Raw genomic sequence first — 144,179 nt, 5'->3', positions numbered from 1 at the left:
CAATGTCATGTTTTTGTGTTTTTGTCTGTTTTTTCTAATACTAAAAGTACATGTAGTAGATAAACTATATGTATGCAATGATTCACAAATGTAAGGAGTACATGTCTGTCTGGCAGTTGTCATTGACCACATTTGCATTGTTCATTGGTCAATGGTAAGTCCTCTTTTAACATGCTACATTGTGTAATCAATGGGTTATTATATTTGGTGTATGGTATGATTATTAAATGTATATATTGAAATATTAAGTAAAAAGATGTGATATGATTGTAAATGAGACACTCCACAAGAGACCAAATGACACAGAAATAAACAACTAAATGTCACCATACGACCTTCGACAATGAGTAAAACCTATACTAAAATTGAGAATGGAAATGGGGAATGTGTCAAAGAGACAACAACCCGACCATAGAACAGACAACAGCAGAAGGTCACCAACAGGTCTTCAACTGCATAGTTGGGTATAAAAGGCCTCCAAATGACAAATGTACAATTTAAAACAATTCAAATGAGAGAAACTAACGGCATATTTATGTACAAAATAATGAATGAAAAACAAATATGCCTGTCTTGCAGGGTCTATCTGAACTTAACCTTATGTTCATGGTTTTGTCTGTTACTGGCATACTATATATATGTTTAAAATATTTGGTTGATGGGGTGATTGTAACAGGCGGATTTAGGGGGAGGGCCCATTGGTTGATTATATAGAGAATCACGGAAGCATGACTGGAGCAGGCCTCTCTTAGGCAGTCAGCCCTCTCCCCTTTCATGAAAAATTCTGGCTCCGCCACTGTGTAAGGCTGGCTTGGATTGGTTCATCTGATCATTTCCATGATCATTGATAATATTAATTTTTTTCTGATACTTGTAGTGAAACTTTATCTTTAGGAATATCAACATAAAACCAATCATGAATGATGATTAGTAAAGCAGGTGAGACATTTCAGCTTGTGCACTCTTGTTAACACAAAAACTATATGGACTACCGCTAGAAAATGAATGGACAATGCATGCTTTGGTATGGACAAAATTCCTCCCTTTTACCATACGAGGCTGCGTATTTATCTCGGGTGGGGTGGGGGAGGGGGCACTTCCTATATTCAAGGTGATGGGACGTGCCGCTGGAATAGGTCACCTTTTCAAGCTTGAAAATATGTGAAAAGGTCGGGAAAACTATCAAAAATATATGAAAAGGTCAATAAAGTTTCCATAACTTCTTCGTCTGTCATCTTTCTTGGTGTTCCCGGGTGTGATTTTATCAACCAAATTTTCTCTTTTAACACTTTAGTATTCTAGTCTTACATTACACTACATGAAACCCAAGCATTATAGGGAAAAGGTTACATTTTTACCTACGCAATATATGAAAAGGTATACATTTTTAAAATATAAATTTTTGAAAAAGGTTGGCCCTAGCGGCACCCCTATCAATTAAGTATTGAAGTGCCCCCTCCTACCCCCCCCCCGGAGGTATTTATTCATCCAGCTGTATGAACACCCTGTCATAGCAAGGGATTATCTGTCAGATTAGGGAAGTCATATTTCTATACCCTACGATATGAAAATAAGGAGATGTGGTATGATTGCCAATGAGACAACTATCCACCAAAGTTCAAATTTAAAAGTCAATAGTAAAAAAAATTGCATCTCCATATCATCATAGGCCGATAATTACGTTTCTTTGCAGCTAGCAGGTGGGTCAAACCAGTGTTCACACATCATTAAAAAAGTTGTCATGCATATTTCTTGCCGCAATGACACACTCCACTTTAATATTTTTAAATCAAGAACTTTCCTTATTAGCTTCCCTTTTGAAAAAAACGCATGTCAAAAAGTAAGACAGAAGTTAAAGTTTGCCAATATCACCGACTATTATAGCGTCCCTGTGTACTGGGCGGAGTTTTAAAATTACAATCCCAACTTTTCCTGAACCTAGTAAGTAGTATAGATTTTGTGTATATATAATGCCTTTAACTGGTAGTGTTTGGAACTGCCCGGTAGACTGCGGATGTGTGTCCTAGGCAAAATCCCGACTTGGTCAAGCCAAATATTTTGCGCCGCAAAGCATGTGGTATTGAGGGATAATAGCATATACCGATATATAAGGCCGGAATACTAGTAAGGTCCCGGTTGCTATTGACCAATTTTCATCTACATGATCAAAGGTTGAAAACTGCAAATTATTGAAATGTCCGGGTTTTTTTCTGCGTAAAACAAAAAATGTGTTGCTCGAGTTCCGTTAGTCTATTATAATAACTCATTCTTAATCAATTATTTTAGTTTTTACGCTGATATTTCCTCTTTCTTTTTTTAATGCGAACTCTGTTGGCATATTGATAGATATAACAGAAAATAGAAAATTAACAAATAGCAAAATAAGTAAAAGGAAAATATTATAAATAGAAAACATTGGCCCCGAGGTCTCATGTTATATTACTAGAGTTCCAAATTTCATATTTTAACGCATGTTACTAACGACGAGCGCCTTGGAAACGGTCGCTTTGAGGGGTTTTCTCAAAAATAGTTTTGACGACATTGGAACGCGGGCGTGTATGAAAGCACCCTTTCCCGATGTCAACAAACCATGAAAACGTTCTACAAAAGCCACAAAACAGGAAATACGTACGGTCAGGACTACAGAGTGGTTTGTTCATTTTTTTCACATAAAAAGGAAAGAATTATACATGATATATTAAAGCATAACATTAAAAAAAAAAAGAAAATATAAATATTGACTCGCTCCAAAAACACATTCTCACCCTACACGTTCGCACCCTATTTTCATTTAAATACTGGTTGAATATATCAAAAGATGTCTTTTAGATGTATTAGTATATATATGAACATATTTTGCCATTGACGCAATGTTTAACCGTAAACAAAGGATAGCGATGTAAACAACTGCATGTCACCTTTCGGCTTTCAAAAACAAGTAAAACCCATATAGTATGCTATAGTATAAAGGCATCGGGGTTCATCTGCACGCTATAAATAATAAATAAATGAAAAATAATAAGCTTTATTTAGAGTCGGCAAAGTATACAAACAGAGTCAACATAAGCTCTAATGAGCTTTTAACCGTTTTATCCGTTTGGCGTTTTATTACATTTTGTTACTGTCATAAATCTCTTTTTTTTCTTGAAATATCTTCATTTCCAAGTATTGGTAGGATCTTATTCTGGAGTATGTGAAATATTTTCCCACTGCAAAATTTTGATAATATATATAGTTACGTATTTTTTATTTGCCAAAATTTTTTGAACATAACAATTCCGGAGTATGGGAAATATTTTCCCACTGCAAAATTTTGATAATATATAAACATAACTCGGTATATAGTTTTTCATTTTATACCATAAGTTCTGCATTTGTGTCAACCAAACAAAATCCTTCTTACAAAGTTCTCCCCAAAGAATATGTTTATTTTTTTATTGGATATAATATACTGTCTGTACAGAATTATACATATTAAACTTAATGCAATGTTCAAAATGTTTGTTAGTTTTGCTCAATTATTGTATATAAATCTGTAAAATAATACTAACACTATTTCAACTTGTAAGTCGTTATGAAAAATAGATATAACGATGACAAAAGAAAAATATTGAACAATTAAATACAATTTTATTTCTACGATAATCAGTTATTTCAATCTCAATAAATCTATCAGAGATTTTTGATTTTCATACTTTAATAGCTCCCTTACTTAGGAATTTGAGATAGTTATTCTTTAGCTTCTTCGTACGTGATAAAATTGCCCTGGTAAATCTGTAATGATAAATTAATGAAAGTAGTCATGCATAGGTTTGATTTAATAGCCATTTTAAATGAATATGTACGTCCCTTTTGTTTATAAACTTAACCATTTAGGAAATCGGTCATTATAAAATGATAAGTGCCTGTTTTTTATATTAAATTTGGCATATATTCTATTTTGGAATACATCTCTACATACATAGAAACACTTGACAAATTCACTACTATTTGATGATGTAAATGTGCAGCATCTAGGCGAATTTGTATGCGATTTGATGAAAACTTGAGTTGTGAAGACGTCTAGAACTTCCACTTGAATCATTATCAGGCAAACCATCAATGGTCTACTATGTACATGTAATAGAGATGAACCTCATTTTTTCATATTGAATAAATTGTCCATATTTGGGATATACTTATGCTAAGCTTTAACAATTTTCCATTCTGTTTTGAATTCTGACATCAAAAAGGCGATTATTATAACGTTTTATGATATACATCTTAAACCATCTTTGACCTACCTATCTTGGATTTTTTTGAAAACATTGACAAGAATCATCCCTATATTGTAATCAGTCTATCTACAAACAATGAGAGCTCTGTCTTAAAAAAATCTTTAAACCAGAGGTTGTAGCGTATAAATGAAAAATCGTAAAAATGACCGACATTATAATTATCATCTATGAATTTTGAGAAGAAATATTGAACGTGCATAATTCTCTTAATGGTCGCTAACTATTTCAGAACGGGATCTTCCCGCTATTCCTACATCCCTTTGATCAGACAACCCGTTAGACCGACACCTCAATAGTCCGACACCCCAATAGTCCGAAACATGTGCAGTTCGTAATTGAAAATCTAGTTTATAGAATCGGTAGAAGTAATATTGAACTTGCATCTACTCTTCCTTCTAAGTATAAAAAAGGAAAAGAGAAACCGTCTGGTTTGTAAAAAATATCATGATCTTAGAAGGCAATCTACAATCTAGCAACATTTGGTGAACTACTACAAAGTGTGACCTAGATATTTCATAAAACAACAATCCGCTAAAAAATTAATTTGATTACTGTTTGCTGTTTGCTTTACGTCCAGTGGCAAATATTTCATGCATGTTCAGGACGAGAAATAAATTACTGAACAATTTATACAATAAGTAGATCATGAAATAGGATATCGCCCCGATTTAAGGGTGGAAAAATTTTACTGCCACTGTGAAATGAGGATGATTTTGTATTGAACAGAATTCTGATCGGACGTGGTTCCTTATATCCATCTCAGTCAAAAGGCCACTCCACTTTGGCAAGGGTTTTACGGTTGGTTGATAAAAAGACCAAACGTAAGCATATTTTCTAAACCATAATCCCAGTCACCCTTTGGGTAAAGATAATTTGAAGTACAACAGTCTCTCGTCGTAAAGTAAAATGTCCAAACCGCAATATACTCCCCAAAGTCGTCAAAACTGAAAAGAATCCATTTGCAATGAAAATATCATATTATTTCCAAGGATGTTGATTTTCATTTACCTAAACTGAATTTAAACCTAATTAATATTTCCAAGGGGCTTAACTCTTTTAAAAATAATTGATCGGCACTTATTTGATCGAGACATTGATGATACAAAACTATATCCGATGCAACGCGTCGCGCTGGGGACAAATACAGATATAAAAGAAATAAATAGTGGTTGGTCCGTAAGGATCTGAATTGTTTTCATAGCAAAGAACCATACTGATTTTATACAAAATTTAAATAACCTTATGATCTCATCATTTGTCATGTTGAGGAAAACTATGAAGTTATTTATATGATAATCCTATTGTATCGTTTTCCCCCTATTTTTATATTAACCAGAACGTATTTTGTAAACTCATAAAATCAATAGATTCGAACGAGTCACACTGAAGAGTATTACTTTGAAAGGAGATATCATTTAACAAGATTACTCACTATTTGGAAAAGAGCGAAATCACGACAGTATACTTCAAAACAAGTGTTCTGCCTGAATTTTATCCTTTTTTTAATTTTCAAATATCAGTATATGGACAAACTAGACTGCATGTCGTTCTTCATCAAGTAATGGAATTACTGTTTAGATTTTTAGAAAAAAATCACGTTATTACTTTTTAATGCTTGAGTATACCAGAAAAACGTGCCCGTCTTGTTAACTAAAGTCATATTCACATATATAATCGTGTAAACATCAAAGCTTCTTACTGCATCTGCTTTAACCTGTATCTGAGAGACGGTGTATCCAGAGATGTCTAAGTAATTGGACAAAGTATTTTGTGCTTATGGTTACGCTGGTGACGAAATTCTGCTACATTAGCACTAATACCTATCTTGATAACTTGCATCAGATGTTCACACGAAGGATTAGGTCTTCTTCTTTTCTTTTTAGTGTATTGAACGAACATTTTATTTGGGTTTCTAGTTTAGAAATCAATATTTTAAAAAATATTTCCACTTCGGACTGATGGGGTGTCGAATTAGTGGGGTGTTGGACCGATAAGGAATTTGACTATTTGGTTGTCGGACCAATGGGTTATCGGACTATTTGGGTTTCGGACCAGGGAGTGTCGGACTAACGGGGTGTCGGAATATCGGGCTGCTCCTATCAAAACTAAGCAAGCTATGTCTCAAATCTAATTTAAGCTAGTCTAAAGGTGACAACATATTCTAGATAACAATCTTAAAATAGCTACCGTTTTAACATCTTGAACTGTCGAAAGAGAGAAAAAAAAGTTCTACATCATCCCATTTTTGAGCGCGTCCTATCTTTAAAATATGAGAATAACTTCTTATCAAACTCAATGTAAAAAAAAATTGCACAAAACATAAAAAATGCTGCCATTACGCCTTCTGGAATTAATAAAACTGACATGCATCCCTACTTCACTGGTAACTACATATCAGTAAAATATGAGAGGTGTCATTTGTAAGATAGAGTTCTTAACAAAATTTGACGGATGGACATACAGACAGACGGACAGGTAAACAAAGGGTAATAGTATTTTAAAGTCCACTATGCGAACAGTTCATTTAAAGAAATAACGTGTATATTGAATATACGCGTTATGGTATAGTGCAAATGACATGAACGCAACCCGGAAGGGATTCGGGGGGGGGGGGGTGCATTTCTATCCTTGATGGCGGATTGTTTCTACCTCTGGCTTAAAGATAGTCCGAAATGTATACCATAAAGCGATGGTGCACGTCAGAACAGTATGGAGTATTGTTGAAGCTTAGCATACTTGTACACCAAATATGGCTTAAATATACAATGCACTCAATATTTATGGAAATTAAAATGAGGTACAGGAAACCATTTGTTGTTTGCATGAGAATAATTCAGGTGTAAGTTCTGGATAAGCACGTCTACACAATTCGAGATTGTTTTTTAAATCACAATAATTACATTACATGTATGTTTCATTATAATACGTTATTTTGATTGGCTAACAGAATCTCGCGTCATTCTGAAATTAACCTTCATTTCAAAATGAAATGTAACATTCATGATGACACGAGCTTCCACAATAAAGTGCACCGGTAAATTAAGAAAAACTTGATAGAAATCGTGTTCTTATGATCCTAGCAAGAAAATGTAATTATTAGTATTGAATGCTTCTTTCAGTAATTTTATAGGGTTGTAAAAGCGTTGTCCGTGCGCACATTTTTAGAATGAAGCGCTTTGCGCTTCATACAAAATGTACTTCGGTCAACGCTTTTACACCACAATAAATTTGCAAAAGGAAGCATTCAATTCTTATTACAAATTCGCCCAGATGTTGAACATCTACATAATAAAATAGTAATGAATGGATAACAAGTGTTCCTATATAAACACGAATTGAAACATTAAATATTTGCAAAATTTAGTTAAATGCACTTATCATTTCATTATGACCGATTTCCTCAATGGTTAAGTTTAAAAATAACAGGAAACGTACATATTCATTAAAAATGGGGATATAACCTATGCATGACTACTTTCATTGAATAAACATTACAGATATACAAGTCTATGTAGAGATATACATGTAGGGAGAAGTAACGGAAATTTTATCACATACGAAGAAGCTAAATAAAAGAATGCCTGTCTCTTATTTCTAGTATTGAAGGAAATTTCGAAACAAGAAAATATTAAATGTATGAAAATAAAAAATCTCTGATAGATTTATTGAGATTGTAAAAAAACAATGAATGATGTTCGTAGAAATAAAATTTTATTCAATGTATCAATGTTTTGTCTTTTGTCTACATTATGTTCTACATTATATGTATTTTTCATAACGACTTGCGAGCTGAAATGCATGTTCCGGTGTAATTATTTTTCTTTAATGTATATATATATAATAATGGGACAAAAAAAATACCAACATTTTGAACAAAGCATTACACTTTTATATATATAATTCTGCACTGACGTTATTATATATTCAATGAAAAAAATAAAACATATTCTTTCAGCGTAGACTTTAAACTTATATATATAAACTAGTTTGGGAGAAACTACTAAGAGAGATTTTGATTGGTTGACACAAGTGTAGAACGTACGGAATAAAAGGAAAAACTATGCCGTTGAAAGTGAAAACTAACGGCATAATTTGCAAAAATTACGCATTGATTTTTCACATCGTATGAATTACGAATATTAACGCGTTTGGAGTGATAAACAATGCGTTAAAAGTGAAACTAACGCGTTAAGGTGGCTCGGCCCTTTAACAGTGCGCATATTTTAACGCATGATACTAACGACGAGCGCCTTGGAAACGGTCGCTTTGAGGGGTTTTCTCAAAAATAGTTTTGACGACATTGGAACGCGGGCGTGTATGAAAGCACCCTTTCCCGATGTCAACAAACCATGCAAAACGTTCTACAAAAGCCACAAAACAGGAAGTACGTACGGTCAGGACTACAGAGTGGTTTGTTCATTTTTCACATAAAAAGGAAAGAATTATACATGATATATTAAAGCATAACATTAAAAAAAAGAAAATATAAATATTGACTTGTACGACGTACGCCGGTACGGTATCTGGTGCGTTCGCTCCAAAAACACATTCTCACCCTACACGTTCGCCCCTTGGATGCGTTCGCACCCTATTTTCATTTAAATACTGGTTGAATATATCAAAAGATGTCTTTTAGATGTATTAGTATATATATATGAAAATATTTTGCCAATGACGCAATGTTTAACCGTAAACAAAGGATAGCGATGTAAACAACTGCATGTCACCTTTCGGCTTTCAAAAACAAGTAAAACCCATATAGTATGCTCAGAGACATATAATACATTATATTATAATGTATTATATGTCTCTGGTATGCTATAGTATAAAGGCATCGGGGTTCATCTGCACGCTATAAATAATAAATAAATAAAAAATAATAAATAAGCTTTATTTAGAGTCGGCAAAGTATACAAACAGAGTCAACATAAGCTCTAATGAGCTTTTAACCGTTTTATCCGTTTGGCGTTTTATAACATTTTGTTACTGTCATATATAAATCTCTTTTTTACTTGAAATATCTTCATTTCCAAGTATTGGTAGGATCTTATTCCGGAGTATGTGAAATATTTTCCCACTGCAAAATTTTGATAATATATATACTAGTAGTTACGTATTTTTATTTGCCAAAAATTTTTGAACATAACAATCCTTCTATAGAGGGATAAAATTATAGATTATAGCAAATATAACTAGAGAATGCCATTCTGCCCTATTTTGCTTTAAATCCAGTCTAAACAAAAAATACCCCTCTTTTATCCCTTTATAGAAGGATTATTCCTCTATACAGGTATAAACACCATATAGAGGGTTTGTTCCCAACCTGTTTTACTGGTCATTACAGACGCTAACGATAAATATTTAACTTCATTTGACCCTAACGTGGCTACGAAATTAGATTTTACGAATGACGATATAAAATCAAGACTCATTTGACGCTAACGGTAGCGCAGATCATGACATGAGATGCTGAAAATGACCATCCCCTCCTCTTTGACTGTTTGACAGGGATATTTTTTCAAAACAGGCTATACATGTTCACAACTTGCCAGTTAACAGGTTAAGGGTCAAGTAAACACATAAATAAGATACCAACCATAACGATTATACATAGAACAGAAATTTAGCCCATGCAAGGTTTCAGCCGCAGTGATTTTCTACAGTAGCGAGTATTTTGAGATAACCCCCCACTTTGTATTTTTCGTGATACTGATAACATTTGGCTGTCTAATATATTAAAATCTATGTTTTCTTATGTAATGACTCTACCTTCATCGTTGTCTATTCGCCACTATGTCTGTTATTCATGCACATGGTCGTATTTATCAGTGCAGTATGCTGCTCAGCAATGGCGACCCTGAAATTTCTGTTGTCCGATTATGGCGCCAGATTAGAGGGAAGCAACTCGCGCCAGAAAAATTACCGTATTTCACCAAAATAATCAAAATTTCGCTTTTTTATAACAAACAGTAAAATATTCATCACATTTATATACAGCTTTCGTCCATTGATATAATTACAAACATTATTTATTTAAAGACATCAATAAAAAAATCACAATAAAGTAATTAATGGAGTGCATTGAAATCAGACCTCATGGGGTAGAGGGGCTAAACAAAAGCTCGTAACTTTTTTAAAAGCCTGGTGACCCCCATTTTATTTTACCTTAAAATGTTCGAAAAGTTCATAGCTTTGACATATCCGTTTTTAAAAAAAATCTACCGGGGAAATTTTACGAAAAATCGATTTAACCAATATTTTTAGCCTTAAACTGAAATTAAAAAATGCCAAATTTAGACATAAATCTGAAAATAAAATGATTTTTAAGTCTAAAACAACCAAGGGGAACGTTTACATTTCACATTTAATTGTTTTTTCACATAGTAATCATACTGACATGGTTCTAAAAGTCTTTGAATTTGATGTAGTCGTTATTGTTGAAAGGGTGTAAAAGTTTGGAAATAGGGTCAAAATCACACATTTCGCTTACATTTGAGGGGAAAACGAGCCTGGTGACCCCCTTTTTTCTTTGCATTTTTGGATTCAGCATAAAAAAATCTACAAAATAAGTGAAAATAAAAAAATTCTACCGGGGGTCCTTATTGGGGTGAGCCACCTTAAACGCGAAACCAATGCGTTAAAAATGAAAACCAACGCGTTGAAAGTTTTATAACATATGTCGTATGATATAACGCTAATGGCCACTCATAATATTCTTTAATAATTTTCTGGTTACCCGAAATAGCAAAGATCTTTTGATGAATCTAATGGCATACATATTTAGAATATGATAAGAATGATCTATAGACAGAAAAACATTTCGAGTTTTTGTTTTTAATAAAAATTTCAGATGGCCACCATAATTAAACAAAGTTTAAAATACAATTATGAATACATACACATGTTTTATGAAATATACTTTGTATTTAAACACATGTTCATAGTTTAATTTTCATCAATAACCATAGATAGCTGTGCCTTCCAGTTGCAAATTATTTATATTCTATATCGTTAATCTCAACCATAATGCGTATGCCACATGCCCAGATTTAAATTAAAAAAAGAAATTAAAGATATGGGTTGATTTAGTGCCTTTGATACGCAATACATCGCCAATGCAGATTGCAACACACATACAATTAATAGAGCACATATCCACTTGTTCTTCTTTATAACGTTCATAGACCAACGCATCTTTTTGCTGATTGCTTTCTTAATCCAAGTAAACCAACGCATCATTATGATAATCGGCATTTCACTACAATGAAATAAATATATAATACATTACCACTTAATAGATTTCAAATGTTCGGAGCCCCGTTAGGGACAGGCAAAGAAAAAAAATATATATTGTGCGCACACAATAATATATTGTGCGCACAGTTTAAATATATTGTGCGCACAATTTAAATATATTGTGCGCACTACATAGTATATTGTGCGCACAACATAATATACTGTGCGCACAAAATAATATACTATTCGCACAAAATAAGTTAAACAATTCTCTGTTTTATTCTCACTTGACATTGACCTTATTTCATGGATCATTGAACAAGGTTAAGTTTTCGTGGTTAAGTCGACATCTCAGATACTATGGGCAATAGGTCTTCTATATTTGGTTGTATGGAATGATTTTATGGTGGCAGGTGTCATCTGACCTTGATCTCATTTTCATCGTTCAGTGGTCCGGCAAAGTTAACTTTTTGTCTTTTGGTCTATTTCTCGGATATTATAAGCATTTAGTTAAATATATTTGGTGTATGGAATGTTTTTAAGGTGTACTTGTCTGTCTGGCAGTAATCATCTGACCTTGATCTTATTTTCTTAGTTCATTGGTCCATGTCATTTGGTTTGATTCTTGTTTGGTCTGTTTTCAGATACTATAATGAATAATTGAACTATATTTGGTTTTTGGAATGATTGTAAGGTTTAAATATTTGTCTTGTCGGTATCATCTGACCTTGACAGGTAAAGGTATAGTAGAATTGTATTTTATGTATAAAATAATTATAAAGCGCGTATGTCGTATATATACCTACCGTTATCTTGATGATATTTTTTCGTTAAATAATCCAGAGTTCTCTAAATATACTACCGAAATTTACCCAAAGGAACTAATTTTAAATAAGTCTAGCATAAACAGCAGTAGTTGTCCTTTTCTAGACTTAGACATTTTAATTTTTAAAAGGAAACTCCATACTAAAATTTACGACCAAAGAGACGATTTTTCATTCCCCATTGTTAATTTTTCTTTTTTAGACGGCGATGTTCCTTTGGCCCAATCATACGGTGTTTATATATCCCAACTCGTTCGTTATGCCCATGTGTGTAGTGATATCATAGATTTTTTACGAACGTAATCAATGCGTCACTGGTAAATTATTAGGTCAGGGATTTCGTTACCATAAATTATTTAAAACATTTACTTAATTCTTTCATAGATACAAAGATTTGATTAGAAAATGTGGCTGTTCCTGTAGAAAACTTATTAAAAACGGTATTTCACATCTTAAATTTTACGGTAATTTTGTACTAAAAGCGCGGAAATTACTAAGTGATTCGTGTAAACTCATCGACCCTTCAAACAAACTAATTAGTAAAGGTTATCTTATTAATGTTGTAATAAGATCTTTGAATTTTGTTTACATTGGCACTAACATCGATTTTGTCATCAACAAATTATAACATAACTAAATTTGTATTCTTTCGAATGGTTTTTGGGATGTATAAATACACATCCACGTTTATTTTCTATTTAGAGATTGCTTTATATATCTATATATAACATGATACATATTTATTATAAGCTTAAGGTTATATCCTAACGATCCTACTGCCTGTTGCTACTTTTATGCTGGCATTAAACAAGTCATGTCATCTTTGACTGTCCATGGCTTTTAAACACTAAATCCCTGGGATGTGTTTTAATTGATTTTAGTCTCTGATGTATGATTTTTTTTTTTATTGTTAATTGTTTTTGGCTTTTAACTAGCTCTCAGTAACTGCGAGTACTCTCAAATCGTACTTTCGTGTTCAGTTGTCCCGTTGACACAATTTTTAATGCATTTCTGTAATTCAATGTTTACTTATTATGTGTTCTATCTCGTCTCACTATGTTTAATATGTACAACCTTTGATAAGTATTTAGTATGACGATAAATTTTCACTTCCGTACTCGTACTCTGAACAACAAATTTATCAATTTTGTAAAAAAAAATTCAGTACTCCTAACAGCAAAATTATTATATTTAAATTTACCTCTGTACGTTGTTTTATTTAACGCCATTTTGTCCCAGGTTAGAGTTGGCTTATTGACACTTTTATTCATCTTTTTTTTATTAATACCTGCAACGTCTATGTTATATGGGCACCTACGTTTTAATATTGTATTTCTATTGTGTCATAGATCAAACTTATTCGTTCAGTGTATGCTTACAAGTTTTTGTTTTAATGTCTTTTTGGTCGAGTTAAGCCATTTCAATTGATATTTTATAGTGTGTCTTTTTATGTTGTAATGTTACACTACTGTTTCAGGTTTGGGTGAATGTTGGCGCCTGTTAAAACGTTTAAACCCGCTGCATTTGTATGCACCTGTCCTAAGTCAGGAGCCTGTTGTTCAATGGTTGTCGTTTGTTGGTGTGGTCCATAGGTGTTTTTCGTTTCTCGTTTTTTATATAGAGTAGACCGTTGGTTTTCCTGTTTGAATTGTTTTACACTAGTCATTTTGGGGCCCTTTATAGCTTGCTGTTCGGTGTGAGCCACGGATCTGTGTTGAAGGCCGTACTTTGACCTATAATTGTTAACTTTTTATACATTGTTACTTTGATGGAGAGTTGTCTAATTGCCAGTCATACCACATCTTTTTTATATTATATATGAGAAGTCAATCGGATGTGTATTGATTGATAATATCCTAGACCAGGGAAAATTATTTCCATTTTTTTGCACTTGAATTTAAACTAGCTTCCAGTACTCGATCAGCGATACTTTTGTTTTTTATTATAAGTTTTGTGCCTTTTCTGCATTTGATGAATAAATCCATTTTCAACTATTTTTACAAGTTATTCTTTTTTTTTGTGCTGTTTCAACTTTGTCACAGTTTTGTGGATGATTGTTCGTTCATAAACATGTTTTATGTTTGCCTGTTTCAAGTCAGGAGTCCGTAATTCAAGGCTTGAATCGATACCCGTCTGTCAAATTTGTTTTCATTGATTGTTTCTTTGTATGGGCTATGGTGGATATGTAGTTGTCCCAATGACAATCAGACCGATCGCGATCAATCGCACCATAAGTATTTGAATAACAATTGCACCAAAACGGACCATATTTGGAAAAAAATGAATCATAATTGTTTCGCTTGTTTTCAAAATATTCCACTGAGGTACAAATTTTCATTGACTATTCCTAAATTGCTGTGTAACATTTCAGTTTCATAATGTATACGGACAACATTCTGTAAATTTTTATCATGAAATCGATCAAAATAGATACTTGTGACCTATTGTCATCTCTCTTCTATTAATCAGAATGAAACTAAAACTTGACCTGAAACATTTTTACACAACTCTTAAAAAGTTTACATCATAATAAGCATACTGTTTGAAGTCAGGAGCCTGTTGTTCAGTGATTGTCGTTTGTTGGTGTGGTTCTTATGTGTTTCTCGTTTTGTTTATAGATTAGACCGTTGGTTTTCCCGTTTCAATTATTTTACAATAGTCATTTTGGGGTCCTTTATAGTTTGGTGTTTGGTGTGAGCCAACGCTCCGTGATTAAGACCGTACTTTAACCTATAATTGTTAACTTTTAATACATTGAGACTTGGATGGAGAGTTGTCTCATTGGCACTCATATTACATCTTCTGATTTATATATGTACTCAGTTTTATCTTTATTTGATCACAACTTCATGGTGAACTTCTTAGACTGATCACACCGTCACATTTCAATAATGAACAGTAAATTTTGGGTCAAAACCGTACTTAAACATGATCAAACATAGTAATCTTTTAATAAAGAACTTATACGTGTACTGCGTTTTAAGACGATTTGACTTACTTTACACTTTCACAATGATTTCTTCAGAGAAACCACAGAATTTATTTAATTTGATGACACTACAACTTCATCATAAACTACTACGACCGAAACATTTATCCTAAAAAGAGACGGACGGATGGACGGACGCAAATACTTTTAAATATAATGACCATCTTATATCGTCGACGGGGCATAACAAATCAAAGTCGTGAATTGAGCAGCATGTCAGTCTTGTGTCAATCAACATAAACAAAATCTTGAGATTTGCAGACATAAAGTTTAATGCATAAGCACAAATATTAGTTTTAAAATTGTTACAAAAGTAAAACCATATTATCAAAGTCTACATAAGTTCGATATTGACCTCACTCTAATGCCAAGTTTTTTCAAACCGTTCCAATAAACACCGATACAAAGTAGCAGCTTTAAACGCATCTGTTGGTAAACCAAGTTTCAGACGAAATAAACGTAACTTCTTCAGTATTCGTTTAAGGTGTCGATAAGAAACAATGCAGTAATGATTTTTTGCTTAAAGTGCGAGTATGTCTATGTAATCTAACCCCATTTCAAAATAAACCCTTATATATTTCTCCATCCTGTCACTTTGAAAATGAGACATTGAAGCGCCGTACCGTGTGTAAGCTCAATGAATTTGAGTGCAAAATATATTATTTTGTGAGCACAATATATTTAAGTTGTGCGCACAATATGTTGAAGTTGTGCGCACAATATACTTAAATTGTGCCCACAATAAATTATTTTGTGCGCACACTACAATATTTTTTTCTTTGCATGTCCATAGCGGGCTCCGTACAAATGTATATGTAAGGCTAATCCGTCGTGCGAAGGTGATGTAAATACCACATTGTTGTCATATGACATTATAAAATTATATAAATGTTAATTGCATTTATTCTATCATTTAGTTATGACAGACTCTATAATGTAAGAGGACTCAGTCTGGTATTTTTTCTTAAACATTAAAGCAAATATATTGACATACATATTTCTACTTCACTTGAAATATCTCTTATTTTATATGCTTGATATTTGTTATCAAGAAAAAGGATAGATAGAAAGTGTGACGCAGCATCTTAAAGGGAGGTGTCTGTTAAATTTCGTAATAGCGATTTAGAGGTTGACATGCTGTATAGTAAAGTGTATATGGTTAAAAATCGTATGTTTACCTCTAGATGTGACTGGTTTTTAGTATATTTGGGTTTGAGCTTCATTTACATATGAATAGCTTTTTGTTTCCTCCATTGTCATTTGGTCCCGATCTGATAAAAAATCTAGCTGCCAAAGGCAATCTATGATTCTTACTGACCTTTTAACAACCATCTTCCTCTTAATTCACAAGTTAAACGGTTTGTTAATAAATTTTGATGATAGGGGGAAACCTGTTTCCATTCGACCCCCCTTTCGTTTTAAATAGTTGGCTTACATTCCGGTAATGGAAGCTCATAGTTCTTTTAAAACTAACGAAAAATGTTCTCTGTTATAACAATTCAAATTATACCAAACTTTGCAGGAATTAGGTATGTTTGGTTTCATACAAATTATATAAATTTGGTATCGGTCAACAAGAAAGCTTGGAGGTAGTCTTTTATTCTGATAAGAAAATTATAAGAAATCTTCTCCTCCTCTGTAATTATACCTAAAATTAATTTGAAACTATATAAAATTATTGGTTTGAATACCAACTACAAATTATTTTTAGATATTGATTAGGTGTCAAACTTTTAGGGAAGTAGTGGATGTAGTTCTCATTGAAATCATGTTTTCAACTACTTGTATTTCTTTAAAACTATGCACCACAGTGCAGATCAAATTTCACATGAATAATATGTTTACAAATTAACCTCATTTGGTTCTAACTGGATAAAGAAATGACTGTTTTGGACATCCGTGGTTTTGATTGAACAGACTTATCTTGCTCTCTTAAATGTCTTAGATATAAGAAGATGTGGTATGAGTGCCAATGAGACAGCTCTCCATCCAAGTCAAAATTATAAAAGTAAACCTACTTCAGTCAATTCAATTAGTTTATAATGAAGATTTGAACTGATTTTGTCATTATAGACTCTCAAATTCAAGTTTAAATATGAAAAATCTATCAAATATGCCATAAAACTTCACTTTTCAGATGGTTTTTGTCTAAAATAGAAGTGTCCGCATTCGTGTTCAGTCTAAGCATTTATATATGTTATGTATTATCATTAAGTACAACATTTATTTAAATATTAAGAGTGAACACAAGTGCAGCCACTTCCATTTTAGACACTAATCGTCTTAAAATTAGCACAAATGCTAAAATTGTGAAGATTTCAGTTTTTTGGCATGAAATACTGATGCTTGTACCTGATGCATGTCAATTGTATTGTCAAAAACAGCCCATATTTATGTAACAAAAGTATTCTGCTTTTTCAATAAATAGCTAAAAGTTGACTTTTCAACAACTTTGTAAAAACGCTATATTTTGGGGCCAAAAAAGGGTCTTACCGGGCCTACTCTTTTGTCAGAAGTTCCCATAAATATTTAAGTTGTTTATTTGCCAGGCGTGTTATTAAGGCTCATTATTAAAGAAACATTGTTTAAATCTGATTTTATTTTCAATTAATCAATCAAACATTTGCAGAGGACTATAGACTATAGATATATATTCATGTCTTCTTCTAACAATGACAGGTTGAATAAGAGAAAAATATCGATGAGAATTTTAAGAAATTCACTCTTATCAATATTTACTTACCGTGATTGTGTTTTAATTATATCTTAGGTATTTTATTTCTTTTTTGCACTAGAAGTAGTGTATTTCCTGTCGTGTTTCCTGTTTTGAATTCTACGTTCGCTATTAATAGATCATTTTACAAATCAGGTTTTTCATAGGTGTTATGCATGGCGCTGAGAGACCATGTATTTATAATAGATCATTTTAATCGAACAGTGACTATAGAAATTACGTCTTATAATCATAGAAAGAAGTGATAAAGGGTAGTTACCTATATACATCTGTATTAATGCAACAGTACAAATGTTTATATTGAAATAAACATATGACGCATCTACAAAAATATTTCAGTACTCAGACTCATTGGAAGTTGGCAGAGTCGATTCATTTAAACAACATTCTTGTTGGCCAAATAAAACAAAAAAAGCACAAATTTAAGAAATATATCTATCCCTGGAGACGAAATCAATTTATAATGTGTGTATCAATAGAAAAAAACTATTTTATATCATTCTTAAATTGAAAGCGCATGGTTTTAAAAGCGATTACTTTAAAATTTAGGCTCAAATTTGGAGCGAAATAAATTTCCTTAAAGATTAGTTTAATAAGTTACAACAAGTTAAAGTAGATTGTTCGTCGGCATGGATTTGCTTAACAATAATTTTTTCGGACATCTGTAATAAATTCAAGACGACGAATAGCATCTTTATAACTCAAACAATTTGCTTGCCAATGATTTTCCTTCTTGCTCAACGTTTTTGGGAGTTTATCCACAAATCACAAATATTGAAAATGGTAATGTCATCTTACGAACAGGAACTATCATTCGTGGCTGAAAGCTACCATTCAAGACAAAATGGCAGTCATCAAAGTACCGATACGGGTAAGCAACTTGAATAATAAAAACATAATATTCCAGGCTTATAATAGTGTGAGTGAGGTGTTTCGTCTAAATTATACTAAATCAGAACATTTGAAAGAACGAGTTAAGAAAAATGATGTAGAGCATTAAAAACCAAATAAAAAAATCCAAAATTGTACCAGATGTGGCTTAAATTAAGGCAACCGTAGATTACCAATGTGCAACTCTGGTAAATTGGTAAAGTAGAGACAAATGAAGGGAACACACAAAGCTTAGGGAATCATATGAACTCGAAAAAGAGCTAGACCGGGTGTGTCGACATGGTTATAATATTAACGGTACCAACTTTACCTCACCAGATGCGGGTGAACGTTTTCCCCCGTGGGTATCACCAGCCCAGTAGGCAGCACTGTTTAGTTGACAAGAAATATGATTGTTTATTTTGTAAATTTGCCGTATACAAAATGGTGCATTATTTGAAACACTAAGGTTCTTTTACATCTAGGTATAGATTGCCATAGCCGAATTTGGCACAACTTTTCGAAATTTTCGGTATTTAAAGCTCTTCAACTTCGTATTTGATTTGGCCAACCAACAGTTTTAATTTGAGTGCCACTGATGAGTCTTATGTCGTCCGACGTACATAATTATAAACCTGGTATCTTTGAGGACTTTTTTTTATAACCTTTTTTCCCTTTCATGATAGGGGGATTTGTTATATTCGGGACGTAAGTACAAATCCTCAAGACAACGCGTTTGACAACTTATGTTTATCTTCTATATCAAGTTAACTTTGTACATAAATGTGTTTTGGACATAATTTTTGTATCGCTTGACCAAGGATTTTGGTGTGTGCCATATAAGTAGATCACCTCATCAGGACACTGTGATGCATACCAATTGGTATACCTTTTGACGTAAGCGTAACTGTTTATTCATTTGTTGACATTTCTAGACCAGAAGTTTTTAAATATTTAGCATATGAATACATAAACTGAAGACAAGAAGTTCCATATTATTTAACATTACATTAAGCTTGACCTGAAGGTAAATTTTTGGTATTTAAATAATGTTTTTTAGTTTATTTAACAAATACATACTTCACTTCAAAATGATATGTCGTGTATCGTTTGATTTGGCTTGACCTGTGATCTTAACTGACATTTGCTTTGATATTTTGAATGTGGGTTCGTTACCTTAAGACGACTCTTTTCTGACGACACCATGTGTGCCATTGACATGACAATGGGACTCTATGTCAACTTTTTTTTAATTTTATGACATATATTTGGAACTTATTATATGACAACGAGACGATGTGTAAAGTACCATTTGGCGTTACCTTTGGTCTCAATGTAATCGTTTTGATATTGATATACGCTTTTGATATTTGGTATATGGGTAAGTAACCTCATAACGATGTGTCATTCTCTTAAACCGTTGACCTCAAAGTCAACCTTTTGATATTTTAATGACACGAACTTGGCATAGTCATAAATTTAATTCCATTATTAAGGCTTTTTTTTTATATTGGCATGTCGGTACATTACCTCAAGACAGTGTGTCACTTAACATTTGTTGCGACAACCTTTGACACCAAGGTCGACTTAAATAATTATGACATGGTCGTATCTTGGTCGTCACTCTTTGTTATATCTTATAAATCTTTATTTTTTGGTATATTTGTGATATTTGGTATGCAGGAAAAGTACCATGAAACATTGTGTCGAATAACATTATGACCTTGCTGTTTCTATTTTAATCATTTTGTAGTACAGACATTGTAGGTTTTTCACACAAAATCAGAAAAAAAATCAAAACTATTACAGATAGTATAAGTTGACATTTCATAATACAGTACTGCTAAGCATATTTGACTAAATATGCAAAAAAACTAATTTTAAATGTTTAGTATCCCTAACTCATCTACAAATTTATGGATTAAATTCGTTCTTAATGTTTTTTGTAATATTGGAAGACCTGCAATACTCAATAAACAACACAGAAAATATCTTACATCATTGAAGGTAAGTGTGTCTAGTTACTTGGGTTATTAAAATAATTCATCTATAAAATAACTGAGTACAGATATATATTTGTTCGTGGAATCGAAAAAAAAATGTTAAAGTTTTAATTTACATAACAAACTTGTCTAAAAATTACTGACACCGCTATTTAAATTTATCAAATACATGTTTATTTATTAAGAATTTACCTAGGAAATACAAAAATAATTTTCGTAAAATCCACTTTTGCTTTGGTATATCTATTTATATACATTACATAAAAATCTCTCGAAAAAAATCGTGGTCACACACAAACTCTTTAAGAATATTTCCGGTAGTAGTTTATACCATCAAAGACAATCATTGAAATGTTACATATATGGCAAAAAGTTATTTTACAAAACCCAATGTGAGAATTCCCGCACAAACCCCGGCTAGTAATTTCCAATCATTTCCTTGCTTGCGAGGCATGTAGTTTTGCTGATCCTTCTCTGGCCTCTCTTCAGTGTAGACTTCGTCTTTGTTAAATGTAATCATTTTTTTTTCAATTAGATTTCTTAACTGCCCATCCATTTCATCCCTTTGCATCTGTTATCAAATACAACATATCTATCTTTACATTTTCCAAGTAAATTCATTGCTTGATCGGGTAAGCTTTTAAGGTATTGATCAACATCTGGGTCTTGGTCGTGATCATCTTTAAACCTGTCTTTCCAAACATTAAAATTTGTAAAGACGACAATTGCATACTTGAACATTTTTTCTCCGAACAAATACTGATATCGAAGAAATATTTTGTGGAATTCGACGGCACGACTCATTTCTGTAACCAGAAGGAACACATGGGGACCTCCATTTGACATCTGCAGACCTCTCTTTATTTCAACTAATTTCCTATTTTCATGTTCCTCTCCACAAACTCCAGGAGTGTCTATTATGCATAATTGTTTGCCAAACCTTTCGCCTGTTTGAATTTGGCATTGAATAGTAACCGTTACCAACACTGAATGCTGTTTTATTACCGAGAATATTATTTCCTGTAAGACTTTTACCAGCACCGGACAAGCCTAAAAGCATTGTCTTAATCTCATGGTTTGTCGGATTATTCTACAATAAAAATATTTGTTTTTCACATTTGGAATGCATCTTTATTTTTTAATCAGATTTCTTAACTGCCCATCTATTTCATCCCCTTTGCATTTGTTATCAAATACAACATATCTGTCTTTACATTTTCCAAGTACATTCGTTACATCCTCGGTATAACAGTTTTTGTGTTATATCATATGAGAAAGCTAAATCAAAATAAACAATTATTTTATTTTAAATCAATATTGATGTGACTGCATGGTAAGTCAAATTATCATCATTTACGAAAGACAAAAAAAAGCTGACCTGAAAAGGTAACATATATCTGCCACTATAATCATGTTCTGTGTTACAAACCTAGATAAAGCTGACTAGGAAAGGCATTGCTCGACTAACTGAAGCTATATTTTATATACTACTAGCCTAGTTAGCCATGTGTTCAAGGGTGCTGAAAATAATTCAGGCGGGGTTGCAACGAAGTCACAGAAGCAGGGGTTTTAAATTCGCTGAGGAAAGAACAAATATTTGACTACGCAAATTTGAAGATCTAGCATTGTTAGTTTAAATAGGATTTCGTGTTAACTTATGGTGTAAGCCTTGTATAACAGAAAGAGAACGTCTAACCTAAAGTTGTCACATATTAAGATGTATATCAATATATACATATAAAGGTCCCTTAATTAGTCGAACAAAACAATTAATAATTAGTTCTTCCCGACCAAATACAAAGCAAGTACGAGTTCAATATTCGTCTAAATATGGTAACATGGCTTCCTCTGGATATTTATCTAGTGAAGTCGCACGTTAAAAATATAGCTGAGCTTCTTGGATTTGTTCCAAGCATAATATATACATATCTTATTAACATCATGCACATGTTTATAATATAAGATATCGGATAGGATCATTGACCAATAGGAAACAAAGCGCCTTGCTTCAAATCGTATACACATTATAAAACGAATTATTAGGTAAAATTATTGTTAAGAAAATACATGAGAGCCTGAAAGTTACACGAAATACGTTTTGATAACCATGAGGCCGGCTAACAACTGTTCAAACCTATAAAGCCTCTGAAGTTTTGAAAACGTGGGTTTGTTTTACGTATATCGAACTGTGATAAAAACAGTTTTTGTGAGTGAAATAGGTTGTTGATTTTCCTGAAACTTGTTATGATTGTTGGGTGGTTTCTGTCTGCAACTGTTCAGAAAAATATTACACTCTTCGTTATTTATGTAGATCAAATTGTTTGATCAATAAAAGACATTTCAAGGAAAAAAGGTGGGTTGAACATGGTTTTATGGCTAGCCAAGCCTCCCGCTTATATGGCAATGTTAAAAATACCGCTAAAATGACAACACTACGTGACAGGAATACAGTAAAAACAAACGCAAGAACACTCAGCACAGAGAAACACATAAATAGTATAATATGTGGTATTATTCGTATTTCTAACCATGTCGGCTTTTCTTCTAAATCAAAGCTGTGTATAAACATAAAAAATCCTGTCCATATAGTTGCTTTAAACTAAAAATCATATAAATGAAGTAGCTGATTTTTTATCATAACTTACATACATATAGAAAATAACAATAAAATAACTGTAATATAAGACAAAATCATGAAAGATCAAAAAGTAAAGACACATGAAAACAAACAACATAAAACAAAAACCCTGTAGACAAACCACGAGTGACTTAACTATACTGACAAATAACACATATGGAAATGTTTATCGAAAATACAGAATTCAAACCACGAACGAAATAAACAGACAACAATTCAGCACAAAATGACCCACCGGACTCACACGTATATAAAGTAACAACAAAATGCCCGAAAGCGGGATATATACGTAATCTTACTGCTAAACAATCAACAAATATATTAAAAACCGAACAAATGACAATAACATGTTCCCCAATTTTTAAATAAAATAAAGAAAAGAAATTGTCAGAAAGAGGTATTCAATCATTTATTTATCAAAAAGACAAATAATTTTAGTACTCCACTGTTTGGGTTATGGGAATTTTTAGGCGCCAACTATCATGTTGAACCACAGCACAATCGTTATGTGCCTGTCCGAAATAAAGACTTTGTAATCCATTGGTTGTCGTTAGTTGCTGTTTGCTATAAAAAGCTCTTTTGATTTGTTTCACATTTAAACTCGCAACGAAGATTTACAGCTTATTATTAAGTATATAGTTTGCTAACTATAAAAGACAGTACGATAAACTATGTTACTGATGATTTTATCCTTTTGGTTTTTAATTAAAGTTGTTTCATTAACAGTTGGGGTTTTCTACCCCAAGGTAAAGATTACCCTTGCCGGAATGATCGGTTTTTGATGCTCTTCTACATTGTGCTTGTTTTGGCCACCCAACTGGTTTGATAAGAGCGTCACTGACGATTCTTATGCAAACAAAACGCGAGTCTGGTGTACCAAGTTATAAGCCTAGTATCTTTGATGAAAATTTACATTCATACCACATATCCTTATTTTAGATCAGAAAAAGTTAGGCAACGCATTGATTCACAGTATTCACTATACGGATTGATTCACAGTATTCACTATACGGATTGATTCACAGTATTCATCATAGGGACTATTGATTGATTGATGTTTACTTAACGTTCAGTGGCAATTATGTTTTTCATATCCAGGACCATAGTAAGAACAATATTTTTAATGCAAAATTTATACTCGTTACGTATGAGTAAACGGAAGATGTTTTGTCTTATTGTAGGAAGAAAGATAACCCCTAGTCTTTATTTGCTAATACTGACTTACGCTCCATAGTAGTAGTCTCTAATATTTCGGTTTCAAATGTTTCTACTTTGCACGACATAGTTATTAATTTCTATTATCGAAACATTGATGGAGGATTGGATGTTTAACCACCAGCGGTAAATACTACATGTATCTCCAGATCAAACAAATGATATCTTTATATGAATATGAATTCTGCTTTGTACATTGCCGAAACGCTGAGTAAGGATTTTAACGGGCTAGGTCAAAAAGCACATATTTTTTCCCTGACGCAGTATCTCCGATTGGACACGTAATCTATTTTATTCTTACATACATTGTTCATAATCTCCAGAATGTCAAATGATTTAGTTGAATGGTACATACAGTTATTGATTATCAGAATTTGCATTTAGGGGTCTTGTTTTTTTTTAGGCTTGTTGTTCATATTGATCTTGATTGTCATTATGTCATGCTTTTTTACGTGTTTGTAGGTATTTAGCTCACCAGGCCAAAAGGGTCAAGTGAGCTATTCTAATCACCTGACGTTCGTCGTCCGTTTACTTTTTCAAAAAAAATTTTCCTCAAAAGTTACTGAAGCAATTGGAACCAAATTGGGTCACAACCATCCTTTATGTATCTAGTTTTGAAATTGAGTCCAACGACCTTGCTTGCCAACCAACATGGCCGGCATGGAAAAAATGAAAGATGGAGATAAATTTCAAGTTTTGTCTATTACCTTGAAAATAGTTTTACATTAAGAAAATCAGACAAGGTCACACATTTTCGGAATGTTGAGATCTACCTTCTGTCCGATTTCATAAAACTGTCAGATGATTTCTTATTGGAGTAAAGGCCCTTAAATGACAATTTTTTTAAAAGTTTTATTTTCATTTTAGCCTTTTATCTTAAAAACCAGAGAGAATCGTATGAACTGGGAAAGGAGCGAGTCCGGGTGCGTAGGCATGGTGATAATATTAACGGTATCAATTTTACCTCACTAGATGCGGTAAACGTCTCCTGCTATGCATGCAACACCAGCCGTGCGAATTCACACTCAATCAAAATTTCACAATCTTGTATTTGACACAATCTGTAAAATTACAGATAAGTTCAGTCGTTCTTCCTCATAACTCTGTTTGAGCACCTTTTTGTGAGGAGCACACTCCTGTTAAACAAGTTCGTATAGTGTGAACGTACGCGAACGTAAGGTAACAGCTGAAATATGTAAATGCCATACGATGGAGCAGAGGTTATTTTACTGCTGAGAAATGGGAAGTTGACAATTAAACATTTTAAAACATCACGTTTGTCATAGATTCTATCTTATAAGCCTGGTATTTTTAAGAGATTTTACAACCCCTAGGTCGATGACACTGCAAGTGGAAGTTTTGTCCCCGAGAGTAACACAAGCCCAGTAGTCAGCACGTTTTAGTTGACATGAGATATAATTGTTATTTTTCTGTAAATTCAGTGTATATAAAGTGTTGCATTATTTGAAACACTAAGGGTTTTTTACCTCTAGGTATAGATTGCCATAGCCGTTTCGGAATTTTCGGTATTGAAAGTTTTTCAACCTTGTATTTGATTTGGCCTACCACAGTTTTAATTTGAGTGTCACTGATGAGTTTTATGTCGTCTGACGTGACGTACAAAATTATAAATATTTTTGGATGAGTTTTTTATAACCTTTGTTTCCCTTTTATGCCTTTTATGGGGATTTGTTACAACACCTCAAGACAATGCGAGACATTTGAAGTGAATAATTATGTTTACCTTCGATATCAAGGTCAACTTTGTACATGAACGTGTCCGGGACATTATGTTTGTATCATCTGACAAAGGATTTTGTGTGTCATGTAAGTAGATCACCTCATCAGGACACTGTGTTGCGTACCAGTTTGTTTACCTTTGACGTAAGCGTTAAAAGTATAATAACAAAATTACCGAACTCCAAGGCAAATTAAAAACGGAAAGTCCCTGATCAAATGGCAAAATAAAAAGCATAAACACATCACACGAATGGAAAACAACTAACTTGGCACAGGCATTTGGTTATGTAGAAAATGGAAGATTATACCTGGTTTAATAGCTAGCTAAACCTCTCACTTGTATGACAATTGCATAAAATTCCATTATATTGACAACAGTGTGTGAACAAAACAAAGACATATTAGGTTAAAATGTAAACAATTAGGGTACAGCAGTCAACATTGTATTATAATCTTAATAATTGTTTGTTCATTTGATGAAATGTCTAGACCATAAGTTAATTTTATATTTGGCATATGCATACATAAACTGAAGACAATGACTTCATTGTCGTTAAACATGACATTGACATGAAGGCAAACTTTTGGTATTTATATCATGTTTTTTTTTCACTTTTAACATATGGGTACTTCACTTAAAAATGATATACTGTGTACCATTTGATTTGATTTTATCTTCCTTGTAAGCAGCAACCCTTTATCAAGGATAATGATGCAAATTACAAGCCCTTGAATATTGTTTCAACCGGGAGATATATACTCCGTATGCAGGCGCTGCTGTAATGTTGCTACATAGAAATGGAAAGTTCACAATTGGGAAGCTGAAATCATTTCTTTTGTCGTAAGGTTTGTTTGCAACCGACCTTCATTGGCAATTTCTACATGTCAAAATATGAGGCAGACTTAACTGTATCTGTTGTATCCTTTATCTCAAGTTTGATGGGATAGATGCGTTCAACATAGTCATCAAATTTTGAATAATGTAGTGAATGTGAAGTTAAAGGATACTTATAACTTCTTATCTTTCTTTCTAAGAAGTTCCTGTATGAAGTTAGCCTTATATGAATAAAGGAACAAGGTGGGAAGAAGAGAAGCACAGTTGGTTCCGATGGGAATTCCGATTGTTTGTTGAAAAACACGTCCTCAAAACGTAACAAATTTGTTGTCAGTCAAGAAATCAAGCATCTTGATAATGCTAGTTTCAGAGAACTTTTTGTTTGAATCAGAGTGATTTTGTAGAAAGTACGATTTATCCCTCCCTACGACAAGATACTTGTATTTACGTTGGCCATTCTTTTTTATGAAACAAAACAGGACAAACTCTTTCAATTTGTTTTTTAGTTTTGAATGGGGAATACTTGTGTAAAGTGTAGAAAAGTCAAATGTTTCAATACTGTTGCAAGATGAAAGAGTCTTAGGTTGTGTGTACTCTAAAAGATCTTCGGATATTTAAGTATCCACATCTGATTCACGTCACCTCTAGAATATGTAGTTTCACAATAACTTTGAAGCCCGGCTTTGATTGCTGATGAAATTGATGCCAATAATTTAGAAAGAGATTACTTAGAGCACTTGGAAAACCCAGCAATATGACGTTGTTTGTACGGGCACTAATGTAGTTTAGGTATCCAATACAGTGATTGAAAATCCAGTTCTTTATTCCAAAAGAACATAGAACAAACCTATGATTATCCAGGATTTCTTTCTTGGTTAGTGTTGTGGGGTATATGTTGAGTTCCAAATAAGTTGACAATACCTAATTCATTTATCAAGCAGTTGAAGTAATGTGATTTACAAATAAACATGATGTTGTTTTGGGCTTTATCTTCGGGTAGGACAACATATTTGTCATGGACGTAAAACTGGTGTTTTGCAACATTTTGGTCTTTAAAGATTGATGCAGCATGTGCATTCATAGACTTATTATTTTTTTTAATTCTGATTTGTATCAACAACCTCACAGCCTTCATCCATTCGGAAAGAGTATCTACGTATTCTTTCTCGCGTTTAACCCATTGCCAGGCATGATTCTCGTTCGATTGAATTCATCAGTATTTTGAAGTTGTGTTTTCAATTGATGGATTTAGGCTCACGATAATTCGGACACTTTGGATAACAAATTTCGCGGTGAAATGTTATTGACAATGTTAGGGTCACCAGTAAAAACGTGGCCAGCCGGATTATATATGAATGGGAATTAGCACAGGTGCAATCAGGAAGTCTAGACTAGAAGTCGGCAATATTGAGATCCTGCAACATGTCTTTGAATTTGAAAATTTGAGTTACAATTGGTTTGGTATAGGTATAAGAAATGATAGGTACAGACTGATCTTTAAAATAGGTAGGGTTTTTCGAGTGCACTGATTGATGATGAAGGATATTGCCCAAGTTGATGGCATCGAGACCTTTGTTGGCAAATAAAAGTTTTAGAAATGATCTTTTCCAATGCGAACTTGTTTGAAAAGTCTGTGACTTGCAAAATCCAAGATCATAGCTGTAAGTTTGTATTGGTTTGAATGGGGGCTTGTGACCGTGGTTTCCAAACATATGTTGTACAGAGAATAAAGTTTTGAAATGGGTAATGAATAAAGATTCGTGCGAATGGGATATATATACCTAACGGCTTTTGCATAAATGGCAGCAGTTCATTAAAAGAAACATCATGGAGAGTAGGTGATGTATAATGACGATAACCAACGTCGAGAAGTAGAGTTGAAAATGTGCATCATATTCACCGATCTCTAACTCATTTGTAAATTTATGAATTAAATTCGTGCTAAATGTTTTTTCAATATTTGAAGACCTGCATTACATATTAAACACATTATATATCTGACATCATAGAAGGTGAGTGTGTTCTAGTTACTTAGTTAATCAAAAATTATTTATTTCTAATATAACTGAGTAATGTTTACAGTACAGATACATTTACACTTGGATCGAAAATATTGCAAAAGTTTTTATATATATTATAACGGTTGTGCAAAAACTACCAACACCGCTATTTTCATTTTTCAAAACAATTAACCTGTGAAGTACAAAAATAACTTTTGTAAAGTCCATTTTTGCTATAATATATCTATTCATATACATTACATCAAAATCTCGTGATAACCACTGATAAAATTTAGGTCTTACACACACTTTGTGTAAGAGTATTAGTTTATATGTACGAAGACAATTATTGAAATGTCACCTATATGGCAAAAAGTCATTCGAAAATTTTAGAATATACGATGACTCCTACGAGAGCGCAAATTCCACATGATCCAGTAAAAAAAACCGGGCTATATATTCCAATCATTTTCTTGCCTAAGAGGCATGTCGTTTTGTTGATCCCTCCTCTCATTACATATTAAACAACACAGTATATGTCATACATCATTGAAGGTGAGTTTATTCTAGTTACTTAGTTAATAAGAAATATTCATCTTAAAGATAACCGAGTAATGTTAGCTGTATAGATACATTTGTACTTGGAATCGAAAAAATTGTAAAAGTTTAAATATATATATTAAACTTGCCTAAAAGTTACCGACACCGTTGTTTTCATTTTTCAAAATAATTTACCTGGGAAGTACAAAAATAACTTTTGTAAAGTCCATTTGTGGTCTGGTATATCTATTTAATTACATTACACCAAATCTCGTTAAAATCACTGATAAAATTGGGGTCATACACAAACTTTTTAAGAACATTAGTTTATATGTTCGAACACAATCATTGAAGTGTCACATAAATGGCAATTAAAGTCATTTGCCAAATTTAGAATATGCGAAGATTCCTACTAGAGCGCAAATTCCAACATAAAACCCGGTCTTCATTTTCCAATCATTTCCTCCTTGTCTGCAAGGCATATCGTTTTGCTGATCCCTCCTCTCAGACCTCTCTTCAATGTAGACTTCATCATTATTTAATACTATCATTTCTGTTATTTTATTCATCAGATTTTCCAACTGTTTTTCCATTTTTTCTCCCTTGCATTTGTTGTCAAATAAAACATATCTGTTTCCACATTTCTTAAGCAAGTTCATTGCATCCTTGGATAAACTCCTAATGTATTGATGTTCATCTGCGTCTTGGTCGTTATCATCTTTGAACCTATCTTTCCAAACATCTAAATTTGTAAAGAGGATGATAGCGTACTTGAACATTTTTTTTCCGAACAAACACTCATATCGAAGAAATATCTTGTGGATATCTACGGCACGACCCATTTCTGTGACCAGAAGAAACACATGGGGACCTTCATTATTTGACATCTGTAGGCCTTTCTTTATTTCATCTAATAGTTTCTTATTTTCGTTTTTCTCTCCCCAAACTCCGGGGGTGTCAATAACGTGTAGTCGTTTGCCAAACCTTTCGCCTGTATGAGATTTGCAAATAATGGTAATAGGCTTACCTCCGTTACCAACCTCGAATGCTTTGTTAATACCTAGTAAATTATTTCCTGTACGACTTTTACCTGCACCAGACGGGCCTAAAAGCATTGTCGTAATTTCTTGGTTTGTAGGAATGGTCTACAATAAAAGTTTTGTGTAATATCATCTGAGAAATTTTATTTTAAAAGTAAAATAATTTATTTTATTGATAAATTGATAATTATATAATGTAACTGCATGGTAAGTAAAATTATTATCCTTTACGACAGACAAAAGTTGATCTGTAATGTATACCATTTATTTGTGTTACAACCCTATATAAAGCCGACAAGGAAAGGCTAATTCAACTTACGAAAACTATATTTTATATAGCCTAGTTGGCCTAGTGATCACAGACGCTGGACATAGTCCAGGCGTTTTTACCACGATGTCACAGAAGCAAGGGTTCAAATTTCGCTGAGGCAAGAACAAAAATTAGACAATACAAATTTCATATCTTGCATCGTTGGTCTAAATCGTTGGTATTTTTTGTTATTTTACTTTTTCAGGTTGAAGTATGGTGTTAGCCCTGTATAATCATAGATTATCCGAAAGAGAACGTCTAACCTAGATTTGTCATATATTAAGACGTATACAATTGTGTATGTATATAAAGCTCAATAACTGAGTCGAACAAAACAATCTGTAATTAGTTCTTCCCGACCAAGTACGAGTTAGAGCAATAATTCTTCTAAATAGGGCATCATGTCTTCCTCCGGATATTTATCTAGTGAAGTAGCACGTTAAAAATCTGGCTAAGCTAGTCGGACCAGTACAAAGCAGGATAAATACATATCTTATAAACACATTAATATCATGAACATGTTTATAATATTTGCAGCTAGACATAAGTGCCATAAATTAATCAAATCAAACATTTGCTTATAATTTATGAACACATCGCCTTTGCTTCTTCATTAATTGACAGATTAAATAGCTGAAATACGTCGATGAAATGTTACGAAATTCTTTCGTATCAATATTTACTTACCATTATTGTGTTGTCACTGTACCTTTAGTTTTTTTTTCTTTTTTATAACTTTAATCTATGTATTTACTGTACTGCTTCCTGTTTTCAATTCTACTTTCGTTATAGATGGATATATTTGCACTCGAGATATAATTTGATATCATTGACCAATAGGACACAAAGCGCCTTTCTTCAAATTGTATACACAGTTTTCAATCAACGAATTATCCTGTAAAATATTTGTAAGCAAATAAATTGCAAATAGTAAGAGGCATAAATTACACGAAAATGAGCTTTGATAGCCCTGAGGACAGCTAACATTTTTCTAACCCTTGAATTTGCCATTGAGGTTTTCGAACGTAGGTTTATACGCGTATCTCACTGTAATAAACATAGTTTTTGTGGGTGAATATGTTGTTGATATTCCTGAAACTTGTAAATGTTTGTTGAGTGGTTTCTGTCTTCGGTCAACAATTAAAGTTGTCTCATTAACACTATGGTTTTCTACCCCCATAAAAAGATTGCCTTAGTCGTATTTAGCTTTTCGGAATGTTTGGTTTTTGATGCTCTTCAACTTCGTATTGTTTTGGTCACCCAACTGTTATGATTCGAGCTACTGATGAGTCTTGCATAGACATATCGCGCGTCTGGCGTACCATATTATAAGCCTACAATCTCTGATCTTCATATCTCATCTCCTTATTCTTATATCAGAAAAAAGTTAAGCAACACATTAATTCAGAAAAAGTTAAGCAACGCATTGCTTCAGAAAAAGTTAAGCAACGCATTAATTCAGAAAAAGTTAAAGAACACATTAATTCAGAGTATTCACATTAATTCAGAATATTCACAGTATGGACTATTGATTGATAGTTAACTTAACGTTCAATGACTTATTGCAAATTCGTGACCAAAGTAAAGCACTAATTTTAATATTAAATGTGTGCTTGTTACATATGAGTAAACGGAAGATTTCTTGTTTTTTTTTGTTTTTTTTTGTAGGACGAAAGATAACCCCTAGTCTTTATTTGCAATAATGCCTTACGATACTCCATGGCTAAAATGAATGGAGGGTTGGATGTTTAACATCCAGCGGCAAATATAACCTACATCTAAAGTATAAAAAAACATGATATCGTGATATGCATATACATTTTGCTATGTACTTACCGAAACGCTGAGCCGGGATTTAAACGGGCTAGCTCAAAAGGCAACAGTTTGTAGGAAGCACATTATTCTATCAGGACACATCATCTCAGAATGATCACGTAATTTATTTGACTCTCACATGCCACGTTTATAATAACGGAGTAGCAAAATGCAAAGACTACTTTTCAAGGCTGCTTTGATTCAACCGGAAATCGAACGCTATTATATTTAGTTAGTTTATTTAAAACATGCATTTCAGTTAGAAGCATGTCACTATACTTCGGGGAAGACCATTTGATATTCTGGTGAGGCAGATAATCATTTATTTTCAGCTGTTCCTACGTATGCTTAATTTTTCGGCGCCGGACGTTTGCGCTTTTTTAATGGACATTTGCGCTTCAATTTATAGGACATTTGCGCTACAATTTATAGGACATATGCGCTTTTTAAAAAAGGACATTTGCGCTTTTACAATATCTGCTTCTTATGAGTTCCCTCCTATTTTATCCGGGCTTAGGACCGATAGGTTTGGCCTGGCAGAGTTAAAGTCATAATTTTCGTTATTGTTAAAAGATTAATAGTCATTTAATAGCACATTTGTGTTTAAAAGTGATTCTATATCACACGGATATAGTTATATATAACTAAAAGTAAACATTCTAAAGACTTCAACATGTTCAAGACGCGTTTAGTCATCACAGGTCTATTTTTGCTTGATATCTAGAGCCCAGGGAATAAACACATTCGGCTCTAGTAATCTGTCCTGGCTGGTATTTCGCCTACATTGCAAATACATATTCTAGTATCTCTTTCTCAACTCTTGACTGAGGTCCCTGTTCATCAATATAACGAATTTTAATGTAATCTGTTGTTCAATGATAAAAAGCCATCGTGACATGTACATTTTTTTTCTCTACTAGTCTATAACCTTAAACTCTATGTTCAAGACATTATTTAAACTGTGCCAAATGTCCTATCGTGTTACAGGTAAAAAAGCGCAAACATCCTGTGCCCTAATTTTTCGGGTGCCGTCCCCTTAATTGTATATTCTGTGTGAAAATCATATTGTCAAAACATCTATTAGAAATAGTATTGGAAATTAGGGAAATTTGATCTATCTATATATATTACTTACAAACTATGCTGTACTTAAATGGTTGTTGTCCTAGTTTTCTAAGTCTCAGGAATGACTGTTTTTATTTTGTTGAATTGTATATATAATTATTGTTGATTATATTTTGTATTCAGCAGACTTTTTTCAGTTTTGTGGTTCATGACCTTGACTGTCATATCGTCATGATTTTTTTGTTCATGCAATTGTTGTATCCTTTTATTGTGAAATGTAGCTTATGATGGGTCATCTAAACTTTACTTATATGTATAACATTTTTTGTGATTTGCTTCTCCAAGTATTAAAATATTGACGTACGTACAAGTACATGTACACAAAGAACTCATGATACCAAAGGGGATTGCTGTTTCTGTGGGATGCATCCATATGTATAAACAAACAGAGGGAAATTATTTTCTTTTTCCTTTAATTATGGGTAAATAAGGTATTAATGTATAAAGAAATCCCGAAAAATGTCCATAAAGGATGACCGTAAGTGCTTTTAGTAATGATTTCAAAACCTAAGAATTTTGATTTTTTTCTGTAGTAACAGAATGAGGATTCGCCTTATAGCATTTAGTTTTTTTTTAAATTAAAAAACATTGACCAATTGCATTTATTTTCATTATAGAACATTCACAGCTTCACTGTATAATTAGTATCATCTATAGTTATACAAAGGTAACATCGAAAAAAAAAAACAACAATTAAATCGGATTGAATATAATTTATTGCTTTAACTTATGATTTCATGGCTAATCTATCGTGTTAAAAGTATATAATTTGTGTACAGTCACGTTATTGCATACAATTTGTATGGGGTTATGGTCTTATATAAAGTGTTTAAAATTGTTTCATTCAATTGTTTAATAAAATTGTTTAAGCTTCAAATGCTTCCTGTATTAACAATGAAGACATTCAACATGCTATAGGATAGATGTATAACTTTGATACCATGCAAATGATAGAATTACGGAAGTTCTTTAGTAATTCTTAAAGCATTAAGTGTGAATTACAAAGTACATTTGATTGTTTTGTCATCTAATGATTGTATGCAGAGCGTTTGAAACGGTAAGAGTACATTTTGATTAGCAATTGTTCTACTCAACAATGTTGCTTGAATTTTTACTAGATAACATTTTTGTTCGCTTTGGAGATTCCGTATATCGTCAGGTTATCGGAATTCCAATGGGGACTAACTGTGCACCACTTATTGCGGACCTTTTTTTGTATTGCTATGAGTTACAATTTATGACAAAAATCAGTAAAGACCCATCGAAACAACATCTGATACACAAATTTAATAATACTTTTAGATATTTGGATGATATTTTGGCTCTCAATAATGACGACTTCAGTATGTATACTAAAGAAATTTATCCTGTTGAACTTACTTTAAATAAAGCTAATACTAACAATGACCACTGCCCTTTCCTCGATCTTGATATCTATATCATTAACGGAAAGCTTAATACTAAAATATATGATAAAAGAGATGATTTTTCATTTCCTATCGTTAATTATCCATTTTTAGATGGTGACGTTCCCTTGTCACCATCTTACGGTGTTTATATATCTCAACTTGTACGATTCGCTCGTGTATGTAACAATGTTTTAGATTTTAACGAGAGAAATGTATGTATTACTGAAAAATTATTACACCAGGGTTTTCGATATCACAAACTAGTCAAAACATTTACTAAATTTTATCATCGGTATAAGGACATCATTCGTAAATATAGCTCAACATGCAGACTTCTTATACGTTCAGGTATTTCACATCCAATTTTTTATGGAAATATTCTTTATAAAGCACAAAAATGTCAGTATTCACCTCTGAAACTAACAAAACCTTTAAATAGACTTATTAAGAAGGGATATAGTTACGATACTGTTGTCAGGTCATTAAAGATTGCATATTTTGGCGTTGATATTGATTCACTTATAGGGTCTTTGCATCTGCACTAAACACATTTATTTAAAAACCAGTTGTTGGCATGACACGGGTTATGTTCTTCTCATATATGTTATGATGGTATGATACTAAACCCCTAACGGGAAGGATTGTGCCTGATATTCATATGATGAAGACATAATCTTTCAATCAGTTTAATTGAAGTCTGGAGCTGGCATGTCAGTTAACTGCTAGTAGTCTGTTGTTATTTATGTATTATTGTCATTTTGTTTATTTTCTTTGGTTACATCTTCTGACATCAGACTCGGACTTCTCTTGAACTGAATTTTAATGTGCGTATTGTTATGCGTTTACTTTTCTACATTGGCTAGAGGTATAGGGGGAGGGTTGAGATCTCATAAACATGTTTAACCCCGCCGCATTTTTGCGCCTGTCCCAAGTCAGGAGCCTCTAGCCTTTGTTAGTCTTGTATTATTTTTAATTTTAGTTTCTTGTGTACAATTTGGAGTTTAGTATGGCGTTCATTATCACTGAACTAGTATATATATTTGTTTAGGGGCCAGCTGAAGGACGCCTCCGGGTGCGGGAATTTCTCGCTGCATTGAAGACCTGTTGGTGGCCTTCTGCTGTTGTCTGTTCTGTGGTCGGGTTGTTGTCTCTTTGACACATTCCCCATTTCCATTCTCAATTTTATTGCTACGCAATAGATTTTGTTATATTACATTTATTTATAGAGACATACTTTTCATGGCTTAAGATGACTGTTAGTGTTTCATTGCTATGTTCTTGTAGTCTTTGCTAATTTAGTTTCGGTGAATCTGCATGAACTTCTACAAATATGTTTAAACACTAGAAATAAATTTCAGGATGTATGTATAAAGTATGTTGTGACGCTCCTCAAAGGGCCATCCATAGATATGTAGATATAGTTATTTAGAAACGTTTCCGTCTATAGTTTACCTTCTTCGTACCTGTTACATAATTGCTCAGTTATAATGATATTTCTCAAAATCAAATACATATTACGAACTACTGTCTCATAGACTATTATCTTTGGTTATATTCATACTTGGTTAATCATCGCTGAAGCCGTTACAAGACACTCATTGTCGGTTGGTAGTGTCTTTACAAAATAACCGGAGACGTATTTCCTAAATGTGTACGAATATCACGCCACTGTATGTGATACCGTGCCTAGTATTACAAATAACGTGCTTTGGCTACATGCTTAATGATGATAGCCTCGTGCACAGCATCATTCGCCAAGCTGCTAGGGCTTCTCATTTCCTTATGTTTTTAATTGAATCTTTAATTTTTTATTTGTAATTTTTGGGGTTTTTTTCAGCTGAAAGAAAAATAGAGATATTCAGTTGGTATACAAGGAAAGATCTACAACTGTTATCAGCGGTATACTAATCTAAGGTATAGCCATGCGTAGCCACATATTAATGTATGTTTTAAAATGATATAAGATCAAGATAAAGCCTATGGTAATATTTCCAATTCACAATATTCGGATTTTTTCTTCACATTAGAAATAGCTGAAGGTATACAACATTTATCATAAGCACTCGCATCGTTTGGTTTCAAGCGTATCTGATAAAGATTATTATTTTTCTGGTATTCACGGCATATTATTTTTTGAACAGCTAGGTCAGTACCGCTGCTCTGGTGAATATGTTTATGGTTTATTTTCAGTTCATACAGTATTGTTATTGTATTAAACCTGAGGTTGAAACTCCCTCTGGGCAAAGTTGACGTTAGATGGTTTTTATTCTTGTTTAGACTATTAATAGAATATAGATTAACACCAATAGATAATTGAATTCTATAGACGGAAATAAAATATCCTTACCTTTGTCAATGTATATCATCCCGACCGAACTCGAGTTCATAAAATCAACGTATATATATTAAGGTACATAACCGAAATCAATCGTTTGCAACAAATTGTTTATTGTTACTTATCAATTGCATGTAGGTAAACAAAATGTCTCAAATAGTCTCCACAGTACTTTAAACCTGTCAATTCACTGACAGCACAACAAAAGAAGATCATATTGGACTAAACTCCATGCATACCAGGTATAGCTGCTCCTAAAAGATATTAAAAGTGAACAGTAATAGCATAATTATTTTTATTTTAGGAACGATTAATTCCTTCATATATATCTTTGTATGTAAATCTTATAATCCAGCAGAACTGATGAAATTTTCATAAATGCACATACAACGATAACTATGTTTTTGTGCTATCAAGAAAAGTGTGGTTTTATGAAAATAAAGAAATTTCAACGCTACATGACAAATACATTCTAACATGTTTTGAAGATCAACGTTCTATTAAAGATTCAAATAATTCTCATTCAATTTAAGGGGTTTTAACCTGTTGTAAATGCAGAAAAATTGATTTAAATTGTTAAAATGTATAACAACTTTTAATGTTTATTAAAACAAATTTAACTTCAAAGGAATTTGATTCAAAAAGAAAACTTTTTACACATTGTGCTACATAAAATTGAATTAATCGGTCGTAAATACTTAAAATTCTGCAAAGTATATTATTATAAACTAATTGTTTAGTAACTATTTATTCACAGCTATTCAATATGGTACAATATGTTTTTTAAATAACTTTGGTAACATTCCAAATATATAATTACGGAAGTTAGACGTTTTAAAACATTAAAATTTAAATGCAAAGTGCATCGGTAAAATGTGAATATTGGATAGCAACTATATACATTCAACGCTTAGCGAATAGATCATTTTAAATGGTAAAGTATACACTTTTTAGTTTTTGCTTATTTCAGACAATACTTGTTTAAAAAAAAAAATGTAATCTTTTTGTACACACTTGCTTCTTGCGACATATCATGTTTTATTCTTCGTCTCGACCAAACGAAAAGGTTGGGGGTATAGAACTAAAGTCACGTAGAACTTCCTCATCTGGCAATAAAACTAATTCTTAAGAGGGGCGTCCTTTTGGCAATGCTGCATGTACAAATAGACATACTAAGAGACGTTCAATCCGATGTTCTTTTTTTCTGGATTTTTAATAGAATCTGTGTTTTTGTCCCCATCACCTAAAAATACTGATGTCTGTTTGATATTGTTAGCGATCTCACGTGTACAATTCTCATAATTTTTTTTTATAAAATTTCTGTAAAGGTTTTCCATTTGCACTATCTTGGCCGTCGAAAATCAGGGTTAATCTCTACTATGTTTCGTAGTTATGCCCCTTTGAAGTGTAAATGATATTGCTAATCAACATTGTAGGTTCTTGGGCTAAATTTCTCATTGAAGACTATTGAGATTTGGTCAATGGTTTACATCTGCAGTATCTCAGACAAGTTGGAAAGTCAGCATGGTTTAAATATTTTTTTAGAGTTATGTCCCTTGAAAATGAAAAGTCGAAAAATCAACATTGCAAGCCCTCTTCTCGTTAGAGTTGAAGGAAATTCATGTCAAATGTTAACTTCAGCAATATATCAGAAAGTTTTTAAATCAGCGCAGATCAAATATTTTTAAGATAGTTATGCCCCTTTGAAATATAGGTCATATCGGCATGTGAAATTGGATAATCTGTGCCAATCTTGTTCATCCGGTTATTTGTATTGTTTGTGTATCACTTTTTTGACAAAATATGTCGTTTAAGATTTGAAACAATAATATTAGAAATGTGGTTTAGTTGCATATTTTAATTAGATATATCGAAAAAAATAAATATCCACAGATTTTGTTAATTTAAATATTCTCATTACTTTACAGAATAAAACAATCTAAGCTGAAGGTTTGAATATGACATCTACCGATAATAAATGTGGGTACTGTGAAGAAGGAAAGAGCTCTCTCGCTGTCACGTGGTGTCCAGAATGCGCACATGCACTTTGCGACTTTTGCGAGAAGAAACACTATGAGTTAGAAACAAGCAAAATCCACACAGTCATTTCAATAGAAAACTTTATGAAGTTACCACAATATATACAGCAATTAGAATTGAAATGTACCAATCATAATGAAAGACATACATGTGTTTGTGTCAACCACGAACTCCTCCTGTGTAATGCATGCATACAAGACACACACAAATCATGTAACGATGTTAAGCCAATTCCGGAAGTAATTAAGAATTCAAAACATTCCGTAGCAAAAGAGGCCGTTAAACAATGTTTAAATGACGTAATAACAAATTTGCATAATATAAAACGTGATCGGGATGATAACATCAAAATGTTCAATCAACAGAAAAAAGAGATTCTAAAAGAGTATACGACATTCCGTGAAGAAGTCATTAAAAAATTAAATGATACGGAAAACAAACTAATCGGAGATATAGATTATCACGTTGAAGAACAAACAAAAGAAATCAAAACGTTTTTGATAAAAATTGACGAACAAATCGCAGACATGAAACAAATGCTTCGCGATATTGATTTGATGACATCGTTTGGATCAGATTTTCAAACATTTTTTGGAATTAAAGAGGTTGAAAAATATGTTCACAAAGAAGAATTCCAGTTACAATCTTTATTTGATAATAATCAACTTGATGAGATCTGTATTAAATTTAATGTCAATAAACAGTTGCAATCTGACTTGACAGACATTACACAAGCCTGTGAAATTTTCTTGCAGACAAATCCCACAAAAGTAAGAATTTTCAGAAAAGACAAAAGACAGATGCAAGCACCTATAAGTAGCAAAGAGTCACATCTGGGGTTGGCTCAAAAATTTGAAATTGAAGAGGGATCCCAAAATCGTAGTATTAGAGGTTGCACGTTTTTGCCGATTGGAAAATTTGTTTTCACTGACCGTAACAGCCAGTCGTTAATCATACATGCTATCGATGGTTCTTTCCAGTATATCATTGAAGGTCAAGGACGCGTATTTGATGTTGCTGCAATTGATAACGAATGTGTTGCTGTGACTTCAGGCTCTGAAGCTGTTATTAATTTGTATAACATTGAAAGTCAGAAAGTAGTGAAAACAACGAAAACAAATGGTCCGTGTTATGGGATCACACACAAAAGTGGTGCACTCTTCTGTTGTGTTGAGGGAAAAGGTATAGAGACGATGGCGTTGTCCGATGATATTATTTCAGAATTTTACAAAGAAGCCTTGCCATGGGGAATGTACATAACGACAGTGGCTGACAAAATTTGCTTTGTCAATCAAGAAAACGATATAATAAAACTACTTGATTCTTTTTCAAAAGTCTGCTGGACGTTTCATTACAAACACTTTTTGAGCGATCCACGAGGTGTGACGTCAGATGACCATGGACTTATTTACCTCATTGGTCACACAACAAAGAATGTCGTGTCCATATCAATGGATAATATGGAATGCAAACAAGTTCTATCAATGGAGGATGGTCTACTTAATCCAACAGTCATCGACTTTAATGGGACGAGAAATAGTCTCATGGTTGTCAGTTGGGATGGAAGTGTCTTTGTTTATAATTGCAACTAAAAAGTCACGATTTTTTTCGGCTGATTTCGACCCTTCATATCAATACTTCTTCGATTACCCATTCCATAGATTTGTAGATTGTATGCCAAAATCATTCCCAATAGCACAAGTCCAGCAGCCATAATCAAACAAAACAAAGAGTTAAACCAGTCGTAAAAGCACAACTCAGAATACAGTGAGACCATGATATGCATATAAAGCATATTTGCGGAGTTCAGGAACATATATTGTTAATGAAACTGAGCAGTTTTGCCATCTTGAAAACGAAGTTTCTCAAAGGAACGCCTATTTAAATGTGTGGTTAACACAAATTCCAAGCAACATGTAGAATAAAATATCGTACAGCATAGTTATTAATTACTTAAAAAAAATGAAAATCATCTAAGAGACGCTTTTCTGAAACTAACATTTCCAATTGTACCAATCAATGAACATAATTCCTTTGTTTTTATACCTTTTTCATACTTTCAAATTTATTTTTTCTATTCTCTTTAATAATTTTTAATGACTTACCAGTCGGACCTGCAAAAAGTCTTGTTTTATTGGTCACTGGACGTAAAAAATTAAGAATCAATAAACAAATACAGATTTAGCAAAGAATTCCGCTCAAGCCGTTGCTAGGGGCCGTCTTAAACTTGCAGTGAGGTGAGAGTTTATCTATATTTGTTGCTCCATGTTGAAGGCCTCACTGTGACTTTGAGATGAAGAACAGCAATAAAAGCGTTGTTCCTTTGCTTATTGTGTGTCTTTTTGCTGTGCACGTACTGATTTTGTGTCATGGATGGATACTCCATATTCTTTGTTTTTCTATTAGTATTACTCTTTAGTCTAAAGGTTTAATCGTCTAAAGTCATCAGTTGTTTTTTTTTTTGAAAAAAAAAGATACGATTTCACATTCATGTTTTAGTTAACCAAATACTCTTCCACATTACTTGTGTCGCATGTCTAGAAACCTCCAATGAGTAATTTATTATAGCTGACAGCCTCGATCATTTACTGTATGTAACTAAGTGCGTCTGGACTTCACCTCTTGAAAGTTTTCAATGATTTGAATGATAACTACACACTTAACCTAATATGTAAACATAACCCTAAAGATGATTTAATAAATAAATGCACTAAAATAGAAAATATTTCTAAGAAAATTGAACAATGTTCCGTCGAGTCAGTTATTTACGACCAATGTTATTGCAAGCTTTTATGTCTGCAAGATTGATCGATATGGCAGTAAGCTGTTTATCGCCAAACTACCGTTTCTTTTCAGACATCAATGACGTCACATTTAATTCTGTCTGTAAGTTACATAACACATAAGCTGACGGGTATTAGACAACGACATTTTTAACTTGACATCATTCCTTCTACTTGTTTAATTTATTGAATGCATAGTCTTTACCTGTCGGTTAACGTGGGTTGCTATCTTAAATAATTGCATGAATGTTATTTGGGTTTGTCTCAACCAGCAGACGGGAATAATAGGAGACTCTCGGCATCTTTAAAAGTCTTATCGACACCTCGGAATCGACATACAATGCCGTATATTTGTTATTTCGTGTACAGATATATCGATGTTTTGATAGGATTAAGGTAATCTAACACATATTCAGTGTATGTTCACTGGTGTTAATATGTCTTTTGATTGAGTTCAGCCATTTCAATTGATATTTTATAGTGTGTCTTTCTATGTTGTGGTGTTACACTATTGTTTCAGATAAGGGTGAAGGTTTGGTACCATTAAAACGTTTAAACCCGCTGCAATTGTTTGCACCTGTCTTAAGTCAGGAATCTGATGTTCAGTAGTTGTCGTTTGTTGATGTGGTTCATAAGTATTTCTCGTTTTTCGTTTTTGTTTTTTAGATTAGACCGTTGGTTTTCCCGTTTGAATGGTTTTACACTAGTAATTTTTTTGGAGCTCTTTATAGCTTGCTGTTCGGTGTGAGCCAAGGCTCCGTGTTGAAGACCGTACTTTGACCTATAATGGTTTACTTTTATAAATTTTGACTTGGATGGAGAGTTGTCTCATTGGCACTCATGCCACATCTTCTTATATCTATTAACCCACGAAATTCTTTCGTTTTCAAATACCTAAATGTTGTAAAACTTTAACATCGAATATCAATTATATGATAAGTATAATGTCAAACAGATAAATAAATTATTGCCTCTAAACAAAATGTAAGCTGCATGTAACCTGAATTGTATGTTTGATAGACATATTTTCAGTTTAGCCACGATATTAAATGTTATGCAATCACATAAAATGTTAAAAATCAACTAGTCTTAAGCCGCTGCCAATAAAATTTACTTTTGGAACGATATATAGAATTGTAGTCGGCTAACAATTGGCATGCAGTTAAGAAAATATGAATCATAAAATTGATGTATACTTCTTTGGGTTTCAAATTTTTGGGTTTGATCGTTCCGGAAGGTAAGTTCAGAAAAGTGCGTCGGACGAACCAAATTTATTGCGTTATTTTCATTTCCTCAAGCACTGGATCGTACCGCTTCTAAAGGACTGATAGTCTGCGAGGGTTTCATCTGCCCGTTTTATCAATGGTTATATCATATTTGTCTTGTGGTTCCATTGAGAAGTTGTATGTATTTTCTGTCAATAATGTCCATGCTTATGTCTTAATGTTATGAATGTTTTCTTTGATTGGTGATAGTAAACTTCTCGATATAAACAATTTTGAACATTTCCTCAGGGTCAATTTCTCGCGAGAACTACAATTCTCATCCAAACATTGACTTATCTGAAACAAATAATTACCAAAGTTTTAGCTTTCTAAAAAACTTTGGAGTGCTTTGCTGTATCATATTTTTAAGTAAGATGTGGTTGTTTAAGTATGGGAAAAGGAGTTATTTACCTCCTTTGTGCATATACTCATTAGTGTGGTATTTTAAGCCCGTCTTTCTAATTTTTGACGCAATATTTATTTGCATTTGGATATCCTCATACATGTTTTCCGTCATTTTACTAAAATGTTATTAGAGGCCTCCTAAAAGTTCCAGATCATTCTCAAAACAATTCAATGCACAATTCGGGGTACTTGTAGTTTTGGTATATCATTTGGTTTTATAACATGGAATACATGTATTCGTACAAAATTCTGGAAGATCATTGGCAGTAATATGTATTTTTAGTATTTGTGTACATGTATATATAGTCAGATGAGCACTCAGATACTTGTTCGTTTTAGTCCCCCCTTTTATTCATTAGCACGAAGTTGACGCGACATTATATAGCAAGGTAATCCATTAAAGGCAAAATTATTCATTGGTCGGGTGTTGGGTCGGATCTTGAATACTCATACTGTAATTTTGACCGTATTTAATATCTTCTCCTGTTCGGAACATGCTCCCAATTTTATATCTCTTTCTAGCCAATAGAATCTTTTCCACATCATTAGGCAACCAATGAGAACCGATATTTGTTACGTAATAATTTCAATATGGCTTGAATATCGTATGTCGCACCGTGATGCGAAGCAATAATCCTGCTATGCTTCTCGCTCAAATGGATAGATTGAAGCTTTACAAGGCATCATTCGGAATTGATTTATCCATCTCAAACTTTTTTTAAAGTCGGTTGACTTAAAAGTTTGGGTTACCCTAAAAACAGATATGTTTCAACCTATAAACATATTGATAAATTAATTGGCCGAAAAGAGATTTTGAAAATGACTTTTTTTTTAAATCTTTTACAAATGAGAATAAAGATGAATATTATTCAAATCTAGAAGTGTGCTGTAAACAGATCCATTACTTTTATCATCTAATTGTCAATAAAGCTGGTTGTGTTTTATTCCCCATAAAATAATGATAGTTGATTCTAGCTATCAAAACTTGCCATCTGCCATATTGCATTTAAGTTTTGGAAGTTTCATAGAAATCTACATCAGTGGTCTAGCAGTTCCTGAAATATGGGTAAAAAAGTTAACTCAAGGCAGCTGTAAAGAGTTATGAAGTAGAATCTCTCCCAAATAAATCAAATTTTGATCGCTGTGGAAACCAATGATGAAAATCAGTTCAGAACTAAGCTAATAAAACAGTATAACAAGCGACAACAGTACATATATCAACAACTATTTTATATATATTCCAATAATGTTCATAATTTCAAAAACATGAAAAGAACACTTTATAGATTAGTTGCGTCCGAAGTGCTATTCTGGATGTACTTCATCAGGAACGCTCAAAGTCAAAATTTGAAAGCCAAGGATGTATAAAACCCGAAACACTTTAAAAGTTAGCTCAAATTAAGTACTCAATATTCTGATATGTAAATTATGCCTTTTCACACACTAATATTGTCCGCTGTATAATCAAGTAGTTTTTAAACAGAAGCAAGAACATTGGAGAAAAATATTTCACTTAATAAAAAATCGATTTGTGTTTAAAATTTAAATTCAGAAAGGAAAAATAAATGAAACATTTTATTAGCTTTTAATTGTGTATTGATTTCAGCTATCAAATAATACATGTATTTTATGGATTGAATGAAAACAATGTGATGTTTACTATATCATTAAGAACCATTTAATTGACAGCGACGATGCAGCCCGTATGCAAAAGTATTGGTTTCATTAATTCAAATTAAATGTATTGACATGCACTCAGTTTGAAGTTTATTTTTAGACTATTGCCTTTTTCAATCGTAACCTCTCGGATTTTACCTAAATGATCATTACACATATGACGAACAATCTAATCTGATTTAAATTAAATTTTTGAGAGATTACAGATTAAGACACTATAACTGGAATGAATGTGAATGTGACAAGATATTAACAGGTATGAAATTGTTTAACATGTTTAAGGGTGCCAGTCATTTGATTTTTGTATAGTATAAAGATATTTTTGTGAGGAAATTTTCTTAATATGTGAAACAAATATGATTTGTTGTTATTTAGCGACGAGCTTAACGTGTGTGTATATATACAATATCATTTAAGCAAGCAACAAACAATCCATCAAACAAACACATTCATTTACATGCTTATATTCAGGCAAGTTTCCGAAAGTAAATTTGTGCACTTTCGGTCAAAAGAAAAAAGTGATTTTTGTGTTTTCACATTAACATTTCACGCTGTTGTAGGACAACTGTCTGAATTTCTCATGCTGTCGTGTTTTTGAATTAAGGTTCAAAAAGGGCGAAATTGTCATATAAATGTTTTTAATTTAGGACTTTTTCATTATCATAGCGACTAATTGCAGCAAAAATTTCAAAATGACATTTATTGCATAAGGCATCATTTATCAAGAATGAAAAATAAACATCAAAGATTCAGACATCTAGGGAAAGCTACTTTCTCACTGTTATTTTCTCTGGAAAATATAGAAGGAAATGACGTCATGTCTGCATCTTAAAGTAATAAATTAGTGTTTTATTTGATTTATATCACAGATGCCGTCAGGTAAGGAGTCTAAGTATAGAAACCATTCTATTTCATAAACAGAAATAACCATATCATTGATTTTAGTTTCAACTGTCTGATCCAAAATAAAATTGTCAAGTGTTGCAATAAACTGGTAAAGTACTAGAAATAGCAGATTTATACGATTTCGTTTCTTTTTTGTTTACATTAATTGACATTCAATGCATCGAAATAACAAAACACAGAAGCACTTATATGTCTTTATACTTTTAACGGTTTTTATTGTGAAAGTCAATTAATTTTGAAACCAGACAGGCTAAATTCTATTTTTTACGCAATTCTTGTCATATTTAAGGGAGAACAATAACTCCGGATCCACCTATATAAATATGCAATATAATAAATATGCAATATAATAAATAACTTGTTTATAACAGCACTTGAATTGGTAAGCGGTAGCATTCTTTTAAACGAGGTAACATGGAACTGTGGAATATTTCGTCATAAACGAATTGAAACCACCAAACTATCTTTATCTACGAGAACTGTTAATGCTTTCTCATGAAAATTATATGTGTATTTTGTTCGTCCATGGCTGTATAAATTTTTTAGAAAAGTATTTCATGGAACTCAAAACATAAAAGTTTTTAAAAATTTGTCCACTATGTCAAATCAATTAAGCTTCATATCTTCACGTATTCCGCGCTATATTGTATGTCTGTCTAGCATCTAATCAAATATGTCTGCTCTTAAAATCAAAATTTAAGGTGAAGTATATACGGGATCAGATTTGGTGCTAGTTTTGTTACACTGTTATAAAGTTCAAGAGGTATAATGACGCAATGATATGGATTTTCTTGATACAGACATATTGGTTTTGCATTTTAGGTAATGATGCGTTTCAAACTACATAGCATGTGAGTTGTCCTTTTTTGAACAACATAACTAATGAGGTAATTTAATCATACTTGTTGATGCAAGTCATTTGTAGAATTGATCCCTGAATTGTAAGTAAAACAAAACACTCTTTATTCAAGAGCCGGTTGAAGCGGTTAAACTACAAGTGGACAGTTTGTAACTCAAATTCGAAGAATTCCAATGATATGCATACAATGACTTGCATAAATTCAAAAGTAACATACAAATACATGTATGCTAATAGTCTGGACAATCTGCGAGGACGGACAATAATATCAAGTAAGTAAATAGTATTTCATCGTTTTCTTTCGGGATTATTCGTTTCACGGTTTTAAGTCTTCTATTTTGATTTTTATTTTCTCAAACGTTTCATATTTTTAGTCTTTTCAAAGGGAAATCGGTTTCATACATTTTATAGATCTTCATAACCTTTGATGGCAATGAATGCGATTAAGGTATGTTTAGTGGTGGTGTTTGGAGTAATATTATCCATGTTACATCTGGTGCTTTTCAACCTTTTCTTTGTATTGTTTTCAAAGTTTTCTCCTCTTTCATCTGTTTAGAGTGTCTCCATATGTGATTGATTGATTGTGTTTAACGCCACTTTTGAACCTATTGGCAATATCGTGGCGGTCAGCTCCTTTGGGTGAAGGAAGCCGAAATGTCTGAAGAGAACCTTCGGCAGGCAAAATGACTATTTTAATCAATTAAGATTTGAGTTGCAGGCAACTCAGTTGTGCGGGGTACGAATTCACAACTTCAGTGTTGACAGGCTAGAGATGATAGTAGATGAACTACTTTGATCACTCGACCACCAATAGATGAAATTTTCTTATCAATCTTTGACACACTTAAGCGTGGAATAGACGCGGATAGTGTGTTGAAAGAAGATACGTTGTGTGTCACATAAAAAAATCATACTGCGATTTTTCTATTTGAGCTGTCAAAATGCATTGACTGTTTAATTTTGAGTGAAGTATAGTCACTGACCGTATAATGCATTTCTATCCTTTGTCAGAAAAAACTTATTTCACATTCAGTCAAGTTTCAGGTTTAGAACATTTTACATGACCGATGGTCTAGAATTTGGTGATGTATTAGGATTAGATAATAAGAGTCAATTACCAATCCGCTATTGTGTGATGTCTAATCACGTGATATAACTGTTATAAGAGTAACACGACGGGTGTCACATGTAGAGAAGGATCTACTTACCCTCCCGGAGCACCTGGGATCACCCCCGGTTTTTGGTGGGGTTCGTGTTGCTCAGTCTCCGGTTGTCTATGTTTTTTTTGGGTAATGTAGTTTGTTTGCTGGTTTCTTTCTTTTTTTAGCCATAGCGTTGTCAGTTTTTTTTCGACTTATGAGTTTGATTGTCCCTTTGTCATCTTTCGCCTCTCTTTGCCACGCCTTCCATTTTGAAATTCGTAAGAAATTGTACACACTTCTGCAATGTTGGCAATCTCTATATTTCTACTACAAAATTTAAACAAAAATTATTTGGAAATGCTTCCATTTGGACCTTATTGTCGGAAGAACCAAAACACACTAGGAAAAAAAAGGGGGAGGGGGTTCAAATAGAAGTCTGGCCAATTAATTGTTCTTATGATACCAATAGTGTAAAATATTACGTTCATTGCTTATTGTAATGCATAATGTTATATTAAAGTTTCAAAAATATATAAAAAAAAAATGACAAATAATAATTACACAAAATTGGTATATAATTGTATTAGATTGCAGTTTAATACACCGATAGTGCTCAACATAATGACCAGATAAGGATTCTGCTCAAAACTGATAATTGCTCGATAGAGATCAGCATTTTTCTCCGTTTAAAAGCCTTATCCTTTTATTGTTATTATGTCATGTCAATACACTATTATTTTCTATATACTTACAGAAGGTTATTTGTTGTATTGATTGATTTGATTAAATTTATTATCTCAAAGAAACATTGATTCATTCTACAGGTTAGGGATGGTATATACCCCATCAACAGGTAAAAATCACCAAATGAAATAAAAGATGATAACTAGTATTACAATGGCTTGATATTTTAGAAATATTTCACTGAATACATGGTTATTATATTTATATGCATCTATGACTTTTTAATAGGCGATAGAATTTTATAATAAGTAGGATTTTAGTTATCTCCCTTTGTCTGAATGCTAACAGAAGGTTTCCTTGTAATTTCCTTGAACGTATTGCTAATTGTTCACCAAAAAAATTACTGAATATGCTCGTTATTATAAAACATTATCAACTTTTTTTATTGTAAAGTACATCCTCGCACTGCATAAAAAACAGAACGCCAAACATGCAGATATATGTCTTCTGATAATTTCGTCACTGGGTTACTGTCACATTGACGTAAACCCTATACTTTAAACGTGGATATTTTCGTGGGGTTTTTTTTTCTCGATACACAAACTTTTCGCGCGGGGGTTAAATTTATGCATTACATGTAACAATAAATTGCCACTTTACATCAATATTGTTATTCTACAAATTATTCATACAGGGGATATTCTCGCGAATATAATCGTGGAATTAGCAAAATTAACCCCCGCGCGAAAAATTTCTACGTTTACAGTATATATTTTTACTGTTTTAAAAACTTGCAAATAGATTTAATTATGCTATTTTAGTTGCTATGTAACTGTCTAGATGACGTATACCTCTCATATTCTTTTAGATATACATGTGTTTTCTAACAAGGTAAAGGTGTTTTTACATGTACGATAAAGTTGAAAGTGCACAAGAGAAGATCAAAGCAAAATGTTAAGACAAAAAATGGACTTTTTATTTAAAGTCCTGTTTGATTACATGTAATCGGTTGTCCGCCTATATACATGTAGTTCCGATAGTTTTAATTTTTGTGCATGTAAACAATTATTCTGTCTTTTCTAACCAATTCTATGGCTCAACATTATTAGTTACGTTATTTCTCTAAGATGAAGTATATCATCATGACTTCATATTTTAGGTGGCATTCCTGGACTACAATTATGTGTCACAGTTGTATGAAGGGCGATTCTGTCTATTTAAACTTTAGACCTTTCTTTAAAAAAGAGAAAGGAACTCTAGAAAATCCTATAATAAAAGTGTGACTTGAGGTCTTCAGTATAAAAACACTAACTGTATATAGAATGTCACTTAAGGCATTTTTAACTACTGGTCTTCAGCAATGTTCTATGTATCCCAAATCGACTTAGCACTGACAGAGAAAATAAATCTCTTTCATATTACTGAAAAGATAAATATGATTTTTTTTTCAACATTAATGGATTTTTAATATTGGAATCCTCCATTGCATGAAGGACAAACTATCCGATCAACTCATTATTTTTGTTTCGTTTGACGATGCAAAAATTTGCAATGCAAGAATTATTACTCTAACTTCTGAAATGAAGATGGAGACTGAAGGGGAGAACCAGAATGAAGGTGGAAAACGCCAAGGAAAAAGAGGGATCATATACTCCATGCAACTCCAATGATATAAATTATACTTAAAATTTTAAAGGAGAAGAGCACATTTAACGCTCGGAAAAGTCATAAGCAAAAGAGTATAAAGTAACTGACCAAACAGAACTTTTGTGACTCTCTTATATTACTCGTTGATTTATTGATTGAGTGCTGGTGTAAAACGCAAGGTTCAGCACTCTTTGCCATATCATGTCTATCAGTTTATAATGTTGGAGGAAGTCGGAGTAACCAGAGAGAACATCGACCTTTGACAGGAAAACTGTCAACCCTTACTGGTCAAAGCGAGGCATACCGAAATCACATTACAATGATTAACTGATGTATTTGCATTCAGGTGTCACAGGTCAAATTTATTCGTTCATTGTGTGTTAATGTACGTTTTTTGATTGAGTTAAGCCTTCCAATTGATATTTTATAGTGTGTTTTTCTATGTTGTGATGTTATACTATTGTTTCAGAAAAGGGAGAAGGTTTGGTACCATTAAAACGTTTAATCCCGCTGCAAATGTTTGCACCTGTCCTAAGTCAGGAATTTGATTACAGTAGTTGTCGTCTGTTTATGTAGTCCATACGTGTTTCTCGTTTCTCGTTTTTATATAGATTAGACCGTTGGTTTTTCCATTTGAATGGTTTTACAATAGTAATTTTTTGGGGCTCTTTATAGCTTGCTGTTTGGTGTGAGCCAATGCTCCGTGTTGAAGGCCGTACCTTGACCTATAATGGTTTACTTTTATAATTTGTAAAATGGATGGAGAGTTGTCTCATTGGCACTCATACCACATCTTCCTATATCTATATACTTTTTTGTAAGATAATTACTACATTATATGTGTCAAAATGTATAAGATGAATGTACACTGTTACTACGAAGAACACGTATATCGTTACTCTGAAACACTTTATACATTATACATGTACGATGTGAAGTTGAAGAAGCACATATAAAAATGTGCTTTGTTTCTATATCTGTCATAATAATTAACCGCTACATGTATCACGGTGTATTACAAGAATGCGGGAGGATGCGCACGATTTACTATAGATGCAAAACATTTCATAAATCATACATTCTAACATGTAGGAAGGTCTACATTTCTGTCAGTACAAATTAATACTAATTAATGAGAAGAAAATTGTATGAAGACTTTCTTGTCCTTTCTGTTACTATACTGCTAATGTTCCCTTCCATTGCTTTTGACCGCAAGATCTATTTAATCCTTAAAGTTTGACCTTTTAAAAACTATTACAGGGAGATTCTAATGACAGTAAGAATATTTCCACAGGAATAAGCATTCTCGGACAATTTTTTGGCAACATGCGGTAATTGCCCTCTTGAAACAATATAATGGGTTTCCACACATTTATTTGCAATTACCAACGACAAAAAACACATCAACAAAGAAGTATTTTATACATAATGTCATGTACATATATGTGTTGTAAACAAATTTCAATTATCTCCTTTTATTCATATCATAAAAAATATTTTCATCTTAGAAACTTATCACTCCTGGTTTCAGGCGGGGCTCGTATTGCTCAGTCTTTAGTTTTCTATGTAGAGTTTTGTAGACTGGTCTTTTTTTTGGCAATGGTTTGTCGGTTTCTCCTCGACTTATGTATTTCGATTGTTCATTTTGGTATCTTCCGCCTTGTTTTTTTAACAATCAGTAAAACAATCTAAAAAAAAGTAATTGGCTCTTGCTTAATTATAAAAAAAAAAACAAAATGCATTTCATGAAGTGAAGACGTTTCAATAATTGATACATAATGATCATATACTGTTTAATCAATTACACTATAGGATGTACTACTAGACACTCAAAGTTCAGTTTATTAACTTGCTTTCATTAATCAGTGATGTCTGTCTATTGTTATGTAATTGCACAACTCTATAAAATGAAGCAAGTGGTCTTACTTCCTTATCTGATGGTCTATTTTAACATCTTTCATCACATGTTTGTATTGTTTTTCTTTAATCATTATTCTTGTAACACATATTAAAGTTTTATTCCTTTACAATTTTACAAGGCTAAGGATCACTGTTTACAAAAATAAGCCATCCATCCAGGGTAATACAATCACTCAGCTATTCAGAAATTTCAAATTTTCACTCCTTTAGTGTTGCCAAGTAGTACTGATGATGGAAGTTGGTGTCAAATGAACGCGCTGTTTGACTCCAAATGCAATACCTGAAATGATGAAGTTCGATAAGCGCGTTGGTTCAACCCAGTTGTTCACAGCCACCAAAAATTAAAAAAAAAAAAAAAATAAAAAAATTACGGGAAACCTTTGGAACGTGTCGGACTTCATCATGTCATGCATTGCATTAGGAGTCATACAGCATGTACGGTATCTGTAATCAAACCATCGACAAAGTGTTACAATCAGATACAAAATGTATTTATACAAACAGTTCCCTCGTGAAAAAAAGAATAAACGTCATAAGTTTAATTCTCATTGGCATAGATGATGATATATAAACATAAGGAGATATATCATTCTTAAGGTCACTGTGTAAATATTCTGTTAAATATTATCTGACTAATTCGTATGTTTTCTTTAATTTGATCATGGTATTGTCTCACCTCCTTGACTTGTGATTGTTTTTTACCTCCTTGATATCTTTCACTTTTTATATATTTGAAATAATCAGCATCTAAATGTGTAACGTGTTGAAAGTATATGATACTGTCTTATTGATGCCTCTATTTTTTTTAAGTCTCTTACAATTGCAAAAATATGGTAGACAATTATTTGTTTTTTTCTCTTTTCCATATACGTTCATCTATTTAGTGACACTGCAAACTATTGCGATACTCTTTTCCACAAATACCTCTAAATTTGGATCTCATGTATATACAGTAAAAAATAATGGAGAAACAAAAAGTTTCTGTGGTGAAGCAATCTGTCTCATTTTCCTTAATTGGCAATTTTTATTTTCGTCGTAAGAAGAGTGATAAGAATTAAAATGAATGACATTTACCCCCAACAGAGAATTTCTTGATAGCAAAGTTAATTTTATATCGATAGAGACTTCCTTTTCTCATAAAGAGGTAATTTACTTTGCTATTTTTGTCTCCTTTCTTATTCTCTAGAATATTCAACAATAACATAATCATATGTCCTGTCGATCATTTCGTACTTCTTGCTTGTTATATAACACTCAATGATTCTGCTTCCTGTGCTGTCAGCAATTAATTTTAAAATCTTAAAACGTCATCTGTTATCCGGAAACTACACCTTTTCATGCGGAGATTTTCAATACTAAAACAACAACGATCTAAATGTAGAAACTGATAGAAGATTGCAGTCTTAATTATCTGATGCTAAGAATTCCTCAATAAAATATAATTTAAGTTAAGAAAGATATCGATTTTCCGACCTCTAGTTGCTCAGACGGATAATTACGATAACAGTTGTCAATCTAGTATGAGGAAAATCTGAAGAAATGGAAATCTAAATCTAAGCTGCTTTGCTCGCGGGTATATATGTATTTTATCTTTCGTATCGAATAGATAATATGCAGAATTAAATAATAACATTCAGTGTGCATCAGTAAGAAGTTGAAATACTGCTGTTGTTATCTCTTCTGGCGGCGTCAACGTAGCTTCACGTGGATACATGAAAACAAGCATAGGTAAGTTTATTTTAATACTAGTGTAATAATTAGCATGTGTAGAAAAGATGAGTTTGATTTTTTCCCTGATGAATGAATGTATCAAATTAATTGATGCTATTAGTATTAATAGAAATATATGTATATGTATATAGATATCTCTTATAATTGAAAATCCGATGGACAAGTCGTATAATTAGCAGTTGTCATTATGTGATATAGACAGATGGATTAATATATATAAATGTGTAATGGGATGTCCTTAATTGGCATGGATTTTTTGGTACAAGATTAAATGAGCAATAATCAATCAATAACCATATACGGAACATTACATTTGATTGGAATTATAAAGAAAATAATGTTTCAGTTATCAAAACTTTTATCTTTTTCTGGCTCAACCATAAAAATAAGATAACAGTGCTTTCGAGAAAAAATTGGGAAAATATTCGAAGTGTGAGGGATAAAATACAAGTCCAGATAAAATAAAAAATAACTCAATAAAATATAGTTTATCATTTTAATTTGTGAATATGTATGTAGTTATAGCTTGCCATTTCTTGATTTTAAAGAATGCTACACGTTCATGCCACCACATTTCCTTTTAAAAAAAAAGGACATTTGTTCAACAGGTGTAAACCTGTTTGACAAGACGATGTTTATATTTAAAGCAAAATATGCCCGACTTGTATGGACTTCTATGCACCATATCTTTGCTTAACACTTTTAATTTACAGATACATGTAAAACTCTAATACAAAATAGTGTTTACCATGTACATCTGATTTTCGACTGTCCTGGTTAAGGCTATAAGGTATCCATGGTACCATTTGTGATCAAACGTATCTTTAAAGTGTAGACCCCGAAACTTATATCTGATTAATGCTTTTACTTTATACTTGCCAATATACTATAAAATGTACGCAATAGAACATATGGTTCGGGGGAAAAACACAAAATGTGTAGAGTCACTGTAATAAGAGACTTTTTTGTCCCCTTTCCTCTCTATTCCCTCACTTTTAAGCTCTTCAACATTATTATAAGTTTCGGACTTTCATATATTTTGGCCTCGAGTATTACTAAAGAGACAGCGCATCTGGCGCAAAACAATTGATACCGTTTATGATATTTTAAAACTATTTTATGCAAAACAGGAAAAAAATAATTCAATCAATAAAAAAATAAATTACAGAGATAAAAGAAAGAAAATATTTGCAAGGCATTAACCTTCAAGAGTACTGACATAGCGTAACTTACACAAGATTTTCAAAAGATTAAATTCCTTCATAGAAAGATATTTATAATGAGATTTACAGTATTAAGCTTAAGGTTGTGGGCAAGTTTTTATAATGAGAATCTCAACTTTGTACTCTGTTATATAGTTAATAATTATCCGAAAATGTGAACTTTTGCAAATAGCTAAATAATCTCTTTTTCTTATCTGGGTCTAATTCTTTTATCAATTTGTTTATTCGTTTTTTCATCTTGACATTTATTTATTTTCATAGAATTCGTTGCTGATTCCTGAACTACATGTCATTCTATTCATATTTAAAAGTGAATAACATATGTTGAATTTTCATGTTTTTTTTTTTTATTAATAGAAAAAGACAAAGTTGTTTGAAATACAGATTAACTTATAATTAAAGCATAATATTAATGTAAAAACTCTAAGGATGATGTTGTTTTTAATTTTCAAATATTTTGAAAAATAAAACATAAGTTTAGAGACATTATTTGTCAAAATGCGCATTTGGTGCAGTAAAATTGGTCCCGCTAATGCTAATACAGAAAGTTAGATCAATGCCAAGGAAACGTTGAATCTGATTCACCGTTTTTCAAGAGTGTCATTCTCTCTGTATATTAAACAACTCTATGAAGGATTTTAAAGGAAAATGTCCTTATTTTATCGTCTACCATTGTCTACAAATGAAAACCCTATTTCACGTCAACCATAACGTTTTATTTGATATTAAAATTGAGAATGGAAATGGGGAATGTGTCAAAGAGACAACAACCCGACCATAGAACAGACAACAGCAGAAGGTCACTAACAGGTCTTCAATGCAGCGAGAAATTCCCGCACCCGGAGGCGTCCTTCAGCTGGCCCCTAAACAAATATATGTGATAATGAACGCCATACTAAACTCCAAATTGTACACAAGAAACTAAAATTAAAAATAATACAAGACTAACAAAGGCTCCTTTTATTTGTTAATCTCCTGTATATGTTAGCATGAAATATTTGCCGCTGGATATGCGGTGAACAACAGTCAATCAATCATTTAAGCGTACGTAATGGTGTTTATTCTTTCTTCTTCAGTTCAACCTAATGCTGGTGATTTATAGATATTTCATCTAAATTGATATCTTCTGTTGAACATAATAGTTATTGTTACTTATTATGTAATTTTTCATTGATTTTTAAAATATTTTTTGTTACACCAAATGCAAAGCTTATGATATAACAGTTAAATACTTCAACGCTGAATACATTTGGTATAAATCTGACTACCACATTGTAATTAAACATGAACAATTGACAATAATCGCTACACTCAACATGTTCTTACAATAAAGCTTTTTGTACTGATATTTTGTACTGTTATTAGATTAAAAGGTCATAAACACTAAAGACTTGGCAAAGAATAAGACAAAAACTTCGGTAGTGTTTACGTTCACAGAAACTCAGGTAGCTATCCTAGTAAATGATGTACAGTTCCGCCTCTGTAATTATTTTAGATCTTCTCGTCTGTCTTAATCAGGTGTTGCTGCCTAATGATACTGCATAACTATATAATGAGTCATTTATTTCACCTGTAACTGCAGATGTCTGACAATACGTCGGTTATCATTCTAGGGCGGGAAACGTAAAGGAAACGTAAAGCAATTCTCGATAGTATGTTTTACTATTATAAAGAATGATTAATGCCAAATCAGAAATGTTTATTACTTGTGTCCTATGTCATGACTTTGTAAAAAGTGAAATATGATAAGTCTGTCCACACTTTGTTGATAACCTGCATCTAATAGCTAGCTTTTATTGGCATATTCCTCATTTTCTATGACTCTAAATGACGTCTTTACACTAAATACATTGGAAGTTGGGTTGTACTGATTGATCTTTTAGTCTCAAATACACGATTTTTTTGAGAGTTATTATTGGCTTTGAAGTAGCTTTCAGTAACTGTGAGTACTCTACGATCTGAACTTTGTGTTTTTGGGAATTTTTCATGTGCTTTGAATCGATCTGATCAGTTATGCCTTTTTCAACTGATTTTTATAGTTTGTTCTTATCACACTGTCCCAGGTAAGGGAGGGTTGACCCGCCCTCAAACATGTTTAACCCCGCCACATTTTGTATGTGACTGTCCCAAGCCAGGAGTCGGTAATTCAGTAGTGGTCGTATGTTGCTGTATATCATGTTTGTTTTTCGTTTATTGTTTTGTACATTAAGTAGGCCGTAATTTTTCCTATTTGAATTGTTTTACAATTGTCATTTCGGGACCTTTTATAGCTTGCTATACGGTATAGCTTTTGCCCACTCTTGAAGGCCGTACGGATACCTATAGCTGTTAAACTTCTACGTCATATGGTCTTTGGTGGAGGGTTGTCTGGCAATCATATGCATACCGTTTTTTTTTTAGATAGCAGGTTTTTGCAATCTAACCATGCACACGACGTGATTGTAAATATACAGTAAAAAGCGATAATTAAAATATTTGTGAAGATGGTGATACATATTAATGATATCATTTATAGTTGCAAACTGATCCTCCCAATTATGTGGAGAAATATATACTATATTTCATAAAACAGGTCGGAAATGTAACCAGTGTTTTTTTTTTGTGGGCTATGTTATTTTGAAAATGGATATCTTTCTCAATCTATACTACTAAAATAACGAGGTCCAATTTGTTAGCTGCCCGGCATGAAGTAAAAACGACGAATCAAATAATTCAACTTTATATATAACTAATATAGGACAATGGTGTGGTTAAAAAATTACACCATTCCAGGCCCTTTTGTTTTCCACATAATTAATATTACCAATAATAAACAAGTTACGGGTCGAATCCGATACTGATACAATACTATATGCCACATGACGTTTCCGGTTACGTGTTTGTTACCTTCTGTAAATCCCTCCTCTATCAAGAAAACCTGGAATTCTTCCAGTAGTTGTTTTATATCTATGTTACACTATATTACACTATTTAACAAGTCTGTTTTCTTCTACCTCAATACCACTATTAAATTTGGTAAATTAGTAAAAAATAAATTTAGTTTATATTAAGTTTATTGTAGTAAGAAAACCAGGACAGGTTCAAACAGAAAGATTCTGAAAGCAGAGAAAACTGTGCACCTTACAATCAGCATGACTTTATCAGATAGCAATACGAATTCTAAAAATCCAGGCTAGAAATAAGGCATATGTACTTTAATTCAGTCACGGACCCGCGTTGTCGCGGATTTGTTCTAGTATTTAATCAAAACCGCTAAGAGAGAAATTACATGATTTATTGGAAAGGTGAAGATTTATGCTCTCCAGCAATACAAAATGGCCATAATCGAGGCCATGAATATGAAATTGGTAATGTATATTATTAATATACATAAGAAATTGATGATGTATTAGAAATTAAAAGGGTGTTTAAATGAGGAACAAAATTTGACCGCAATAGGACACGAATTGCATTGTATAGTTATGTTTTTCATATACCAACTCCCATACGTCTTAGTATGTCGGTGTTTGAAAAATTTTATGCCCCGAGAACAGACCTTAAAAAAAAAACTTACTACAGTATGTAAACGGAATAAATTGCGTCTCTTATCAATCCTCGATCACTGACGTGACCTCGGATAGATAAGATAAGCAAATGAATGCTTTCTATACTTATATTGTATCACCTTCCCACTCCTATACATTTGGTGTTTTATGTCATAAAATGAGCTTAACAGCATTCCATTTCTACTATTCATTAAATCTATTTTTACGTCATTGAATTAAGAACATGATGCGAGAACTAATCGGAAGATAATACAAAATTAGACTCGCAACTGTTCATAAATCCATCAGTGAACTGATTGTTTATCGAACATTGATGTTTTATTAGCTCGGTGATACGTTATTTGATCACTTTACCCAGACATCACTTGGAAACATAATGCGAAATCTTCTTACTCGTCTGAGACTTCTAAGAAATATCATTTCGGTACCCGCTTATATGTAGTTTTATATGCATATTGAGATTGATATTATTTAAGAGCAAAAAATGCAGAATTTGAAATTTAAACCACACAAAATACATGATTCAATGAGCACTGAATCTAACATACAGACAAATGTGAATATGATATCAGTTGCGATGTCCAAAAAGTTTACAAAAATGAAACATGCCCCTCCCTGAAGTAAATGTTGATAGTATATAGAGAGATTGGCTATCAATGTCTGGTTTGTTTGTTTTATACACTTTATGATGGAAGACAACAATTATAAAATGATTATTTATAATTTCTATGTAAATTGAAAACATTGGTCCTCTCATCTTTTCTCGGCCCCTGACCATTTATTATATTCATTATACGAAAAGATTAAATATAAACTGTTTTTTTGGAAAGCAGTATATACGTTATTCTAACGAAAAATTAGAAAACTGTTTATTGTAAGGGATTGACCATTTTACTTTCTGGTGGACAGGAGGATTTTGAAAATGAATGTCCTAGCCTGTTAAGAGCAGAAAATGAATGATTTTTGCCAAGACAGGATGAAAATGAATATTATGCAACACAACATGCAGGAAATCATTCTTTACAAAAGTAAAAATATCAAATGGTTGTCCCCTATCACAGATGTGACAAAAACAAGTAATAAATAGTTATGTAAATAACGCTGGAGTGATATAACAGAAATACATGTATTGCAAACAAATGGAAGATAATCTCTTGAAATCCCTTTTTAATTAAAGACAGGTTTTTTTTTGTTTGTCAATCATGATCATTTCGTTAAGTTATATAACATAAATATCATATAAAAAATCTCCATAGCTGATTTCTGCGGTTGCTGTTTTGTAAAATAGTCAATAACATAATTATATTTCATATTTGGTCAGTGTCGACATAGAGAGACGAAAGATACCATAAGGATATTCAGACTCATTAGTCGAAAAAAAACCGACAATGCCATGTCAAAAAAAAAAGAAATGAAAAACGATAAAAAGACAAACAATAGTACACAAAACACAACATAGAAAACTAAAGACTTCGTCATACTTCACAATTATTCTTAAATAATCTCACATGGTTTTTAATTTGTGTCCAAGTGGCAAAAATACGATTACACTTCAATGTTATAATAAGTCATGTCCAGTCGGCTGACAACCACGAGCGCAGCATGCACAGACAAGGATACCATATGAATGTAACCAATGTAATACTTTAATGTATCTATTAAAGTACTCATACTCTATTAGTTAATTTAGTTATTTCCAAGCCGTCGTTTCGCATTTTTTGTTAATCAGTGTAAAATGTCTGAAAAGATATTAGATTTTGCTGTAAATTGTTTTCTTATCTAAAGTCTGAGTTTCTTTCTATACGCCACAATTCATTTCCTTTGTGGTGTGTATTGACTTAATATAGAATAAATTGAAAATACAAACAATTTTGAAATGATTTATGTTCAACCTCTTTAATCGAAATCATTAATCTGTAATTTTATCAATTTCAGTTGTTGTACGGACACCCACTTTCTCTCTCTCTCTCTCTGAGTTTAACTAATACCCTGTGATAAAGGTGAAGGAATGATAATCATATCACTCTTAGTTAATTCAATTGAGTGTACAGAAATATTTTAGAACCACTCAGTCATAAATATTGATATTCTTGGGTTTTAAAGCATTTAGAGTTTGCATTAGATTGGCAAACGTTCTGTTATACAGCCATATCAATCCTTTTATCAGTCTTCCTTCTATCTGTATCAATATAACATTGCACATCATATATTTGTTACGAAAACATTTTGTTTTGCATATGCAATAACCGCAGATTTGCCCTAGTCGTATTTCCGCCCGGTGCAAATAACCGGTTAGTGTGCCCTGTGATGACGTCATAAGCGTTTATAACAACAATGACAGACGAGGAACGTCGATTTAAATGACAGTGGAATTTGTTAAAGATATAAAGTACACTAATACTAAAGAAAATCTGACATTAACACTATAATTTTCAAGGACTCCAGTTTTGAACGGTTGGAGAGCTTCGTAATAATGATGTTATTTCAGAGGAGGACAAAAAATGTATGACCTTGCCAGACGGAATAATAAAATTCTGTCTACTTTTTTAAGCGTTTATTCTATATAATATGTGATAAATATATTATGACATGTCCTTTTTACATATGGGCCAAGGTATCATCCCTCGACCCATATGAGCCCTCGGCTCAATAGCGCTATGGGCTATGGGAGTCTCGGGATGATACCAGGACCGATATGGGAAAGGGCATGTTATCATCTATAAATATCACGGCTTTGTGGCTTCAAATATGTTTTCACCGCCTTACTTATCAGTGGCGTCGTTATGTTTGAACCAAAGTTGTAAGTTTGATCCAAAGTTATCATTTCCTTTTCCGGTTTGCTGGTGAAACAAACTAAAAACGAACTCGTTTCTATCAAAAAAACACACAAATACAATCGATTATCAGATTTTCATCATATTGATATAGTAAAATATCAGCTACATGTATTCAACAGTATAAATTTAAAGAAAACCTTATAATTGAACATATTGGAAAATTATTTATTGCACAAACAGTTATTAAGGAATTTCTCAAAAGTAGCAATGTAAAATATACGCGATATTCAAAATATTTCACAATGAGACTTTTGACCAAGATTCAGCGGTGTGTTATGTGATAGTGCGAGCCATTGTGTCCTTTCAACACATAATTTTTGTTAAAAAAAGTTTTAAGAAACTAATTTGAAAATGAGTGTACTCACTAGTTTTAACTATACAAATAAATTTTGCGTATATTGTTTGATAATATCACTTCAGTCTATGGGTTTATCATCTATGGATATAAGTTTAAAATAAAATAGATATCATAATAACTTTGTTATGCACTCGCTTTCTAACATTAGTATAAAATTTCTGAGTCTACATAAATATACAAGATGATCGATAATAGATGGCTGCTGTCATTTCTACAATTGCAATTATCTTAAGAGATCACATGAATTCAGAATGAATGCAATTTACACCTACCAGAAGAAAGTAGTCTGTAAGATACATTCATACCTCATCTCCTTGTTTTTGTATTACATACACTAACCAAAGTATGTATTTCAGGCCGGTTTACAAGCATTCTACTGTTACTTAAAGATCTATTGTCGTCGTCTGCATGGATAATTGTTTCTGGAATAGGGCAGATAGATTATTTAGATAAATCATTATATAACAGTCTGGGTCATAAACATAAGAAAATGGTCATAGAGGTAATCTGGGAACTTACTAGGCTAATCGATGAGGAAAAATATTAGCTCGGCATATTTCACAAGTTGCTAAAACCATTTTAAGCTAAATATGAAATGGTAAATTCAAGAATCATAAATATAAAAAAGGGAGGTAAATATATTGTGCTAATGCTATCTTTTTAATCGATCTTACATGACATGATTTGTTAAAATTTGATAAGTTGTGGTATTTTAAAGGGTACAAAAGCCGAATTATTTGTAAAAAGCATTATTCAAAAAGCACAACTGAACAAGCATATTGTGTAACAATAATATTAAAAGAAACAAAAATATCAAAAAACACGATAGTTCCGTTGTTGAAAAGTAAAGATAAATACTAAAAATTCGTAAGAGTTCCGCGGAACCCAGTGTCTCGCCTACTTTTTCTGTTAATCGCAGGCTCAACATAAATGAGGAAGTAAATCAATAAAAATATTCCTCTTGATACTATCTTTTGATTTTAAGAAGCTTCTGTCCAAGTTTGGTAAAATTCCAGGATAGTTTATGAATCTAATAAATGTTTAAAAAATTTAACTGCAGACTGAATGTAATGTTAACTGGAAGAAAACAAAATTTCCTTCTAGATACTAGCATTTGATCATACACAAGCTTCTGTCCAAGATTGGTACAAATCCAAAATAGTATAAGAAAGTTATTAAAATTTTTAAAACTTTAACCACAGAGTGAATATGTTGTTTCCTGGCAGAAAATCTAAGTCCATTTAAAAGTAAAATACGGAAAAAATGGATTTATTTTTTTACAAAATTTCCTTCTAGATACTAGCTTTTGATCATAAACAAGCTTCTGTCCAAGTTGGGTACAAATCCAAAATAGTATAAGAAAGTTATTTAAATTTTTAAAAACTTTAACCACAGAGTGAATGTGTTGTTTCCTGGCAGAAAATCTAAGTCCATTTAAAAGTAAGATAAGGAAAAAAAGGATTTATATTTTTACAAATTTACTTCTAGATACTATCTTATGATCATAAACAAGCTTCTGTCCAAGTTTGGTACAAACCCAGGATAGTTTAAGAAAGTTATTAAAGTTTTAAAAACTTTAACCACAGAGTGAATGTAATATTTACCGGCAGAAAAACTAAGTCCATCTATAAGTAAAATACGGAAAAATGGAATTTTATTTTTACAAAATTTACTTCTGGATACTATCTTATGATCATTAACAAGCTTCTGTCCAAGTTTGGTAGAAATCCAGGATAGTTTAAGAAAGTTATTAAAATTTCAAAAACTTTAACCACAGAGTGAATATTTGTGGACGCCGCCGACGACAACGACGACGACGACGACGACGCCGACGAAATGTAGGATCGCTATGTCTCGCTTTTTCGACTAAAGTCGAAGGCTCGACAAAAATCATTATGATTGTGAATAAAATGATATAACATTAACAAAAATGCGACTGCTATGTTTCAGCTCAATAAATGGTTTGATGATTGAATTCTGTTTCCTGTCCAGGGAAACCTCATGGAAGAGCATGTTTTTTATGTTAAATATCTGATGCACTTTCAACGTCTTTTATTTTTTGTCAGATCCCGCCATATGCACTATGCAGGTGCCACTAGCTTTGTATGGGCACGCACCACAGTTTGTCCTAACTGTTTCCTTTTGCGAAAAAATGATAAAATATGAAACAAAGCCAGTGATAATGGACTATTTCCTGATAACAAAATCGACGTATACATCTGTACTAGATTTTGATCTCTGATTGATAATTGTATCATTGGTAATCATACCACATCTCCTTATTTATATTTGATATCAAATATTAAGGCCTATACTTCTTTCTTAAATTAGCAGAGGATACTTATCTCCTATTATTGCCCTAATTTGAAATTAAATGAGTAATAGCTTCAAATAAAGAGAATAACGAGTTAGAAATTCCTATTTTGGCTGAGTTTGGCTTTGTATTAATGAATCTGGTACAGGAAAATGGACGTCTTTCTTTCAGCATGGGTTGTACTGCCTCACATGATACATCAAGATTGATTGATTGATTGTTGGTTGCTCAACGTCCAGTGGCAAATATTTCATGTATGTACTGGACGAGTAAACCAAGGCGACAATATGTTTCTACCCTATCATCCTAAGGATAGTAAACTCTACTAAGTAAAAAATATTTTTCATTGAAAAAAATACAATTGTGTGTAGAATGTGTATCTTTAGATAGATGCGTGAATTCCAGAATATATATTGCGTTTGGCATAAAAAAAATCCAAACAAACCAACATAGTTTTCTTGTTTAAATGGTTTCACATTTGTTTCATGTCGGGGCCTTTCATGGCCGGGTACACGGTATGGTTTTTTCTCATTGTTGAAGATCGTACATTGGCCTATATTTTCTTACATCCAGTTCATTTGAAATCTGCTGGATATTTGTTTCTTTGACAATCACACTACATTTCCCTATTTTTATATTTGATATACTTGTCGTCATTTTGAATCATATTCAGAAAACGACTTTCCATAGCAGTAGTTAATTATACATTCTTTTTTATTCATAAAAGAATTCGTAAAGGTTCACATACAAAAATACCTAAAAGGAAAATGACACACTTGAAGGCGCTGTTTGATTAAAAATGGAACCAACATACCTACTGCATGCCAACTTCATTTTACAACTGGATGTAAGAAATAAGTAAATTTCAGGATATTTTGTATTAATTACTACGCGGTTTTAAATTAGATACCAGTATGAGACAAATCTGACACTCGACAGGCAATCTACGTCATTAATAAGTTTATAAATCTGTCGAAATATTCCATTAATGCACTTGAATAAACAAGATGATTGAAGCATAAAAACGACAACTACCAGTTGTACAGGTGAGAGGTTTAGCTAGCAATAAAACCAAGTTTAATCCACAATTTTCTACATAAAGAAATGCCTGTATTAATTCAGGAATATGACAGTTGTTTCCATTCGTTTGATGTGTTTGAGCTTTTGATTTTGCCATTTGATAAAGGACTTTCCGTTTTGAATTTTCCTTGGAGTTCGGTATTTTGGTTATTTTACTCTTTTTTGTAAATTCTTTCTTGGGTACAGCTCATACTCAAACGCGAGTCAGATTATTATTTGTTATTGTTCTGTAATCTTGATAAAGGACTCGGACGTTTTCCTTTGCTCAGTATGCAGGAAAGGTTTGAAACATGCAAGTAACTTTATCTGAAGTTATATTACACCTTTTCGTTCATTGTTAACTTTTGCAATTACAAAAATGGAATGATTGTTACGAACGTACCTGTTTTGTTAGATGATCGTGACTACGTAATTCGTTGCTTGTTGGGTCTATCGATAATTTTTTACTTAAAAAGCAATTTTGCTATCATGATTCCAAATGAATGCGGCATGTCGCAAAGTCAAAAGGTTCACTGTCAATTTCAGTTGATTAACTGCTGTAAAAATTAGCTCTGATTATTGAAAAATTCGTAAGGGTTCCGCGGAACCCAGTGTCTCGCCTACTTTTGCTGTTAATTGCAGGCTCAACAAAAATGAGGAAAAAAAATTGATAAAAATATTCCTCTCTATACTATCTTTTGATTGTAAGTAGCTTCTGTCCAAGTTTGGTAAAAATCCAGGATAGTTTATGAATCTAATAAATGTTTTAAAAACTTAAACTGCAGACTGTATGTAATGTTAACTGGAAGAAAAACTAAGTCCATTTATAAGTAAAATACGGAAAAAATGGAATTAAATTTTAACAAAATGTTCTTCTAGATATTAGCTTTTAATCATAAACAAGCTTCTGTCCAAGTTTGGTAGAAATCCAGGATAGTTTAAGAAAGTTATTAAAATTTCAAAAACTTTAACCACAGAGTGAATATTTGTGGACGCCGCCGCCGCCGACGACGACGACGACGACGCCGACGACGCCGACGGAATGTAGGATCGCTATGTCTCGCTTTTTCGACAAAAGTCGAAGGCTCGACAAAAATCATAGAGAATAGTAAGTCTATTTAGAGATTTAATGCCAGATAATTTTGCCGTTGAATTTTAGTTTGCATCATCAGCCATTTCCCACACTTATAAATGATGCACTTAGTCGATGGTATGGTTGTTAAAGCTTTAGTTCCTAATAATCTAATCGATAAATTGTTTCCTGGGACAATAACAGCTAAAGAGCAAATTTATTTTCTGGAACAAGGCGCAATGAACATCAGTACAACCTGAGACTTTGGCAAACGTTAAATATTTAGTCTTTTAAACCAAACTATGACGACGATGATAAATTGTTTAAGAGGTCACCGCCATTGCCTATAGGGGATTTACTAGCACATGAACAGTAAAACAGTAAAAAAGTGTTTGTGAAGTACATGTAAATGTGTTAGAATCATTATAAGCGCAATGAAATAACCATCTGAATATGCAGAATGACGTGACTTTTGTTGCTATAATGGTAACTTACAATCCTCCGATGCTATTTTACTCTCAATATAATATAATATGACGGATTGAGTGGAAATTATATTTTCTAATATTCAATGAGATAAAATATATGGCCAATAAACTATGTATTTCATCTCTACTGTTAACGAACTTTCCATGGTTACAAGAAAAGCAAGATATGCAAGCGTGTTGGCAAACCTGAATAACTTATTTCTAAATTTCTAAACGGAAGATTTTAATTATTACTCATTGAATTATTATAAATGTTTTACAACTTTTTGATCAATGTCATTTTTGCAAAGTATAGAATGAGAAAGAAGATACCAAGGTAACATCAAAATTTACAAGCCCAATAAGAACAGACATCACAGTACAAAATCAAAACCGCCGAAATTACATACAGCAAAACAAAACACCACAAAGAAAACCAAAGATTGAGTAACATGAACCCTATCAAAATTCAGAAGTGAACTCAGGTGCCCCGGAAGGGTAAGCAGTTCCTACTCTACATGTGGCAGCCGTTGTGTTGCTAATTTGGACATAATATTCCCCTAGAAATTGTTTAAACCATGCATACACAATTACGTTATAAGAACAAACTTCATCAATTACCTTCGTTCCTAACGACAATTGAGTCATGGAGTCATGGACGCGTGAAAATTCTTTAAAGACTTTGTTAAAATCGGTTTCTTTTTTTTTTATCGTCGATCATAATCATTTCGTACAGTTATATAATATAGATATCATTTAAAAGTTTCCATTGCTGATTGATGCGTTAACTGTTTTGTAAAGTAGTCGGGATTGCATATTTAATTTTATATTTGACCAGTGTTGTCATTCTTCACAATTATTCTATAATCTCTTAGTTTTGAATTTGTGTTCATTGCAAGAATACGGATACACTTCAATATTATATTAAGTCTTGTCCAGTCCGCTGACAATCCCGAAGTCTGCATGAACAGACAAGGATAATATATAAATGTACTGTCTATCAAAGTATTCATACTCTGTTAAATAATTTAATTATTTCCAACGTCGTTTCGTATTTATTGTAACATGTCTGAAAAATATTAGATTTTGCTGTAAATTGTTTTCTCATCTAAAGTCTGCGATTCTAATTATGTGTCACAATTAATTTATTTTGCAGATTTTATTGACTTTATATAGAAGAAATTGAAAATAAAAACTATTTTGAAATGATTTACGTTCAACCTGTTTAATAGCAAATATAAATCATTAATCTTATCCATTTCAGTCGTAGCACTGATACCTACTTTCTCTCTCTCACTACAAGGGCCTTGTGATAAAGGTTAAAGATTCTTAAGGAGTGGGAATCTTATTTCTCTTAGCTAATTTGCGACACTTGAACTATTGACGTCATACAAAAATCAGTACTCATTTAAGGCGTCAGACATTTTATAGCGACATCAAAAGTTGACGGGAACTTTTGTGATGTCTAGTAATGGCGGACAAATAGTAAAAAAGTTGTTTTGAAACATTTTATAGAAACATTTTAGAACCAGGTATAAAAATTAATATGCTTGAATTTTAACGCATGTACAGTTTCGATTATTTTGCCAAATGTTTTGTTTTAACGTGAAAGTATTTGTTTTATCGGCCTTCCCCTTGCCTGTATCAATATTAATTGCATATTATGGCTTTGTTACGCCAACAATGATGATCCAGTGTTTATAACTTTGACCCGGACTTATCAGCGGCGTCATAATGTTTTCATCCGAATTGATTGAGTCCGCTTACGGTTTGCAGCTGGTAAAACAAATAACAAAAAAAAAACTTATGGTCTTGACTTAGATTTAGCGGTTGACTAAACACGGAAATGTGATTGTGCAATTGTTTCAAGGTGTCCTATTGGCACATATGTTTGTTTTATGTAAGTGTTAAAAAAAAAAACATTTGTAAAAGGTTGTACTTGCTCTTTTTCCTGATATTTTATTCAGAACAATGAAATAATAATAAAATATAACACTTTTTACATTAATCTGCGTATATTAACCGTGTTTGATAATTATGCTTCTATTGTTTTATCACCAATGAATATCAACTTAAATAGAATGAATATCACAAGAATTATTCAATGCATTCGCTTTCTAACATTAGTCTAATTTAATGGGTCTACAAAATCGTCCAAGATTATGGACAATAGATAGCCGCTGTCATTTCAATAATGGCAATTACCTTCAGAGATCATATGAATTCAGACTAGGCTGTTGTCTGCTCTATGGTCGGGTTGTTGTCTCTTTGACACATTCCCCATTTCCATTCTCAATTTTAGATGCAATTTACACGTACCAGAAGAAAATAGACTGTAAAATACATTCCGACTACTTACCGAAGTATGCATTTCAGGCCGATTTACAAGCATTCTACTGGTGCTATACTTAGAGATCTATTATCGTCGTCTGCATGGAACATTGTTTGCTGGAACAGAACAGATAAAGTATCTACATAAATCATTATATAACAGTCTGGGTCATAAAAATAAGAAAAATGGTCAGATGTAACTTAGTGGATTACCAGCTTAATCCATGAAACGAAGTTGAAGCGCGGCATATTTCATCTATTTGGCCTAATTCACCTTATTTGATTCGAGCGTCACTGATGAGTCTTTTGAAGATTAAACGCGCGTCTGGCGTACAAATATTTAAGTCTGGTATTTATGAGAAGTTTATTCACAAGTTGCACATTCTTTGTTAACATTTAATGATCTGTGGCATTTTAAGGAATATAAGAGCAATTGTTTTTAAACAAACCATTATTTAAAACGCTCAACTGAACATGCATATCTGTGTACTAACAATAATATCAAAATAAATAATAATCTAAAAAAAAAAACTCGATAGTTCCGTTGTAGAAAAAGAAAATATTCAAAAGATAAATACTAAAATTCAAGATATGTTTGAATGAAACGGTAGAACATTAATACGACTGCAATGTTTCAGTCTAGTTAATGGTTTCATCATTGCATTTAAATATTCGTTTGTGAGTAGAACTGTGTTTCCTGTCAATGGAAATCGCATGGAAAGGACACGCCTTTTTATAATAAATATATGATTGACTTTAGACTTCTTAATCTTTGTCAGATCCCGCAATATAAAATATAGTTTCTTTCAGCATGGGTCTTACTGCCGGACGGAATAAATCTAAGTGACCAATTGTTTATACCCTGTCATTCTTATGGTGGTAATCTCTGAGTAAACTCTACAACATGCACAAGTGATCATTATTCTTTCACCAAAACAAATAATGAAAAAAAAAATTGTGTTTGTGTATAATATATATATATATCTTAAGAGGTAACACCCGGCCACCGAAAGCTTTATTATTGTAGAACCTAGGTGGTCGAGTGGTCTAGCGCGTCGGGCACAGTGCAAGGCGATTTGGTGCCACGATATCTCAGTAGCATGAGTTCGAATACTGGCCAGAGAAGAACAAAAAATTTGCTAACGCAAATTTACAGATCTAACATTGTTGGGCTGTTATTTAGACGAATTATATATATCTTAAGATAGACAAGTCTAAATTGAAAACAACGTTCAAACCTATGATTGCGTTGGATAAAAACCGCAATTTTTATACGTGTGCATGCAAAACAAATTTCTTGGAAGAGGGGTCTAAATACAGCACAAACAACATTTTCCAAAAGACCAAAAAAGTGAAAAAGTACATTTTAACAAAATGCATTTGACAAGCAGGTCGAACAACGTATGTTCTTAAACCCTGCTGACTGCCATCTTAAGATAGATACATACATTTTACTATTATATATGCATTAAGCATATTATAACTAAACAAACCAGGATTTTATATACTTGGCGTCATTATGTATAATATTCTGACGACTACTGTGAATAATAGTAGATAAATATATATCTCTTTTCATCCAAAAAAAAATGCCTACTTCATCTTACCAATAGATATAAGAAATAAGTAAATTTCCGAATATTTTTTATAAATAACTACGCGGTTCTGATTAAGACACCAGTATTAGTCAAATTTGATACTTGACAGACAATCAACATCATTAATAAGTTTATAAATCTGCTGAAATATTCCATTAATGCACTTGACTATATATGCTGATTGAAGTATAGAAACGACAATACCAGTTGTGAAGGTAAGTGCTTCCTTCGGTAATAATGCGATTTGTATAATGGACTCCTATAAGTTTCGATGATTTTGTTGGCTCAATGTTCAGGAAAGGTTTGAAACATGCATGTAACTTTATCTGAAAAGTTATAATATCTCTTTCCATGTATTATTAAATTTTGCACAAAGAATCCAAGAATAATCAAGGAATGATCGCTTTGTAAATACGCATTTTTGTAGATGATCGTGACTACGTTGCTCGTTTTGTGTTATATCTAGGGATTTTTGACTAAAAAGGCAATTTTGCTATCAGGACTTCGACGTAATGAACGAAGGCGGCATATCACATAGTCAAGAGGATCACTTAAATGCTGTCAATTTCATTTGATTAATTGCTGTAGAAATAAGCTCTGATTATTGAAATAAATCACAGAAAAAAGTAAGCCTATTAACAGATATAATTCCAGATAATTTTACCATTGAATGGTAGTATGCACCATCAGCCATTTCCCACACATATATATCTGATAATACAAATGATGCACTTAGTCGATGGTATGGTTGTTAAAGCTTCAGTACCTAATAATCTATGCAATAGATTGTTTTCCTGTGAATAAAAACAGATAAAGAGCAAGTTTTTTTTCGGGAATGAACTCCAGTACACTCTGAGACTGGCAAACGTTTAAATATTTTGTCTATTTATCTAAACTTTGACGACTGCAAAAAAAATGTCTAGGCCGTCATCGCTTTTTAAGATAGCTTTTATATGATTTTGTTTTAAATCTTCCTGAAATAAGTTTTACTCCTATCCTTTTTTCATTCAAGAATAATGAAAGTTTATTGTTCCCTCGTTCATTAAAACAATTAAAATAATGTACTTGAGTAGTTGCCATTCCCTATTAGGGACTAAACGGTCTCAAATACAGTTTACAACCGTAGCACCAGTAAAAGTGATGTAAATGCAGTGGGAAATCTAGGGAACGAAAACAAAAGAAAATTCACTCTTCTTATGATAGAGTCGAGAAAGTCAATAATAAAACAATGCCGGTAACGATACTGATCAAAAGTTATTTCTACATAATAATTGTACATTTTAAAGAAATTATTTGTTAAACTGTGTTATTAGAAATATACTATGATATTATTATGTGATTATTTCTGTATTGGCCTTTTGATTGGTACGAGGCTTGCTGTATTGGCCTGAAGCGAAGCCGAAGGCCAATACAGCTGGCATCGGACCAATAACAAGGCCAATACACAAATAATCACGTAATGATATCTTTATTAATTGACTACAGTGTTTACCTGGTTTTTTTTTTATTTTCTTTCACAAGATTTTAACATGTTTATCTTGAAATTTAACTATCCAAACCAGTCAAATGATCTTGTGATGTATGGAAGGGTCTTCTTCATTATTTGATGATTTGTTAACCCTTTTCAGTCACTATAAAGTGTTACAATACATATTTAGATGCAACACATATATAGTAATTGAAAAGGTACTGCCATTGCATGAGAGATTCAGAAACAAAAGGTTTAATAAAGCTAGGAGTTGAATATGATTGCCAATGAGACAACTACCCATACTTGAACAATAGATTACAGGCCATCCTTCAACAATCGATATGCCTGGTTCGGGTTGAAAAATATACGATACCTAACAAAAACATGAGAAGCGAAAGTAAACGGTAAATTGAAATGCACCCGTTAAACTGATAAAATGTTTTAAATATTTATGTGATCGCCAAGAAATGAGCTTTGTGATAATCTACAGACTCGTTGCCCAAACCTGAAATAATTCTATTGTCTGCTTATAAAATGCGTTTTTAAATGCATGTGACCGTCTTCAGCCTGAAATATTTGCCACAATAAACGTTTCGGCATGTTTATGGTGAGAAAATAAAACAGCGTCTTCAAAACGACAGTTTACATTAAGTTTGTGTTTATCATGATTTTCGATCTAAAAACTAGAGGCGTTCCGAAATCCTGTATTGGCCGGAGCAGAACTCGGCCAATACGGAAAAAATCCATATTGGCCGAGTTGATACTTTTGTATAGCAAAGGCAGTTATCATCATATTAGGTCCAACACAGTAGTTAATTAATAAATGTATATACACGATGTTTTATCTTCAGTATTTATCGAGATAATTGCATTAGAAGCTTGTGAAACTGATATTTAAAAAATGCCAATCTTTGCTGCATATTGATAAAAAAAAATTGGAAAAAATCATGTACATACAAAATCTAAAGATCTGTCGGTTCATTAATTTTCGGAGTGTTCCACAAAGTCCTTAGCATGTTACAATTTCCCAAAGTATACTTATTTTTTCACACCTAAGTTATCGAGCACACCGGTCTGCTCTTGGCACATCTACATTAAATAGAGAAATATTTTCGTTTTGTTAATATAGAAATTTAAAAGTCTGTCTGTGCAGGTTAAGAAATTTAAAAAAAGATAAATATTCTTATAAAGTAGATATCTTTCTACTATTTTCTATACAATTTTAAGAAATGGTCGTCTCGATTTTTTTACATGTATTTGCGATCTTCTCGATCTATTCGCATTCAATGTTTACATCGAGATAGGGTCCGTTTGAATTTGCTTATTAACTTAACTTCAAAAGTGCCAATCTTTGCTGCATATCAATCGATTCCTTTGGAATTTTCCCCTGACTTTCTCTGATTTAGCTGTATACATATACGTATAATTAGCATGTCCCAGAGAGGTATACCGCCAGTAAAAAAATTAATTGAAGTTGGTACTCCAGGAATTTATTCGCATAGCAACATTTTAAAACATTTTTACGTCAAGCTTCTATAGCCTACTGTACTCGTCGTTTGTTACTTAAGGAGGGAAATGATAATATTAAATGGAAGTTTTGTTTTTATTTCAACTTATTTCTATTTTTACTATTTACCAGAACGTTTTCCCATGAATCCATAATTGATAGCGTCCTTGCTAAAATGGGACAAACATCGAGAAGATATAGTTTTCAGTGTTTACAGGGAAGGTAATATTTTGTCACTAGTTTTCTCACTGTATGTGATGCCTTTGAAGTAATATAACGTAAAAAAAACCATCGGAATATGCAGAATGACATGACTTTTGTTGCTATAATGGTAATTTACAATCCTCAAATGGTATTTTATTATCAATATGATATGATAAAACTAATACACACATCTAAGGTAAGTGCAGTAATACATGTGGATAGAGTGGAAATTACTTTTTTTTAAAATTCAATGAGATAAAATCTGTGGCCAATAAAGTATCCTCTCTATTATTAATGGACTACAATAAAAAGCATATTATACAAGCAGTTGTCACCGCCAAATGTGTTAAACATTTAGTTTTAAGATATTATGACTTATAAGCTTATTAAATTCTTTTATTTTTTCTTAAACCTTTTTGATCAATGTCCTTGTTGTAAAGTATAGAAAAAGAAAGAAGATGCCAAGGAAGCAATCAAAATTTACAAATCCGATAAAAACAGACAACATCAAAGGACAAAACCAAACCGCCGAAATTACATACATCAAAAACAAATCACCACAAAGAAAACCAACGATTTAGAAACACGAACCCTACAAAAATATAAAGTCAAAAGCAGGTACCACAGAAGGGTAAACAGCTTTATTGTATTTATTTATTGTATATTGCCTTGATATAGAAGAATTTGAAAATAAAACTATTTCAAATTGATTTACGTTGTCATACAAGTTAGAGGTTTAGCTAGCTATAAAACCAGGTTTAATTCACCATTTTCTACATCAGGAAATGCCTGTACCAAGTCTGGAATATGACAGTTGTTTTCCATTTGTTTGATGTGTTTGAGCTTTTGATTTTGCCGTTTGATAAAAGACTTTCCGTTTTGAATTTTCCTTGGAGCTCGGTATTCTTGTTATTTTACTTTTTAAGTTGTACTACTGACACATACCGTCTCTATCCCTCGGTTTAATTAGAACCCTGTGATAAAGGTTAACGTTCGTATGGAATGAGATTCATATGTCTCTTAGTAAACATAATTTGCGACGATTGAACCATAAACGGCATACAACAATCACTTTTATTTTGAGGCGTCATATATTTTTTCTTTTGTGACGTCAATATTTTACGGGAACTTCTGTGATGCCTAGCAATGGAACACAAATAGCAATAAGGTGTATTGAGGGTACGGAGACATTTAAGAACTACGCATAGAAATTAATATTGTAAAGTTTTAACGCATGCAGAGTTTGGATTTGTTGGCCAAAGGTTCTGTTATATGGTCAGGACTTTCGTTTTATCAGTCTTCCTTTGCCTATATCAATATAAATTTGCCTATTACGGATTTGTGACGTTACCAATGTTGACCCGGCTGTGATAATTCTGACAGGGACTTATCAGCGACGCCATAAAGTCTGAACCAACGTTGATTCATTTCAACTATCATTTTCTCTTACAAGTTTCTGCTGAAACACAGAAAAAAAAACTTCTTTTCATCATGAAAAACACACGAACACAATCTGATAAATCCGTTGAGATTTTCATCATATTGATACTGTAAAATATTAGATAATCGTAAATTTAGGATTTAAAAAAAAAACTTTTCATTCTTGGCCAAATATTTACGCTGTTAAGTACATGTAATTAATGAACACGGAAATATGATAGTGCGAGCCATGGTATCCTATTGACACATATTTAAGTTTTAACCAGAGTTTTTACAAACTTATTTGAAAATGAGTGTACTCGCATGTTTTCAATATACATATTAGTTTTGCATATATTGACCTCCTTTCATAATATTCTTTCTTAGCAGTATTTGGCAAATTAAACCTTTCTGATTTTTTGGTTCTTAATGCTCTTCAATTTCGTACTTCATTTGCCTTTTTCAGCCTTTTTGATTCGAGGGTAATGCTGAGTCTTTAGTAGAAGAAACGCGAGTCCGGCGTTCAATATTTCAATCCTGGTATCTATAATGAATTTATTTCTATGACTTTATATAAGCTATGAATATCAGTGTGCTTTCTAACATTAGTACAAAATTACTGACTAGAGTCTACAAAAAAGTATACGATGATCGATAATTGATGGCCGCTGTCATTTCTTCAATGGCAATTATCTTAAGGTATCATATAAATTAAGCCTGAACGCAATTTGCACCTATCAGGGGAAAGTAGTGTGTAAAATACATTTTGGGCACTTACCAAAGTATGCATGTCAATCCGGTTCACAAGCATTCTACTGGTCTTTAGAGATCTATTATCGTCGTCTGCATGGATAATTTTCTCTGGAATAGGTTAGATGGATTATTTAGATAAATTATTATATAACAGTCTGGTTCATAACGATGAGGAAATGGTCATTGAGGTAACATAGGGAATTACTAGTTTAATCGATGAAGTGAAGAATAAGCGCAGCATATTTCATTTATTTGACCTTTTTAATTTTCTGGATTCGAGCGTCACTGATAAGTCTTTTGTAGACAAAACGCGCGTCTGGCGTACACATTTTCAGCTTTGTATCTGTGATGATTTTATTCACAAGTTGCTAAAACCTTTTCAAGTTCAATATGAAGTGGAAAATTAGAAAATCATATTAAAAAGGGAGTCCGATGTATGGTGCTATTGCTGTATTTTTATCGATCTTAAATGACCTTCTTTGTTAAAATTTGATGATTTGTAGCATTTTAAAGGGTATACAAATGTAAGCGCCGAATTATTTGAACAAAGCATTATTCAAAATGCACAACTAAACAAGCATATATGTGTTCTGTGTAACAATAATATCAAAAGAAAAGAAAACCTCAAAGAACTCGATAGTTCTGTTGTTGAAAAGTATAAAATAGATAAATACTAAGGTTCATTATATGTTTGGATAAAAAGGTTGACCATCAATACGACTGCAATGTTTCAATATTCAGTTTAGTTAATGGTTTGATGATTTGTTGTTTCCTGTCAATGGAAACCGCATGGAAGTGACAGGTTTTTTTATGACAAATATGTGATGCCCTTTCTTTGTGACGCCTTAATGTTTTTGTCAGATACCATCATATAATTTACAGAGTTTCTTTCAGCATGCTGACGAGATATATCAAAGCGACACGATGGTATGTTTCTACCCTACCATCCTTAGGGTATTATACTCTACAAAGTGATAATTACTTTTTTTTATACAAAAACAAAAATAATAAAAATAATAATTTGGTTTCCTGTATAGTATAAATATCTTAAGATAGATGCGTACATTGTAGTATATATATTTACGTTAAGCACATAAAACCAAACAAAACAACATGTAATATTGTATTTATATTGTGTCATAGATCAAATTTTTTTCGTTCAGTGTATGTTTACTTGTGTTTGTTAATATGTCTTCTTGATCGAGTTAAGCCATTTCAATTGATATTTTATAGCGTGTCTTTCTATGGTGTAATGTTACACTACTGTTGCATGTTAAGATGAAGGTTGGCGCCTGTTAAAACGTTCAAACCCGTTGCAATTTTTTGCACCTGTCCTAAGTCAGGAGCCTGTTGTTCAGTGGTTTTGTTTGTTGATGTGGTTCATAAGTGTTTTTATATAAATTAGACCGTTGGTTTTCCTGTTTGAATTGTTTTACACTAGTCATTTTGGGGCCCTTTATAGCTTGTTGTTCGGTCTTTGCCAAGGCTCCGTGTTGAAGGCCGTTCTTTGACGTATAATTGTTAACCTTTTACACACAGTGACTTGGATGGAGAGTTGTCTCATTGGCACTCATACCACATCTTCTTATTTCTATTTATGGATTTAAACCACTAATTCATAGCCCCTTTGCTTTCTATGTTAAATTCTGCAATTTCAAGCATTAATGGCTACTTTGTCTTAAGTTCAAATAAAGTGGCAGTCATTTAATTTTAAAACTATAACTTATCCTGACTTGTGCTGAAAAATTCACCATACCTTTAATTGCATATTAGAGCGTACTGGTTCCCGGAAGTTTAATAGTACAAAACTGGTTCTTCTGATCTGAACAACAGGGCAAATGTGCCCTCCTATTATAATTTTATATATTTTTTTTATTATTCAAAATAAAATTTCAACAAGGGTTCTACAGTGACCCCAAGTCTCCAAGCTTTCATTTGGGACCAAAACTACCCAAATATTTCACCAGTTGACATAGAAACAGCTATGCATAAGAACTATTTTGTTTAAAATATGTACTTTTTTCCTGTATGTTCTTTCTGACCGGGCCGAATTAGTGGTTCTATACCTGTAATACGTGTTGACCTAATGTATTATGTTCAAATGACGAATGTCCTTAGCAGTAGATAATAATATGTCTTTTTTGTTCATAAAAAAGTACGCAAAATGTCACTTACAAAAAACAAAAAGGGAAATGATACAATTAAAGGCGTTGAGTGATTAAAAATGGTACCAAAATACCTACTGCATGCCTACTTTATTTTACAAATGGATGTACAAAATAAGAACATTTCCGGATATTTTTTATATATAACTTCGCGGTTCTAAATTACACACTAGTATTAGACAAATATAGACAAATCTGACACTTGACAGACAATCTACGTCATTAATAAGTTTAAAAATCTGCCGAAATATTCCACAAATGCACTTGAATATACACTAAGGTTGAAGTATAGAAACGATAAATACCACCTGTAAAGGTAAGGGCTTCATTTGGTTAAGCTCATACTCAAATAAAGTCATCATATATTCCAGGATTATAGTTTTGTACGCCAGATGATGCTCGAATAAAAAAAGGCCAAATAAAGTACGAAGTTAAAAAGTATTGAGGACTTAAAATTCCTAGAGGTTTTCGAAATAAAGCCATAATAATCTGTTCCTGGATAAAAAATCTTTAGTATTTCGAAAAATTCAAAGTTTAGGACAGATTTTTGAAACTTGCATGCAACTTTAACTAGAAAATTATAATTTTTTTCTATTTATCTTCAACTTTTGCAAAAATGGCCAAGGAATGCACGTTATGTACGTATTATTTTTTGTAAATGATCGTGAATAAGTTATTTGGTTTTTTTTTAGTACTAGCGATTAGTTTTACTGAAAGGGCAATTTCGCTCTCACGACTTCGACGTAATGAACGAAGGCGTAATGTCGCAAAGTAAAAAGGTTCACTTTAGTTCTGTCAATTTTAGTTGATTAACTGCTGTAGAAATTAGCTCTGATTATTGAAATAAATCATAGAGAAAAGTAAGTCTATTTAGAGATATGATTCTAGATAATTTTGCCGTTGAATGGTACTATGCGTGATCAGCAATATTGCACAATTCATTTATCTGATAATACAAATGATGCACTCAGACAATACTATGGTTGTTAAGCTTTAGTACCTAATAAGCTAAGCGATAAATTGTTTTTTCGGGAAAAATTAACAGATAAAGAGCAAGTTTTTTTTGTATCTGGAATAAGATGCAATGTACCCCAATACACCTTAAGACTTTAGGAAACGTTAAAATATTTTGTCTGTTCAACCAAAAACTATGGCAACGGCGAAGAATTATCTTAGCGGTCACCGCATTTAAAGTTTGGGACATCTACTAGATATAACTGATGATTTCATGTGATTTTTCTAAAATTACTATCACTTTTATACTCCTATTTTCATTCATAGTTAACGATTTTAATTCCCTCATCCATTTAAACAATAAAAATAACGTTGATGAGCTGCCATTGTCTTTTGGGGACTAAAAGGTCTCAAATACAGTTTAATGGCGTAGCAACAGTAAAACAGATGTTAGCAACAGTTTTTGTGAAGTACATGTGAATGCGTTGAAATCATTATAACCTCTAAGAAATTACCATCGGAATATGCAGAATAAAGTGACTATTGTTGCTATAATGGGAAATTAAGATCCCCAGATGCTATTTTAATCTCACTATAATATAATATAATGGATACAATCATATATAGAGAGTGCAGTAATGCGTTTGGATTGAGTGAACTTTTAGAAATGATTATTTTTTTCAAATTAAATGAGATGAAATCAATGGTCAATAAAATATTTCCTCGCTATAGTTAGTGAACTAATCACTGCTACAATAAAAAAACATAAATGCAAACGTTTGTCATCGCCAAATGTGTAGGCATACATACGGAAGCCGTTATCACGATATACATAATAGTCTATAGAAAACAACCAACTAGCAAATTTAATAAACTACTGATCGTCTATTCACGCCTGCTTATTATTTGGTTCCTGACTTTATGACAAATACCAATTATTCTACTAAAGAATTTTCTTTCTTTTACTTAATTGCATTGAAATTATTAAAAAAAAAAAGAATTGACAAAATAGTATTGAGATGAAGGAGTCAATTCGTTAAGTAGTGGTTTGGAAAAAAAACTTTAATGTTTTTTTATTTTCTGTATTGTTTGTTTTGAATATTGTACGCGATCACATCCTTTATTGTTGATGACGTTGCTGTATGAAATCTTCTATGACGTACTGCAACCGATATTAAGTGTAGGAAGACATGATTAATTATCAGAATGTAATTAACTTTGAGCTTGCTTTTAGAAAATGCGCGAGCATTCTTGAATATGGTATAATTTGTTATTTATTGTACCAAATTACATGTACACCGTTACTTTAGAATCAAACGCTATTCTTACGCCGATTATATTGTATTGTTATATGTAAGTTTTGTTAAAACATTTTGTCGTTGGGTTGCTGTCTCATTTACGCACACCCCTCATCCTCTTATTCATATGAAATGAAACATTAACGCATAATTTAGAAATACGAATGTTTACATCCACTTCATTTGATCTTTGGTGGATAAAACGTTGTCTCATTGGCTTCATACGACAGCTCCTTATTTCTATATTAGCTATTTCATATGGAGTCTTTATGTGAAAAAATTTAATTGTAAATTACTGTTTTAGATCTGGATATTTCATGTAAATAAGGAAACAGAGCAATGCATAAGGGAGATACATTTTCTTAATTTCAAATGATTTCCGATTTCTGGAAATTACATGATGTCTTTTAACGGTTAAATCATGCATAATTTCTTTCCTTATCCGGATTTGGCACTCCTTTTGGTCTTTCTCGGATATATGAGTTCGTCAACGTTCCAATTAAGATTTAATTTACCTCGAACATCACTGAAGTGAATTTATTTGTCCAAAAGCGTATCATTGTTGTAAAATTGGTATACGTAACTGTTAAAAATGTGATTTGATAAAACTGTTTCAGCATGGAGTATAAGATTAGAATTGATTTGAGTTTCTCCTTGAGTGTTGATGTCAGCGATATGTTGTCAAAGAAAAAAAATACCAGTACTTAATCATAACGATAGGTTGTTCGAAAATAAAATAGAAATAGGTAATTGAATGAATGAATAAATCAAATATATTTATAAAGGGTATCGTTCACACGATTTTAAAATAACATAAATAAAATTACAGCTTTTAGGGGGAATAATTTTTTCTTGGAAAATAAATAAGAAATGTATTTCAATACGTTTCTTTTTCATATTTACTTGTTTTTCCCCAAAAGTTATATTTTCATCGCTGTTTAAAACTTGTTTTTGTTTTTTTTTCTTCCATTTGTGCATTTAGTATGGCCCATGTTTTGTCAACTCTGTCAATTTCCTTCACAACATGTCCATTTCAAGGGTTTAATGACTTGCCTTACTGCAAGGAATCAATCACAAGTGACTACAGGGTGACCTCTATGGACAAGATGTCTATTTTTCATGTATGGTTGTTTTGTTGACTTTTATCTCCTTCTTTTCATAGAAACATTATACATTTTCACGTCGTCATCGATTTGACAATTATAATCAAATTTTGTCATATTTTCTGTTTTATATTAACAACACACGTACGGCATCTTTTATTAAAATGATAAATAAATTCATTTTGTGTAGTGTTGATCCTGGCACGAAATGTGTCAATAAACACTCAATCAAACATTCAAACGATCATATTTAAGACCTAATCTATTTGACTTGCATTTCATCCGATTATATAAAAATTGAAACTCAATTTGAATCTCTTTATTGTTGGATAAAATTATTAGTGGTTTGATTGAGTTTTAAAATTGGTTTGAAACACGATATGTCAAATAATAGTGATGTTATGAAGCAAAACAGTGAAAAACAATAACATTTATATTAGAAATCAGATCGCGTTCTTGAGTTCTTAATTTTCATTTTCCGTGTCAAATTGTCATGAAAAAGATACATCAAGAAGAAAATCAAAATGAATACAAGTGGCATAAATGCTCTTCGTTATCACGAAGTCAAAGAAAAGGAAAACTTCCATACCTCACATCAATATTTAAGATATGCCAAGAAATAACAGGAAGTAGTGGAATGTTTTCTGTTTGGTGTGTTTTATTTTGACGCAAATCATTTGGTAAACACAATTCCAAACACACTATTGTCATTGCGATAAAACTTACATAGATAAAAAATAAGGAAACTACTGAAGGATGCGCTATTTAAAACACATTAACTAAACAGAAGAACAAGTGTCGCACACGATGATATTATACTTACATTTCCAAAACACCTTATATTCATTCTAGGATTTTAATGGAATTTCGTTGCTGTGTATATGCGTCTTTTCTTGTTTTAGTCTCAGTGGCATTGTTTTGTATCGTTCGTGTATATTTCTCTTGAATTGGATTTTTGGCCCTTCCCACTCTTCTTTTCAGAACAAATCGGTGAAGGTTCGATATCTGTCTACCTTAAATCTAGTATTCGCATTGTACGTGACGTCCTAAACTGATAATATTCTACGATATGCAAAGAATAGGGTGACTGAGTTCTACATATGCACAACTAAAGTAAACTGCATCTTTCGTAGTGGCTTCTGATCATTCTTAGGACTTTCTTATGAAGGCGTGCAAAATTGTGGAAGTGCATACTTTTCAAATGTTTTTCAGACATCACTATGATTCCATTGACTGGTATGGAACATCTGTGTCAAAGATATGTTTCATTTGTCGTAATAACGACCCTGTTATGCCTCCTTTCCTCGTTTATGAAACCACAAAATGCGACTAATGTCACCATATTTTGACTTACCAGGAGGAACATGACGGGTGATACTAGTGGGGCAGGTACTGCTTACAAATCCGGAATCCTTGAGTTTACGCTTCATTTTAAGAGCGACTCGTGTTGCCTTAATTATAGTTTTCTGATTTGTGTTTTAGTTACTTTGTGATATTTTATTTTTATATCTATCATGTCTATGTTTGTGTTGTTTTTCAACATTAACAGTATTGTCTTTGTCCCAAACTTCTTGTGTTTTGCGACGGGATTGCTTATGGCAGACTCTGTTAAATGAAATGTAGAGTGTCAGTCAACCTTATTCGGTCAACAAATGAAGAAAAGTCCCTAGAGACGTTGTGAAAATGGCCTGAATTATCCTATTGATATGATATACACACATTAATATTCCTTTTGCATTAACGGTGGATTTTACGAACATATTTCTTGTCCAAGCGTATTGAACAAGAAGATTTATTTGTCCATTATTCTATATTAGAATAATATGATAATATAGAAATGTTACATGACACAAACAGTTCAGGAACACCGTTGAAAGTTTTTTCTTTTCTATCAGGGACCACAGAGAACATCAAATCTGTTTTTAGCAACTCTTTCCCACTAATTTCTGTTCTCTTTATTTGATTGAAAGATAACGAGCTGTCTGCATGATATCACCGCAAAAAAGGACTCGCGCAGCATCACATAAATTTGGTTAATTAACCACTGACCATAGAAACGTGTAACAAAAAGCTATCTTCAATCATCAAAGAATGCATTTTTAGTGGAGTATTTAAAGCGAAATTGAATCGGTGTAGAAGATCTCTATGTTGTATTTTATTCTTTGTTATGTCCTAATAAATAAGCAAATCATAAAAAAAAAAAGATCACAAATTAAGTTTAACAATCCAGTAAAGATTTGTAATTTTCAGGACAGTACATAGCTGTGGATAGCGTCCCACTGACATATATATTTGTTGTTTACCAATCCCAATCATTATGGTTAATTTTAGCAAAAAGTACAATATCAGCATCGAAGCGAATATCAGAGACTCTAGAGACATTTCAAGCCAATTTACTAGAAATGTTTTTCCTATACAATATCATAGTTTGTTGAATTATTGACATTTGTAAAGAGATGGTTTCTTTATATTGGGCCAAACATCTAATTTCAGAATATGTCGAAAATTAATTTAACAAGTCATTTACTGAACATGTTTTCGGCGGCCTTAACTAGTATTTCTATTGACATTTCTACTAATTTGACATTTGCATCTCAGAAAGAGGGCGGTTGATTTATAGGAAAGGGTATGAAGTTACATTTTTCAGCTTTTGTATTAAATCTTGTTTTTTATACCCTAAATGGATTTACGAGATTTGGACATTGGTAATCTACTGTTACATCTCATTCATAAGTTCAGTCAGAGTTACTTTTAGAATCTATATTTAAGTTGTCTGTCTTATATTATATTACTACAGAGACTATCTTATATAATGGTTGCATCCAACTCAAATGTTTCTTAATTTGTGTTTGCATCGTTAACCTATGTATTTTTTCAATTTTGAAATATTTTACTGCTTTTATTTAATTGTCTAAGTAACGTTAACATTGCAAATGATTTATATACTAGTATACTTGTACTTTACGCTTACTGCTTCGAAATAGATTTTGTGGTTATCGTTAGCAATTGCTGTCAGTGTTTTCATATGATTTGCACGAAGTAGAATTATGTTTATTAAATGGATTAAAAAAAAATAAACAGGTTTATTTCGTAACATATGTTCCTGTTCAACAAAATATGATAAAATTCTCTAAGAGGTTATTGTTCCAATATTTCACATCTCTTTATATAAAGCTAAAAAGTTCAGCGTTTCCTGAGATCTCTGCAGATTTCCATAAATCTGTATTTTGTACATTTCGTAAGTGGTGATTGTAATTAATGACATTGTCTCATCGATATATGTCATTCAGGACGATTAATAAGTTTTGATGGCCATTTTTCATATGAATTTCGATATTTGAGGTTAATTGCTATTCCTCTTATCGTTTGGGAATGGTCTTTTTTGTTTTCCATTAAAATCTGTTGTTGGCGATCGGAGCAGGAACAGTTACTATTGACTCTTAGGTTTTGATGGCGTTCTTATAGCCTAACCTATAGTTTTATATGTAGTTTTGAACTATCTTATTATCTTCTTACTATTGTATTTAAGGTAGATTCATGGTATACCGCCATCTTGGATTGTACTATCACAGTACACAATCAGTCTAGTTACCTGCCCAAATCTGCAAATTTGTAGACAGATATGCAATTTTATTGGTTAGACTGTTTATTTATATGAAAAAAACATGCTGATTTATTGCATTATCCAAAATATTTAAGCAAATACCAAATATTTGTGTTTTAGAATCAATTTTTTCAACTGAGCCATTTAAGGGGAGATAACTCTTTTAGTAAAAAAAATATACTGGTCTGATAGGGAAATTTTTAATTTTTACTTCTAGCAAGAAAACAAGTTCGGTGACATCATTTTTCTTTTTATTTTCTTATAACATTTTATAAAACATATCTTCTCACAATTTATTTCAAAATTCTATCTTATAGATTTCTTTTTATGCATAAAAATGTGTTTTTGCATGATCATTCTAAGCAAATTTAGACAATTTTCAACGACTCATAGCTTGACAAATAGCTCGGTGACCCATCTTTTTTATTATATTTTTGAAAAGAGCATAGAAAAATCTTCATTTTAGCAAAGAATAAAAAAAATTCTATCTCGGGAAACTTATACCTATGATCTACCTTAAATATGAAATGCACTTACTTCTTTCACAAAAAATAAATAGCTACCTTTTGCATTTTCACTTTCTTTCTAATTTTCTCGCTGTTTTTCGATGAAACAATTTTTTTTTTTTTAAGATGAAACGACTATTTATCCAATCTCTTTAAGGAATAACATATAAAAATAAGAAGATGTGGAATGATTGTAACTTCGACAACCAACTAACAAACAGAGTTCAAATTACAAAGATGTAAGCAAATATATGTTACCGCCTTCAACACTGAGAAAACCCCATACCGTATAGTCAGCTTTATATCTTGTCCAAAGGAAATTATGTCTTTTGATAGCATTGGTTAATTATTACATGTGATCTATGATCGTTAAAATTCGAAATAATTTAGCTCTTTTAAAGCTATTGTACTTTTTTTTTCTTCTGTTCAGATTTACGTATTTTCTATGATAATTTGATCGAATTATGCTGTTTATGAAGATAGAGACTATCAAAGAACTTTAAAACATTCGAAAAACGATTCAACTCAGCCATGATATAACTTCAAAAATGTAATATATGGTAAGTTTAATATGTACATGAAACTAACTACTACTACTAAGTAAAGTACAACTATGATACAATATAAAACATGAACGCACGAGATCCAAAGTTAAGGAAAAAAATCATTCTGTTTTTCCATTGTTAACATAAGTATTTTTCATTCAAATAGATTGATTGAAAAAAAATTAATCCAACTTTGTAACAAACAAAAAAAAGAATTGTTACCAATAACTTGTTTAAGGGCCGAGTATAAAACTACTTTGATTGTAACAAAACGTCTTCTAAAAATAATATCAGCCTGTTTGATATGTTTAGTGTATGTGTTTGTATAAGAAAGTTGGTATTCTAATGGGAACCAACTGTGCTCCAGTCCATGTCGACTTGTTTCTTTATTTGTAAGAGGCATACAGACCGGGGTTTGTTCTCAAAACGAATGAAAAAAGATTAATATTCCTTTGACTTTATGAATTACTCTATGTAAATTACTTTTTTCTCTCTGCATAATTCAAATATTTTTTGGTTAATATATTAATGGCGTATATTCCATTGGTATTGAAAAAAAGGACACAGCAAGTATACAGTTTGGTCTGGATCATGGTTAGAATAATAACATTAACGGTACCAATTTTACTGCACCAGATGCGCATTCGACAATAAATGTCTCTTTAGTAATGCCCGACGCCAAAATATTTGCAAATTCTAAGCTTATCAAAAAAATGAAGAGCTTATAAACAAAAAAGACAAAAAACAAAAGTATAGCCAAAGTCGGGCAAGGAATCAGAGCTTTACATGAGACTTTCACCTAGTAATTAACTTCGATTCTCACATTATGAACTTTCAATGTACATGTTGTAATAATCAAGCATAACATTATGTATAACCCACCTCAAATAAAAAGACAATACAGGTTGACAGCTGGATGCTATTTGGTTATTAGTGTCGTTAGTTTGCTGTCTCGTTGGAGTATCTTTTATTCATAAGTTATTATTTGTAGCTATATACATTAAGATAAACAAGTACTAAATCAAAATAAGATGATAAATTACATGTGTTATTGATGTAATTAATCGGAGCTTTTATGTTTCACATTAAATGCTGTTTTCATTTAAACCAATTTCAAAACTACACATTGAACATGAACACAGATAAATTAGGAAATTACTGCACACGCATTAATTATTTTTTAATTACATTTTATATTGGTTATGAAATTGAATGTGATATCATCGCCAAAGAAATTAAAGAAGCGAGAGTAAAAGAAAAAGAAGCGATAGCATACAAAAAATGGGGTGAAGTTAGATAACGATTCATCAATACACAAAAACAATCACCAAATAGTTAAACTGGTAATGTATTGTAGAAGAGTTCTGCACGCGTCAATTCCAGATTACTAATCACATGATTAAGTGAAGTTAAGTCTATTATTGTGTTATTATTCAAACAAAAATGGAAAGGACATAAAAGCGATAATTGTAAAGTACAAATAGAAGGAGACTACTCGTCGGCATACTGGTTACCTCGAACTTCTCACCAATCTTATTGATATGACGTAAAACTTAATACCATTTTTGCTCAAATCGTTATCGACACCCGCTTGGTATGATATTTAATTTGAATTAATATATTTTTGAGTTATCGACACCTGTATGAGATTTGTTATAAATTAATATTTTTATTCTTTCGCACAAAAAGGCAAAAAGGAATACCAAGATGTACATTATATAAACAACGAAAGAAAAAAGGGAGGGTGTTGTCGACCACGTTTTAAAGCCTGAATATTTGTTCATTGATTGCTGTTGGCATAAAGCTTCGTTACAAATATTTCATTCTTATACAGAAAAAAAAATTAATAAATAAAAAGATGAACAGGAATTAAAATTAGTATTTGACAGTAAATAGGCCTCATTAATTACTAACATTATCAATCATAAACAGTATTTTTGTAAATTAATTAAATGGGATTTAAAGAGTGGGTTAACTAGAAGAAAAGTCGAGAATTTTAGACCTCAGCTAGAAAATGAAGGCATATTGGGTAGGGCCATGTGTATGTAGAAGCATGGTCACTTTGTTTTTTAAATTTGTTTCATCCATGACACATTTTCGGAAAATTTACGAAACCTGGCGGTATTTGATAGTTAAAGAGATTAACTAAGATACTAAAAGAAATGGGCAGCATTTAACAAAACTACACGTTACATTGAAATATGAAACGGCTTTGGACATTGCATGTTTTAGTACAATGTTGGTGTACTATTGCAAATGTCACGTGTTCCTGTACTATTTTGGAGGACACTGGAGGTCAAATGAAATAAGAAGTGGTGAACCTAAAGAGTATACATTGGTCTGGGTACTTTCAATATCATTCTTATTTTTTTGTCTCGAAGACAAATTATCCTAATTTATCAAAATCTAGTTAAGTTTCATGCAATGTATTAGTCATTGATTTTAAGGCATGTATAATACACAGCTACTTTAGTACAAGCAATCTTGATGTACATATAGTAAGTTGCATATCAACTGTATACCGATAAAGATGCATATAAAATGTACATATGTAAAACTAGCTATAAAGTGTGCATCCGTTAAAATGCATCTCAATTAATGTACATTTTATATGCATTTTAACAGATGTACATCAAGATTGCTTGCACTAAAGAAGCTGTGTACTAGTATTATATTGTCTACCTGTTCTAGAGATGAGAATAATGGTCTGAGACGGTGTTCTGAGATTGGGATAATAAATATCAGTATTAGCCAAATTTTGTGATTGAAACGAGATGGGTTATACACAGTCTATTGTTTTGGTTGTTGTATTTGGTGCTTTCTTTGTGAGCGAGATAGCTATTGATACTTTGAGCAGATGGGATGATAGTCAACACTTGTAGTGATTTTTAAATATATGTAAGATAAAAAATGAACTTCGCCAGTTTCGAGAAAGGTCCAAATAGAAGTCTTATCCGTTTTTAAGGTTATGTTTATATTCTAACGCTTCACCGACTACACATGAACTGCTTTAAACTATTCTAATTATAAGCTTGTTTTAGTTTTCTGATCAGTGTTCTGTAATATTTATTTTTGTATGGCAATGTATGTGTCGTTTTGAACGTTAACGGTCTTGGTTTTGTTTGAAACAAACTGCTTGTGTTTTCATTTTAAATTGGTTATATTGATCCGGTAATGTATTAGAATTTACAAGTACTGTTGGTTTATGAACTTGGTAATGTTGTAGTGAATGACAATAACACGTACCATTACGACCTTGAATGATGCCATATTTTCCATAATGTCTTTTTGTCGATTTAAGACAAATGACGTGACGCATACTACTAGTTGAAACCAACAGCTGACACTTCCGGAACACCTGCGTTGACTCCCGGTTTTCCGTTTTGCGTTTTGTAAACTGTTATGTGTCGTTTCGTTTTCTTTGGTAATGGCGGATTATGTCTATCTCCAAAATATGGTTATTTGCTACCCCGTTGTTATCATCTTCCTATTTTTTTTATCACATTACTGCACTGTACAAAAACATGTATCGTTCTTTTAACCTTATCATTTTACCTGTATGTTGATATCGTTTATTAGAATGTTTAATCAATATTTGATGTTTCTTCATTGACCATAAATACGTAATTAAATCAATGATGTGTATTACGCAATCAGCCATTCCTTATTTATACAGAAAGAGGTAGGGCAAAATTCCTATGAACTTGTTTCGCTGACATGGTTTAAATCTAAAAGTCGAAGGACATCTCTAACCAAAACAGATTGGTTTGTATCCGAAAAATAATATATAGATTTACTTCCAACAGTAATTTGGTTTGTTTAATACATTTCTTATACGTTTTTTAGATGAAAAATTAAATAAAAACATTTGCCAAATCTGTCAAAATTGCGGTTTTGAGTTATCTTCACATCGACACAGATGAGACAATATGTAATATTTCATCATATGAAAATTTTCGATTCAACATTACCGAACGAAGAAAAATCGATATTTTAAAAATTCAAGATTAACTGTCCATTTTTTATAGAATGCGCAGTGCTTATTAAGGGATTAATCACATTTTTTTTCTAGAGTTTAGTCATGCTTAAACTTTACCAATTAACTCATAAACTGAATAAAAAGGACGTGATCTATATAAGTGTAAATATATGGGAAAAATCTCTCACGGACCAGTCAGATTCAAGCTTTTGTAGATCAAAAGAGGATCACATAAGAATTATTACTATTGATATTTTATATGGTAGACTCTGCTAAATGAAATGTGGAGTGTCAGCCAGCCTAATTCGGTCAACAAATTAAGAAAAGTCCCTAGACACCTCTTGAAAATGGCCTGAAATGTGCTATTGATATTAATATTCCTTTCGCATTAACGTTGGATTTTACAAATATATTTCTTGTCCAAGCGTATCGGCCAAGAAGGTTTATTTGTCCACTCTTTTACATTAAAATAATATGATAATATAGAAATGTTGTAATTAACAACCAATTTAGGGACACCGTTGGAAGTTTTCTTCTTTTATCTGGGACCACAGAGAACATCAATCTGCTTTTTAGCATCTCCTTCCCTCTAACTTCTGCTCTCATTTTTTGATTGAAAGAAATCGTTCTGCCTAGTATCACCACAAAAAGGACTCACAAACTTTGGTTGATTAATTACTGACCATAGAAACGGGTAGTGAAAAAGTACTTCAATCATCAAAAAAGGCATTTTTAGTGGAGTATTTAAAGCGAAATTAAATGGGGTAAAGGAGATTTCTATATTATATTTTATGATTTGTTATGTCCTAAAAAGTGAGCAACTAATAAAACTAACAAAATCTCATAAAATAGCGATCACAATACAAGTGCAACATACCGGCGTGCAATATACATACGGCTAATGAGTAATGAATCTTCTACACATTTAGTCAGTTTATATCTGACAATCATTTCGTCAGCAGTGATAAAACAATAAGAAGATCAGAAGATAGTATTCAGTATGAAGTAGTTAAAGAACGATTTCAATCAAATGACTGAAATCCAAGACTTAGTAGGAGTAAATTATTACAGAGTTAGCTTTACGAAACTGCATAACAATTGCAAATAAAGTAGGGTTAACTACAACTGATTTACCAAAAAAAATAGCGGATGTAAATTGACACAAATACACCAAAAAAGTGTGTGGATACCAAAAGAAAACTTATGACACAAGCTGAAAAATGTTGTTCCAGTCTATGATAAAAGAAAAAGAAAAAAAAACAAAGATTTGTAATCTTCAGGACAATAGATAGCTGTCAGCATGGTAAGATAGCGTCCCAGTGACATATATATTTGTTGTTTACCAATCATTATGGCTAATTTTAGCAAAAAGTACAACATTAGCATCGAAGCGAATCAGAGACTCTAGAGACATTTCAAGCCAATTAGTTAGAAACGTTTTTCCCATACAATATCATAGTTTGTTGCATTATTGACATTTGTTAGGAGATGGTTTCTTTATATTGGGCCAAACATCTAATGTCAGAATACGTCGAAAATTAATTCAACGAGTCATTTATTGAACATGTTTTCGGCGGCCTGAACTGGTATTTCTATTGACATTTCTAATAATTTGACAATTGGATCTCAGAACGAGGGCGGTTGATTTATAGGAAAGGGTATGAAGTTACTTTTCTGATGTTTTGTATTTTATCTTGATTTATATATTCTAAAAGGATTTACGAGATTTGAACATTCGTGCTAGTCAGAGTTTCTTTTATAATCTATATTTAGGTTGTGATTAGAATATTATAACTACAAAGACTATCTTATATAATATTTACATCCATCTTAAAGATTTCTTACTAATTTGTTTGTGAATCGTTTGCATGTAAAATTGAGAATGGAAATGGGGAATGTGTCAAAGAGACAACAACCCGACCATAGAACAGACAACAGCAGAAGGTCACCAACAGGTCTTCAATGCAGCGAGAAATTCCCGCACCCGGAGGCGTCATTCAGCTGGCCCCTAAACAAATATATATACTAGTTCAGTGATAATGAACGCCATACTAAACTCCAAATTGTACACAAGAAACTAAAATTAAAAATAATACAAGACTAACAAAGGCTAGAGGCTCCTGACTTGGGACAGGCGCAAAAATGCGGCGGGGTTAAACATGTTTATGAGATCTCAACCCTCCCCCTATACCTCTAGCCAATGTAGAAAAGTAAACGCATAACAATACGCACATTAAAATTCAGTTCAAGAGAAGTCCGAGTCTGATGTCAGAAGATGTAACCAAAGAAAATAAACAAAATGACAATAATACATAAATAACAACAGACTACTAGCAGTTAACTGACATGCCAGCTCCAGACTTCAATTAAACTGATTGAAAGATTATGTCTTCATCATATGAATATCAGGCACAATCCTTCCCGTTAGGGGTTTAGTATCATACCATCATAACATATATGAGAAGAACATAACCCGTGTCATGCCAACAACTGGTTTTTAAATAAATGTGTTTAGTGCCGATGCAAAGACCCTATAAGTGAATCAATATTAACGCCAAAATATGTGTATTGTTTTCCGGATATATTTCCGATATTAAAATCTCTGGTTAATTTGTTTACGTGTCATTACTTTTTTTCCCATTAATGCATCTTTTAAATAGAAACCATCCTGATTTTTCTCATTTTTACTAAATGAAAACATGAATTTGGCTTTACAAATATAGTTCATAATCGTCAAAATTCTTCATTTTTAATTAGCAGTTGACTAATAATAAAAAAAACATAGTTAACCTCCGCATGATGATATCGTTATTTTTATAATTTGACAAGGTAGTTTATACAAAACTAAGATTTATGCTGTTTACATAATTGATATTTCTATATAAGTTGATACCAAATCCCAAATCATGACTCTGTATTGCCATTTGAATAATGATAGTATACACTTCACATGATTACGATGACGAAGACGAGATACATTACTTCACAAGTCCCTGAACCATGGAAACCATAGATACCATAAATATGCTTACAATTTCAACCCTTCTCTCTGATTGGTTGAAGGGTGAATGACACCCTTTGGTGCACTTTTTAATAAGCTCATTTGAAGATTCAAACAAAAGTTTGTTTGAAATTTGTGATTATTGGCAAAATCAAAAGTCATTGAATTTTGAAATGTTTTAAATGGTTAAGCTAAGTAACTTTGATTTATATATACTTGTTTTACTCTTGCAGCTTCAAAATAGATTTTTGTGGTGTACGATAACAATTGCTGTCAGTGTTTTCATATGATTTGCCTGAAGTAGAATTAGGTTAATTTGACTGAATAAAAATATAAACAGATTTATTAAGTAACATATGTTTTTGATCAACAAAACAAGATAGAATTCTCTAAGTGGTAAATGTTCCAATTGTTCTCTTACTAATAAGCTAAAGGGCCCAGCCTTTTCTGAAATCTGTTATACAGATTTGCATAAATCTGCATTTAGTACATTTTGCACGCGGTAATTGTAATTAAAGCCATCGTCTCATCGATATATGTCATTTAGGACGATATAAGTTTTTTTTTAAATTTCATCAATAATTAGAGCCATATTTATTTACGTAATACGTAGATTGATTATACTATCTCTGACAACTAAAATAAAAATTCACTGCATGCCTTTGTCTTGTTAGACGGATGGAAAAATACAGACACCTAACTTATCGCACTTGGTGAAAGTGTTAACGTCTTAAATTCGATGAAGCGTCTGTTATTTCAATTTCAAGACCTCGAACTATATTATATGAACATCCACGAACAAAATACCATGCAGCGTTAGATGAAAAATAAATAGAAAGCAAAACAGCTACTTTTAAAATAACAATTCGAGGAAGGACAGATGCCATCATTTTAAAGATAAGGCAAGAGACTTGCAGTAATGGAGAAATCTGAGGATCAAACAACCTGAACCCCTCTAAAACAACGTAGCGAACTATACAAATGAAGCTTTGCGTTGTATTTCATGTAAATTTAATGCCTCGAGCTATTTTCTGCTTGAATAAATCAATTCAAAATACTGTAATGATTTATTCCCAAGCTCAATTTCCATTCTTCTAAATAGAACCGACAAAACAATGCTCGTGATTATTTTATGCATTTCTTGAATAAATAATGACAGAAAATACGTAGGCTGTATCTAATCATTTCAAATTAGCAGCTTTATGAATGAATTATATAACTCATTATTTCAAAGTAGGAATGCTCAAGAGACATGTTTCATGAATGCGTTGTAATAGGTATATAGCAACTGTGTGCAAAATATTACATAATGAGGTAAAACTGAGTGAAATACGTCTTTATAAAAAAGTATGTTAACATCTTAAACAAAGAATTTATTTTTAAAATTCATTATTTCAGAATATTGCAATATTTGCGCTTACATGAAAACAATAATAATCAACGGCCATTTTTTATTTTGAATTTCGATATTTGAGCTCTCTGATCATTTGAGTGTGGTCTTTTTACCTTAAAAAAAATCTGTTCTGGGTACTACTATCGGAGCAGGAATCGTTTACCCTTATGTTTTGGTGGCGTTCTAATTGCCTAAACTATAGTTTTCTTTGTAGTTTTGGACTGTTATTTGTCTGTGACAGTCGTCTTTTGTTCATGGTGTTTTCGATCATTATTCAACTTATGTATTTGATTGTTATCAAAGCTTGACATCTTCTTACTCATAAGGAATTATGTTTTATGACATGCACTAACTTTTTTCTAAAAAAAATAAAAACATTGCAATATTTTGCTTTTTTTCTGTTTCTTTCTTACTTTCTCGCTTTTTTCGATGAAATATTTTTTTAGCAGATGTAACAACAAAACATCTATTCAATCTTTTCAAGGGAAACACATGTCTTATTCAAGGAAAATGAGGTCTTATGATATAATAGGTCATAAACATTTGAGCATGGTTAACATCCGAAATAATTCATTGTTTTTAAACCCATTATTAGCTTTGTTTTTTGTCTTTCTTTTCAGATGTACGCATTTTCTTTGAAGATTTGACCGAATTATGCTGTCTTAAGGATAGAAACTATCAAAGAACTTCAAAACATTTGAAAGACGATTTAATTCAGTCAGGATATAACCTCAAATAGTAATCTATGGTAAGTTCAATATTTACATGTGTGTAACTATCTACTATATAAGTACAGTACCACTTAATAACAATATTCAACGTGTACGTTCGAGATTAAAAGTAAAGGGGGAATGATACAACCAAAGTCCTTCTCTTCATTTAAATAACTTTATTTACATTCGGTTTTTCCACAATTTACGTAAGTATTTCGGTGTGTTCACGTTTCTCTAACATTTGATACTTCTGTATACAGGTAAATAATTTTTTGTTGGAGAAACGTGATTTTTTGGCAATAGGGATTAGTGCAATTATCTGTAAATGGAATTACAGTAAATCAAACTCCAGTATGTTTCAAATAGACAAATTGAAATAAAATAATCCAACTTTGAAACAAAAAATAAAAAAAAAACAAAAAATGCTAACGTAGTAACCAATAATTTGTTTTAGGAAGGGAAAAATCATATTGGTTATCAAACTATATTGATTGTAACTAAACGTCTTTTAAAAATGATATCAATATGCTTGAATTTCTTTTTATTGAACACCTTTTTTCTATGTTTGGTGTACGTGTTTGTAATAGAAAGTTGACTTTACAATGGGAAGGAACTATGCCCCAGTTCTTGTATACTTTTTTCTTTAATGGTTAGAGGCTTAAAGGGGCTTATCAAGAAGAATGAAGAAAGTCTAATATCCCTTTGACTTCACGCTATACTCTATGCAGATGTTGAATTTTCACTGAATAATTCAAATTTTGGTTAATATATTAATGGCGTTTATTTCATCGGAATTGAAATAAAGGACACCACAAGTATACAGTATAAACCAGCCTAAACTCATATAATTAAACAATACAGGTTGACAGCAACATGCCATTTCGCTATTTGTTTTGTTGATTTGCTGTCTCGTTGAAGTATCTTTTTTTCATAAGTTATTATTTGCAGCCCATGAAGATAAACAAGTAATTAATCAAAATAAGATGATATATATAACAACTTATTATATGTGTTACGGAAGCAATTAAACGGGGGTTTTATGTTTCACATTAATGCTGCTTCATTTAAATCCATTTCAAAACTACACAATGGGCATGAAAACCGATATGTTGGGAAATCACTGCACACGCATTAATTAATTTTTAAAAACGATCATTTATATTTGTATTGAAATTGAAGGTGATATCATTGCCAAAGAAATTAAAGAAGCGAAAATAAGAGAAAAGGGAGCGGTAGAGAACGAAAAAATTGACAAAATGAGACAAAGTTTCATCAATACACAAAAAAAAAAAAAAAAACACAGAGTAAAACTGTCAGGTGTTGTATAAGTGTTCAGCACGCGTCAACTGCAAATTAGGCATCATATGGTTAAGTGAAGATAAGTCTATTATTTTGTTATTCTTCAAACAAAAATGGAAAGGATATAAAAGTGATGATTGTAAAAGTATAAAAGGAGAGAGACTACACGTCGGCATACTGGTTACCTCGAACTTCTCACCAATCTTATTGATATGACGTAAATCTAAATACCTTTGTGGCTAAAATCGTTATCGACACCTGATTAATATGATATTTAATTTGCATTAGTATATTTTTGAGTTATCGACACCTGATTAGTATGATATTTGTTTTGATATCATTTATTTTTGGATACTCCTTCGCACAAAAAGGCAAAAAGGGATAAACAAGATGTACATTACATAAACAACGGGGGAAAAAGGGGGGTCGACCACTGATAAAAGCTTGGCTAACTTTTGATTGATTGCTGTTGGCATAAAGCATAGTTACAAATATTGCATACTTATAAAAGAAAATACTTTAATACATAAAACGATGAACATGAATTATAATTAACATTTGACAATAAACAGACCACATAAACCACCAACATATACAGTTCATTTTGTAAGAAGAAAAGACGGGAACTGTAGTCCGCAGCATCAAAATGAAAACATATTGGGTAGGGTTCTGTGCATAAAGAAGGATGAGCACTTTTTGTTCTAAATTTGTTTCATCCTTGGAGACATTTTCGGAAAATTAACGAAATCTGGAGGGATTTGAGTATAAATAAGATGCTAAAAGAAATGAGCAGCATTAAACAAAACTACACGTAACATCAAAATATCAAACGGCTTTGTACATTGCAATCTTTTAGTACAATGTTGGTGTATCATTTCTAATTTCACAGGTTTCTTTAATATTTTGTGTTGAAGGACAATTGAAAGTCAAATGAAATAAGGTGTATGTAAAAGAGTATGCATTGCTCTGGGTGCTTCAAAATGTTCGTGTAACTTTTTTTTTCTTCGAGATAAATAATCCAAATTTATCAAAATTTAGTTACGTTTCATGCAAATGTATTGGCCATTATTTTAAAGACATGTATAATACACAGCTACTTTAGTACAAACAATCTGGATGATGTACATTTAGTAAGATGCAAAATAAACTGTATACCGATTAAGATGCATACAAACTGTAATCTGCATCTCAACAAATGTACAGTGTATATGGATCTTAACACATGTACATCAAGATTGCTTGTACTAAAGTAGCTGTGTATTATATGGTCTACCAGTTTATGAGATGAGAATGGGTGTCTGAGACGGTGATCCAAGATGGGAAACATGAATATCAGTATTTCAATTTAGCCCAATTTTGTGATTTAAACATTAATCTATACATAGCCTTGGTTAATGCTTTTTATGATTGTTTTAGTTGTTGTATGTATTGTTGCTTTTTTTTGAGTGAGTTACTGTAGTTGCGCAGATTGCGGTGATGTTCAATACTTGTAGTGATTTTTAAATATATGTATATAATTACATTAGGTAGAAAAAAAATGAACTTACCCCGTTTTGAGGGAGGTCTAAACAGAAGTCTTATCCGTTTTATATTACCTCCTAAGAGAACATTTGCATTATTTACGTATTTGCTGGCGTATCCGTATCGACGTATCGTATAACCCGTATATGAGGAAAGGATAAATTAAGTCAAGTTGGTCCCGATGAAGATATTTTATAATGCATAACAATAACAAGAATTAATCGTATATTAAAGAAAGTAACATACATATAATACTTATAAACCCAATGTTAGATTAAAACAACAAATTGGTTCTTCGGGCTGCAAGAGCTGCACATAAACAAACAACCCTACTTAAAGTATCCCTATGATGTCTGTACAAAGTTCCAACATTTGGTGCATATTTTACCTCTGTTTAGTTTTAATTGAGGTCGGTGCTAAATCATTATTTAATACAAATCTGCCCGATACGTATATGTCGATTCGTGCACGTATCCAGATACGTGAATAATGCAAATGCTCTAAGGTTATGTTTATATTTTAACGCTTCACTGATTACACGTGAACTGGTTTAAACTATTTTAACTATAAGCTAGAAGTCATATATTGTTATGTTGTTGAATTACAATGAAATATAAAGTTTGTGTACCAATCTTTCGCAGTCAATCGTAGACAAAGGGATTCTCCCCAATGGACTGTGGCATCCACAGCCCTGAAGGAGTAGAATTCCTGTAAAGTCTTGGCCAATAGAATTCTCTTTGATTATTAGATGCTTGTTAACTATTTAGAGGATTCTCTGGGAAAGGTGGAAGGACTTAAGTGAGTGAGTGAATGTGAGAGAAAGATATTTAGAGAGTTAACAAGTTCTTGAATGTGTTGGTGGATGAAAAAAATAGCGAACGAGAAAAGCATGAACCAATAAGTGATCGAGAAAAAGTGAGCAAATGAGCGGGAGAGGGTGATCGAGTGAATGGGAGAATGTGAGCGAGTGAGTGAATGGGAGAGTTTGAACGGGAGAGTGATCGAGACAGAGTTAAAGGGAGAGAGTGAGCAAGTGAATGGGCAAGGAGAGTGGGAGAGTGTGCGCGTATGAGTGAATGGGAGAGAGTGAGCGAGCGAGTGAGTGAGCGAGAGAGTGATAGGAAAACAGTGAGCGAGAGAATGGTAGAGTGAACGAATAGAGTGTGAGCGAGCGAGGGAGTGAATGGGAGAGAGTGATCCGGAAACATTGAGCGAGTGAATGGGAGAGTGAACGAATAGAGTGTGAGCGAGCGAGCGAGTGAGTGAATGGGAGAGTGAACGAATAGAGTGTGAGCGAGCAAGCGAGTGAGGGAATGGGAGAGTGTGAGCGAGTGAATGGGAGAGTGAACGAATAAGCGATCGAGAAAGAATGAATGAGTAAAATGGGAGAGTGTGAGTGAAAGAGTGAGCGGAGTGAAACAGTGAGCGAGTGAATGGGAATGAATGGAGGGAGTGAGCGAATGAACGGGACTGTGACTATGATAATGAGTGAGTGAATGACCGAGAGAGAAACTGAACAAAAGAGAGTGATTGAGTTAACGATCAAGAGTAAGAAAGAGACAGAGTAAGTGAACGAGAGAGAGTTAGTGGAAGAGACAGAGGGAGAGAGAGAGAGAGAAATATTTAAGATGCATATATTAACTGTGTCTTTACAGATACAATTGAAATGTTTAATACAGTACATTTACTTTGATAAAAACTCATATACCAGCCTTATCATTTGGTACGCAAGACGTCGAATCAAAACAATTGGAAGATCAAATCAACACGAAGTTGAAAAGCATTGAAAACTGAAAATTCCGAAGAGTTGTTATAGTCAGCTGACTTATCTAGTCTACATGAGTTTGACCCAGGTTGTTTGCCTTTTAGTTGTCTATTTTGTGGATTATTGTTTGGGGGTCTGGATGGGGGTCCTTCATTTCTGCATCTTTAATTTTTATGTCATTTTTCTCTATTGTTTATATTTTTAACCCAATATTCTCTATTCTGTATACTTTAGCAACCCATTATTCTCTGTTCTTTATTTTTTTGCCTTATTTTTATCTATTTTCTTTTACTTTTTTGGGTCCATTTTACTGTAGATTTGGCCCATTATTCTCTATTATTAAACCCAATCCAGACCCTCGTGTTTGTCTGATGTTATTCTCTATTATTAAACCCAATCCAGACCCTCGTGTTTGTCTGATGTTATTGTCTATTATCTTCAATTATGGTTATGGTTACAGAATTATTTTTAAACTGATATAAATTTTTGTGCTTTGACATGATATATAGGTTTTACTATATTATTGTTAGAAACCTAAGCTGATATTTGCAATAGCTGTCACATAGATATGAATGTAAGTTTTAGAATCCATCAATACGCATCATGATCAGTAACTGATAAGTGAAGTCTCGAGATAAAGCTAATATAATTCAATTGGTGCCATAAAATGAGTCTGGAATACTATGATTTTTAAAACTGTAGTTATATAACTATTTGATCAAAACCACTATCAAGATTTGCCCGTCTTTTTATTGCATGTGTCTATATATAATCCACTGGGTTTATAATATAATGGTAGTTTATTAAGCTAACAAATCTAATGTCTAGATACGAAACAGACAGAAATTAGACTGGAAACATTTAGAATTCTAGTATCTAAATGAGCATCTGTACCATCCTCCGAAGTATCATGTAGTTCAGCTGAGAACATGATTGATTGATTGGTTTTGTGTTTTCAAAGTCCAGTGGCAAATATTTCATGTATACACATTGCGAAAACTTCTTAATATATATAAAATAGGTAGGTTCTACAAAGTGCGTCAACTCGAAAAATTACTTGATATTTATAATACCACTTGAAAAGGAAGAAATGTTGAACAGGGACAGAAAATTTGCTTTGCATCGGGCTTACTTCGACACCTCAAAGAGCTTTTACAGTTGCAAAAGTTCTAAATCGTGGCATTCTCCCTAAGCGAGACATCAGATGTAAAGAGTCCATTCTAGTCAGATGTACCTGTGTAATTATACATCCCGCAGAGCAAAACTGACGAATTAAAACAATCCAGGCTACCATAGTTCTATATCTAATTAAATCCTTCGTGTTGGCAGGAGTATTACAAACAATAAATAATATTGTAATCAAGAATGTTCATATTTACTCAAAGCAGGTTTAAAGCTTAATAATAGAGACTACATTACGTAAACGTAAATATATCAGAACTAAAATAGTTCTTCCCTATAAATTTAGCCTTAAATTCAGCAGAATGCAAACATTTTCAAACTTCGTAAAGACGGAATTAATATATTTACTTATTTCAATATATATTTTTCTTTTTGTTGATGCAACTTTTGAACTTTCTTTACATAAAAAGACAACACAAATGAGAAAAAAATCTATAAGATGATTTTTTGCCAGAAGGGGTTGCAACCTTTGTATCATTTACTCATGCCAGTATCGAATAATTGCTCCAGTTATGCGGTCTATAAAATATATTTGTCGATTTTGTACATAACTGAACTCGACTTTCCGCCGTTAACCTTCTGGTTGTGCCACTCTGTCAAAATGAGTTATCTCTGAAAAATTTGCCGTTTTTGAATCTTATGCTTTCTGGGTAACATTTTCAAAAGCTTACACCAAAATGTTGAAATTGGTTAAGAGCTTGCTAAATAATAGAAAAAACAATCAACGACGTTACCTTCTTTTCAATTTGAGGTACGAACAATGAAATTACCCATTATAGTCCTTTAGATTTTGAAAAGGCCATATCAAATATAGGTTTTACCTAATCAATTACCAGGTGAATCCAAGTAACGTTCCATAAACTGATGTCACTGAATTTATCTTTCAGAATCCAATGTTTACTAAGATGTTACAGGCATGAAAACTACGTGGCAAAGGGCATTTGCCATACACTAATGCCTATTTCATACATGATTTTTAATTCAATAGACACTGATCCTTGCTTTTGCACAAAAATCGATGTTATTGTATAACTGCGTAAAGTGATATTTTGAGAAATGTCAGATTAATATATCAAGGCAGGTGTCCAATAAATTTAGTCTAAGTGAGTCAGAGTTTATTAATCATATAAGCCAAAGTGTGTCCGTGTTAGAGGTCTGTAAAATGTTCTGCTATTTAACTTTGGCATTTCCTCTTTAGGTTGGAAATGTTGTAAATTGCGCTTTGGATCTTCTTACTTGTAAGTAGTGTAGAAGTGTATATAATAAGCAATAAATTGTAAAAATTCGAAATAATTTAAACGCAAAAAAAATATGAAGACCAATACTTGTTTAATGCAACAGTTGAATTTTTAACTAACCCTTTCGTTTAATATAATAAGAGACTTCCGTGCTAACAAGTTTTCAAATAATTGATACTATGAATTGATGATGTTTTAGTGATTTAGTGTTTTCTTGTTATCTTTGATATAAAAATAAGAAGATGTAGTATGCTTTCCAATGAGACAATTCTCCCCAAGAGACCAAATGACACAGAAATTAACAACTATTGGTCACAGTACGGCCTTCAAGAATGAGTAAAACCCATACTGCATAGTCAATTATTTAACGGAAAAAAACGCGCATAAAGAGTAAATTAGAAAAAAAACGACTATGCCAACAGGATAATCAAAACTAATAAGTCAAAGGATAGACAACACTATGGCAAAACAAAGAGACAAGACAAACTACAGTTCATAGAATTAATACAGAGCATTACAAACTCCAACGAAAAGCGTTAACTCATGTACTCCGGAAGGATATTAAGTTTCTGTTTCCTGAAGTACATGTAAGAGATTATTTTAATCGGAAAACCTTATGGCAAAAATCGATAGGTCGAAACAAGATTTAATGCATAAAGACTAGAAAAACTAATCAAAAGCAAATATGCACAATAATTAAAAGACAATATTCTTGACCATATGTAAACAAGAAACATTATTAAAGGCAATACAAACTTGCGCCCACATACATGAATTATTCTTCAAATTGGTTCACCAAAATGCGGAGGTGTCTTTATCTGATTTTTTATTGAAACAAATTTCTTTACAAGAGAAATTGTGTCAAGGATGACTTTATTTCTTTGAAAATGCACGATCTGAAGTAAAATCAATTTTTGAACAATACTAAACCATAGCATAGAAAGATTGGATAATTATTTCCATCTATACTATCTTACTTACAATGGTGGTCGTAATGTCAGTCAGAGTACAAGGAGGATGACTTAGTAATAACATGAGAACTCAGAAACATAATGTGTATCTTTTGTATGCAAAATTGGAGCGTTAGCGGAAACAGGCGGGTGTTCCGGGGGTTGGAACCACCCCTTTTGTTTTCTTTCTTATTATGTGAACGTTTCATGGGGTTGGAATCCTCACTCCTTTTCAAAATGGCTGGATCCGCGCCTGTGGCGATGATAAAATTCAGACTAGTTATGTTGGTTCTAATGCTGACAATATCTATTAACTACAAAGGTAAAAACCCATAAAGCTCATTCTTTGTGATGACATGAAATATCATTGATTTGTTCATTTTCTGTAAATTTACTGTATATAAGATATTGCATTTTTCGAAACTCTACAGGTTTTTCTATCCCCCAGGAATAGTTTCCGTTAGCCGTATTTAGTACAACTTTTCGGAATTTTCGGTTTTTAATGTTATTCAACTTCGTATTTGATTTGGCCTTCAATCTGTTTTGATTCGATTGCTACTAATGATTCTTATGTAGAATAAACGAGCGTCTGGCATACAAAATTATAAGCCTGGTATCATTGATGAGAGTTTATAATGATTAAATAGCCTGAAATTCAGTAGTTGTCGCTGTATATCATATTTGTTTTTTCGTTTATTGTTTTGTACTAAATCAGGCCGTTAGTTTTCTCGTTTGAATTGTTTTATATTTGGCATTTTGTAGTCTACTCTGCGGAACAGGTTTTGCTCATTGTTGATGGACGTACGGTGACCTAAAGCAGTTAATTCTACTTTATTTGGTCTCTGATGGAGGTATGTCTCATTGGCAAGCATGCCATATACTAATATTCTAATTTTTATAAATAGATAAAAAAAATGTTACTTAAATAGCCATCAGCTTTTTCTTCTGAGAAATTTAGTGGAATTTATACGCCGACGCTTTATAAAAACATTGAACAAAAAATATATGCTCAGCTGGTATAAAAAAAAATCCAACGATCATTAAACAAGAAGTGACCTTCTGAAGAAGATATAAATCGCGGATATTGTACAATTCATCATAATAAAGTTCTGGATCATGTGTCAAATCATTTCTTAATTCAAGAGCGGAGGAATTCACAAACAAATCCTCAGTATGTACTATATAAATCAAAAAGTATCGTCAGGCAGGGAACACGTGACTGCCCGGCAGATGTAAAAACTAATTACACTATACAGCTCATCAAATACCGACCGTGCAAGGGCTGTATAGCCAGTCAAGGTCGTTAAAAACTTCCATATATGTAGTTCATCATTATAAAGTTCCAGGCCATATATCAAATCGTCCCAAATGACAGAAGCGGTGTAATATGAAAAAAGGGCTTTGGACGGACAAACGAACGGACGGACGGACACGTATACCATCCACTCAGGTGGGGTGTGAAAAGGGAATCAATCTGAAATTAATAGAAAAACTATTTTTGTGTAAGCCTCTATGAACCTTTATTTCGAAAACCATATTCTCTAAAAAGTGCTTAACGACATTTTGTTATGTAGACGACTCCGGTTTTGAAACGATCAAACTGTTTTATAATCTTAAAAATAGGCAGATCAGTTATTTTTTGAAAGTCTATACCAACTTCTTTCGTTTTAAATGATAACAACATTATAACATTGAACAAGTTAGATTTCCCTCTCAGATTTCAGGTATTTCAAATTTGAATTAGATAAGAAATAAAAAAAATCTGATGCGTCGACGATGCTGAGCTCCAGTTTAACACTTTTATCTAAGAAATCGTAAGATAAGTCAAACCTGCTGTAAAGTGATGGCAAGATATTTCATTAGATATCGAAGAAAAGAAATGAACATTTTACTCATTTTGAATCTGGTTTATTTTTATTCCTTTGATAAACTACTGCTTTATATCACTCCTCCAATCAGTGTAAGAACTGGATTTGTAAGCTTGCAAATTTATAGTCGTACCCCCCCCCCCCCCCTTCCCCCCGCAAGTCTTAAGCCATTGTTACCAGATCTATACGTTAAATGATATATATTGTTAGAAAAACACAATAACCCGTCAGAAATCCCGCCTTGAGATTTATGAGGCAATATACAGTAGATTGACCTTAGATTTTCATAAGCTAGAAGGCTGGACTCTATTGCATTTGACACTTAAGCCACACGACTTGGAGACTCAGTGAGGGCTGACATAGACCCACTGAGGCTGAGACTAAAAGTTATCAGTTTTAAACACATGATTGTAACATGTTACGGTTAGTAAAAAGACATTGGTATAGATGAATTAGTGTTTACCCTAAACAATTGTAATAACACTTTATAATATTGTGTTCTTCTGAAACGCTTTTCTTGATTTACCTGGAATACCTGAATGACTGAGGAGCTAAAGGGGGCCTAAAAAGAATAGTCACATTCATGAACGATCAATTTTGCCAATAATACAGATGTTCAGTTATCAAGTGGTCAATTTATTACGTCTGGAGATTTGACACATACAGTATTTATAGACATTCAGTTCCTTTCCTTGTTATGGAATTCATTAAATTTAAGGCAAATCATCGTAAAGTAAGAATTTTAGGATGGTTGGTCAACCAAAATATGCCCGAACCAATTATATCTAAAGACAAACTATGAGAACGACAGCAGTATACCGTAAACAATTACAGTATAAACTGTCTGGTACTTATAATGGTTGGGTAACACATTTTATCCATATATATACCATCACGAAATATCGAACTATTTTCATCATACTATTATAGGCAATTATGGATTATTTTACTGGTTGCTTATTTGCCGACTTTGAATCAGAGCTTTATATTTCCCTGGTAACTGGAGACTTTCCTTAAATTTAATAGCGTCCTTTATTTTTAACATCGTTTGAACAAAAGAGGTCAATTAAATTGGTTATATGTTTCTATTAAAATTTATTAACGACAGTTTTCTATTATGTATCAAAGGACTCGAGTTGTAGGAGTTCAGGTTATTACAATTTTGCAAGGGAAATGGATTTTAAATGTCAGATTTAGAACAATAAGTTAGAAAATGCACTTGTAAATTCAATGCAGTGATGTTATAGGACAGACAAAATTCAAAGCTATCTCTGTATCAATACAATTATATAAAATGGAATGAAAATAGCTCCTTTGAGGAAATATGTCAATGTGTTTTGGCTTAGGTTCCATATAACTATATTACCATAGGATAATTTCAGCAAACATTTAGTTTTGATAAGGATAGTAAAGAGCACTTCCTAAAATCCTCTTTTATTATTTGAATACTTAAACAATTAATAGAATAAGATACACAATTTTGTGTATAGTTATATTATTTATGAAGTAAATACGTATAATAGTTGTCTTTCAAAACACTGTACGTTACAGTCGGTTTCATGTTTTAAAAAAATTTTAAAAAAAAAACCTTGAATTTTATAATTGTAGGATATCTTTCAACTGAACATGGGGGACGAGTTAAAATCAAAAGTTTTGATATTATTGCAATATTGCATTGAATGTTATTGATCTTTTTAGAAAAGTCAAAAGTCATGTATTAAGTCGTGTGTTTCACATAAGTATGGATTCGGGAACTGCTTTAGTAACAATTTGTGTTAAACCCTACTATTCTAGTTTAGAAAATTTGAAACAGCAGATTTGAAAAGTCAAATCATCTTTGTGAATTACTAGATATTTAAGCATCTTCATTAAAAGAAATAAAAGATTATCTAGACCCAGAGCAAAACATGAAATTATAAATCATTATGGAAAAACCAAAGAACTTAGATAAGAAAGATTAAAGGGCATACGATACAATTGTGATCCCACGGTGAATTTTTGACTAAAGTTTGCATACCAGCTATTTTTCACCTAGTGAATTCAAATATATATTAAATAATATACCTTCATGTGCTACTTTTAGAGATAAAAGGTGTCAAAATTTTAGACCTTTACTGGAAATTTCGGTTTCTTGGACATTTCAATCATTTGGAAAGACATACTTAACTTTCTGTTTCAAAAGATAAACGCTAGTGGATTTTTGTAAAATCATCTGGAATCTCTTCTCTACATTAGTGTGTATTAAATTTGTGCAACAATTCTTGAGAAATTATTCATTTTTATCACATTTTCATGAATTTAGTCAAAAAAATATCATATGCTCTGTTTTAAAATAAAAACTTATACATCAGCAACAATCTATACTTATGAAAATCATTGCAGACAACAAAATTTGGGTAAACCATATTCAGAACGAGTGCGGAACATATTTGCATCAGGGAAGAATACTAACTTCTTTTCTGCATATTCAATACTAGTATATCGGTACACATTATGCTTTAGTTATACAGCTTAGCTAAATTCCAAAACATATTTTTGATTTATGTAACGTAACGTATTTTAAAGAACATTGATATATATTATGATGAATAAATATTTGTTCTTCTTCAAAACTTGTATCAATGTTGGGACTGATGTACATTTTATATTTATATACATGTATGTTAATTGTTTTAAACTACTATTACGGGGTTGTTTAACGGCCTTGACTACCCACGAGGGTCTCGCACGGTCGGTCATTGATTTATACAAAATCATAATAATTTTAAATAGAAAGCTGGACAGTTTGAAATATTTGATGAAGATCCTATTACAGAAGTGATCATTGAGCCTCAATGAAATGTACATGTATCTGATAAGAATGACGTTCGAATGACGTTAAAACATATAATATTTCCTGAAACTGGAATCTTATCTGCTTATCACTGACTGAAGTCGTGTAAAACAAATGTTACTCCTTTGGTGTATAATGTGTTATATAATTTTAAGTAGAAACTATTGTTTTGCTACTCAGTATGTTTTTCATTATTCGAATAATTTGGTTGCAGTAAAAAGTAAGAACGAAACAATTAAAAACTTTTAGCGGAAAAAAGACAGACCACAGCTTTGTCAAACTATATTAAAAAAAAGGCGGGAAAGAAAAATAACACTCCATAATACACCATGTGGAAAACAACTAAGATAAGCGACACGAACCCCACCATAAAAAACCGGAAAGAACTAATTAATGTGCTTCGGAAGGGTCAGTAAGAATATACAAACGTGTTATTAAACGGGACCAGTAACAAAACACAAAAATGAAAAATGCATATATGTTTGTATTGTTTTGTATTGTTTTGTCTTAATTGTATTATTTTATTATTTAAAAGGATGACATATATAATTTATTATTTTCTGTTATCAGTTTTTTATGGAAGACATCCATGATTTCATTATTTCTAGAGATGGAAAGTAAAGTAGTTAGTTTGTGTCAGTCTTGACGTAGATTGGACAGAATTGACGGGAAAAAGGAAAAGAGTTACTGCAGGCCATAATAAATGATCCAGTGACCCAATCTCCTGCCTGTCAAACACCCATCTGAAATGTTAAAAGATTAGCCAGGTTTGGGGGCTACACACGATCTGACTTTAACAAGCGCTCCCTATCTTTAATGACAGTTAAGTCATTGTCAATTATTATTCAATTCATATCAAATTTTTGCCGAGTTACATATTTAATTTATATATGAATTTATCCATGTCCTGAATTTAGCTGATTATATAATAATATACTTGTCACTTAACATATTAAGCAATTGTTAATCAACCTTGCTGTTATTCAACAAGCTGTTAGTCTGCATGCTAAGAGTTTCGTTGCATACGCCACTTATTTTTAAAGTATACATTTTCCTTATAATGTAAGCAGTATCATTATTATTATAAGTTTGAATTGTATCCGACCAAATCTTATTATGTAAATCAAATATTACTTTGAAAAAGTACAACGTTCGTGAAAATTATTAAGTAAAAACCGATAATTCAGTGGTATGCTTTAACCTTGAAAAAACGTATTTAACACGAATCTAAGATTCAGTCCCTCTGTCTAATACATACAGAAATAATGATTTTTCTTTCGTTAAATAACACGGTAATTATAACGCATTATGTCAATCTTACGAAGTTTGGTTATTTGACATTTCAAAAAATCTTTCATCCCTTTTCCAATAGATTTTCTACATACTAGTTCAAGCTGTCGTAGTGTAACATCAGGCGTAGAGATAAACTATTTTTCTAATAAAATTATTAGCCTGTACAGAGATTAACAATAAGAAATCGACTTTCTATTCCATCAACATGATAAAGTTGTTTTCGGTATTGCAGTTCGTGTGAAGTCCTGGGAAGTAATGGCTTAGGTTTTATTTCTGCTGGATAATTATTCATCATCATTAGATGTAATACGGTATAATTTACAAGTCAAATCACTTTTCCAGGTAGGCTTTTTTTTTATTTATATCCATCTTTTCTGTTGACGGCAAATCTCTCCAAGTAAATTCTAACACTCCTTGTTTGGAATATAAAATCTGGAACTTATTCGTAACACTGCAATATTTGGAATATCAGTTAATTGTCATCAATTTGCATAACGTAAGTCATTATTTTAACTTTTTGACTAGTCGCTTTTAAAATATTTTAATACAGCGTGGTCTTATCTTTATCCTCACGTTGTATCTTTATTTTTCTCTCTCGGCTCAATGTAAAGGCTGCCTATATAATAAACGATCGTGTCGGTACACATATATAAAAATGCAATAAGTCAAAAAGTCGGGAATTTTCCCAAATATCCACTTAAATAAAATAAATCTGAAGGTCAACTTACAGGTCAAATATCTCAAATGAAAAAGGTATATAGAGACGCATCTACAAACTCCAGCTTTGTGAAATTTGGCGAGCAACATCTCTTTGACCATGACCATGGCTCCAAATAAATATCTTATTACATTATTTCCGCTTATGGTTATTTGGCTTTGTTATGAATGATATCAATAGTTGCATTTAGTGGACATAATCAATAAACTAGAATGATAGTAAATGACTTTGTTTATCCATAATTATTTCTATCTATTAAAGTTATTTACAAAGATTACGTAAATTAAAACGTTCAAACTAATATTTTTCCATAATATGTATCATAAACACTGAAATCGATTTTATAACTTCGGAAGCATATGTCCTTCGTCACGTCACGTATTTGTGATAATGATGACGTATCGTTAAGACTATGTCATCGTGTATAAGTAGGATGCCTAAGCATATATAGTCAGCGGAGAGATTGTAACTGTCATCAGAAATCTTGCTTTAAGTCAGGAAGGTAGTTAAGAAATATGAAGTGAATTATTGTCCTTTGGAACTATGCTTAATCATAACTAGTCCAGTATCGGAATATATCATTGAAAATTATACCATAAGGTAAGCGTAAATTATGAACTGCATGGGTGCAATAATTGCTTTTGAAAATTCCTATTACTAAACTTCCACGACCGGCAATGTTGATACTTGTGCTAAAATTACGTGTACTGAATATGAACAAATTGAATTATTTTTTTATTTCGATTTTTAGGAATATAATTTTTTATGATATGTTAATCAATTTATCAAAAACAATGTTGAATTCAAATTTTAAATACCAGATAAGGCATGCTTATTGTATAAGAGACATGCTTGTACAACGAACTGCACAGAGATGACGTGATAAGTTTAAGTAACAAAGTTTTTTTGTAAAATTGAATAACAAAAAAACAAAAAAATTACCTTAGAACTGATTTGAATAAAATAATAGTAAAAATGGACAATAAATGGTCTGTGCAAATGCAAAGCTATTAAGTTTAGATACAACTTTACTTTCAACAAAAACTAAAAGAGGAACATATTTGGAGATAGTAAATCACTTGTTTCTGCAGTAAGTTGATTTCTTAAAAAAAAAAAAAAAAAAAAAAAAAACGTAAAAGATGACTTCTGAAAATCAGTAAGATTTTTCAGAAAAATTCATTTTCCACTTTTTGAGATTTGATATAAATGCATAGCTTAAAATGTGCTACTTGTTTGCTATTTTTTGGTAAGAAAAAATTGCAATAGACCTATAACACAGAAATCTCTTCAATAACATCAGTATATTAGATGACCGACATTATCTTAAGAAGTTATACACAATTATACTTGTATATACAAAGAATCATTAGCCAAAAATAATTATAGTAATGAAAAATTGTACACAAGCAATCAAGCAAGTATGACAAAAAGTGTAAGTTTAAAAGCAGTACCTTAGCAACAGAAGGTAAAATATTTATTTTATTGCATAACTCCTTGCAAACTAAGAAAGTTATTGGAAGTGTAGAAATTTATACAACACGCGGTGTGTTTAATATTTTTAGAAGATTCGCGTTTTTTAATCTTTGGTTTTCTGTAGGGTCTTTTTGTATTTTATTCCTTGGACTATTTCAATTTGTGGTTAAATGGATATCATATGTTATTCGTGATCTCCACAGGGGATATGGTCTCATATTTCCTGCCAGAGTTTTATATCTCCTGGGCCGCTAGTCGAAAGGGATATAGGACATTGACAGGGAATATGTGAAGCCCGAATAACACTTATATCATACTGGAGTGTCTTTATTTGAACATTAATTACCTTCCTGATTTTAGTTTTTTTCACAGGGTATATGGGCTCATATACCCTGTCAAGGTAACCAATCAAATTGCAGGATTAGCCGGGATATTTCTCTCCAGTATAATATATAAAATTATTCAAATGAGGGAACGATTTTCTATTCTTGATAAATGAAGAAAAAAGAAAGGTCTATGCATGACAAGAGATCATACTATAATTGTGAATACAAAATACAGAAGATTGTAAATCATTAATTCTAAATAAACAATTTCAAGCATTTATTGTATACTACTTTATCAGCATTATACATAAAATACTAACATCAAATAGGTTAATCCCACTACCATATCTGGAATATAGACCACAAAGATCAATTTTCTATAAATTTTCTATGATATTGTTAGGATTGAATCTGAGCATAGACATCAAAGGCAATACTAAAGAGCACATTTGCAACGTTTCGTTAATTTGATGAGAACATTTTTAGGGCAAATTAAACTTTCAAGTTTAAAAACAATAAACATCTTTTGCAAAAAAAAAAATCATATTTTGAAATAATTTTACGATTTTCTTCCCCGAAGATTTTGATACGTTACACTTTAATTACATATAATATTTAAAAAAATATTGACATAACTAAAGATATGCAATGTCCTTAATCAAAATATAACATTTAAAAAGAATAGATTTAAATCTAGAGGTCCAGTCTGATATATTTATTGCATATCTGACAAGCTCTTCGACACAACAATCATGAAGTAATAGTTACTGGCCATTATAGTTTACAAAGCTTTCATCTCTAGAAATGATTATCTGGATCTAATTGATACCTGACGTCACAGCAGTTTACCGTCTTTAGATTATAGCTACGAAAAAAGTATTTATAGAAATCTTTATTGTTTTCCTATCTATTTCTATAAATCTGATTTTCGATTTGCTCCGAGTAAACAACTGACTTTGAAACATATATTTTCAATGTTTTCAGTATGACGTGATAAGCTTCATCAATAGTTTGTTATCATTGATTTTGTTTATCATAAATTTCATTTAGGCAGATAGCTACAGCTGCTGCAAATATACATAAACACCAACGCATACATGTACTTGTAAAATATTAAAAAAAAAATCATTTATGACATCTTTTTTTCTTTTATTTCAGATGTGAAGCTCAGAAAAAATTTCTAACAATGAGTAACAACACTTCGAACATTCCAAGATCGCCTAGATTAAGCACACCAGATAATCTTCTTCAACTTTGTTTACGAGATCATTACGATATTTTGCGAGAACTTGGAAGAGGAACATACGGCAAAGTCGTTTTGGCAAAATGCAGAGAAACTGGAACTAATATTGCCCTGAAAATCCTTCCAAAGACGCACGTTAAACTGAAGGAATTTCAAAGGGAATTTAACCTTAGCTACTTTCTGTCGCCTCATACTAATATTGTTGACACATACAATGTTGCATTCGAAACCAGAGTTTCTTTTGTATTCGTACAGGAATTTGCGCCTTTCGGTGACCTTTTTGATCTCATTTCGCCACAGGAAGGAATGTCAGAAAAAGATTCAAAAACCGTAATGAAACAAATTTCGTCGGCACTGGACTTCATGCATAGTAAGCAATTGGTACATCGAGATATCAAACCTGAAAACATTCTAGTGTTTGAGAAAGACTTCAGCAAAGTTAAGCTTATGGATTTCGGCATGTCAAGAAAAGAAGGTACAATAGTTAGAAAAGTGAATGGATCCATTCCATACACACCTCCGGAAATTTGTGATGCCGTCAGAAACGAAAGCATCAGTGTCTCTTCTTCCGGTGACATGTTTGCATATGGAGTATTGCTTTTCTGTATGTTGACGGGGAATTTTCCATGGGAAAATGCTGACATCAGTGACATTTACTATAACGAATTTATTCAATGGCAACGAAGAAAAACGACCAAAATTCCATCCCAATGGCGAAAATTCACACCTCGTTTAATGAGGTTCTTTAGAAAGGCACTTGACTGTAAACCGGAAAGACGATGTGAGGTGAAAGACATTAGTAAATACATTAACGACAATTGGTTACGTCAAACCAAAACGTCTAACGACAGTGATTTTGAAGATGACGTCACGGATAGTGATCACATGGACAAATTAACAAATATTTTACAAGATCACGGTATTGAAACTAAAGTAGACAAACGATTGCGGGAACGCAGAATTTCTGAATGGTTGCTAGCATCGTAATATATATACCAATACATCACTCACCAGAGAGCTTTCATTAAAGTATATATTCATAAAATTTATTTGAAAATAAACAGATATGTCATATTTTATTTGGCTTTTTGCGTTTTATAAAAAAAAAAGAAATTGTGTGGTATAAATCAATAGAACAGCTACCTTTCAACATAAAAAAACACAAAGACTAATAAACTTCCATGAGGAAAACACATGCGTTCATTTCCACTCAAAGTGAAGTTGCAGAATGGTGATATTTTCAATTGAAGTAATATGCATGTGTGACAGCAACCAAACGACACACAAACAACAAACACAATATATCTAGAAGTCAACATACAATCTTCAACTATAGACTTATGTCTTTACAATATGCCAAGCTTTAAATTGCTACATGTCTTAACAATAAGTTCAATTTAACATATTTTATACATAATGTCCTTTGTTTAGGCATATTATGATGTCAAACGCAAATAGCGATTTTAACAGAAGTTTTTCTATTAAACACTAATCTTTTCAGTTAAGATTCTTAGCATATTCATGCCATACATTTCTTTTCATTGAAAATTTAGAAAGTCAATTTTTAAACGAGGCAGCTTGGTATAATTATGTCAACTTATTTCACCAAATCAAGTTTTGACTTTTTTTGCTATAATTTAAAAAGCGGCCATATTGAACTGTACATGCATGCATGGAAAAAAATAAGTATTTGAAATATTTTGTCCAGTAAATTTATATGAAAGCATAGTTCTAAATGCAGACGAGGGGTGCTATATATGAGACAGCAAATTCAAAGCAACGACACAGACACATCTATGAGGCAAGTTGAACGTATGTCATTCAGTGGACGTTGTTGTTTTCTTTTTTGTGTTATTCTTTTGTTGGTTTTAGCTTAATTCAGGCTGTATATTTTCTGCATTGTTTCACACTTTGCCATTCCGATGCCTTATGTAGCTTACTATACATTATTGGTTTACTGATTGTTGAAGGCCGGACATTGCCCTTCAAATTTTTGTTAACATCTTCGTCATTCAACCTCTGGTGGATAGTTGTCTCATAGCCAATCTTACCGCATCTGATTATTTTATCAAAAAATAAACTAGTCCCTTTACAAAATGTCAAGCACTAAATCGCTAATGGTTCCGCGGAATCCTGTGTCTCGCCTGCAACTGCTACTGTCAATGTAAAAGTGTTTTGTTTACTACCCAAAAACTAAGTCACTTTTTGGTAAAATACTGAAAAATCAATAAGGAAAAATATTGTTTTTTGCTGAGGGTGATAGCTCTTGATTCTGATGTAGCCTGTATCCAGGCTTTATAAAATTCAATAAAGGGTTGAAAAAGTATTGACGTGTAAAAAGGTGTGAATAAATTAACAAGGGTGGTCACTTAACAAAATTAAAGATCCTATTGAAAGTTATCAATATATATAAGAAGAAAATATGAAACATACATATTTATTTTATCAGCTTTTTATACCAAGTTGTATTAATTTCATTTTCAATATATTATCTTAGCTGATGTGAAATATAGACGTTGAAGTTAAAACGGAGTCGTGAATTACCATATTAAGTTTCCTTATTTGTAGAATACTGATGCAAGTCTGAGGTTTTTAGTGTTTTATGGACATTTGAAACTGTGGCAACCGTGAAATTGTTTTTCATCACGCAATTGGAAAACATCGTAATAACCAGATTAGCGTTAAATAACTGCTTGGATAGCCTATACAAGTTATAGACACGCTATATGGTTCGTCAAGTTCTGTTTAATATTGTCATGATTGTAGGACCTTCGATTTTCATATTGTCTACTTAGTTTCTGTATAGAGGCTAAATATTGGATACTTAATCAAATTTAATTGGATGGCACAATTGATTTTTTCATATATGTACTTAATTTGACTTTTAACAAAAAGGTAATGTATGTAGGTAAATGATATATATATTCTGTTGGTTAGAAAGGGAGAGAAGATCCCAAGGGGGCAGTCAAAAATCATAAATCAAAGAATGACAGAGAACACCATGACCGAAATGAAAACAATACGAACCCAACCAAATACCGGGGCGATCTTAGGTGCTCCGGAAAGGAAAGTAGGTAAATAGATGGCATTACAATATAAATTTTCCGATTGAAAGTAAAATCAAACCAGACCTTGAAATAACCAATACTTTAATTTTATGACCAAGAGCTTCTGATGTTCCCTCTTGCAAATTTGAATATGAAATACAAAAAGAGAAGTTTAATACTCCTTATCGCTATTTAGTCCAATCCGGAAAAAACAGTCATTTAGACAACTTCCTGTTTGGGTCAACAGGGTAAACAACAAAGGTCATCTGTAACGAGCTGAGGGAGGGAAAAATTTAGAAAGCGATCAATAGCAAACTTTGATAGATTATGATCCACTTTTTCGAAACTCAAATTATAGTCAAAAAGATATTTTGTTTGAAGTATTTACGATATTTTAAACAGGTCTCATTAAAAAGTATCATGCATGGTGCATTGTTTAAACAGGGCCCCAGATAGCTTCAACTGGATGAAAAAGTTGTGTAATTTTAGAACTTATCCCAAATGGAATAAATAGCGATTAGGTGTATTGAACCAGACAGCTCGCCATTTTGTCAGTTAACTCAACATATCTTTATAAGTCCTTAAATAAGAAGTTATATTTAGAATTGAAATCAACTGCATGTACTGTAGAGTAGCATAACGTTTCAAGAGAGTAAATAAAAGGTGATTGGGATCATACTTCAATAAGACATCAATCTAACGACAAAATAACCAAAATATATCTAGAAGGCAACACATAAATTTCAACAACATGCAAGGGTTTATACAACATATTTAGCTCTATATCTCACCGAGGCTTTAAGAGATGGGAATCAATCAAAGACCTGCCAATATCTCCATTATCTTCAAATGATAAAAAAAAATAAAATATGACATAGGACATAGGACAACAACTTACTAGAATTCTCAATACTCCTCAATCTAATTAAAATTAAATCTCCGCACTTGCTCCTCGTTGTTTATATGTCGCGCGTGGGACGCGCGACATATAAACAACGAGGAGCAAGTGCGGAGATTTAATTTTAATTAGATTGAATACTCCTCCTTTTCAAATCTCTACTAGTGGACTAACAATACGTGCATATAAGAACATATTTATATATATATATATATATTTAAAGAAATGTGTGTACTAGAGCAAGTTTATTGATTTGTCTCAAACCGGTACTTGTTTTCTAGCTTCAGAACACCATAGATACATTTACAGAACAATTTATTGTTATTTTATTCACTTTTTCGTGATTATCAATTCATTTTTATATCTATATTCTAATATCAATAAAAATCTGTACAGATTATTTTTGGTCTAAGATATGGCGACAATAATTTTATTGCATATTATCTTAAATCTAGAGCTATCATATGAAAAATGATCAAAGCTTGCGAAAAGTTATGTATATTGAAGGAAATTAAACACAAATGATTAAATACCGTGCTGAAAATTATTTTCCCGTAAAACAAGCTATCCTGTTTTAATGTGAACAATAACTGAAGGGAAAATCAAAGCGTTGATGCTCTGTTAAAGCAATTTTTTATCTAGAAATAATCGGAAAAAGTTCCGATGAACCCTTTGTCTCGCCTGCAACTGCGACTATCAGTGTAAAGGTGTTATGTTGACCACCCAAACACTTTATCAATTTTATAGTTAAATACAGAAAAAATAATAAGGAAAATTGTATATTGAGTTGATATCAAATGAGCTGAGTCAAATAGAAATCGACTTTATGCAAGTGCACGTATACATGTGCATGCATAAAAAGAGAGGCGAAGGATATCAAAGGGACATTCAAACTCGCAATTCGAAAATAAACTGACAACGCCATGGCTAAAAAGAAAAAGATAAACAAACAACAGTATAGAAAACCAAAGTTTGAGCAACACGAACCCTACCAAAAACTGGGGGTGATCTCAGGTGCTCTGGAAGGGTAAGCAAATCATGATCTACACGTGACACCCGTCATTTTGCTCATGTTAGTACAAACCCGGTGATAAGTCTAATTCGGTAGGTCACATTCGGGGAAAAGGGGACGGGATTGTAGTTAGGACAATTGGAACATATCCGTTGCCATTTGTGAAACGGATGTTCCATAACGGTCAACCAACTCGTGATGGAGTCCGTAAAATTTACGAAGGGACGATTTTAACTTCACCACTTGGAACTCTTGGTTGAATAGCTTCATTGTAAGCAGAAACCCTCTATCAAGGAAATCATGATAGGAAATACAAGCCCTGGAATATTGTATTAACTGGGAGATATACACTCCGTATGCAGGTGCTTCTGGAATGTTGATACATACAAATGGGAAATTCACAATTAGAAAGCTGAAATCATCTCTTTTGTCGTAAAGTTTTGTTTTCAACCGACCATGCTTGTCAATTGTTAGATGTAATTCAAAATATGAGGCCGACTTATCTGTATCTGTTGTATCCTTTATCTCAAGTTCGACGGGATAGATGCGTTTAACATAATCACCAAATTTAAATATTGAATTATATAGTGTATAAGACTTTGATTGATTTTGGAATATTCAAATACAAAATAAAAGATGGGTTTTGGTCTGTTTTGTAGAATTCTTAATATGTCAACTCAATTTTCAAACAGTTACAGACTTCGCATAGAGAAATAAGTTAACAGATGTATTGATATTCATTTGCATGAGGTCGATTTCTATATTTCTATCCGACGCAGCTCAGATATAGACATTGCAGCTAAAACGGAGTCTTGAATTACCATAATAAGTTTCCTTATTGGTAAAATAATGATGTATGTCTGAGCTTTTCTGCGTTTGTTTTATAAACAATTGAAACTGTTGCAACCGTGAAATTGTTTTTTAATCACTTAACCTGGAAGACTCCGTATAAATCAGACGAGAGTTTGATAACTCCCGAGTAAGCCTATAAAAGTTATAGATAATCTATATGTTTCTTCAATTTCAGTACAAAATTGTAGGACCTTCGATTTTTATTTTGTCTTCTTTGTTTTTGTATAGATGCTTAATATCAGATCCTTATTTTATTAAGTTGGATGCCACAGTTGATTTTTCATTATGTACTTCATTTTACTTTTAACAAAAAAGGTTATGTATTAAGTACTTTTGTCAACTATTACTCGAGTATTGCCCGATAGTACAGAGTATCAAATACCAAAATGATGCTCGGCAAATCGGTTTTCTTTCAGAACGTTTTTCATTCCTTTTCATAAAAATATTTTTTCTCCAGAGAGTGCCCCTACAATTTGTTTTATAGTACAAAATGTAGTCACTGGTAAATCATAGTTGAAATACATTTCGAAAGTTTGTGTTAAATTATGTCAAAACTAAGTCAATTTTTCAGTGAAATACAGAAAAATGAATGAGAAAAAAATGAAAAATTTGCTTAAGTTGCTATATCTTCATTATAAAGAAGCTTCTGTCCGTGCCTTGTTAAATTTAACGAAAGTTGCACTAAAAAGAAAATACAATAAAAATCAGTGCAGGAAAAGTTAAGACAGCAGCAGATCTAATTGTATCTAAATTGTACTTTATTTAAAGGTCCAAAGGACTGATGCGACCAAACTTTGAACTATTCAGTGACAGGACGTCATCTATATAACAGAACGTAATGTAAAGGATAACTGCCAGCTTCTTCTTATTCTTCGTAAACGCTCCTGTATAAAGACTGCCTCATACGAGGAAAGGAACAAGAGGAGCACAGTTGGTTCCCAAATGAATGACGATTGCCTGTAGAGAAACACGTCCTTCATATAAAATAAACATAATTTCAATCTATCTTGACCGATTGATTGAGTGTGTTTGTACGCTTAAGCAGCACCAAAGGCAACATCGTGGTAATACACATGACATGAATGATATAAAATGAAGATGTATATGAAATTAGAAGGAATTCATCAAGGTAGGGAGGACTCACAAAAGGGAACACATTTTGCTTTCCTCACGAAATATAAGGACAATTTGGTAGGGTAGAAACAGCAATCGCCTATCTCAACAAATGAAGAAGGGTGTTCTTTCTTATGGAAAGATTGTGACACTCAACATACACGGACCAATATTGTATTCTTTTCTGACAGGCGGGCTGAGTATTTGATACATCTAACACAACCGCGGACCACAAATTGAAAGAAAAAAGGGGATGGTCATATCCCTTAGTCGGGGAAATTGTCTTCAATTTTTTCAACCCCTTGTTGTCTTAGGGGTTGATATTGATAAAAGTTAACATAATGTCTTATTGGTTTATCTAATTTGCATCTCCTTTATGCAACAAAATCATATTTTGAAACCTATTTCGAAAGAAAAGGGAGAAAGGCTCTTTGTCCCAGAGTAACTGTATTTCAGAGAAAAGTCAATCTATATTACTAAATGAATAGAGTTGAAATTGGGTGTCGCATTTTCTTCTTTCAAATAAAATCCACTAATATTGTTTTATACCACAAAGGGGTAATTAATGACCAGCGTAGTTTTATGTGTTCATTTCAAGATTTTTTTTTTGGGGGGGGGGGGGGGTATTCGGGGGTTAAAATCGGAAAAAAGCCAGTTCGGATCGACCGTCCTTCACGACGTTCTGCTCTGAAATTTACGTGCCGTCATCATTTCCGTCATTGCACGTCTGCCCGGCAAAATTAAATTTTATTTCGTAGCAGATACGGTAAATATTGACCTTACACTGGAACACTTTGTGATACACATTCCCTTGACGCTCTCAGCAATTTAACAACATATTTTTACACGTCAAGACCTTTTCCTTCCGGGGAACCGCATCAATTCAACATGAAAAGGGTGGGGGATGCGTCATTTCTGGAATCGTGTCTTTCACTGAAAAAGATCGTCAATTTCGCACGCCTTTATGACGTCATTTACCAGATAGAAGGCGCGCCTGTATCCCTGCTCTATTAAAAGTTTCAAGCACTTTCAGAATCGTCATTATGTAGGGTAGTATAGAAATAATTAATGATCCGTAAGTACGTAATCTTAATTCCCGTACGACTGAGGGAGGATAACCAGCTTATTAGATTTTAATTTCCCAAATATTTTGTGCAGTATAAAATCAAACGTTTTCACTCGTTTGCTCAACATGTGTTGGAAGTGACGATGCCTACATTTTTGTCACGTGGTGATGGAAGTCACATGACAGATTTAACTAACTACCGTATCTCGGAACTGCCGTATTACTTCAGTTTTCGGTTAAAAATGGGTACCGAAGTGCGGCTGGAATGTGACCCACCTCCATTCATATGTTAATGCATAAAATTTTCAGCCCACTCATATTATGGGGTGGTTCTGAGCACGGAAACACCAGAAATCAGGTCCGGATCCAGGATTTAATGTTAGGGGGGGGGGGGGGTGCAAAATATATTGTTCTGCGGAACGTAGCATGTTGCGAAATATTTTTGGGTAAATTAGCAAAAATTTACGTGCCATAATCATTTCCGCTTTGTCTGCAAGTATTATGATTAGGTCAAAAACGCCAAAAGTTTCTGTCGGGAAGACTATTCTTTTGGATGTCATATTGAGTGGTGGTATTTCGTCTGTTCGACACGCTTCAAAAAGATTTAAGATCTTAATATCGCCTTACACCAAAACTATATATCTTCAAATTATAAAGTATTTATTAAAAGGCTAATTCCTAACTATCCTACTGCCTGTCGATACTTTTATTTTGGCATTGCACAAGTCATGTCTTCTTTGACTGTCCATGACGTTAAAACACTAAATCCCTGGGATGTGTTTAAGTTGATTTTAGTCTCTGATGCATGATTTTTTTATTATTAATTGTTTTTGGCTTTTAACTAGCTTTCAGTAACTGCGAGTACTCTCAAATCGTACTTTCGTGTTATTTGACCTGTTGATACAATTTGTAATGTATTTTTGTTATTTAATGTTTACTTATTTAGTATTATATCTCGCCTCACTATTTTTAATATTTACCACCTTTGATAAGTGTTTAGTATGACGATAAATTTTCACTTCTGTTCTCGTACTATGACAAAAAATATTTCCGTACTCCATGTATACTTTACAACAAAATTATTTTTATTTACCTGTGTACGTTATTTTATTTGGCGGCATTTTGTCCAAGGTTATGGTTGTCTTTCTAATATTGTTTTACATCTAACCCCCTTGTTTTATTAATTTTGTATTTACGTTGTGTCATAGATCAAATTTATTCGTTCAGTGTATTTTCACTTGTTTTTGTTAATATGTCTTTTGATTGAGCTAAGCCCTTGCAATTGATATTTTATAGTGTGTCTTTCTATGTTGTGATGTTATACTATTGTTTCAGGTTAGGGTGAATGTTGGCGCCTATTAAAACGTTTAAACCCGCTGTATTTGTTTGCACCTGTACTATGTCAGGAACCTAATGTTCAGTGGTTGTCGTTTGTTGATATGGTTCATAAGTGTTTCTCGTTTCTCGTTTATTATATAGATTAGACCGTTGGTTTTCCTGTTTAAATTGTTTAACACTAGTCATTTTGGGGATTACTTCAGTTCTCGGTTAAAAATGGGTACCGAAGTGCGGCTGGAATGTGACCCAACCCATTCATATATTAATGCATACAATTTTCAGCCCACTCATATATGGGGGTGGTTCTGAGCACGGAAACACCAGAAATCAGGTCCGGATCCAGGATTTAATGTTAGGGGGGGGGGGGGGGGGGGTGTGCAAAAAATATTGTTTTGTGGAACGGAGCATGCTGCGAAATAATTTTGGGCAAATTAGCAAAAATTTACGTGCCGTCATCATTTCCGTTTTGTCTGCAAGTATTATGATTAGATCACAAACGCCAATAGTTTCTGTAGGGAAGACTATTCTTTTGGGTGTCATATTGAGTGGTGGTATTTCGTCTGTTCGACACGCTTCAAAAAGATTTAAGATCTTAATATCGCCTTACACCAAAACTATATATCTTCAAATTATGAACCAAAGTATATTTCGCGGGTATTTTCTAGTACTGTATATTTACACTCAATTGTCATCTGAAAATACTCATTATAGAATTGCATAAGAAAAACATCCGATTATTTGCTAAACTATCGTTTGCATGAAATATAAGTCAAATTGCTGTAATATAAAGTCAAAAGTAAGTCACTTTGAAAAAAAAAAAAAACATATAAGAAGGTTTTGTAATTGTTCACTGTATAATTAATTACCAAACATCAGTGAAATAATGAAGGACTAATTTGCATTTTTCCTGAAAATTAATCATCAACGATCAGCTTTCATTATTAACATATATTCTATCAAATATACGCCATACAATGGATAGAACATCCGCTGCCACTGTTTAGAATGTCAAGAATCAATTCGTTAGGCTGTAAGCCATAGATATTTTAATCGAAAAGCTTATTATTTTTGGTAATAAAGATAAATATTCATGACTATATTTAGTTCAATTGTAATTTTTTCATCTTGTGATGGATGAAAAATATTTTGCTTTATTTAACAATCATTCAATTTAAGTATTGAAGTAACAGTAACTTATTAACCAGTTTAATCGATATGAAAAATATTTTTCTTTCATTTTCGGACCATTGGAGTTTCTTTTTCTAAGCTGCAATTGAAAAGCTGAAGTAAGTCTATGCATGTCATTAGGTACTGGTAGCTCAAAAGGAAAATTGATGCCTTTTTGGCTGACGTATTTACTGTATTTCAAACCTTAAATAATTTATTAACCACTATTATAAGTTGAAACTGAACTCTCACTGTGTGGATTGCATAAGCAACAAACGTTCGTCACAATGCATGTTGTATCTCCTATAATAGTAAGCGCAATCATAAAAGTCTTTTTTCTGTAATTAACACTCATGAAATATTAGCTGAGTACGCGTGTCACATGAAGATTATTGTTGGAATATGAGCGCGTCACATGGCTGCAATACTGAATAGTTTGACGTGCTGAACAGAACAATCATACATAATATATAGTTGTATATTTCGTAGTATCTGAATCGCATATAGGTTGCACTTTGTAAATACAGCTGTTTCTCAAACCACGCCTCTTTTGGGGAGATATTTAATATTCATAGGTATGTTAATTTGTTAACGTACTGGTTCCCATTGATGATCTCTGTGTTTCATCTCATAGAGACATCACTTGGGAATGTAACCAGTATAGATAAACATAGTAGCGGCTAAATTTTAATTCTTAGGAGGTCCAAAAATGGAGGTAAGGGTAGTATAGAATTTTAGTATAAGTTTAAACTCTTAGAAGTTCAGGGCATATAAATGTTGAAAATATGCCGCACAGCCCTATATTTTGACCTTTGAATAAAATAGTAGTGCATATAAACTTTCCGTTCTGGGATATTATTTTTCACGAAACTTCATAGTAAAAGTGTCACAGTTTTAGCCGCAAAGGGAGTTCCTATGGGAAATTGCATTGTCTGTATTTACAGAATTGCAACCTATAACGTTATGTGGTAACTATGAACCTGGTATAATATGTTTAATACATCCCGTATAGAATTGCAAAGATAATTACTAATTAATAACAGTCTAGATTCATGATTCCATGATTTAAGAAGTTTTTTAAAAAGGAGGTGTGGTAAGAGTCATTTTTTGACTACTAAAAATACAAAATACTAAAATTCTGCATTCAAATAATAAAAGAATGTAATATTGACTCTTTAGTTGTGGTGTCACTATGATATCATAATCATTTCGAAATTGACAGACGTGTATTTGAACTACATTTGTTGTACAATTGCATTTTTCGCATAGATATTTGACAAAATTGGAGTAACTTATTAGTTACAAGATTTGAAAAGATAAACGCTTTTGGCAGTTTTTGAATTGAATACAAGACGTTTTTAGCCCGCAAGAAAACGTGTAAGACTGAACAATGTATTCCAGCCTCCAGGTACCATTCATTTAATGAAGAACTGCATGGTAAGGTATGATTAGCCAATCCATATCCTCGAGCAAGTCCCCAATAGTCCAAGACAATGGATGTGAAAACTAAAATGGACAAATGGGCGTTTAAGAAACTAACAAAGCAGTATACTAGTATTTTGTTTTTTACATCATATTGTTTTAAACATGTTGCCTTATGAACATGCTGTTAAATACATACAATACACGAATAACAACATAACTTTGAACATATGAAATGCATCTCTACATAGATAACTTAAACTTAAACTTTAAATTATTGAAAAAAAAGATAGATATATATATTGATAAATAAACAAGCCAGATGTATATATCCACAGCTAACGAAGCTAATTGGCAATTATCATTCAATGTTCTATTATATATCAAGTCAGGAGAATGACGGAATTCTTGAAATGTATCTGATAAAGTAAGAATAAACGAGTCGACAATTAATTTACTTTTACAATGAACCTCATATATAGATTATTTACAAGGAAATTTCTAGAGTGATGTTTGCATAGAACTAAATGGAAAAAAATACGTTTGTATTATATCTGTTTGAAAATCAAAAATGTTATTTGAAAAAGAAAAAAATGATTTCACATCGTTATTTATCTAATAATGGTCTATGCTTATTTATTGAAACCTACCTACTAATTGATAAAAAATACGAAAGTTAAAAAAAAAAAAAAAAAAAAAAAGAAAAAAAGAAATAAGGAAGAGAATAAGAAAGAACACATTGATTATTGAAACTAAAATTTTATAAAACTAAGTTCAACTTGAACATGCTATTGCACTTAATCATTGTACTAAATTGTATCTTGCAAAGACAACTAATGAAGAAACAAAAAAAAATCGCTGTTCATGTATGTGCCGAAAAATGACACTATAATAGCGCTGTGCTATCATACGTTGGTAATTGCGGTGTGTTCATTTTTTTCGCATATTTTCTTTCCTTCGTCCAAATTCATTTGAAGTACTTTCTATTTCCGATAAGGATATTCCCCTATTCACCGCATGTAAAATTTAAAACCAAACTAACGTGAACGCTGTATAAAATTTTACACGACCATTTAAATAGTAGTTTCTCACTCGATATGCAAAGGTTTTGTAATTCCATAGTATTTGGATTTTCGGTTTTCATACCGTTATTGGGTACACACAGACCCTAAAGATCGACTCCAGCATAATAATACGGCCACATTGACGTCTCGTGTGAGGTGAGTGTCATGTCCTTTGCATGTCAAAGAATCATTGCAACAACGTTCTGAGCGGTCCGTAGATGACCTGATGTAACGAAAATTCCTGTCCTTAACTTACCCTCTTTTTCTAGCGATAGTCTAAATTTCCCAACTCTCAACACGGGCAATAAACTTTACAGAACCTATTTATTGTTAATTTGTTTCTCGCCCTGAATTCGCATGAAATAATTGTTACTGAACATGAATCAACAATCAGTCGGTACACACATACACTCACAATAAGTTAATAAGACAAAAATAAATAGACAAAAACGAGATAGGACTGTCAAACCCGATTTGTTTTGCAAAAGATCGCTTTTAAAAATTATTTAGATAGAAAGTGAATTAATCGTAGGATTCTTTAGACTGACTAGGTTAAAAATTTTGGCATTTATAAATTGTTAAATGCATTGAATTGTTGGATGCCAGATTGGTGTAGCTAAAATAAATCACAAAAACAGTATCAATAACACAAATGTTCACTTGATATCTGATAGTCCAATTATAAAACAGTGTCTGACAAACATTGGAAGGGATATCAGTCATTACTACACGAACTACAAAACCATTGCAGCCAGGTGAGTCGAACGTGTAAGCACCCCATGCTATGAATGAATTACATGTAACACATCCCTCCCCCGGACTCCTACTACCTGCCTCCTCATTTCCATGCTCCCTTACCCTTGCCCATTCCTTTAACATTGCAAATCGGTAATGGTGTCAGATTGGCATTGGTGGACATATTTGCTGTTAGGAGCAACATTACAAAGGAGGATGTTTAACTTGCATCAACTTTTTGAAAAAACACAAAAGAAAATATCTTATTGCGTCATATCTAATCACACAATCACAAATTAGAAGATCTGAAAATGAGGCTATTTTCACTGGTTTTACTTTGTCCGTACACATGCTGAAAATTTGGGGTTATTCATCTAATATGTAAGACTCATTTAAAATATTTAATTACAGATATCGGACAGAATAATGCCTTGAACATCTGAAAAAAAATGTGTAATATTAAAGATATCTTACTATTAGGAAAAATCAAAATAGGGATGTCCGTAAAAACCGATAAACCCAAACCAAAGGAACGCTCTAATAATTAGTTTTAAAACTATTTGTATTCCTAAGGGACCAAATCAATAGATTTATCATACAATATTTTAGTTTGAACAAATAAATGAGATTTTGTAGGACCTTATTTAATTTGTGATTGAAATAAAAAAAAAACAGTCTTCAATATTTTTTTCTTGTAAGTACATGTACTATACAATCACATAATAATAATTAGTAATTAGTTCAGACGTAATTTACATAGAAATGTTATTTTTCAGAAGCTGAATTGGTGTTTGATCTATAAGGCAAAGTCAAATCTATTATGAAAATCTGTACACTTAACAAGAAAATATGATCATTTTGATGAAGTTATTATATAACTTGAAACGGTTATTCGATCTCTTTTCTGATACGCGTCCAGGTTATTTGCGTTCTGTTCTGATATACATCTAGGTTACTTGAGTTCTTTTCTGATATACATCCAGGTTATTTGAGACTTTTCTGATACGCATCTAGTATATTATACCCTTTCTTATGAATCTCTGTTACTGTTTGCCATTTTAAGTGACGTCAAGTGATCAGTTTTCAGTAGTATATATGGCCAAAGAACTAATTATATAATAAGAAGATAAATGGTATCAATGCCAATGAGACAACTATGCACCGGAGACCAAAAGTTATAAATGTAAGTAATATAGTTTATTACATAATCCGAATAAGTCTTAGAGTTCGAAATAGAAGTTGTCAGATAGATTAGGTTGAAAGATTTGCATAGACATGATTCATGTTAAAAGGGGAATTAAATCCGACGGGAAAATCTTTGTGTGCATTAATGATATCATACTGGTTATCCGTGATTAAAAAAGAAGACGTCAACCAAACGACACAATACATTAGTCATTAGCAAACCGATGTCTATACAATGTGTCGAGCTGTAAATGGCCCATAGTCAAAAGAAAGTAAGGAATCTATTTATCAGCGGTCTGTCAATTATCAAATAGATCATCTGAATAAAAAAAACTCCCATTAAGATTTGGCAAAATACAACAACAAGCACGTAAACATGTGGCTGGGTACACCTGGTGGTATAAACTAGATGTTTGAGATCTCAACCAATCCCTATTTTAAACTCGATCAGTGAATGGATTGAGTTTAACGCCATTTCTGGTCGCATGACTATATCGAAGTTTGTTTTTATTGAAGACCCATTGGTGGCCTTGAGCTTTTTCTACTCTTTGGTCGAGTTGTTGTCTCTTTGACACATTCACCGTTTCCATTCTCAATTTTATATAATCTAGTATACTGATGATTTACATTTTGTTTTACTGTTCATAGTTCAAAAAAAATTCAAATGATATCGTTGCCCTTTTTTTCTACATGTTATTAATATATTGAGGTTTGTATCTAGCCCTGGTCACATCAATGACCAAGGATAAATGACAAGCACACCCAATGCATCTTATTTACATAGGAGTAATAAATAATCAATTTTCTGTTGTCTCCAGTCATGAATACTTACAATAGTTACTTACCAGATGTAGTTACAGGATGTCGTATATTTATTTACTAAATTTATCCTTGATGTGGCTTGTTTTTGTCTAAATGTTTTTGTTGTTTCTGTATATAACAACCAATATGATATTGTCGGGCCAATAATGAGAGTATTTGTAGTATTTCTTTGTCCATTATAGTCTGTTTTGTGTTGATATAAACTCGCATATATGTCATGCTTCAATGAACAGATGTAGTTTTAACGATATCTAATAATTAGTTCCGCTGTAACAACCGCTGTTAAGAGGCGCCTAGAACTTGCAGTAAGGTGTAAGCTTTCACATTGAGATGAAGAACAGAAATGAAAGCGATGTTTTTCTTATATAATGCGTGTAAGGATTTTGTGTCAGTAGCAGTGGTATCAGTTTATCTTTTTTTTTTAACATACTTATATTTGAAGGCTATGAAAGCATATTTTCTATTGCATAATACTATGTAACTTTAAAAGAAATACCAGGTTCAATGGCTTTCAATTACACAATATTAAAACAAGTAGATGTGGTATGATTCCCAATGAGACAACTATGCACCAAAGTTCAAATGAAGTGGATGTAAGCAATTATAGTCAAAAGCACGACCTTCAACAATGAGAAAAACCCATAACGTATAGTCGACTATAAAATGCCCCGACATGAAAAATTTGTAACAATTCAATTGAAAACACTTACGGTCTAATTTATAACAAAACAATTTACGAAACACAAATATGACAGACGTGAATCAACGACAACCACTCAATTACAGGCTCCTGACTTGAGACAGGCACATACAGAATGTGGCGAGGTTAGACATGTTTGCGGGCGTCAAACTCCGCCCCCTCCAAACCTGGGACATTGGTGTAAGCAGAAAAACAAGTAACAAAAATACAGACCGGAGAAGTGGCAGGGTATTTATACATCCCCACAACAAAAAAGACACACGTACAGATCTGGTTCACCTACCTTGACGTTCTCTTATGTAATTTTTTACTAGCATCCTAAATATTGTTTACAACAGTATGATAAAAACTTTAAGGTACTTATTAAGTCTTGCTATCGTTGATGCGTATTTGTACAATTTTCCTTTATCTTAAAAAGCATATAGGATTGAAGTAGTTTAAAATCTTACAGAGTAACAGTGCAATCTGTCATTCAACAAGTAATAACGGTTTTTCGTTGTATCAGTGTTTTATTTTTCTTGTATATGAATAGTTTTTCATAGATTTACCATGGTTACTTATTTATTTTATCCAATAACATATTTGAAGATGGCAAATATTCTGTTATTTTACCACCCAAGGGTGACTGGGGAATAGAAATATGGTCAACATTGGTCTTCTTCCGAACGGCAGTAAAACCCTCGGCAGATTGGGGAGTCTGTTTAGCTGTGCGGGATGTAAAAGTTCGCAGCGACGTCCGGTCAGAATGGTGACGTTAAGTCCGATGCCTCGTGCAAATGGAGTGCCACGCTCTATGCACGTTAAAAACCCTTGCAACAACTCTTTGAGGGGTCCGTAGGAGGGCTGTTGCAAGGCTAAATTTCTGTCCCTAATACAATATACCCTCATTTTCCAGTGACAGTCCAAATTGGACGTTAAGCAACCAACAATCAATCAATCTGTTATTTTAAGGCTAGATTTGTTATAAAACAAAATACTATCATAACGACGATGTAATATCAATAAACAAAGTATAATATACAAATATATAGTAAGTAAATTGAAAATATTGCAGATAACATGGTTCATGTTTGTCTCAAGGTAATCTGGTGGCGACTACGTCCGTCGTAAACTACAAGTATGTGCATAACCTTTCATTCAAGCGTGGATAAAAACTGGTTATCCATATATAATTGCATATATGCATTATTGTCCTAATTTCCGTCTGGCAAAATGTCCGTTGTCCTTGACCTGATTTATTTGGTACATTGGTCGACTTTAAGTTATCTACACGTATGTGCAAAACCTTACATTCAAGCGGGAGAAAAATTTGGATAATCCTTATATAATTGTAATGTGCAATTTGTCCTAATTTCCTTCTGACAAATTGTCCGTTGTCCTTGACTTCATTTTCGTGGTACATTGATCAGCTTTAAGTGAAGAGGTCAGTTGTACAGATATTATTTGTCATCTAATTGTGCTGTAAAGATTAATTGAAAGGTGTATATTGCTCTCTGCCAGGATTCTTCCGACCGAAAGAAAACGTTGTTTCTTGATGCATCTTTAAGTATAACCATTCCTATACAATGTATCAATACAGCATTAATACATGTAGTTACATTTGAATACTAAGGTTTACTGATGAACCTGACACTTTTCATCCATATCATATATATGTATAAAACAAAATCGATATTTGTATAGCTTTAACAATTAAATAGAAACATTTAAAGCCACCAAGAATGTTTATGACTAACAAGGAAAACTTTAACACTTTTGTAATAACACATCCCATATATGACTATAATTATAAAATATACATTGTGAAATTGAAAGCTGCACCTTGACAGAATATTTGCAGTCAACAGTGAACCATCTGTGGTGTTGTAGATAAAAGAAAAGCTAACTATCTATTTCACAAAAAGAATGATAATTGAATATATGTTTGTAAATCGGTCTTTGACCTCTCAGACGAAGACCCATCTGTTGAATAATGAACAACACTGCATACATATAATGACGATGTCTATAATACTATTCGTTCGACTTCAATCTTAGTTGACTTAGATTGCCACTTTTCCTGCTGAGAGTCGGTAGTATTCTCTGTGTACTCAAGCTTCCTTTAACAATAATAACTGGCCGCCATGGTATAGCCAAGAGTGACGAAAGTGACGTTAACACAAATAACAAATCGATCAATCAATAAATAAATAGATAAAACATTGCATAAAATGCGATTCATTTTTGTACATAGTAAATGCCTATGCCTTAAGATAATTTACACTTAAAAAACTTCAATTAATTGCAAAAAGAAATGTATATTCATGAATACAAAACAAAACAGGAATGAGGTATTAGTATATTGAAATACAGTCAAACTTGTTTTAAGAGACCACTTAAGGGAGAGCAAAAAAGTGGTCTCTTTTGACAGGTGGTCTTTTAGTACAGGTTCAATCTATATGAAATGTTCTACAGAGGGATCTAAAATGAATGGTCTTATAATACAGGTTTTTGCTTAATACAGGTGGTCTCTTAAGCAGGTTTGACTGTATCAACAAATATTGATAATTATTATACAATGTCCTTTTATATATCAAGCCAGGAGATTGATGGATTTGGAAAGTCTTGGACGTATTTGATTCTACAAGAATAAGCGAGTCGACAATTAATTCACTTTTGTAATGCACTATAACCTTACATATAGATGATTGGATTCCTCATACAAACAAATTTCAAGGAAGTTGTTCGCAAAGTGAGTAAAAAAGTATAAACGGTACAGAAAAATTGAACATTGAAACATAACTTGATTTCTAAAATATACAACAGGTCTCATAATACATATGAGAATTCTTAAACGTAATTTAAATTGAACACACTATTGAACTAAATTACATCTTGCAAAGACGAATACTGAAGAAACCAAAGGCATATATTGAATGTCGAGAGTGTTACTGAGATGAATAGGAGATATCTTAAACGGAAAGAGGAAGGACTTCAGATGGATTTGCACGAAGCAAAAAAAAAACCAAATCATAAACCCAATATATCAATGTGTTTTTTTTTCTCGAATTTCTCGAATTTCGTTATTTGTTTTCTTTCCATTCTCAGATACACACAAAACCCAAAGATATAAATGAGCACAGACATACAGTCACATTGGCTTTTCACATACGGTTAAAATTAATGATTAGGTGAAGCATCTGCGTAAATAGCTTGCAGAACTTCTAAGATTGAATTGGTAAAACTGTTTTAGCATTTTAAAATTTATTAAGGCTTTATATCGTTGAATGCCAGATTGGTGTGGATAATATTTAATCATATAAAAGTACCAAGAAGACCAATGTTCACTTAGTACTGTTTGTTTACATGCTAAATGCTTGAAGTTGTGGAGCTAATATGTAAGACACAATTAGATATTATGTTATTACCGATATATCTGGAAGAACAATGTCTTTAACATATGAAGACGAAAACAAAATATGTTATAACAATAATTCCTAACTCCAAGGTTAATTAAAAAGGGGAAGTCCATGAAACTGACAAAATCAAACCAAAAGAATGTTCTAATAGTTTTAAAATAATCCGTTTTTTTTTTAATTTTAAGGGACTAAATACTAGCTTTATTATACAATTTCCCCAGTTTGAAGAGATAAATAAGATTTTGTAGAACCTTATTGATCTTGTTGTGGAAATAATTAGAAAATGGTTCAATTTTTTTCTTTTAAGTACTATTAAATCATATAAGAATAATGCAATCGCACTATATGTAGTATCAACTACTGACATTATTCTAGACGTTATCTACATAAATATGTTATTTTTCAAAAGCTGAATAGGTCTTTGATCTATAAGGCACAATCCAATCTATTATGAAATGTCAGAACGCTAAACGACGGCATAAGATCGTTTTGATACAGATCTTATATGATTTAGAACGGGTTATTGGAGGCCTGTTCTGATACTCATCCAGGATATTCGAGTCTTTTTTGATACGCATCCAGGTTATTCGAGTCTTTCTGAGACACATCCAGGTTATTCGAGGTCTTTTCTGATACGCATCCAGTATATTATACACTTTCTTAAGAATCATTTGTCATTTTCAATGACGTCATTTGATAAATAATCAGTCTTCGGTATTATATATGTCCAAAGAACTAATATTTTTATAGTATTAGAATAAGGAGATATATGATGTTATTGCCTATGAGACAACTATGCACCGGAGACCAAAAGACGTGAATGTAAGTAATGTAGTTTATTACGTAATCCGGAAAAGAATTCAAAGTAGAGGTTGTTAGATAAATGAGGGTGAAAGTTAGCATACACAAGAATCAATTTTAAAGGGGAATTACATCAGACCGGAATATCTTCGTGTGCATAAATCATATCTTTGTGGTCATCCGTGAATAAAACGGAGACACCTACCCAAACGTCACAAACCAAAAGACATCAAGAGGTTATTATCAGTAGACTGTTGTCAATACAAATTATTGTCAAGCAATAAATTGTTATAGTCAAAACAAATTGTGAATATATATGTAGGACTCTGAACCGCGATGGTACTCCGAACCGCGATGGTCACGCTGAGGTGCTTTGTTTTGACGCTGAAGTGCGTTTTTGATCACGCTGAAGTGCAATGATGGCATTGTGACGCTATCTTGTTGATAGCTACGCCGAAGTGCAATAGGGATAACACTGAAGTGCGATGGTCTATACAAACTAAATTTTCAATGCTTTTCATGTCGATGTAGAATTCATTTTTTGTGTTATAGCAGTTTTAAAGGTTTTTAAATTGATAAGGGGCTTATAAACTTTTAATACTACGGGGAACAGGGAGGATTGGTGGTCAAGGGAAAGTTAACCTTCTGTAGCGATTTTTTTCCAAAATCTACAAAAGGTTCCATTTTTACGTACGATGGAGCGTGATATTCTCTAAATACATACGGGTCCGCAGACAGACTCTCTTCATTATAATATTACAGTAAACGAGGAACTTGTGAGAGAAACAACGTAAAGATAAAATGCTAATGCAGAATTATGTCCACATGTAGAAAATCAAAGAGGACGATCTCTCATTTAGTATGCAACTGTAATTAAGGACAGACATAAACAATAATGAATGTAAATTCATATAATAACTATTAAAAAAATCTGCTTCTCATAATACTTGCACGTCTGTAGATTTTAAACTAGCTATCATGCGTCAAATAGACCATCGCACATCAGCGTACGGACCATCGCACTTCGGCGTAGACCATCGTACTTAAGCGTGACCATCGCACTTCAGCGTCCCCATCGCACTTCAGCGTCCCCATCGCACCCGTACATAGAGTCCTACATATGTATAGGAGATTACCAAACCCTCGGCAGATTGGGGAGTCTGTTTAGCTGTTATAAAACAAAATACTATCATAACGACGATGTAATATCAATAAACAAAGTATAATATACAAATATATAGTAAGTAAATTGAAAATATTGCAGATAACATGGTTCATGTTTGTCTCAAGGTAATCTGGTGGCGACTACGTCCGTCGTAAACTACAAGTATGTGCATAACCTTTCATTCAAGCGTGGATAAAAACTGGTTATCCATATATAATTGCATATATGCATTATTGTCCTAATTTCCGTCTGGCAAAATATCCGTTGTCCTTGACCTGATTTATTTGGTACATTGGTCGACTTTAAGTTATCTACACGTATGTGCAAAACCTTACATTCAAGCGGGAGAAAAATTTGGATAATCCTTATATAATTGTAATGTGCAATTTGTCCTAATTTCCTTCTGACAAATTGTCCGTTGTCCTTGACTTCATTTTCGTGGTACATTGATCAGCTTTAAGTGAAGAGGTCAGTTGTACAGATATTATTTGTCATCTAATTGTGCTGTAAAGATTAATTGAAAGGTGTATATTGCTCTCTGCCAGGATTCTTCCGACCGAAAGAAAACGTTGTTTCTTGATGCATCTTTAAGTATAACCATTCCTATACAATGTATCAATACAGCATTAATACATGTAGTTACATTTGAATACTAAGGTTTACTGATGAACCTGACACTTTTCATCCATATCATATATATGTATAAAACAAAATCGATTTTTGTATAGCTTTAACAATTAAATAGAAACATTTAAAGCCACCAAGAATGTTTATGACTAACAAGGAAAACTTTAACACTTTTGTAATAACACATCCCATATATGACTATAATTATAAAATATACATTGTGAAATTGAAAGCTGCACCTTGACAGAATATTTGCAGTCAACAGTGAACCATCTGTGGTGTTGTAGATAAAAGAAAAGCTAACTATCTATTTCACAAAAAGAATGATAATTGAATATATGTTTGTAAATCGGTCTTTGACCTCTCAGACGAAGACCCATCTGTTGAATAATGAACAACACTGCATACATATACTGACGATGTCTATAATACTATTCGTTCGACTTCAATCTTAGTTGACTTAGATTGCCACTTTCCTGCTGAGAGTCGGTAGTATTCTCTGTGTACTCCAGCTTCCTTTAACAATAATAACTGGCCGCCATGGTATAGCCAAGAGTGACGAAAGTGACGTTAACACAAATAATAAATCGATCAATCAATAAATAAATAGATAAAACATTGCATAAAATGCGATTCATTTTTGTACATAGTAAATGCCTATGACTTAAGATAATTTACACTTAAAAAACTTCAATTAATTGCAAAAAGAAATGTATATTCATGAATACAAAACAAAACAGGAATGATGTATTAGTATATTGAAATACAGTCAAACTTGTTTTAAGAGACCACTTAAGGGAGAGCAAAAAAGTGGTCTCTTAAGACAGGTGGTCTTTTTATACAGGTTCAATCTATATGAAATGTTCTACAGAGGGATCTAAAATGAATGGTCTTATAATACAGATTTTTGCTTAATACAGGTGGTCTCTTAAGCAGGTTTGACTGTATCAACAAATATTGATAATTATTATACAATGTCCTTTTATATATCAAGCCAGGAGATTGATGGATTTGGAAAGTCTTGGACGTATTTGATTATACAAGAATAAGCGAGTCGACAATTAATTCACTTTTGTAATGCACTATAACCTTACATATAGATGATTGGATTCCTCATACAAACAAATTTCAAGGAAGTTGTTCGCAAAGTGAGTAAAAAAGTATAAACGGTACAGAAAAATTGAACATTGAAACATAACTTGATTTCTAAAATATACAACAGGTCTCATAATACATATGAGAATTCTTAAACGTAATTTAAATTGAACACACTATTGAACTAAATTACATCTTGCAAAGACGAATACTGAAGAAACCAAAGGCATATATTGAATGTCGAGAGTGTTACTGAGATGAATAGGAGATATCTTAAACGGAAAGAGGAAGGACTTCAGATGGATTTGCACGAAGCAAAAAAAAAACTAAATCATAAACCCAATATATCAATGTGTTTCTTTTTCTCGAATTTCTCGAATTTCGTTATTTGTTTTCTTTCCGTTCTCAGATACACACAAAACCCAAAGATATAAATGAGCACAGACATACAGTCACATTGGCTTTTCACATACGGTTAAAATTATTGATTAGGTGAAGCATCTGCGTAAATAGCTTGCAGAACTTCTAAGATTGAATTGGTAAAACTGTTTTAGCATTTCAAAATTTATTAAGGCTTTATATCGTTGAATGCCAGATTGGTGTGGATAATATTTAATCATATAAAAGTACCAAGAAGACCAATGTTCACTTAGTACTGTTTGTTTACATGCTAAATGCTTGAAGTTGTGGAGCTAATATGTAAGACACAATTAGATATTATGTTATTACCGATATATCTGGAAGAACAATGTCTTTAACATATGAAGACGAAAACAAAATATGTTATAACAATAATTCCTAACTCCAAGGTTAATTAAAAAGGGGAAGTCCATGAAACTGACAAAATCAAACCAAAAGAATGTTCTAATAGTTTTAAAATAATCCGTGTTTTTTTTTAATTTTAAGGGACTAAATACTAGCTTTATTATACAATTTCCCCAGTTTGAAGAGATAAATAAGATTTTGTAGAACCTTATTGATCTTGTGGTGGAAATAATTAGAAAATGGTTCAATTTTTTTCTTTTAAGTACTATTAAATCATATAAGAATAATGCAATCGCACTATATGTAGTATCAACTACTGACATTATTCTAGACGTTATCTACATAAATATGTTATTTTTCAAAAGCTGAATAGGTCTTTGATCTATAAGGCACAATCCAATCTATTATGAAATGTCAGAACGCTAAACGACGGCATAAGATCGTTTTGATACAGATCTTATATGATTTAGAACGGGTTATTGGAGGCCTGTTCTGATACTCATCCAGGATATTCGAGTCTTTTTTGATACGCATCCAGGTTATTCGAGTCTTTCTGAGACACATCCAGGTTATTCGAGGTCTTTTCTGATACGCATCCAGTATATTATACACTTTCTTAAGAATCATTTGTCATTTTCAATGACGTCATTTGATAAATAATCAGTCTTCGGTATTATATATGTCCAAAGAACTAATATTTTTATAGTATTAGAATAAGGAGATATATGATGTTATTGCCTATGAGACAACTATGCACCGGAGACCAAAAGACGTGAATGTAAGTAATGTAGTTTATTACGTAATCCGGAAAAGAATTCAAAGTAGAGGTTGTTAGATAAATGAGGGTGAAAGTTAGCATACACAAGAATCAATTTAAAAGGGGAATTACATCAGACCGGAATATCTTCGTGTGCATAAATCATATTTTTGTGGTCATCCGTGAATAAAACGGAGACACCTACCCAAACGTCACAAACCAAAAGACATCAAGAGGTTATTATCAGTAGACCGTTGTCAATACAAATTATTGTCAAGCAATAAATTGTTATAGTCAAAACAAATTGTGAATATATATGTAGGACTCTGAACCGCGATGGTACTCCGAACCGCGATGGTCACGCTGAGGTGCTTTGTTTTGACGCTGAAGTGCGTTTTTGATCACGCTGAAGTGCAATGGTGGCATTGTGACGCTATCTTGTTGATAGCTACGCCGAAGTGCAATAGGGATAACACTGAAGTGCGATGGTCTATACAAACTAAATTTTCAATGCTTTTCATGTCGATGTAGAATTCATTTTTTGTGTTATAGCAGTTTTAAAGGTTTTTAAATTGATAAGGGGCTTATAAACTTTTAATACTACGGGGAACAGGGAGGATTGGTGGTCAAGGGAAAGTTAACCTTCTGTAGCGATTTTTTTCCAAAATCTACAAAAGGTTCCATTTTTACGTACGATGGAGCGTGATATTCTCTAAATACATACGGGTCCGCAGACAGACTCTCTTCATTATAATATTACAATAAACGAGGAACTTGTGAGAGAAACAACGTAAAGATAAAATGCTAATGCAGAATTATGTCCACATGTAGAAAATCAAAGAGGACGATCTCTCATTACGTATGCAACTGTAATTAAGGACAGACATAAACAATAATGAATGTAAATTCATATAATAACTATTAAAAAAATCTACTTCTCATAATAATTGCACGTCTGTAGATTTTAAACTAGCTATCATGCGTCAAATAGACCATCGCACATCAGCGTACGGACCATCGCACTTCGGCGTAGACCATCGTACTTAAGCGTGACCATCGCACTTCAGCGTCCCCATCGCACTTCAGCGTCCCCATCGCACCCCTACATAGAGTCCTACATATGTATAGGAGATTACCAAACATCTGCCACTTATCAAACAGAAGTATCCGAATAAAAAAAATTAGCTTTCACAAAAGACAATGAAATGCACGTAAACTTGTGGCGGTGTAAACTAGATTTTTGAGATCCCAACCCACTCCTATTCTAAACTCGATCAGTGGATTGACTTATGGTGTTTTGCAAATATGCATAACTTATTTTTACAGTTATGGCGGATTTGCTCTTTGGGAAATTTTTCTTTAGATTTCTATGTTACATTTTATATACTGTAGTTTGCCTTTTGGTCGTTGTTTGGTTTTTTTGCCTTGACATTGTCTGTTTGTTGTCGACTAATGAGTTTGACTGTTCCTTTGGTATCGTTTGCCTCTCTTTTTCTAAGTGTACTTCTTTACTTTTCCTCTTTTGATCTGTTTATTTATTGGAACTGAAGTGCAGTTTCTCCGATTTTTTTGCCCTTCCATACTTAATGTTCTGTCAAATTCTTACACATATCCTTATGTCGGTATATTGTAATAATTATGATATTGTCGGGCTATTGCAAATATTTGTAATATTTCTTGGTCCGTTATGGTCTCATTTATGTTAATTTAACCTCGCATATATTTCATGCTTCAGGGCACAGATGTTACATCTAGAAAATATGCCATCTATGTTAAGGATATCTTGATCCTGAGGCGTGAGATTTTGCTGCGTGTAAAAAGCCTCACTGTTGACTTTGACATGATGAACAGATATACAAGCGAATTGTTTTGCTATTTTTGTTAATTTATGTGTGTAGAGATTTTGTGCCATGGTAATTAACTCCACATCCCATCTTTTCTGCCACATAGTAACATCTAGTATCTGTTTATAATCTATCAAAATAATTATCATTGGAAGGCTATGAAATCAAATATGAATTGTATTGTACATTTGTATTTTGTTGACTGGTTCACTGGCTTTCGGTTAAACAAGTTCACTTACCTTCTCTTATCCTTTTTTTCACTAACATTAAAAATTAAAAAATCAACGGTATGATAAAAAATCAAAATTACATATATAAAAAGTCTAGTATCTTTGAGGCGTTGTTGTCTACAATTTTACTTCTACTTAAAAAGCGTAAAGGATTTAAGTAGTTTTAAATCTTGAAGAGTAATACTGCTATTTGTCATTCAAAAAATTATAAAGGTTTTTCGTTGCATCAGTAATTTATTATATAATTGACCGTTAAGATTACTTTTCTTTTATATAAATAGTGTTTCATAGTTTTACCATGGTAACTTATTTATTTAATCCAGACACATATTTCAAGATGACAAATATTCTGTTATTTTTAGGAAAGATTATTTTCTTTTTTGTTGTATAAAATAAAATACCATCATGACGCCAACGTAAAAGCAATAAATACAGTATAATGTACATATATATGGTAAGTAAATGGGATATATTTCAGGCAACAAAATTGGTCAATTTTGTCTCATGGTATTCCGTTGACGTTTACTGTCGTCGTAAACTACACACACACGTATGCGCAAAACCTTACATTGAAGCGGCATATATAATTGTATACATGGACTTTTGTCATAATTTCCGTCTGGCAAAATGCACGTTGTCCTTGATCACATTGTAGTACACTGATCAGCTTTAAGTGATGAGGTAGGTTGTACAAATAGTATTGTTATTGGTCATCTACTTTTCATCACCAATTATAACACAATGTTGACTGCTGTACCCCTATTTGTGACACTTTAACCTATTATGTCTGTTTGTTTTGTTCACACATTGTTGTCAATATAATGGAATTTTATGCGACTGTCATACAAGTGAGAGGTTTCGCTAGCTATAAAACCAGGTTTAATGCACCATTTTCTACATAAGAAATGTCTGTACCAAGTCAGGAATATGACAGTTGTTTTCCATTCGTTTGAAGTGTTTGAGCCATTTGATAAGGGACTTTGAGTTTTGAGTTCGGTATATTTGTTATTTTACTTTTTGCTGCATAGAATAACAAAGGTGTATATTGCTGTCCTACAGGAGTCTTCTGACCGAAAGAAACACTGTTTCTTGATGAAGTTTAAGCATATCTTTACAATTTGTTAATACAGGACTCCTACATTAACTATCATTACATCTGAATTATCTGTCTTTTTTTAAAAGATTTTTTTATATCGAGAATCTGCTGATTTTTTATGAGTTTTAAACTTTTCTCCATATCAAATATTAAGAATCAATATTTGTATAGTCTAATCATATAGAAACAATAAATGCCATAAGAATGCTTCAGATTTACGAGGAAACTTTAAACAAGTTGGTTATAAAAACACAAACCATAAATAGTAATAGTAATAAGATTTACCCTCCAAACTTGCAAGTTGCAGTTCACCACGACAGAGAGAGAACAATCAGTGACATGACTTTAGATTAAATAAATGTTCAATTTCTATATCACAAAGAAATTGATATACATATGTGAATCGATCTTTGACCTTCCAGGCGAAAATTCATCTGTCGAAATAGCAGTCTAAACAACACTGCATACATATAATCAAGATATTTCTATAATACTATTATAGGTTTAAGAAAGCGACATGAATATTTTCCCTTATAATTTCAGCTTAATTTAATCGTCTTTTTTGGTGCAGAAAAATACAAAGCTTTATTGATTAACTTATTATATAACTTAAAACGAGTTATTTGATGCCTTTTTGATATGCATCAAGGTTACTCGAGGTCCTTTCTGATACACATCCAGGTTATTAGAGGTCTTTTCTTATACACATCCAGGTTATTAGAGGTCTTTTCTGATACGCATCCAGTATATAATGCACTTTCTTTTGAATCTGTATTACTGTTTGTAATTTTGAGTGACGTTATTTGATCAGTTTTGTGTATCATAAATGTCCAGAGAACTAATATTTCATATTATGAAAATAAGGAGGTATATGGTATAATTGCCAATGAAACAACTATGCACCGGATACCAGTGGATGTAAGAAATGTAGTTTTTTACATAATCCAAATAATAGTTTGAAATAGAAGTTGTCAGATAGATTAGGTTGAAAGTTAGCATAAGCATGATTCATGTTTAAAGGGGAATTCAATCAGAGCAGAAAATCTTCGTGTTCATTTATTTTTCGTGAATAAAAAAGAGACATCAACCCAACGACATAGAAATAACTTAAAAGACGTCAAGTAGTTTTCACCAATAGACCGGTGTCTATACAATATGTCAAGAAAAAAAGCCTATAGTAAAAAATATATCTATCAGAGATTATCAGAGGTCCGCAAAAAGTAAAATAAAAAAATTACCGAACTCAAAGGAAAATTCTAAACGGAAAGTCCCTTATGAAATTGCAAAAGCAAAAGCTCAATCACATCAAACGAAATGAAAACAACTGTCATATTCCTTACTTTTTACAGGCATTTCTTTATGTAGAAAATGGTGGATTAAACCTGGTTTTATAGCCAGCAAAACCTCTCATTTGTATGACAGTCGCACAGAAATCTATATCAAATTATTTGAAAAAAAATTAACCTTTGTTAAAAGACAACACAAGCTCGTAAACATGTGGCGATGTAAACTTGATTCTTGAGATCTCAGTCTAACCGTATTTTAAACATTATCAGTGGATTGATTTGATTGATTTCATGTGTTTCACGCCAATTTCACCACTATCGGCTACAACACGGCGGTCAGTTTTTGTTGGTGGAAGGAGCCGAAATGACCGGAGAGGACCACCTACCTTCGGCAGGAAAGATAGAAATCATAGTCAGTTAAGACTGGAGTAGAACGCACCTGGCACACACGAGTCTCTAACTAACAACCCCAGTGTTGATAGGCTAGTGATACTGAAGATGAGCTACTTAGGTCATTCGGTTACCGAGGCCCTGGTGTCTGAGGTCCCCTCGATCAGTGGACAAATAAAAGG

At 32.4% G+C, this 144,179-nt stretch overlaps 2 protein-coding genes and 1 long non-coding RNA gene across 11 annotated transcripts; 2 read left to right on the top strand and 1 right to left on the bottom strand.

The window, feature by feature from the left end:
* Positions 1–35,069: 35,069 nt before the first annotated feature.
* On the top strand, positions 35,070–41,914 carry LOC127708028 (uncharacterized). Of its 4 annotated transcripts, XM_052212821.1 has the most exons (3): positions 35,070–35,248; positions 37,438–37,514; positions 39,864–41,914. In XM_052212821.1, exon 3 carries the CDS (start codon positions 39,894–39,896, stop codon positions 41,565–41,567), a length of 1,674 nt encoding a protein of 557 aa, XP_052068781.1. In that variant the 5' UTR covers positions 35,070–35,248; positions 37,438–37,514; positions 39,864–39,893; the 3' UTR covers positions 41,568–41,914. The 4 variants fall into 4 exon arrangements, with proteins under 4 accessions (XP_052068781.1, XP_052068785.1, XP_052068784.1 ...); XM_052212825.1 differs by lacking the exon at positions 37,438–37,514; XM_052212824.1 differs by lacking the exons at positions 35,070–35,248; positions 37,438–37,514 and adding an exon at positions 38,055–38,177.
* A 10,906-nt stretch (positions 41,915–52,820) lies between these two features.
* On the bottom strand, positions 52,821–99,434 carry LOC127707884 (uncharacterized). The gene is made up of 3 exons (XR_007985067.1): positions 99,260–99,434; positions 70,229–70,317; positions 52,821–53,031 (listed from the first exon to the last, which is right to left on the bottom strand). It is a non-coding gene; the product is annotated as an uncharacterized LOC127707884 (long non-coding RNA).
* On the top strand, positions 54,569–115,201 carry LOC127707883 (serine/threonine-protein kinase SBK1-like). 6 transcript variants are annotated; one of them, XM_052212637.1, is made up of 4 exons: positions 54,569–54,991; positions 96,321–96,448; positions 105,131–105,219; positions 114,038–115,201. In XM_052212637.1, exon 4 carries the CDS (start codon positions 114,066–114,068, stop codon positions 115,107–115,109), a length of 1,044 nt encoding a protein of 347 aa, XP_052068597.1. In that variant the 5' UTR covers positions 54,569–54,991; positions 96,321–96,448; positions 105,131–105,219; positions 114,038–114,065; the 3' UTR covers positions 115,110–115,201. The 6 variants fall into 6 exon arrangements, with proteins under 6 accessions (XP_052068597.1, XP_052068596.1, XP_052068600.1 ...); XM_052212636.1 differs by lacking the exon at positions 105,131–105,219 and having other exon boundaries at positions 54,570–54,991; XM_052212640.1 differs by lacking the exons at positions 54,569–54,991; positions 96,321–96,448; positions 105,131–105,219 and adding an exon at positions 103,381–103,418.
* Positions 115,202–144,179: the final 28,978 nt, after the last annotated feature.

Source organism: Mytilus californianus, unplaced genomic scaffold (genome assembly GCF_021869535.1).
Source record: "Mytilus californianus isolate M0D057914Y unplaced genomic scaffold, xbMytCali1.0.p SCAF_7, whole genome shotgun sequence".
Taxonomy (NCBI): domain Eukaryota; kingdom Metazoa; phylum Mollusca; class Bivalvia; order Mytilida; family Mytilidae; genus Mytilus; species Mytilus californianus.
Note: the sequence above shows the minus strand (reverse complement) of the source record. Positions and strands in the feature narration are given on the sequence as shown.

Bases quoted from the DNA above. Each gene is read 5' to 3' on its own strand.
- LOC127707883 (XM_052212637.1), top strand. From the start codon at position 114,066: ATGAGTAACAACACTTCGAACATTCCAAGATCGCCTAGATTAAGCACA.
- LOC127708028 (XM_052212825.1), top strand. From the start codon at position 39,894: ATGACATCTACCGATAATAAATGTGGGTACTGTGAAGAAGGAAAGAGC.